At 46.1% G+C, this 125,972-nt stretch overlaps 12 protein-coding genes across 19 annotated transcripts in view; 8 read left to right on the top strand and 4 right to left on the bottom strand.

Moving 5' to 3' along the window:
• The first annotated feature begins 14,071 nt into the window (after window positions 1–14,071).
• Window positions 14,072–18,294, top strand: lig4 (ligase IV, DNA, ATP-dependent). Its single transcript, XM_084004079.1, has 3 exons — window positions 14,072–14,170; window positions 14,779–16,852; window positions 16,937–18,294. The coding sequence occupies exons 2-3, from the start codon at window positions 14,787–14,789 to the stop codon at window positions 17,595–17,597; spliced, it is 2,727 nt and encodes a 908-aa protein (XP_083860205.1). The 5' UTR covers window positions 14,072–14,170; window positions 14,779–14,786; the 3' UTR covers window positions 17,598–18,294.
• A 2,461-nt stretch (window positions 18,295–20,755) lies between these two features.
• nalf1a (NALCN channel auxiliary factor 1a) lies at window positions 20,756–41,681 on the top strand. The gene is made up of 3 exons (XM_084004777.1): window positions 20,756–21,920; window positions 37,814–37,985; window positions 39,199–41,681. The coding sequence occupies exons 1-3, from the start codon at window positions 21,234–21,236 to the stop codon at window positions 39,495–39,497; spliced, it is 1,158 nt and encodes a 385-aa protein (XP_083860903.1). The 5' UTR covers window positions 20,756–21,233; the 3' UTR covers window positions 39,498–41,681.
• A 1,570-nt stretch (window positions 41,682–43,251) lies between these two features.
• LOC311009979 (carboxypeptidase O-like) lies at window positions 43,252–86,397 on the top strand. 3 transcript variants are annotated; one of them, XM_084004462.1, is made up of 9 exons: window positions 83,617–83,782; window positions 84,649–84,688; window positions 84,755–84,856; window positions 84,935–85,039; window positions 85,118–85,234; window positions 85,316–85,409; window positions 85,502–85,704; window positions 85,845–85,929; window positions 86,003–86,397. In XM_084004462.1, exons 1-9 carry the CDS (start codon window positions 83,715–83,717, stop codon window positions 86,269–86,271), a joined length of 1,083 nt encoding a protein of 360 aa, XP_083860588.1. In that variant the 5' UTR covers window positions 83,617–83,714; the 3' UTR covers window positions 86,272–86,397. The 3 variants fall into 3 exon arrangements, with proteins under 3 accessions (XP_083860587.1, XP_083860588.1, XP_083860586.1); XM_084004460.1 differs by having other exon boundaries at window positions 84,935–85,234; XM_084004461.1 differs by lacking the exons at window positions 83,617–83,782; window positions 84,649–84,688 and adding an exon at window positions 43,252–43,318 and having other exon boundaries at window positions 84,935–85,234.
• cckbra (cholecystokinin B receptor a) lies at window positions 59,441–75,867 on the bottom strand. Its single transcript, XM_084004318.1, has 5 exons — window positions 75,664–75,867; window positions 68,839–69,087; window positions 63,648–63,909; window positions 60,614–60,741; window positions 59,441–60,051 (listed from the first exon to the last, which is right to left on the bottom strand). Exons 1-5 carry the CDS (start codon window positions 75,806–75,808, stop codon window positions 59,480–59,482), a joined length of 1,356 nt encoding a protein of 451 aa, XP_083860444.1. The 5' UTR covers window positions 75,809–75,867; the 3' UTR covers window positions 59,441–59,479.
• On the top strand, window positions 80,696–83,405 carry LOC311009980 (carboxypeptidase O-like; the record flags this gene model as incomplete). Its single annotated transcript, XM_084004463.1, has 9 exons — window positions 80,696–80,763; window positions 80,952–80,991; window positions 81,118–81,219; window positions 81,298–81,402; window positions 81,481–81,597; window positions 81,905–81,998; window positions 82,076–82,278; window positions 82,552–82,636; window positions 82,711–83,405. The coding sequence occupies 9 exons, from the start codon at window positions 80,696–80,698 to the stop codon at window positions 82,977–82,979; spliced, it is 1,083 nt and encodes a 360-aa protein (XP_083860589.1). The 3' UTR covers window positions 82,980–83,405.
• A 450-nt stretch (window positions 86,398–86,847) lies between the features above and the next one.
• Window positions 86,848–89,565, top strand: LOC311009981 (carboxypeptidase O-like). The gene is made up of 9 exons (XM_084004464.1): window positions 86,848–87,019; window positions 87,885–87,924; window positions 87,993–88,094; window positions 88,173–88,277; window positions 88,356–88,472; window positions 88,548–88,641; window positions 88,734–88,936; window positions 89,077–89,161; window positions 89,235–89,565. Exons 1-9 carry the CDS (start codon window positions 86,952–86,954, stop codon window positions 89,501–89,503), a joined length of 1,083 nt encoding a protein of 360 aa, XP_083860590.1. The 5' UTR covers window positions 86,848–86,951; the 3' UTR covers window positions 89,504–89,565.
• A 164-nt stretch (window positions 89,566–89,729) lies between these two features.
• Window positions 89,730–91,056, bottom strand: nudt15 (nudix (nucleoside diphosphate linked moiety X)-type motif 15). Of its 2 annotated transcripts, none has more exons than XM_084004466.1 (3): window positions 90,821–91,056; window positions 90,080–90,272; window positions 89,730–90,005 (listed from the first exon to the last, which is right to left on the bottom strand). In XM_084004466.1, the coding sequence occupies exons 1-3, from the start codon at window positions 90,971–90,973 to the stop codon at window positions 89,878–89,880; spliced, it is 474 nt and encodes a 157-aa protein (XP_083860592.1). In that variant the 5' UTR covers window positions 90,974–91,056; the 3' UTR covers window positions 89,730–89,877. The 2 variants fall into 2 exon arrangements, with proteins under 2 accessions (XP_083860592.1, XP_083860591.1); XM_084004465.1 differs by having other exon boundaries at window positions 90,080–90,276; window positions 90,825–91,054.
• Window positions 91,057–91,738: 682 nt separating this feature from the next.
• trim25l (tripartite motif containing 25, like) lies at window positions 91,739–97,006 on the top strand. The gene is made up of 14 exons (XM_084004702.1): window positions 91,739–92,914; window positions 93,204–93,299; window positions 93,383–93,616; window positions 93,701–93,860; window positions 93,934–93,966; window positions 94,047–94,082; window positions 94,163–94,249; window positions 94,329–94,445; window positions 94,536–94,706; window positions 94,797–94,904; window positions 94,988–95,023; window positions 95,110–95,178; window positions 95,279–95,344; window positions 95,489–97,006. Exons 1-14 carry the CDS (start codon window positions 92,279–92,281, stop codon window positions 96,061–96,063), a joined length of 2,424 nt encoding a protein of 807 aa, XP_083860828.1. The 5' UTR covers window positions 91,739–92,278; the 3' UTR covers window positions 96,064–97,006.
• On the bottom strand, window positions 96,143–106,123 carry trak2 (trafficking protein, kinesin binding 2). 3 transcript variants are annotated; one of them, XM_084004699.1, is made up of 17 exons: window positions 105,989–106,118; window positions 104,127–104,322; window positions 103,489–103,674; window positions 102,063–102,122; window positions 101,401–101,477; window positions 101,204–101,320; window positions 100,895–101,116; window positions 100,736–100,814; window positions 100,510–100,640; window positions 100,289–100,363; window positions 100,066–100,203; window positions 99,893–99,972; window positions 99,670–99,810; window positions 99,313–99,602; window positions 98,780–99,232; window positions 98,590–98,689; window positions 96,143–98,496 (listed from the first exon to the last, which is right to left on the bottom strand). In XM_084004699.1, exons 2-17 carry the CDS (start codon window positions 104,179–104,181, stop codon window positions 97,725–97,727), a joined length of 2,976 nt encoding a protein of 991 aa, XP_083860825.1. In that variant the 5' UTR covers window positions 104,182–104,322; window positions 105,989–106,118; the 3' UTR covers window positions 96,143–97,724. The 3 variants fall into 3 exon arrangements, with proteins under 3 accessions (XP_083860825.1, XP_083860826.1, XP_083860827.1); XM_084004701.1 differs by lacking the exon at window positions 102,063–102,122 and having other exon boundaries at window positions 96,144–98,496; window positions 105,989–106,123; XM_084004700.1 differs by lacking the exons at window positions 103,489–103,674; window positions 104,127–104,322; window positions 105,989–106,118 and adding an exon at window positions 103,219–103,364.
• Window positions 106,124–106,221: 98 nt separating this feature from the next.
• stradb (STE20 related adaptor beta) lies at window positions 106,222–111,399 on the top strand. 2 transcript variants are annotated; one of them, XM_084004703.1, is made up of 12 exons: window positions 106,222–106,386; window positions 106,754–107,030; window positions 107,527–107,607; window positions 108,210–108,312; window positions 108,417–108,538; window positions 108,628–108,736; window positions 108,844–108,967; window positions 109,045–109,216; window positions 109,321–109,425; window positions 109,496–109,752; window positions 109,847–109,889; window positions 110,128–111,399. In XM_084004703.1, the coding sequence occupies exons 2-12, from the start codon at window positions 107,019–107,021 to the stop codon at window positions 110,281–110,283; spliced, it is 1,284 nt and encodes a 427-aa protein (XP_083860829.1). In that variant the 5' UTR covers window positions 106,222–106,386; window positions 106,754–107,018; the 3' UTR covers window positions 110,284–111,399. The 2 variants fall into 2 exon arrangements, with proteins under 2 accessions (XP_083860829.1, XP_083860830.1); XM_084004704.1 differs by lacking the exons at window positions 106,222–106,386; window positions 106,754–107,030; window positions 107,527–107,607 and adding an exon at window positions 107,648–107,786.
• A 425-nt stretch (window positions 111,400–111,824) lies between these two features.
• Window positions 111,825–118,176, top strand: acp2 (acid phosphatase 2, lysosomal). 2 transcript variants are annotated; one of them, XM_084004232.1, is made up of 13 exons: window positions 111,825–112,016; window positions 113,849–113,944; window positions 114,047–114,133; window positions 114,356–114,416; window positions 114,500–114,591; window positions 114,978–115,076; window positions 115,161–115,250; window positions 116,093–116,176; window positions 116,263–116,311; window positions 116,404–116,492; window positions 116,572–116,678; window positions 116,833–117,008; window positions 117,089–118,176. In XM_084004232.1, exons 1-13 carry the CDS (start codon window positions 111,924–111,926, stop codon window positions 117,232–117,234), a joined length of 1,269 nt encoding a protein of 422 aa, XP_083860358.1. In that variant the 5' UTR covers window positions 111,825–111,923; the 3' UTR covers window positions 117,235–118,176. The 2 variants fall into 2 exon arrangements, with proteins under 2 accessions (XP_083860358.1, XP_083860359.1); XM_084004233.1 differs by having other exon boundaries at window positions 117,059–117,169.
• Window positions 118,177–120,562: 2,386 nt separating this feature from the next.
• The window catches only part of gpr137c (G protein-coupled receptor 137c), an 8,393-nt gene continuing 2,983 nt past the window's right edge, over window positions 120,563–125,972 (bottom strand). Inside the window, exons 2-8 of the mRNA XM_084004369.1 lie at window positions 124,571–124,620; window positions 124,224–124,331; window positions 124,006–124,144; window positions 123,250–123,399; window positions 122,796–122,921; window positions 122,594–122,718; window positions 120,563–122,511 (exon numbers count right to left, since the gene is read on the bottom strand). Of these exons, the coding sequence (XP_083860495.1) occupies window positions 122,220–122,511; window positions 122,594–122,718; window positions 122,796–122,921; window positions 123,250–123,399; window positions 124,006–124,144; window positions 124,224–124,331; window positions 124,571–124,620 (990 nt within the window). The 3' untranslated portion in view covers window positions 120,563–122,219. The remainder of the gene's footprint in view (window positions 122,512–122,593; window positions 122,719–122,795; window positions 122,922–123,249; window positions 123,400–124,005; window positions 124,145–124,223; window positions 124,332–124,570; window positions 124,621–125,972) is intronic.

Here is a 125,972-nt window from a genome sequence, read left to right as displayed (position 1 = left end):
GCATTGGCTACCTACTCCTTGACATGAATTAATATTAGCTGCCATTAGCTACTGGCTAACATTAGCTACCTACTGACCGACAGTGGTTAACATTCGCTACCAACTCCCTGGCCTTAATTCATATTAGCTGCCTGACCTTTATTACCATTAGCTGCTAGCCAACATTAGCTAATGCTCATACCAGACCATGTAAGGTAGCAGCAAAACTCTTGAGAATTGAACAGCAGTAATGTATTGCTTATGATGTTGAACACTTTATTATTTCTTTTAAAAGTGACAAACCTTTCTTCGTAGTTAGCATATATAACTTGCTGAACAATGGTCACCAAGGCCACAAGTAGCTAATTCAGGATAATGATAATTGCTAATATGGTTACGCAAAGGTGTTTCATTACGAACTGATGCTTTGACCCTCCAAAATGGCCCCCAGACGGTTAGCTAACATCATCTGAAAGCCCTCGAAAGTATGCTGACTGACTATCTGGCCTTTGTGTCGTCCACTGTGCCAACTCCAACAGGCTCCCAACCCCTATAGTGTACAGGAGATTGTAAAACTGAACCATGTCTGAATGTATCGCTGCGCTGGTATAAGGTACACCACACAAACACAATGTCGGTTTTGACAGAGTTGAATAATATTGGAGCTACAATGCTAAGTTGTGGTATCTATTTATCTCCAGAGTCTTGAATGTGTATATTGTGTACATAGAAAGAGTTTAACTAAAAATAATCTATTGAAAATACATAGTACTTAGATTTTACCTGTGTTGCAATGATATTCCTGTGTAAAGACTTTGGCTACCGATTTTTAAAAAGGGGACGGGGGGGTTTTGCTTTAGGGTTGTACAGTATATCGTATGCTTTTCTCCCTCACCGTCTGTGATATGAAAAAACAATACTCTGTCTATTTTATTATGGAGCTCTCTTTGCCTTGTTGACACACTTTACCTAATGGCATATGCAATAGTGACATGAATACAATCTAGTTTACAACCGTGGAACCAAATGTAACATTGCATCGACGATTAATTTTCTTCTTGTGGCGAGCAGAAGCTGTTTTTCGCTCCTTGTGCATTTTATCTTTCTGCCAAGTGTTTTGTTTTTGTCGCTGGGAACTTTGTTCTTGACGTGTCTCAAAGCGCTTTTTACCCCGATTTCTGTGTCCATGGACAGACTCATCTTTTCCAGATTGACTCGGTCTGAATGTGTCGTCTTCCATTGTATATAATTCAACATACTGTTTATTGTGACGCTCACAAGAGATGATTATAATGATTTCTAAATTCTGGTAGTTGAGTATTGCTTTTGTCTGTATTGATTATGGTTACCAACCTACAGAAATAAATGAATTTATTTAAAGAGGAACAGCTTTGTCGTCTTTTTCGTTTCCACACGTAATACAGCATGCAGCTAAATTATGATTATGCAATACAATAATATTAAGTTATTATAATGATATTTTCATTTATTATATTTAAGAAATTGGTAATATCCTTTTCTAGCAGTAAAGATAATTTCTAAAAGACCGTGTCATTTTGTCAAATGTTACATCTTGTGACAATAATTTGTTTTTCTCCTGAAGACTTAAAGTTATATTACCAAACCATGATGTTAACAATTAATTGAAATTTATCCTCCTTGATACCACAAATAATGGACCTCACAAGACTCCAAATCCCTTCCTGCCCCTCTTTCTTCTCCCTCCCTCACTGCCATATCATGCATTTGGCACAAAGTCTAATAGCTTCCTAACAGTGTTTCAAAAGAGACGGATATCCTACTGTGCCTCTCGTTTTGGAAGTGTTTTTATTTCAGACTGAAGCCGAGGCAGGAAGCTCATACCGAGCCAACGACTTCCTGCCAAGTCACGCGTCTCCAGAAGGGACTTTGCCAGAGTATGGAGGAGGTTCAGAGCATGAGGTAAACAACACCTTTCACGCACATGTTCATAGTTATATATAAGAATGGTATTTAAAAGAATAATATACACTTAAAGGGTCAGTTTACTTGAAGCAAAGGTGGAATTTTATGGTATCCAGCAATGCAAGTGCTAAATTAGCCTAGCTTAAAGAAGACAAAAACTTTGCAACCTAACGGTATTCTTACAGTTCTGAAAAATGAAGCCAATGCTGAAGTGCCTTAAACTTGCATTCTCTCTGCTGGCCATCAGGTGGCGACTCAAAATGTGATCCGTTTGCACGGAAGTCTATGTGACAATAACCCTGCTTCTCTCTTGATTTATTATCTCAGTAAACATTGTAAACATGATTTTATGGTCTCAATCTCTAGTTTAAAGTCTTCTTCAATCCAGCATGATGCTACCAATGGCCACGTCCACTTCCGACAGTCTTGTTTGCTCTTCTAAATCTGTCTAATCTGTCACTCTGGTTCTCATCCATGTACTCCCTCTGCATACAAAAAATATCCCACACTCACGATGTGATTATAATGCAGTCGCTTTAATATTCTTTATGGGTGTCAATTCCCCAACGCTCCAGTACAGATACAAAATTAACACACACACAATCAGCCACTTAGGGCCCACCTCTAGCTGGTGTGTATTAATTAGCAGTGTGATACTGTCAGTGGGGCTTTGCTCTGCTGCCAGGCAGAAACCAGCCTTACATAAGAATCTACCAGCACCAAGCCACCAGAAGGGACACAGTGTTCCTCACCCCTCGTTTTTTTTTTTCTTTCAGACTGTCCGTCTGAAAGCATGTTTTTTTTTTCTTCCCCTTTTTCTTTAACGAAATCTGCAAGGGCACATTCCTCCTCCAGAAGGCGGAACCACAGGAGGAGGACAAGAAACCAGAAGTCTTTGTTGCACGTTGCTTTGGGTTGTTGCCGGTTGTCTTTCTCAACAGAAAGGGCAGCTTGCTAAATGACGTGTCAGGGAGGTGAATTTCTCAAGCCCGTGCAACAACAATTACAAAGCTCCTACAGTTTACAGGATGCTCCTTTGAAGTATTTATGTGTGTGTGGTGTGTTTGGTCTATTCCTGGATGCCCAAATTTAGAATCTCATTCACAATCACATGCTCGGCAAAGGAAGAATTCGTAATGGCTACGCGGTCGGCGTCATCATACGATCTGAGGGCTCGCTCGTCTCCAACTTGTGACATCCCTTGTGCCTAGCGGGCTTTGAAGGTCCAGAAATATCCAGTCAAATCAAGTGGCATGCATTCCTTTCTAACTGGGTTACAAAATGAAATAAGCAGCAGAAAAGTGGATTTGCTGATTTGATTACATGCCAATACAATACCAGACATTCATCACTTTATGGCAGCTTTTTATTCCATAGACCACTTTAGTAATTTCCCAATAAAACAGTTCCGCTCTGTCCGTTATTTGAGCAACAATCAAATAAATATATTTATAGCTACGTTCAAATTCGCGGGAAATTGATAAACTGATCATCTGCAGTCATGAAACTGGCAGAGGAGTTCCTCTGGGAAGTGAACTGGTAACCCTGATCTGTTAGCGCCTTGATCGAGAACTGGAAACAATCACGCGTGAAATGGAACTTTACACGGCGAATCCCGCCTCACGTACAGCGTGGCCTCGATGCACCCGCCGCACCGTGCGATAGAACAGCATGTGTGGTATGCGCCGTAGATTAGGGTCTTAAATCGCGAATCGCTGCTCCTCTGGCAAGCCTTGCGCTCCGCTGCGCCTCCCCTGCCAGCTTGCTGTCGTGCTGCGCTGCCGCTCTCGAGGGGATTGAGAGTCGCTGGCCCCATTATTTCTCCCCGAATCAGCCTAAGGAAGGTCTCAGCCGGGGCTCATTGAACTTCACCGGTGCAGCAGCGCGGCGGAGCCTTGACCCACTTACGCTCACACAGCGCTGGTGATCCCGCATTAAACGCTCACATACTGACATAGATTTTTAGAAATACAATGCAAAAAAATACAAATTAAACTAAAGCATCCCCTGCTTTCTGGTCTGTTGGACTCTAAATGGACCATAATGTACTAAATGAACATCATGCTGGATTGAAGAAGACTTGAAACTACAGATTGAGACCATAAACTCATGTTTACAATGTTTACTGAGATCAAAAATCCGGTGAGAAGACTTCTTCTTGCAACTAGAGGACTCACCTCCTGGTGGCCGGTAGAGAGAATGCAAGTTTCTGGCACTTCGGCATCAGCTTTACTTTTCAGAACCAGGGATTAATAGCTGTAGAAACAATTATATGACAAACCATTCATGTAGCCTTAAAGGGATCATAAAATGTAAGTTTGCAGTGAATAGCAGGTTGCATCCCTTCTGCTCTTCTGGTTTGTTTTGTTTCTACAAAAAGCAGGAGGAGATCTGCAGGAATTGAGGGTTCGTGCACTCCGGAGTTATCTCAATCAGTTACCAGCCTGCACTCTCTTTGCCTTCGCCTTTCTCCTGGAGCGACAGCAGCACTCTGAGGTACGCGGAGGTCAACAGGCCAATCGTCCCTGATTGCATTCTCTCTGAACCTTTTCTGGCTTTTTAGCCGCCGTCATTTCTTACATACAGACAGAAAGCAGCCTCGAGGCTAAAAATCTGGATGCTTGGCTTCGCATCTGAAAGGCATTCCTTTTCATTTTGACCTGTCCTTTTTTTTTTTTTAATTCTTGCTTCAATCCAGTGAAAGGATTCTGGGTTGAGTTGAAAGCCAAGGTGGTTGGTACATTTAATAAGGAGTCAGAAGAGAACAAAAACATGGCACATTTTTGTCTGGGAGGAGGTACTTGCATGTGACTGTGTGTGTGTGTGTCAGTGGAAGGCCTCTGTATCTCTTGTTCCATTCAGACTCCACGTGTTTGGACAGCATGTGGCGGCCCAGGTCCCGCCCCGCCGCTCACAAACACTCTGCTGTTTACCACGCTGGCAGTGGAGTGGAAGACTCCAACCTGCCGGTCCACATGCCGTCTTATCAGCCGCCGCGCTCGTAAACATGTTTTTGCAGAGGAAATTCTCCGGGAGAACGCTGTCGTAAAAGGGCCACGTATGAGCCGACTCACGTTTGCTCCTCTGATGTCGGATTTCCAGGCATGACCTTTGGTTTCTCACCTCTTAAACCTCGAGGCAGAGGATTGAAGTAGTAAGAGGGAATGATGGAAGTGATAAAATAGGACAGGTTGTGTTAGTTTCTCTAGGTTTTTTTCTTTTTTATTACCCATTTTTAGAATTATAATAAGAAAAGGTGTATTTAAAGGTCTGTCATTGTAATCAAATACAGTTGTTGTCAAATTCAGAGAGTATCTCCTGTCCACTTCCTTCCGTCTGATATATTGAATATTGGAAATTTCTTTTGTTTTCTTCCAAAAATGAGATCATATTTCAGGGGGTTGCATATGGTAACTCAAACAGCAGGGGGTGGGGCTTAGCGACGGCTCCATCGAGTTACAGCAGCATCTCACGCAAAAACTCAAAGCTGCTTTTGAAATGTTACAGAAACGACTGGAGGACGGAGCCAAAAAAACTGGAATCATTTTAAATCTACAATCACAACCACGTCTTAGTCCACACAAAAGCACAAAATGCGACCCCCCTATCGAGCTGAAAGCCCAGTGTATTTTTTTTATGTATGTATATGAGGTGAGTCACTGCAGGGCCTCGGGCGAATACGTCTTTACTTTCCATACGGAGTTTGCACAACCTTTAAATGTGGAGAGGATGACGAGCTGTTGACTTCACAGCCTCTTGTTTGATAGCTTGCAGCTACGCGCTTCTGGAAGATAAATAGCCTGGAGATTCCTGACTACATTTCTATTCCAAAATGCCTTTAAACATAGCACATTTCTCATGTGATGATGATTTTCAGTATGCTGCTAAATGAAACGCCGGACTTGCTTCTCAATTCATCCTCTTGTGACCATCAATATCAAAATGTCAAAGCAGGCCATTAAATAGTTGCTCAAGGACATTCATCATTTAATCCATTATTAATCACGAAAGGGCTACTTCCTTTATTCCTGTAATCACACACAAAAAAAAATGCAAAACACGCACGTCACTGGAAGCGCTCCCTCGGCATGACATCGGCGTTTTAAGCACGCCATTCTCCGGCACAATCGAAAAAACCGAAGCACGCGAGGCGAGATTAGGAGCAAATACAGTCATGCACATACAGCTTATCCATGTTTCCATCTGTGTGTGTGTGTGTGACCTTTTACTGCCCGAGAGCAAACAACATTAAACACACACAGAGCAGGAAAGAGATCCTTTAGAGAGCCTTTTTTTCTCTAGTTATGAAACACTGCGTGATCACAGTTTGTTCTGTGTTTTCGGTTATTTCCCGTCATGGGTGTGCGTGATGTTCTCACACTGCGGTGTCATTTTAATCAATCATCAAATTAATCAGGAATTTGGACACCACATGGGACATGCTCGGTGCGATCTCATTGAGAAGGAAGCCCGACATTTAGATCTACAGCAAAATAGGTCTCATATAAAATGTCTTTTTTATGTAGATAATGTGTGATGTGGTGTGAGTCTCTGGTTTTGATGCTAACAGGTCTTCTGTCATAAAGGATGCTGTTCCAGAGTCAGTGAGACGCCGATGCTAACGAGGCATTAGCTTAAGCCTATAATGCGGAGCGTGGCAGTTTAACATTGAGCGCACAACCAATCTGACTCACTGGATTTGGGATGATACAGCTAGTGACCTAAAAGCTAAAAACAAACATGCATAAATCGAACTTCATCTGCATTCTGTTATATTTCATTGTTAGCTGTGTCGCTAACGCTACTTTTACTTTGGATTGTTTTGCAGCCGTCACCAAAAACATGGCCGCCACAGAACATCAATAAAGTGGCCCCCATCTGCTGAAAGGTAAGTCAAATTTACAATTTTGTTCAATGTTATTCAGTGCTCAGATATTTGGATTTGTTTTAAACACATGACATGTATATTATTGTTCTAACTGAACAGCAGCAGCTCGGTTTGAGTTCCTCCTCGGGGGCATAAAACTCTTAAATCTTATCTTTCCATTAGCGTGTTGACTATGAATGAAGAAGACTTTAAGGCTTGCCCCCGTTCGACTTCAGTATTTATGTGCATCTTTAAAATTCCTTTTAAAACCGGGAAAGGTACACAGATATACTCAATTTGTACCTTTAGGTAGAGCCAGAAGCAGTTTTTTTGCTTGCATTTTTTGTGCTAAGCTACGCTAACTGTCTCGTGGATTAGCTTCATATTTAATGCAACGATCCACTTCGACTTCGGCTCATCAGAAAACTACGGTCAATGTTAGTTAGTCTACGTCCGTCTTTTAAACAATCGTTGATAAGAAGCTAACTTTGTTCAGATCCAGCCGTCGCTCCTCTGCAGTCCAAATATGGTCACTTCCTCCCGGTTCCAAGATAGCAACAGCCAAAATGCCAAACTCTTCAAAACCGCAGCCTGCAAACCAATGAGTGGCGTCACAATAACTTCTCTACGGTCTATATTCCTCAATAACATAATTATGAATATTATATTCCCTTTCTGCTAATTCTCTGCACTTTATTTCATCCAAACCAAGGAGATTCGTAGCCTAAATAAAACCCAAAGGATTTGCTGACTACAAAGAGCTGTATTTGCAAGTCATGGATTGTGCAGTGAAAGTGTTTATGGGCGTGTAGATTTGGCATGTTTGCAGCATATTTCCATCCAAACATTCTTCTCGCGCGAGTGGCAATTAACTCACTACACTCGCAGTACGTGTTGTTTGCTCTCTGAGCCACCGGCTTCCAATGACACCTTGAGTTTGTAAACATAGATGTGGGTCACTGTGGCTCCGATCGGCTCCGGCCGCCAGCGCCTGGCGTGCATGGCCCGACGCTGTTTTTGACCTTAGTCCCGGTGCTTGTTTACCTGCTGAGTGGAATGTGGAGTTATGTAACGCTTAATCTATCAGAAAGTACACGTCCCTCTGTTACCTGGGTCACAGGGCAACAAACACACACACACACACACACGGATGTCCACACTGACTCGACAAACACTATGATGATACGGCCTTTCTGTGTCCTGGCGCTTTTATGACCAATAACCGGCCTGTTACGGTCACACAGCAAAGATAAAGGCTCACTCAGCTTACGCATGCTGAACACACACACACACACACACACACACACCTCAGCAATCCCGTCTATGGAAATTTCCCCTCACATTTGACGCGTTCCGATCGTGTTATTGACGCTCAGACGGGGTCGATATTTCTTTCCGAAGGTCTCTTTTCATGGAGTACGATAGTACTCACTTAGTACTCATCACCAGGTACCCGTGTGGTGCCCCCACACACACATATCAGTGAGTGTGCACACAGAAAGCACACGTGGGAGAGATAAACGTATAGAACCGCCGCAAAACGCGATAGAAGTCAACGGAACGTTCTGTACGGAGCGTTGCACAACTTTCCATTCGAGTGAGATGTTTACCTGAGATCCATTCCACCGTGGCGTCACGTGGCCCTCAATTGAATTATCTTATTTCAATATGTTGATGTGGCAGCAACACTGCAGGAGTGTTATTCCTGCTTCCTGTGGGCCCCGTGTGAACTTTTCACCAGCAGCTGTCCGCAGGAGTCGGAAAGCAGGCTCAATCCCATTAGTGGGGAATAGTAAGTGCCTATAGGAATCATCGTTCAGCGGCACAACAACACCCCTCCGAGGCGAGTTCACACGCGGGGCATGTTTGCGTGTGCGGCGGCGGCCGAGTAAATCACCCGTCAAACATGCCAGCCGCGGGGCTGAAGCTTACAGAGCAGGGCAGAGGTGGAGACACACACTCAGAGAGGGGCTTAGTGGCGGGCGGTGGCACGCAAAGATGCTGTACCCAACAAAATAAAAAACCCTCCAGAGGAGGATACTTAACAGATGAGCAGTTGTGGAAACAAGCGGCGCCACCTTTGGGTGCACCAAGGTGTCCCAGAAACATAAACGCTAGGTTATTGGTATTAATGGCGAGTGTGCTGTAAACAGAGCGTGACCTTTTCGGTGTGTGTCTCGTGCTAACATGACTAAATTGGACACGCCTGTGTGTGTTATGAGTAAAGTTTTTTTTTCCAACAAAACATTTACTAGTGTCCTACTTGGGGGAAAGCCAGCTGGGAGGTCAACGGGCTTTCTTATTGTGATGGAAACAGCAAACTGTTTTCTGATACGTAGCAATTCGCACTATAGCCTTTACAGGTGAACTTAATTTGACCTTCTATGAACTTTTGAATGTCCAACTGTTCAATGTTTCAGAAATTTAAACAGCTTGAGATGAGGAAATCACCATTGAATGCTTCTACTTTAATGCCCTACTTTCATTGTATAATATCACTGTAGCATTTCACCCGGAAGCCAAATATCCCTAATTTTATGAATAATGCTCTCTGCAAATACACCAGACTCCATTGAGAAAAACAGTTCTTTTACAGTGTCGTAAAAAACACTTCATTCAAAGTCAAGAGACACAAAATAATTCTCACCAAACCTGTCTTAGTTATTATTTCCTCTGTTCAAACCACCAACTCTGGTTTGGCCAAAATAAATTAGATGTTTAATTATCTATATCTAACATTTACTACATGTATTTAGCAAAAGTGATCCTGCCGATTTTATCAACTGTTCCAATCATCAAAAAGCAAAAATAGCACACAGTAACATTCAGTATACATTAGCGCCTCTGCTTATGTTAGCTTCTCAGCTAATGTTAGCTCCACGGGTCTTTAGGGAACCAGTATCACTATTACACAATGTTTGACCATAAAAACGCTGTTTGGGGTTTCCGATAACGGTGAGGGAAGGTGAGCTCTATCAGTCATCGAGTTCAATGCAAACACTTAGCGGGAAACAACAGATAACAGTCCCAATGTTCCAAACACACCGTGATCTATAAGTTGTCCTTACTGGCAGATGGGCGTGGTGATGTAAATGCCGAAGCTGCATGTTTCAGGTAGCCAAAGGTCTGTGTGACCTCTTCTACACTCTCATCCTGTAAAAGTAAAGATATACAGGGAGAATATCCTGAATTGAATGGGATTTAAACGTCATTTCATCCTATATTACATACTATTATGAAGCTAAGCATAAGCGGAACGGGTATATTTCTCATTCAAATACTCGATGGTTAGGAACTCATTTGGGTAGAAATATACACAGTAGCACGCTATATTTGTTTAGTCGACAGGTGAGTCCGGTTTACACATGACAACGAGCTAATTGACAAACCAATGACTCATTCATGTTTCAACTGTCAAATACAGGTAAGCCAAGACACACAAAACGCATATAAAATGACAACAAAGGAGGCCTGAGAATGGAGCCCTGAGGCACACCACACAAAGAAACGTAGTTCCCACTGGAGGCTACGCATTTTCCTTTTTGACCTGTAAGAGGATCAATCGCAGACCCGGATGTTTACGGGAATACATGGCGACGGCTCGATCGGTGGTGTCAGAAATAGCACTTAAATTTCAAATCGGGCAAAATGGACAAACGCCAATCTGGTCAGCGGAAAGAAGCTTGAGAGCGTGTGTGCCGTTAAGCCGACACCTCTTTCCACTGACAAAGTCCACGATGCTGATAATGGATCCAACAACATGGTTTTAAACCAGCCTAATTAGCCCCAATGCCACCTTGCAATTGACACTAATTTAACTTGCCGCAGTCTGAACGTCGCGTTCGCCTTAATGCGTTAAAATACGTTTTCTGATGGCTAAATTCAACGGACTTATGTCATGACAATTTGACTAGTCTCGATGTAGCGTTGGTTGGAAAACCTCCATCTGGACGATGCTAACATCAGCCTACCTGGTCCACTTTTGCTTCTTTTCTTAGATGCCCATAATCTAACCCTATGACCTTCTTTGTGAGTCCATCTGCTTCGCCTGACTGCTGTTATCTCATGCTTTAGCCCGCACCAAGGCCGAGTCCAGGTCACGGCAAGGCCGCTTTGGGCTGACCTCTCGACCCCTTCTGCTATTATGCCACACGACGTAACCTGGCAAGGCCGCCGCACAGGTCAGCTGGCCGTCCAGACGGACTGATGAAAACGGAGAAGGGATTTTATCGGAAATTCAATTTCATAACAGAGCTGTTATGACACAGCGGGAGAGAGAGACGGGTAGATTCAACAGGGGAAGGGGAAAAAACAGAGAGATCGCAGTATGGAATGGCAGCGATGTGTGAAGCCGATTGAGTTTAGTGGAAGGTCACAGGGTGCAGTCTGGCTCGACCTGCCAGCTGCAGTAAAAAAAAAAAAGAGCACAATATTTTGTGAACAAGATCTCCCTGTCCTCACCTCGCCTGACATTTGCGTAAGATTATGTGGTGAGGAGTTCAATCATGCCTGGAGGCGGCGGCGACGCATCAGAGGCGGCTTTGGCAAACGTACAGAGGTTGTTGTTTATAAAACAACTGCTGGGAAAAAATAATAATAAAACCCGCACGAGGCGTCCTATAAAAGGGTACATACTGTACCGGAGACACGATCAAATGCGTACACTGTATTTGTGTCTGATGGTTTTGTATGTCAGCTTTAGCCTCCGGGGCCCCCATCTGCAGCTGGCGTGCGGATCCCGTATATACATGCCATACTTAATTTTACAGCATGCTACGCTTGGTTGAGTGAAGTTACGTTTATGATGCCCGGAGGGGAAATTCAGGTGGAGTGCAGTTGGTGGAGAAAACATAAGAAACCATTAAAAAAAATGAGATTAGCAGAAAGAATAAGAGAATACTAACATATTTTAAAGATAAAATATTGCTACGTTAAACGTGTGCAATTTGAATTGTACGCTGTTATGGTGTAAAAGCCCCTAGTCAAAAAAACTCCTACATTTCCCATAATGCAATTCAATACATTACACATTCCCTGCCTGGTTAAACACCTTCTCTATTAGAGAAGTAGAACTCATGATACAGTTGTTTACAACTAAACTGATAATTAGTGGACTGTCCCTTTAAGAGTCTTTCTGGCTTCATCATCTCTTTTACCTGCCTGTGTCGTCATCCCCATCCCCATCGTTATTTAACGGTAATGCTTTTGGCACACGTGTAAGCGAGCAGCGGGGGGCCGGGGAAGTGTTTACGAGCGTCTCCGCGGCCGCGCATCAACCGACAAGTCACCCTGAACGGGGAGGCTGACGCACCGCTTAATCATCCGCCATGTCGAGAGGGGATTTGAGCTCTATTACTCTGCCCGCTTCTCCCTCTCTCTTCACCCGCTGCGCCTCCATGCCAAAGTCTCACTCAGTCCTACACCAGCACACTCCGAACACCCCCTCCTCCTCCTCCCTCTCAGTCCCAGCGCGAGCTGATGCATGCCACGGAAGCAGTGACGTCAGTTGTTTACTCTCTTGTAGGCTCGTTGCAGTGCAGCAGCGCGTCCAGCAGGGCTTATGTAACTCCCCTGCCTGCTGCATGACAGCAAGACAGGGGGTTTACTGCAGTGTGCGTGTGTGTGTGTGTGTGTGCGTGTGCGTGTGCGTGTGTGTGTAGGGGGGGTTATGCTGCAGCCTGCACGGCATCACCCACCCCCCACCCGAGCACAGGTGCTTGCTGTACACACTAAGCAGCCATCTTTTCCTGCACTGCTGGAGCACATCTTAGCTCCCCGCTGCGCTCCCCACACATATCCCAGGATCCTCCACGGCAGCAGCAGCAGCAGCAGCAGCAGCAGACAGGTAAACAACCCTGGCTGGTGTGCGACTCAGGGCTCAAGTGCCCCGCAGCCCCTCATGCACAGACTCAGGTCGCCCCCTGTTGGCAGCAGGAAACAATGACACTAAATGTAGGTGTTTTTGTTTTGGAGGCGTCACTTTGGTTGAATGAGCTATGTTTAGAATAGAAAAAGGAGAATATTAAATATGCTGTTTCTATGTATGCATGTATGTATTTTTCATATCTTTTATGTGTAGTGTCCCTTTCAGTACTGAAGATAAATGAGCAGTGCTTTAGTGATCCCTGTGGGGACATCCCCCCCTACACACACACACACAGGTCAAAGGTTAGAGTCATTGATCGGGGAGGAGATTCACTGTTTTGCTCAAAGCTATACAGAAGCTGCCATCCAAATAACTAATTAAACTGCATGAAAATGATTGACGTTGGTGCCAACTTGAGACAATTTCAAACGGGAACAAGACATCACTGGCATGATTTTTGTAATACTTTCGAGGCGATGGCTTGTACTTGGCCTTACACCAGCTGCCACCTAATGTTGTGACTGTCAAAACAGGTCTATAATGGAAACAAAGCACTGGGCTAAAAGCCATGAAGCTGTTATCCAAACATGAGGAAACAACAAATGGGTTTGAGCGGCCGTTAATGAGTGAATCCACAACATGTCAGCACAGTGGGGGGAAAAACCCTGTCATGGATGTATACGCTTATAACACGCTTGTTTTGTCCACAATTAACAGCTGCTTCGTGGCTCACAATGAGTTTTTGTTGGCCCAAGAACCTAAAAAACATAATCATTTTCTCCTTAAATAAGCTGAGGATGTTATTAGATTTATTATAAATCATCAGCTGATAATTGTCAAGGTTGTGTCACTGCATTAATGGCCAATCATCACAGTATCAACACCAATTAAACTGTGATCCAAATATGTCTTATAATCATTGTGGTGAAGGGAAACGCCTTCTTGTGGTGAACAATTATGCATTCCTATCTGTTTTTTTTTACTAACAGTTTACTACTGGCTGACACACATGGTGGTAAACAACCTCAGTGGCTGCACCTTCTCAGCACTGCAGCGTCTCAGTGTCGCCCTCTGCCGGTGAAAGGAAGATCACGTCTACAGGGAATTTACACGTGTAAATTCTGTTTTAATCATAAGAAAAACGTCACATTTTGCATTGATACAATATTTAAAAAATAAACATTCTAAATACAGCACAATAGGTATGAAACAGGCTCTAAGCTGAAATATTAATAATACGATAAATATTAAGACATTTCATATTAAATATACAAAAAGCAATGCATCCAAAGTGAGACATTTGAGCTTCACAGCACTAAAATTGAATAATTGGATGTTTAAGTTTAAAAAAACAGGTCAACATTGTAGGACAACACAAATGTTCCGCTCTTGTTTCCAGGGGAACGTTTTCCTCGCCGGTCCCTGTTTTTAACAACCCGGAAGTGTTCAACGTGTAGATCACGGCGAGACGCCTGGCGTTGACTACCTCGAATTTGGAGGATAAAAAGAGCAAGGTAACACTAAAATGTGACGTGTTTCATTATTGTGTCGGTAAGTGACGTTACTACGACTCAAACTAACGCGGAGAACTCCCGCTTTTAGCGGTTTTCAGAATGAAAGCGCGACGGAAGTTAAACGCTTGGTTCCTTCACGTTTTGTTGCGTGGGAACGGAATATCACAATAAGTTCCCATGAAAAAATGCAAAATTACTGTAAATGTTGCCTTATTTGTCGGCAAATGCCCGTAACATATCCGAATAGACACCCCTGTACAACACGGAAGTCAGACGACAACATAAGCTTTTATTTTGAAAATGAGCTAACCGGAGGTTTCACGTAAATACATTTAAACGTTTATTAGTAGCTAATAACCTCTAATACTGACTTTATACTTTTCACCATCCTTAGTTAAACTATTTTTTATATATATATTTTTTTTATTTCAACAAAGAGAGAGAAAAATGTATTCATAAAAAAGGTATAAATGCTATAATTTGGTCTATATTCTTAACTTAAAGAAAGAATAATGCCCTCAAAATTGAATGTGATTATTTTTCTGTCGGTTGACTAATTCATTCATATATTGGAATAAAAAGATAATAATCTTTGACATCAATTACAGATTTCAGCATGGCTGCAACTTCCGGAAACGATGCCACAGCTCAGCTGTTTGTTGCTGCTCGGGTTCCTTTCCATCATCTTTGTACCACTTTAGAGAAAATCCAGAAGTCCAAACTCCGGCGTCTGGAAAAATCCAAGATCCTCGGGGATTTCATTGAGTCGTGGAGGAAGTTCCACTCTGTCATCCACAAAAAAAACCCCGGCACAACGGACTCTTTCTTCTCGGCTATGCGCCTCATTGTCCCGTCTTTTGAGCGAGAGCGTATGGCGTACGGCATCAAGGAGAGCATGTTGGCTAAACTCTATATTGACGTATTGGGCCTCCCGAAGAACGGCACGGAAGCCAATAAACTGTTGAACTACCGCGCTCCGACTACATCCCAAGGGGAAGCTGGCGACTTCGCCGGCATGGCGTACTTTGTGCTGAAGAAACGCTGCACCAGCCAAGGAAACCTCAGCATCAAAGAAGTCAACGACTTCCTGGACTCCGTCGCCATCAACAACGCGAGCAAGAAGAAGGATCTGGTGAAGAAGAGTCTGCTGCACCTCATCACCCAGAGCTCGGCTCTGGAGCAAAAGTGGCTCATCAGGATGATCCTGAAGGACATGAAGCTCGGGGTCAGCAAGGAAACCGTCCTCCAAGTGTTCCACCCGGACGCCGCCGAGCTCTACAACGTCAACACGGACCTGAACAAGGTGTGCCAGCAGCTCCACAACCCCTCCGTGTCCTTGAGCGAAGTCTCCATCGGACTCTTCTCCGCTTTCAAGCCTATGTTGGCGGCCGTGGCGAACATCCGCAACGTGGAGAAGCAGATGGGGAACAGCCCTTTTTACATCCAGACCAAGCTGGACGGCGAGCGCATCCAGCTGCACAAAGACGGCGACGTGTACAAGTACTTCACCAGGAACGCCTTCGAATACACGCAGCAGTTCGGCGGCTCGCCGCTGCAGGGCTCGCTGACGCCGTACATCCACAACGTGTTCAAGAGCCACGTGGTCAACTGCATCCTCGACGGCGAGATGATGGCGTACAACCCCACCACGGGGGCGTTCATGCAGAAGGGGAGCAAATTCGACATCAAGAGGCTCGTGGACGACTCGGAGTTGCAGACGTGCTTCTGCGTGTTCGACGTGCTGCTGGTCAACGACCGGAAGCTGGGCAGGGAAACGCTGGAAAAGCGTTTGGAGACCCTCCAGACCGTCTTTACGCAGGTCAAGGGGCGGATGCACCTGGTGCCGAAGGTGGACGCCAGAACCATGCAGGACGTGGTGGACGCCCTGAACAACGCCATCGACAGCAGAGAAGAAGGCATCGTGGTGAAGGACCCGTCGTCCATCTACAAGCCCGACAAACGGGGGGAGGGCTGGCTGAAAATAAAGCCAGAATATGTGGACGGCTTGATGGACGAGCTGGACCTGCTGATCGTCGGAGGTTACTGGGGGACAGGCAGACGGGGCGGGATGATGTCACACTTCTTATGCGCTGTTGCCGAGGCGCCAAAGCCTGGCGAGAAACCCACCGTTTTCCACACGCTGTGCCGCATCGGCTCCGGCTACACCATGAAGGAGTTGTACGACCTCGGGTTGAAGCTGGCCAAGCACTGGAAGGTGTATCGGAAGAACGACCCGCCGGCGTCCATCCTCTGCGCGACGGAGAAACCGGAGGTCTACATCGAACCCCGCAACTCCGTCATCATCCAGGTCCGGGCGGCGGAGATCGTCGGGAGCGACATGTACAAAACCAACTGCACACTGCGCTTCCCGAGGATCGAGAAGATCCGCGAGGACAAGGAGTGGCACCAGTGCACCACCCTGGCGGAGCTGGATCAGTACCGCGGCAGGGCGTCGGGGAAGCTCGCCTCGCGCCACCTTCACATCGACGGCGACGAGCCGCTGAAGAAGAAGCGCAAGCTGCCGGCCAAACCCAAGAAGGTGGCCGGGGTGGTCGACCACTTCAAGCCCCAGGACCTCTCGGGGGTTGCCAAGGAGACGGATATGTTCGAGGACGTGGAGTTCTGCGTGCTGAACGGCACAGGGAATCACCCCAAGGCCGAGCTGGAAAAGGGCGTGGCCAGGTAATTATATGAGTGTTTTATAATCACTTTTATTGCTCATGAGCTCAACTTTTCATCCATAACGCGCTGTCATCTTCCCGTCAGGTGCGGCGGCGTCGTGGTCCAGAACCCGGGGCGGGACACGTACTGCGTGATCGCCGGCGTGGAGAACATGCGCGTGAAGAACATGGTGTCGTCCGACCAGCACGACGTGGTGTGGGCCGCCTGGCTGCTGGAGTGCCTGGGCCGGAAGGAGGTGGTGCCGTGGCAACCGCGCCACATGATCCACATGTCGCCCTCCACCAGGGAGCACTTCGCCAAGGAGTACGACGAATACGGCGACAGCTACTTCGCCGACACGGACGAGCAGCAGCTGAGGGAGGTGTTCGGGCGGATCGGCGAGGCGGCGGCGGCGAACGCCGGCCAGGTGGAGCAGCGCTACGGCTGGGAGGACCTTCCCACCAGCATGTTCAGACCCTGTAAGGTTTACCCAGACAGATACGCCCACATAGGAGACGCTCACAGCGCCATACCCGCGTCCTGTCTGGAAATCAGGGCTCTGGAGCTCCGCTACCACGGAGGGACGGTGACCCAGAAGTTGGAGGAGGGAGTCTCTCACGTCATTATCGCCGAGGAAACGAGACTCCCGGCACTGAGGAGTCTGAGACGCGGCTTTGGGAAGAAGTTTAAGATTGTGAGAGACTCGTGGGTGACTGATTCGATCAAAGCAGGGTATCTGATGGACGACGCTGGCTACTTAGTCTGAAGAGTCTGGCGATGGGATTTGAAACCACGCTGATCTGTGCAGGGATGTTGCTTCTCAGGGGTTTCATGCAAACTTGATGAGTTTTACTTCCTGTGTTCTTAATGAGCGATTAAAGCCGCCGTTATTAGTTTTTAAATGAATAGGCGTCAGAAGGCAATGATTGGTTTTCCAATCCTCAAAAGTTGGAATTGAATTGTGAAGGAGACGTACGGAGGCCGAGTTATTGCCCCCCCTCCCTCGCAAAGCGTCTACCTGAGCTGCTGCTAATATGTTTCGTGGGAAGGAAAAGGAGGGTCTGCCACTTGAACAAATTGAGGCGTTTCATTTTAAAAGCGCCGTTCAATTCCTGGGAGTATAAAGGTAACTGTGGACTGATATGAAGTCCACCATAAAAGTCTAAAATAGCCCTGCTCGGGTTTTTCAATTTGGTACTGCACTTTCATAAAATCTGTGGACTCCAATGGATGAAATCAAAGCAGCAGAGGCAGAAATATGCTGACTTTTAGTCCCTATAATGAACCCCAAAAACACTGAATCCCCCATGATGCAACTGGATAATGTCTTTCATTAGACCTCCCTGCCTCCTTGTGTGTAATTTGAGGCATAAAATGGGGATTATTGTAGCTCTCCTTGTGATACGTGCCTTTTTCATGCTTTTATTTCTGCGGGTGTCGCGCTAATAAATTTCCTGAATTGCTGCCTGTGACGGGAGTCTTGTTTTGGTCGCCGGCTTAAAAACACAACGTCTGCGTGAAGTGATGGCCTTTGCCTCGCCGGCAGAGAGAGAAACCCGGTTGAGCTCAAGGCCATCCGACAAAGACGCGGCCGTGTTGTTCCTGTCTTCAGAAATGTCACCGACACGCCGTTGGGACTCGCTGATATGTTATAACCTTCATTACCATCGCCTCCAGGGTGCAGGTGGCTGCCTGTGGTGTCCTGGGCATTGTTGTGCGTAAATGCCGCATGAATACATTTTCAAAATAAAAGGGACGAGGTACCTGTTCTCAATCACGCGGCGTGAATAATGTCTCTCATTGGCGTTGCTCCCTGTAGGGTTTGTGATGTTGCTGAACAAATTAATTAAAATGACCCTTTTGTCATAAGAAGAAATCTTTATTGCTGGTTTAAGGAAAGTGTGCACTCTGTCGCCCATCGCCCACTCTGGACTATTTCCAGGTGATGCGGAGTGAGTGTTTGCCTGACAGGCCTTAATTAGAGGGACTCAACTAGTGCTTATTCCAGCGTGGCTTTGTGTCACGCGTTGCATTGCTGCTGGTCTTGAAAAGCCTCGACTGCTGGTCCTCGCCGGAGCAGATTATCAGTCTAGAGGTGAAAACAGCCCCTGAAAGCGAGCGTTGCAAAAATACCTCACCCTAATGGGATAAATGCCCTAATTAGGACGGCGCCGGCGAGCAGGCTGGTTGGGAAGCGGACCCAGCAACTGAGGGGGGGAAAAAAATAAACGAGCTCCTGTTGAGACCACACGGAGGTTTGCAGGGGAGGTTTCTCTGCAGCAATTAGCCCGGCCCGCCCTCGATGAAGAAATGCAATCAAAACAGCAGAGGCTCAAGCTCCATCTTATATAATCTGTCACCACGTTCATAAAAATCAAATATTTTCGAGTGACTTCTCTTCTCGACTTTGCTAACTTTGCAACCAGATGAGTCGCCCCCTGATGGCCAGTAGAGAGAATGCAAGTTTAAGTGTTGCCCCTTGAGGGTTCTGACGAAACAATTGTGTTTTTCCCACCTTCCAGGCAGCCGCTGGCTGTTCTTCTGCAGAGGCTTGAGAGCGGCTCGAGTAAACACCGTGTCTGTTTTAATTGTTGCCACAGTTGTCTCGGAGCGCTGATGGAGTTTTAAGCGCTCATTGATTTAGCCGTCTGCATTTCATTACAGCGCAGCAATGACACAAGTTGAGGAAAAATAAGCACCGCTCGCTGTGATGGATTATGTACACCATGAGTCTTGGCAGGTGGATTTTTCATAATGTGTATATAGAAATAAATGAGAGCAAGTGGTCAGCTGGGAAAACACATTCTGATATCGACAACACAACAGTAGCCTGTGCTTTTGACACAAGCACACTTTAAAACGACTAAAACATGCAAACGCATTGGTATTTTTTGCACAATTAAACTGCACATACCCAAAAAACTAACTAACTTATCTTATCTGGAGCTAAAACCAGGTGAGTACCAACCTTTCTGACTGCTAAACTGTAAAGACAAACGGAACACAGGCTATGATAAAGTCTTTTAATGTACATTTTCAAAATAAAATAATCACAGCATTCACACTGCACGTTTCATTGCTCCTTATTTTGTGGGCAGCTGCATGCTTATAAGTTTCGTGTTTTTATTTTTATTTTTTTATTTATTTTGTGCTATATAGCTAAGTGGCTGAGATGGTATTTATTTTGGACGCTGACATCACACGCTTTAATTTTGAAAGTCGCTGTTTCGACGTTCCCGGTGATGTTTTAGCGGGCTCTCTCTGGCTTGACGCACCTTGGTACCGAGGGACGCGGCGACTGCGATGCGCGCGCATAACGTCAGAGCTGGAGGAGTTTGTCAAGGTGGCAAGATTAGGTAGCACAATGCCGGATGTTGGGCGACATGACTTTCAAAATAAAACACAATACGTCTTCAGAACCATAACATGCAGTTATTTGTATAAAAGCGTATGAAATATATGTATAGTTTTGTGGTTCAAAAAATGCAACCGTTGTTATTTTCAATTGGGTTATTGGGTTAAACAGTGTACATTTGTAAATATGGCTATTAGCAAGCCGACTTTTGTTTAAAACGCTTTACAATCACAATCAAACTATTCTCTGTTACATAAAATGTTTATGTTTTCCTTGAACTCCCTTTTTTTAAATACAGCTTGCTCTATTATATTTTATTTTTATGGAATTGTTTGTGTTTCTGCAAAGAAGAAACGTTTCTATCACCATGTGAAATACAATACCGTTATTTGAGTTTGAACCATCGGTAACAGGACACATGAAACAACCATGTTCACAGGCCTCGCTGTGGTAGTCCTAAATAACACAAGTCAGCCTGTGACCTTTATTTTGAATGCCGCGACCGGAAACACCGCCCGTTGTTTCCGCTGACTTCACGCAGCTGCCTGCAAACACACACCGTCTCTTGGCGAACATGGCGGCAACTTGACAACGGCAGCGGGATGAAGACGGCGAGGGCTTGAACAAGAAAAGAGGTCCGTTACAGGCTGAAGGCCTTCCGCCGACACAAAGGCAGACAGCTTCGCCATGTTGGAAGAGGATAGCGCCCTTGTCCCTGTACGACCGAGGCCGGGGAAAACGTAAACGCGTCGGTGAGTGTTTCTAAAAACGGAGTCGGGGCTACGCAGAGGAGCGGAGCGGCGCGGCGCGGAGCTCGGGGCGGGCGGGAGGACAGCGGCTTCACCGGTCAGCCATGGAGGATGCGGCCCGTGGTCGCCAGCGTCTAATTTCCCATCCGGCCCACGCTCATTTTAATGGGAATTACCGCTGATCGCCGGGACAACCCACCGCCTGACATTTGAGGGGAAGAAAACGCGAAGCGGACCCCACGTCAATGACTGTTGCGGCAGAGGAGCCCCCACGGTGGAGTCGTCCGGTTCCCAAAATATGACCAGGGGTGCTGGGACGTGTTGGCAGCAAGAAGATGACGACGGCTTCCAAATCTGGCTAGAGCCCCCCCGCGACAACCAAAAGCCATTCACCGACTCAGAGAGGGCGCAGAGATGGCGACTGTCCTTGGCATCCCTCTTGTTCTTAACCATCCTCCTCTCTGATCACCTGTGGTTCTGCGCCGAGGCCAAATTGGCCCGGACCCGGGTCAAGTTCGCGTCCTCCCACCTCCTCTCCCCCCAGACCCACTCAGCACACAGCAGCCTCAGAGGAACCCCAGATGCTATTTTTATAAGAAACTCTACCAAACATGTGTGGCGTCTTGAAACTTGCCACCAGGATAGTTTATCTAAAGACTGCTTTACTTTCGCAGACGCCGACGATTTGTGCGGGGGCCTTTCCGACAAAGAGGGGACGCGGGCTGTAAATATGAGCGATTTGTACCTCTCCTTTTGTAACTCCTACTCTCTGCTGGATTTGTTCTACGGGTCGACGAGTCCGGACAATTTGAACTGCAGCCTCGACGTGCTCGGCGATGGCGACACGACCAGATGCAGCCTGTGCGTCCAGGCGTACCAGCGCTACGACCAGCACGCCCAGGAGAAATACGAGGACTTTGAGCTCCTGACTCAGAAATATGAGCCGGGGGCATATTCAGTGAGGACGTGCATGGAGCAGTGCAAGGTAGGCTGCAGAAGGGAAGGGGGCGGCGGGGGGGTGTATGGAGGGGAGGGGGGGAGGGTGGGTTGATGTGGCGGCCATCTGTTGATTTGGGCCCGGATAGATGCCAGTTTTTGGTCCTCCTCCTCCTGTCGCCATGGAGACGGATGACAGATTCAAGGAGACTCCCGGCTCCGGGCCTCATGTTCATTCATCTCCTCATTGTGTATAGGCCCCATGCTAATGTGCAGATGGAGGCCCTTGCTAGTGTGTGTGTTTTTTTTCCTCCTCCACGCTCCCTTCTTTGACATTGAGGACCGCTTCCGCTCCCCAATCCGCCTGATCAGCCATCGATAACCCAGATAAAGGTTGTTAGGACTGCGCCGTGGCTCGAGCTTTTACAGCCCCGCGCGTATACCCGTCTAATGAGCAGGAAAGGAGGCTGTTGGCGTATGCAAACAACTCTGGGAGCCCGTGTGTGTCCTGTGTGTGCTGTCGCAGTCCGCCAGGTGTTCATCATGGCCGCCCACTCCACATCGAGAGCGTTTCATTAAAGTCAAGAGGTGGTTTCCCTGCTTAATGTGGCGGAAGGGCTGTCTTTGCTTCGACTTGTGTTTGCTCATTAACGGGGCTCGCGCGCAGGCCTCGTGCGGTGGCTAAGGCCCGGGCTTCGCTGTTTGATTGCCGCGCACTGTTTACCAGCTCATAACGGGGGGGAGGGGGGGCAGAGTGGCTCGTGGTGGGTGTCCGGGAAACACGGGATGCGTGCGGCCACGCTGCGAGCACGCCGAGCCGGGCAGAAGCTGCATCCAGCACCGCGGGGAGAGCGCGGAGCTGTCCGCGGTGCTGAATGGCGCTCCCCGGCTCCATTCACAGAAGCCCTGGCCAATCCCAGATGGCTTCCATTCAGCCAACCGGCGGCAGAGACACACGCATAGGCGTCAGGACGCGAATCTAACAAGGCCATCTGCCCGCTTATACAAACCCCGCGCATGCGCACACGGTCATGCATGTGAGCTGGGCCTCCACTGCAAGGCTAGCTTACATTTAGAGGAGGAAAACCCCCCTCTAATGACCAATCCCTCACTTCCTTTTATGTTCTCTTCGCTGTTGGGTGGTTTCATCCTGGCAAAGGCAACGCCGCTTTGGTTCCACTTTCCTTTAAGCATCCTCAAACATGAAATCAGCGTTTCCAGTTTTATATGGGACCAGTTTAAAGGCACGCTGACTCTGATCAGTCGATTTACAGAGAAATAACCGGCAACGATCCTAATAATCGATTAATCGTTTCAGTCGTTAGGATTCTGACTTTTGGGACGTTTTTTGACCTTTGGATCAGCGACTAAATGACTAAGGGAGAAAATAATCATGACATAGACTGTAAAAATAATGTTCAGTTCGTAGCCCGAGTTCTGATATTTCTCGTGGATCATCATTGCCAGAAGCTTCATCTACAGTAGCTCAAAACACCATCGACACTAGCTAGCCTTATAGGAGCCCTATGAAGCCTCCTTGTGTGACATTCTTTCTTTTTCCCTCCGCTGAACGATTTCATGTTTTATCCGCTGCCACTCTCCGGCCCGTTGTTTACCCGCTCTGGGAGCTCACCTCTTGGCACTTGGAGAGAAAACAGTCATTTAGCCGGGCTGCTAATTTCTTTAACAATGACCCCTCTCCATCACCTTCTTGATTATAGGTTTGCGCGGCGCGCACACACACGGAGCGGTAATGTCAAGTGGTGATGTCGTGCTCTCGTCGGGTTAATGGCTACCCGGCTTGGAGAAGCCTAGACCTGTGTGTCTGTGTGGAGAAGATCGAAGGTAGCATGTATTCAAGCGGGGTGGGAAGATCTGTGACATACCCCGGCGATGGTTTTTGACACGGAGAGGTTTGTTTGTTTGCGCAGGAGTGACTCCCGGGGTCCACAGGTGGTGCTTTGATGCCTCTGGCCTGAGGTGAAACATCACACAGTGGACACGGCCGGTGTGCTTTTCCTCACGGTGGGATTCTCCATCACCCGACAGTGGAAACCCACCGCTCATCATGACAGAACATTAAAAACCAGGCCCCCCTTGTCCTGATTGTGAACTGAAACTGATACATTCCTAATAATCAGGAACTCTGGAAGTTGTTTTCACACTTCACAGTGCCCTGTTTGTGGGAGTAAACACAGAAAATGTCTGGGGTTTCCCACCAGAAATGCTGAGTTTCAGGGCTCTTCATTTTTGGGAAAACATCCCAGTTTCCCAGCTTGCACGATCACAGCATGACAGACAAAAAATACCAAAAATAAATATCTCCAATTTGTCACACGCCAATCGTTTTGACAGCAGTGACTAACGGGCAGCTACGATAACTCCTCCCTCTTCGCTGACAAACCGTCTCCTCCCCCCGGCCCCTCCAGGTCCGAGTGGACGTCTAATCTGACTCGTGTGCGAGTGGAAAGGAGGACAGCGACCTCCGTCTTCAGATCCTTGTCGACCGCACACATCAGCATTGATCTGAGCCCTTTTTGAGCCGGAGGGACGGGTGGCAGAAATACCAAGAGGTTGATCCCTATTGATTTGCGCCGAGCCCTCCGTGTCCCTCGTCCTTCATTTGATAGTGGGCTGCTCCCTCCGACCGAAATAGAGCCGTGAAGACATCATGTTGCTCTCTGAACCGGTTTGATTGGCCCAAAGTGTGTGTTTGATATTTACAGTGTTAAAGTTGCCCTCTCATCGTCTGTTATCTCCCTATCTACAATATGGACGGTTATGCCGTTCAGCAGTAAATGATGTGTGACAACAAGGATATCAGCTCCCAGTTGGGGAGGAAACTAAACCCAACACACAGATGGAGCCTCGCGGAGCAATGTGTTGTCCTCGTCGGGTTTGGGAAATTGCTTAAACTCCATATTTGGGGAGAAACAAATCTGTCCTTTCAACAGGAATCTCGCCGCAATGTGTAAAAAGGCCTTGGACCGCATGTTTTAGGGTTTGAATGGTTTCCCCTCTCAGGAGGAGTTGTAAGGACTTGGGTGATCCCCCTGACCTTTAACCTCCTCTAGCGCCATCATATAGTCAACATCTGTCATAATATCGGTCATCTAATGTCTACACAGCAACCTATATCTCAATATAGGATTATATAGAGGACTACATAGAGGACTACACAGAGGATTTTAAAGAGGACTAAATAAAGGACTATATATAGGACTACGTAGGGGACTACACAGAGGACTATATAAAGGACTACAAGAGGACTATATATAGGACTACGTAGGGGACTACACAGAGGACTATATAGAGGACTACACAGAGGACTATATGAAGGACTACAAGAGGACTATATATAGGACTACGTAGGGGACTACACAGAGGACTATATAAAGGACTACAAGAGGACTATATATAGGACTATGTAGGGGACTACACAGAGGACTACAAGAGGACTATATAAAGGACTACAAGAGGACTATATAAAGGACTACAAGAGGACTATATATAGGACTACAAGAGGACTATATAAAGGACTACAAGAGGACTACATATAGGACTATGTAGGGGACTACACAGAGGACTACAAGAGGACTATATGAAGGACTACAAGAGGACTATATATAGGACTACGTAGGGGACTACACAGAGGACTATATAAAGGACTACAAGAGGACTATATATAGGACTACGTAGGGGACTACACAGAGGACTATATAGAGGACTACACAGAGGACTATATGAAGGACTACAAGAGGACTATATATAGGACTACGTAGGGGACTACACAGAGGACTATATAAAGGACTACAAGAGGACTATATATAGGACTATGTAGGGGACTACACAGAGGACTACAAGAGGACTATATAAAGGACTACAAGAGGACTATATAAAGGACTACAAGAGGACTATATATAGGACTACAAGAGGACTATATAAAGGACTACAAGAGGACTACATATAGGACTATGTAGGGGACTACACAGAGGACTACAAGAGGACTATATAAAGGACTACAAGAGGACTATATAAAGGACTACAAGAGGACTATATAAAGGACTACAAGAGGGCTATATATAGGACTACGTAGGGGACTACACAGAGGACTACAAGAGGACTATATATAGGACTACAAGAGGACTATATAAAGGACTACAAGAGGACTACATATAGGACTACGTCGGGGACTACACAGAGGACTATATAAAGGACTACGTAGGGGACTACACATAGGACTACAAGAGGACTATATGACTACAAGAGGACTATATAAAGGACTACAAGAGGACTATATAAAGGACTACAAGAGGGCTATATATAGGACTACGTAGGGGACTACACAGAGGACTACAAGAGGACTATATATAGGACTACAAGAGGACTATATAAAGGACTACAAGAGGACTACATATAGGACTACGTAGGGGACTACACAGAGGACTATATAAAGGACTACGTAGGGGACTACACAGAGGACTACAAGAGGACTATATGACTACAAGAGGACTATATAAAGGACTACAAGAGGACTATAGGACTACGTAGGGGACTACACAGAGGACTACAAGAGGACTATATATAGGACTACATAGGGGACTACACAGAGGACTATATAAAGGACTACAAGAGGACTATATATAGGACCATGTAGGGGACTACACAGAGGACTACATAAAGGTCTACAAGAGGACTATATATAGGACTACATAGAGGATTTGTGTCTATTTTGTTGAGCTGCCTCTTCTCTAAATACTGTGAAGTGAATTTAAGTTCCTCTTTTAAACAGTGATGCTGTGTTTATGTCTCAGGCTTTTATTGTGAAGGGAAAGACTGAAAGGAGCAGTAAACGGTGCCGTTGTCAAATTCAAGGTTAACAGTATTTTACCAAATTAATATATAAATAAAAGTACTTTGCGACCGTCTGTGTTATGATGCTCTACTCAAATTAAATATATAATGTTCATAGAACCGTCTCTCTCCGCTCGTCCGTCCGTCACTCCTTTTAGTGCAAAGCATGATGGTATATGATGCTCGGTGAGTGACCATCGCTTGTCCACATTGGGCCGCGGAGGCGCTCACGCCATTGTGTCTTCCCTGCGGCGGGATGTGAACGCTGACCTTGGGGAGGGTTTTGTCCCTTTGAGATGCTTGGCCCACTCCACGACGGGCCTTTTTCTTTATTATTTATTTTTATGAATGGGTGGATCCCTGAGCGGCATGCTGATGAGGCAGGCAGGGGGAGAGGGGCGGCTAGCTGCTGCAGTGCACGGCAGCGCTTCCATGTTGTGTACGGAGAGCAAGTCACATGACATAACAGCAGGGCAGGGGGGGGTGGGAGGGAAGCCGCACTGGGCGGGGGAAAGGGGTTAAACTGGGTTACCCAGTTAAAAGCCCTCATTTAACCTCTGCGGCGTTTCCATTATAGGTGACATACAGTAACGCTGTCAATCAAGGCCCAGATTGTAATTATAGCTACGTTGTCTCTGCGTATGGGAATGAATCCATTGATCAATCTAATGGTGTTCCCATCAGCCTCAGCTGTACTTTGTGTTCAGTGCTAATCAGGTGACGTGCCTTCAACGTCGTCACACCAGCATCCAGATGGATGACGGCACATTTTAAAAGGGGCTAACTTCACGTTAGCCCAAATCGACGCAGCAGAGGCCGAAACTACATGTCCCACAATGCAGCTCGGTTTGTTTGTTTGCTTGTTAAAACACCTAAGGGTCGGACTAATACCTTCATTCATTTATGGGCATGACATCAATTAGTCTAACAGTCATATTGTCTGCATATGGATTATATTTTACAGGGATAGAAGTCTGAATTCATATCCCAGGCGATGTGAGCTGTATTTTAGGTGCTGGGTGGAGGTTTGGAAAACTGATGACTAGGCAACTCAGATATCCCGTGATCACATCTAAATCCCCCCCTCCCGACCGCCACCGCCACCACTTGGCACTAATGGGATTATCCGACTTCCCCTTATTCCCCAGCGAGGCGCCTCTCTCTTTCACGTGCACCGTTTTTAAAAGAAAAGGCCTTTTCCAACCGGGTCTGCATGTTTACACTGGACTAGGTAGAAGGTTGCAGTCTGATAAGCTCCGTGTGGCCCATTAGGATGATTGAGGATGATGGTCGTCCTGTTAAATGAATTGTCGCTGCACGTGTGTTGAAAATTAGAACAGGAAGTAAGAGGAAAAAAAGTAGACAATATGTTGCAATTGCGCCGACAAACCATGCCGTCCTTCGTTTAGGCTCTAGAGAGGAGGATAAATAAATGTGAATGTGGCAACAAGTCTAATAAGCCACCATCGCTTCCTCCAGGTCGGACTTCCCTGAAAGGTCAGCGCTGTCGGGGCGGTTCTGTTATTGGTCAGCTCGGCGGCGAGGGCTCGCATGCAAAGTTTGATGCCGTTTTGTTTAAATGTCACCGCTACCGTCCGGTTATCTGGCCATTTGTCGCCAGCTAGTTGTTAGCTTGTTGGCAGAGACTTTGAATCGGTTTGTTTACGTGAGCAGCCCATTACTTCCAATTAACCGGCTCCCTGCTTCCTGTTTCCTGCACCTTATGATGCCGATTTGAATATTTCTACTATTCAATGTACGTGATATGTATAAATCTAGAGCAGCAGACCAATATTTGAGCTAAATTCTAGTGTGAGGCCATGTTGTCAACAAATGTGTGGTCGTGGATCTCTCAGTACTTAATGCCCTCCCTAATGTGTCTGCGGCGCTCGGCTCTCAGCCCTTTGTTTCCTACATGGACACATATTCCTCTCAGATATTTAGTTTCATTTAAAACATAAAAAAAGACTTGTCAATTTTAGCAAATGCAAATTGCTCAAGCAGGAGGAAATAGTAAATCTGTTGGGGACTATTTTCTGCAGGCGTAGATGTAAAAACAGCAGCACTGTTTGGACCACAGACAGTCTCTGGTTTCTCCGACAAGTGGATATGTGACGCCGGTGACTGCTTTAATCCACCGTTTAAGGTCAGAGGTCGGGGCGGTGGATGGCAGAGCGCTCCATCTGAGTGAGCCGCTCCGTTTAACGGATGTCAAACGATGATCCGGTACACCCACAGTCCTGATGCCGCTCCGGCGAGACCCCTCTCCTCCACATCCTCACACCTGATCGTGAGTGGAGTGGAGAGCTGCTTCAGCGGCGTTCATCTCGGCCATAACAGGTGACGCTTAATAGGGAGGGAGCCTCTTTAAAACCTAATGGACGCTCCGGAAAAAAAAGCCCTAAAAGTCACAAGGCTGTGATGGCGACGGCATCAGGATTGGGGGGGGCGTATCATCGCAGGAGCTTGTGGGCGGAATGGGAGGCCTCTTGGCACTTTAACTCATTTTGTGCTTGTGTATTAATGCTGCATCCCTGGAAAGCTTTTTATTAACATTTGTGATGCATAATAATACACCGGCGCTCTGCATAGCATGCATGTTTTATTCCAAAAAACAGCAGATCCTGATTGACGTCATGAGTATGTCTCCAGATATGTCTGTCATCTTAAGAACACTTAAAAAAAACTCAGGTTTTGTCTATAAATAATATGGAATATGGACATTTTATAGTAAGTACAGTTCTTATCGTCATGATCCACTATTATAGATTGAATTATGTAAACACACATACATATAAACACAATGAGGGTTGAGTTAAAGGCGAATGGCTGCCGGTAACAGTATATCTGATCTTAGTCCGGTCTGTTGTGGTACCTGTGTGTCAACCCCCCCCACACTGAGCGTTTATCTGGCTGTGATTATCCTGGAGCCACTTCAGTCAATATGTTCCGGGCTTAGGTCAAGCCTCCCGCAGTCAGACAGAGAAAGTAGAGCCACCCTGACCTATCCAGCAGCCAGCATCCAGCTGCAAATGAATTCTTTAAACCCTCGGAGACGAGAGCGCCGGTGCTGGAACCGCGCCAACAGGGATCCCGCCGCCACGGCGGCCCGCTTAATCTACCCGACGTGAAACCAAACCTGGGAAACAAACCTGCTAGCGGTCCAAATTAACGTTGTTTTCCGCGGCGGAGGGGGATTTTTACCTCGGCGGCTTTGTAATCCAACCGATCAGGCTGAAAACAAATCCTGCCATACACATTCATGACCATGTTTTCTCAGAACTGATCTGTGAAACACGGCTCTGGGAAATGTACGCCATCCTTGTCTTCTCGTTCCTGATTGGTGGAAACCGTCCCACAATGCCGTGCGCTCGACAGGGCATTTCCAGCTAAAGGGTTCAGGGTTTCTGGAAGCCTCCGGAGGCCTGTCGATACGATTGACGGATCGCTAGCCAACGTCACAAGCTAAGGACGTGTCGATCTGGAGCTCGCCTGATTTTTAAGGATCAGTTTAGAGTCACAGTATTTGAGAATTTCAAACACAAATACGGTGTGTTTGGGGGGGGGGGATGTCCCTGCCAATGTCTGCGGAAGAGCAACCACTGTGGCCACAAGCAGCAATTAAAGAAGCTGAAACATAGTGTTAGAGCTCCCCAGGCCTGTCATTAGCGCCGGGAACGGATCGCTAACCAAGACCCCCGTTTACTGTTTCCACCTTTTTAAACATTGTTCTGCTTTCTGAACGTTAGGAACATTTATTTACAGCCTTATGCACAAATTAAAGTGAGATTTAAGCTCCTGCTTTTTTTTTTTTTGCATATAATAATATAAAAATAGGGCCCAGGTAGTGTGAGAGCCACTTCCTGTTTGCGTGATCTGTGTCATTCAGCTTCTAACTCTCACTCTGCAGCTGACTCATGTGCTTTTTATAGCTGTTTTAATAGCCAGTCCGTGTGTGTGTGTGTGTGTGTGTGTGTGTGTGTGTGTGTGTGTCCTGCTGGGAAGAAAGCGAGTGTTGATACTTAACGGTGTTGAGTTAAAGTTCTTCCCCGGGGACGGCAGTTAACCTGCTGCTTGGTTCAGGAAGTCCGGCTCGGGAACGGCCCGCTACCGGCTGATTTTGTGGGTTTTACGACCTTCCTTTTTGGCTCTGCATCACTCTACATGCGTTAGACGCCATTATGGCTTAAAGCGAGTGTAGGTGATTTATTCTAGCAACCTTTTTTTTTTGTGTTCTATTTGTAGAAATTTGGAGGGGAGCCTGATGATTTGAGATGATTCCAGCTGTGTGTAACGCCTCATTTATGCCGGGGGTTTCCTCGCTCTCAGCTGCTCCAGAAGCCTCCTTGAGGTGCATTTAAGGGATTGGATGATCCTCCGTGACAGCGGAGGGTGAACGAGGAGAGGCATAAACTAGCATTATGGAAAAGCTAGATTTAGAGACTTTTTTGGAGCTAGTGCTGCAAGCTCCTTTCCCTAAAATCCAGCTGGCGACACTGGGATGCGTTTCAAATCCAGCGTGCTGTTGCTGGTTGCTCCAGTGTTTCCGCCCCCCCAGCTTTAATGGCATTAATAAACACATTTTAATCAAATAATTCCGTTTCTTACAGACCTTTAAAGGCCAGAGGAGCAAAAACCCAGACAAACAAGGCTATAAAATTGATGAATTGCACGCCCGATGGAAGCAGCACAACCAGGGAGGACCCACATGTCGAGTCAGACAGCGGCAGCTTCGACGGAGGCACTTTTAATCAAACAAAATGTCTTCCAGGTTCCCACAAGGCAGGCAGGTACAGCTGGAGGATGAGAAGCGAGAACTCGAAGAGGAGCGGACAAAAGAGGATAGGGCGGAGATAACGAGGGACAGGTGACGGCTGGACAGCAACAGGTGAAGCTCTCGCAGGCAGGAAGTAAAGCGAGACGAGGCGCGCGAGGAGAGGACTTTCAAAGTAAAACACAACAAAGAGAAACCAGAGGGCTGTAGCAAAAAAGATTGGGAGTTTGACATTGGAAATGCAGTTTTTCCCTTTGTTGACAAGCATTCACTAAACAGGAAGCGAGAAGAGGTTAGCGTAGCTTAGCACAAAAGCTGGTAACGGATGGAAACCACTAGCTTGAATCTGGGCTACAGACTGACACAAATGGGTAAAAATAGCAAAAAAAAATTCAGTTGAAGGTTTTAACTGTATTTTCAAATAATACTAATATGAAATCACTTTAATAAAACAAGAAAGTGATAGAAAAAATGCAGAAGCAGTCACATAATGTATTAAAGGAAATGTGTATGCATTATGGACGTTCAAATCCATACAAACACATATCTTAGTTATGATTTCCATTTGCTTTAGCCCATGTTGTTTCCAAATTGCCATTTATCTAGCCTTGGTTATTTTTCAAGCATTTGTTCTAAATATTCAGTCTGGTCACCTCAAGGAGAAATTACACCTTTAATTCAATTTTCAGGAAACCTTCCCCTTTTAACACCAACTAAACTTCCCTTATTAGTTCAAATGATTGCAAAATATATCTGAAAGTGGATATATTTGTGGTTTATTATGTGATGCTGCAGCCTCTGCCTTAGGAGACATTTTCGCTTGCCATTTTTCCTCACGGTGGTGGCAAATTCGCCGAGTATTGAGCAAACGCTGCCGTTCCTCGGCTGCTCAGTGGTTCCTCTCGTCTGCAGACGAGCTCCCCCGCAGTCCTCGCTGCTGTCAGATGACAGGCGTGTGAATGGGAATGGCGAGGGGAAGCCCCGCTCCACGGCGATGCCGAATGGAGGGAAGAGACGCTCTGCATGTCAGATTTACAGGAGCTGTCAGCCTGAGGCGGCCGCTGCCCGCGAGCCGCAGGGATGACCACGACTGACTTGCTTTTATCACACGTGTGGTTTTATTTCTTCAGCCCAGCAGAGAGAATGCTTTGTAGTATTAAACAAGCATCATCTCTCCATCATAAACGTGACATCTCCTGCTGTTGCATATTTATTTATATATAGCACCAATTTAGCGCTGTTATTCTCCACATCCTTTTCCATTCATTCAAGCAGGGATGACTAGCTTCCCTTTCCAAGTGTTCTAGCAGCTTCCACAACAGCTAACGCTAAGCAACGACATTATAGCTTCTATAATGTGTTGCCAATGACTCAGCAGGTGTTTAGATGACATGAAATAAAGTACTGTGTGGGATTCAGTAATATGTTACCAAGCTAAGCTAATTTGCTTCCTCTCACAATGTTACAAGCAGTTTCCAGTCGACCTAGGCTAACTAGCTTCCATGTTTATGTTGTGGTACTTGCAGCTTCCACCCGGGCTAGGCTAACTAGGTTCCATGTCCATGTTGTGGTACTTGCAGCTTCCACCCAGGCTAGGTTAACTAGCTTCCATGTCCATGTTGTGGTACTAGCAGCTTCCACTCAGGCTAGGCTAACTAGCTTCCATGTTTATGTTGTGGTACTAGCAGCTTCCACTCAGGCTAGGTTAACTAGCTTCCATGTCCATGTTGTGGTACTAGCAGCTACCACTCAGGCTAGGTTAACTAGCTTCCATGTCCATGTTGTGGTACTAGCAGCTTCCACTTGGGCTAGGTTAACTAGCTTCCAAGACCATGTTGTGGTACTAGCAGCTTCCACTCAGGCTAGGCTAACTAGCTTCCATGTCCATGTTGTGGTACTAGCAGCTTCCACTCAGGCTAGGTTAACTAGCTTCCATGTCCATGTTGTGGTACTAGCAGCTTCCACTCAGGCTAGGCTAACTAGCTTCCATGTCTATGTTGTAGTACTAGCAGCTTCCAGCGAGGCTAACTAGCTTCCATGTCCATGTTGTGGTACTAGCGGCTTCCAGTCAGGCTAGGTTAACTAGCTTCCATGTCCATGTTGTGGTACTAGCGGCTTCCAGTCAGGCTAGGCTAACTCGCTACCACTGAGTGCTCAAGCTAGGCCAACTTCCTTTCACTTTTTCTGCTTGAAACTTTGATGTTGCTTCCCCGAATACAAAAAAAAAGTTATCTATCCCTTATTTATCCAATAGCTGCAGTAGTATAATGCAATTCTTATTTCCTTACACAAAATGTGAGGAGAATTTTGGTATGTATTATATATGTATTATGCATTTTCACTAGTTTAGGAGGATTCTGGAGGTTTGAAGTTAATGAACAAAAGAGAAAAAAAAGCAGTTTATACTGCAAACCAACAGACATTTATCTGAGGTTATGAAACAGTATGTTCTGGCTGGTGAGAGGACTACAGAAAATAAGAAGCAATCCATGACTTGCTCTACAGTCTGCTTCTTATATAATAATAATCATCACTGTGGTGAAATTCTGTTGCCAGCGCTGCTGACACTTATCTGCCAAAGCATCAGCGTTTGAATCTTAATTTCTGAATGTTATTTTTAGGCTTCAAAAGATTTGCATGCGAGCACCGGCGTAAAAATGTCTCACTGCCGTATTTTACATCACTGCGTAAATGTAAATATCCAGATAGTCCGGATGGCCTTGATTTCATTTTCGATTCGAAGCTTTGGCTGATGTAACAACTAGAGGGGGGCTGTGTGAACAAATGGCCAGACTGGGGATGGAATCGGCAGCAGGCATAAAGGTGGAAATGGTCGCCAGCTTGGTGTCTTTCCTGTCAGTGTCTCTGGGCTTCAGTACATTGTTTGAAGCAGACTAAGCTGCATGGCGACAGAGGCTCTTTGAGTGCCAGGTTCCCATTCACACTGATCACACATTAGACTGATCAAATCAGACTCCAGGCCTGCTTCCTGACTAACTCAATTTGCTCTCATACGCTTCCCTTTTCACACTGAACACACGCACACATTTACACACACACACACACCTGGTTGTGCACTTCTACATGTGCGCACAAACGGAAAAACCAGCCGAGAGTGGGGCAGTACCCATTGAGCTCTAATGAAAAGCAGAAAAAGCTGTTACCTTGGCAACTGCCAGCATAAATCTTCAAGAGGACCCAGATTTCCTGTCAGACTGCGATCGTATTGTTTTGGTTCTCTTTTGACAACCGCAGCATCCCTGGACAGATTATCTCACGGCTGGCAAGAATTTATGCAAAATCATTGTGAATTAAACAACACCCATTTGTGCAGACAGGAAGACGCAGCGCCGAAAAATCCCCCAGTCATGGATTTAACACCGCCACCGAATACCAAACTCTGAACGCCCAAACACATCCAATGATGTGACTGATTTCATCTTGGACATGAGCCAGTGTCGCGTTCAGTCGTAGAGTCGGCGAGATCACTGGCAGAGGCGGAAGGTGATTTATCCAAATTACCCTCGAACATACAAGTAACCGTTTCAATGAACATCTTTACCAAGACGGAATATCCAGTTTTACCCTTCACTGTGAGCATAACCTGGCTTATAATGGAGACAGATCTCCCATCAAGGCACTGAAATCACAGTGTTTTCTATTTTTTTGGTGTTGAAGGATGAGTGCATTAACGCTGTAAAGGATTTATCCCCTGCAGTCCTGTTTATACCACTCTCCAACTGTACCAACACAAAGTCATACATATCTGGAACCTATTTGATTTTGCAAAGCCAATAAGGTCCACACTGTTCTCATTATTATCATCAGCATAATCAGATTATTATAATAATTATAATTGCCTCTGCAGCATTTTATATCTTTGTATTGTGCTCTGCAGGACACAAATCAACCCCCCCAATGTGATTTTTCGAAGACGTTGTATGCGGGACATATTTACCTTTTTTAAAGTCTTGTGGAGGTCCAGGATGTAATTTAACCAAACACCCAAAACCCACAGTGACAGTTAACAGACCCACCTCCCAGCCATAGATGTTCCTCTGAGGTTAAATAACACAAGGGCATAATTAACTGTGTGCCTTGTGTTCTCTGCTGTGACATCTCTCTCCTTGGGGTTTTGCACTTGTGATTGTGCTTCTGGAGGCGACCATGGCACGTGCTAAATGTTAGCAAAAGCAAGATTTCCATAAGGTTTTCTCATATCGACCACAAAAAAACGAGGTGTGATGTGCTGTAGTGACCAGCAGTCACCACCAGAGGTCATCTGTATAGTGTAAAAAAAATGCAGAAAGATGGCGACTCAGTGTTTCCATCTTTTGTTGCCTTAAAAAGCTTATAGTTTGTAGTAGGGATGCTTGCTTTGCCGCAGCCTTTTGAAGCACTATATCCATCCAGTGTTAATGTTTTATTGTCATTGTTTCATTGACGTGGTCGCGGTGCTTCCTCTCTGAGCAGCTCACCGTTGACATCCCTAATTTGTAGTCAAATGATTGATCTACCACCACCATCTGCTCCATCCAGCCCATAAAGTGGTGATGCCATCTTTTGGGAGGTCGGATCTGGAGGTCAAATGGAGGGTTTCGGAAAACAAAGTGTTTTTTGAGCATTAAAGCATGCAAACATGTTCTAGAAGCAACCTGAAATACAAGTATGAACCAGAAAATGGGCATTAAAAAGGTCCTCTTTAACAAAAAATGAAGACATTCTAAATGATTCGCTCACTTTGTTTATCTATATTGACCTGATTGCCGCAACCGGTCTGTTTTGTCTTGAATTCATGACTCCGAAACGGCCATTGTGGCCCTCTTGCTTGAATGTGTCAGGTTGTCAAGGTAGTTTGCCGTTGACAGAGACGAGCAACCTGTGTGTGGGTTGCTCATGATGCGGTTGTTTACCCAGAACGACATGTGTTCACTCGCTTAAGTGGGCGCAAACCCTGCAAACCTCCTCCTTTAGCCTGCTAGCGCCAGACAGAACATGTGACACAGCAAAACGTCAAAATAGATAATGATATAGTGTTAAATGAGGGATAAATGAATTGATTAGTTGGTGCCTTTGTAGCCATGCTAGCAGTGAAGGTTGTTGCTAATTAGCGAAAGCGCTTCGCATTAATTAGCCACATTTGTTATCTAACAGCCCCATCTGTACTTGCTAACAGGCTAAGCTAATGTAGCGAACATGTTAAACATCAGAATGCTAGCTTGGTTGTTCACAGAGCTGCTTGTTATTAGTAGCCTGTATTATTGTTCTTATTTGTGTTTATTGTTATGTACTGCAATTGAGTTAGGAACGTTGAACAGTACTATCAAAAGTATTATCAAAACTGAAGCAGATGCTTATTAAAGATGTATGTTTATGACATGTGTATATCATTTAAAACAACAACACACTGTAGATATATATATATATATATATATATATATATATATATATATATATATATATATATATATAACTGTGGTTATTTTACTATTTAAAAGTATTGTCCTCGAAGGTGAACTTAAATGGATGTAGCACATAAATTGGTGTTTTTTGTGTGTGGTTGCCATTTATTTAGACTCGGACTTCCCTATTACAAGTCACTGTAGACTCACATGGCGGCTGTTTGTCGGACAGCCTTTCATCCCACCAGGTTGGTGGAGATTTTGGCAGCAGGAGGGGCTTTGGAAACAAACAGAGGCTGGACCATGGACTGTCTGTGCTTCCTGCTTTTAATTTCCCTTCTCCTGTGTTAATCCTGGTGAAAAAGCATGGGACCAAATAGCTGAAAATGAGAAAGAAGCGTGGTTTGTCCTTGGTTCATTTTGTTTGACTAAGCCTGAGGGTTTGGCTATTACATGTCACCATCTGTCTCCTTATGCACATATACGTCTTTGTGTTTGGCCTCCCGGTAAACTACAGCGGAGACGACTCAGAGGATGGATGGATAGATAGATAGATAGATAGATAGATAGATTATTCCAAAAAGTTCAACACCTACCTGCTGCGTCTCATAATCCACATCCCATCAATAAACACACGATGACACTGTATTTGCCGTACTTTACTTTCTGCAGGAACATTGATTCAATATCCCAGAGGCTACGCCAGCTGACTTGCCTTGGCTACTATCTCCCCAGCTTTCGTTCATGCATGAAATGCTGGGTGTCCATTTTTGGGAAAGAAAAAGTTTTTATCTGTATATGTGGAATGACTTTTCAGCACCGTGTCCAAATCCTCTATTAAGCGGTGGGGGGGGGCTCCCTCCAGGGGATCAACCAGCATCTATTCACGTCTGTCTTCTTCTTCCTCCTCAGACGGCCTACAAGCCCTGGCTGTGCGCTCAGTATTTCCCTACCACCCAGCTGTCCTGTCAGAGGAAGGTCCCGTGCCACCAGTACTGCCTGGAGGTCCAGCAGAGCTGTCCGTTCATCCTGCCCGACAACGACGACCTGATCCACGGCGGCAGCCCCAGCTTCATCTGCACAGGTCGGTACCCGCTCGCCATCCTCCCCACGTTCATTTATGTCAGTATATTCTCCAAAAGGATGAGAATTCAGTGGTTGTTACTTCCAGCAAAACAGGTGAGAGGTGTTTCTCAAGGCTTTCTGATGACATCTAGTGGCGAGTTTGAGCACAGCAGAGCTCAGACAAGGACATTTTAACAGCAATTGTCTCTATATTTACAGTGTTTATACAGTAGTATCCACTGAGGCCCGTCTGTGTGACAACCACGTTATCAGGAATCTGAGCTGTTTGCAGTTTTTCAGGAGGAGGCCTCTGCACAGGTGGAGGCTCGAGCTGGAAATGATGCCAGGTCAACAATGTTTTATGAGCTGACAAATGATTAGCGGGCAGAAGAGAGGGGAGGGGTGATGTATTTGTTTCATTTTGCTGGATGGAGAAAGGAGAGCAGTAGATAACTTTTAGTCGCCCCGGGCGAGATGAATAATAGAGAAAAATAGATATTGGAGATTAAACGTTAATGCACTTTCTCAAATAAGTTTCGAAAGAGTTAAATAGGTCATAAAAAGTTGTACTTTAGCAAATCATTTATCTGCATGCCTTTTGTTCACCTTTAATTTGTCTGTTTATATCAAACACTCTAGCTGGAATATTTATTATTTAATCTTTCAAAAAGGCCAGAAAGATTAATTTAATTTAATTCTAAACATGTATATTGATTTCAGATAGAAAAAGCCTTTATTAATAATAATCTGCAATTAAAAGCTTGCGCTCTATTGATTCATGTATGTGTTTTCCTGCAAAGGTTTCACAGTAAAAGCAACTGATGGGTCAGGTTTTATTTTGAAAACAGAAACAGGAAGTCTCAAATCCAACCCACCTTTTATCATTTTCCTACAGTTCATATTAAGAACGATGAAAAGAGAGCCAAATATCTATTTCATTTCGCAGTTTGACAAACTTTAACCAAAAGATTTGACCTTTGACCTAAGCCACGCCCCCTAGCCACCAGCAGAGATCCCCACAGGATGCTGATTGGTCAGTTCATCACTTGAAATAGTGGTTTTGAGGTAAAAAAAAAATAAGTGTCGGCTTCAAACTCTTTGCGTTTCAGTTCATTCAGAAATGATTTCCCCTGGGGTCAGCCGTCCCGTCAACACGCCGAATCGCCGTGGTTATTTATCCCCAAGAAAGTGCAGGAAGTCAGCATTTTTCTCCTGTGTCGTCTCCTCCTCAGGGCTCCTGGCGGACCATCTATCAGACGGCGAGGCGGAGTGCTGCGACGTCCGATGGGACTCCAAAATGGACAACCCCTCAGGCGGGACACTAAAAAGGACTGCCTCTTCCTGCCAGCCCGAGGGGGCCTCGGTCACCTCCGCCGCCACCCCGCGACTCTGCAGCGGGCGGCTGAAGATCTGCCTGCTGGCCCTCGTCCTCCTACACACTGTCATCATCATATCCGCCTCCCACAATTCCACGTTGGTGGGCGTGGCGGCCATTTTCTCGCCAGAGGAGAGCGCTCCGAAGGAGGAGTGAGCCTTCGGAGGGGGGGGGAGCCGATAATGTGGCTTTAACCGTGGCGTTGGCTGCCAGGGACACATCTGGCGAGGCGACCACAGGGTGTGGGCGGGGTTTAAACTGGAGCCGAGGGCGCTGGGATTGGACATCGACCGGACCGAGATGTTTGAGGACCACCCCCCTAAAAGAACTGACCTCTTGCCACTTGAAACCTGCTCATTGTTTCTATTCCATCCAAATGTTTTCTAGCATATCGTCCCTCCCCTTCCTCCCCCTTCCTCCTCCCCTTCCTGTCCTGGCGTTTTCGGTGTGTGTGGCTGGAAGAATGTGGGGAAAACGGACATCGATGAAGTGCTCGATCATCACCTTTTAGATCTTTTGCTGCATTCCTTTCAGGGGCCAGAATGTTTTTGACACGTGTTCCACTACCTTGTATGTGATGTTGCCCATGGGAGGGGAGGGGGGGGGGCGTCTCATCCGTCACTCATGTGGGGGGGGGGGTCTCTGAAAACAAACAAAATGTACGTGATTCTTCTATATTCTGATGTTCAGCTTGTGTTTTGTCCCACTTAGACCTTTTTTCTCCGCACGCCGACACGTTCTAGGACCTTAAGTGCTCTGAGGCGCGTTCTCTTCTAACTTGCTGGGCCATTGAGCAAGTTGGGAGCGACGGGGTAAAAACCCAGGGACCCCTAGGGAACAGTCGCATGATGCCAAAACACCAGGGGCCTCGCTCGTCAAGCGGGCGTACGCCGGTTCCAACGTCTTTCCTTTCAGTCTGGTCGCCTAAACCGAGGGGCTTGAACCCAAAATGCTGCGGATTGTGATTGGATCACGAGAGAGGGGGGGGCGTGGCTTACTCGAATGCGTAAACTCCCAACTCCAGCCACGTTCTTTCCCGACTTGTGATGTCAGAGACGTCGAGGAGAAGAACCGTGTGTCTCCAGATTTAAAGCGCTTATTTTCTAGAACATCGGCAGGGAAAAACACTCGAGCGCCCGGTTTGATCGGCGGGGCCCGGATCTTCGAGTGCCTCTCCGCTGCGTACCCCGAGTGAGGCTGATATCGGCAACGGAGCAATATAGAAAACTTTTCTGTTTGGTGGTGAATCAGTCAATCAATCAATCAATCAATCAGTCGGTCCGTCGACTCTTAAATACCCTTAGACGAGCTGATCAACCGCTATCTCTCACAGGCTAGCAAAGGGCTGTGTTAGTGTCAGCATGCGAGGAGCGTGAGGAGTTTTCAAGGGCTGATCCATCCGATCTTTTTCATTTCGTATTTTTTATTTTATTTTGCACGACTTCTTAGCGACGACACACTGAGCAAAAAGATTAGCGACTAGTGATAAACCAAAAATAAAACGCCGAGGACAGACTGGAGTTTCGGCTGTGACATCGCAGAAATCGGAGTCTCGACCTCTGGGTTTTTCGTCCACTTTAGCCCCGCCCACCCACTTTCACTCCCTCTGGTTTCGCTCGGTTCTCTCCCGCGACGCGTCGTTCCGTCGGTTTTTGTTTCCCTTCGCCAAACTGTGACGACGAGAACTACGTTTCCCTTGAAGACAGCAGCGGATGTAACAGGCCCACACTTTGTGCTTCGTCCCCTCGATCTCTAGCTGTTCACGATCTGAGTCCTGTGGATCTATGCAGATGAACCCCACCCTAACACCACCACCATCCCCCCACCCCCTTGTCCTTTCTGTTGTAAATATGTCCTGAGGATGTGGGATCCCCAAATGGCCGCCCCTCCCCCACCCTCCTCCTCCCCCGCCCCTCCCACTGTTGCAATCTCACTGTGTTTTCTGTTCGCCTCCTTGGTTTTTGTCTGTTTTTTGAGAATTTTGCCGCATTTTTCTGTTGTCTAAAGCAGTGGTGTCAGTTGATGAGTAGGACTAAGTTGGATGTTAAAAAGAGACGAGATGAAGAGGTCTTGAGAAAAAATCCACAAAAAAAAAAAAAAAAAAGATGAAGCTTGAATTGAGAAGGGTTCAAATATAGAGAAAAAATTATGATAAAGTTGTCATATTGTCATACTAGAGATGCTTTAGTTTGCTAATTTACTTTCTTTTTTTTCTACAAAAGACTTGGATGAAATTATTTATAAAATGCGTCCCACGAGTCATGACCTTTTTTGGACGTAAAACAAATACATTTATTAACATTTTGTTCAAAAGAAAATAAATATAAATTATGTTAAACATGACTGGTGTATGTGCTTTTTTTCCTGTCTGAGTGTCTTTGACATAACAATAACAACAGAACAAAGTTATGAAAATGAATAAATAATCATATAAATACGTTGTGTAAAATGAAATATAAATCATATTGAGGTGAGTTTTAAAAACCTCTTCAATTAATCTCACATTGTCATTATTTGTCATTTTTATAATTATATTGGGTATGATTTTCATTTAATTTGAAAAACTCTGCTATTATTTCATAATGTCCACTGACATAATGACATATTTCATTCCATAATTTCACTTTCATGACAGCTGCGACCCGAATGAGCCAGTTAGCTCCTGTTAGCTCGAGCAACAACAATGTCAGAGTCGTTCTGAATCAACCAGCTAACCTTTCCTGTGAATAAACACAATCACACACGGTAACAGAAGTGATTGGCTCAAGTCATTAAAAGTGACATCATGATTTCATAATCATAAAATAATTTAAAACAGGAGAAACTAAGTTTTACTGTTACCATGACGAAATACAAACAAGCTTTTTAAATAGGACACTTTGAAGGCTTATAATAACTTTTATTATGAAGATAGGAATGATGAAAACACATTACACATACATCATAATTACAGTTTTAATTGTTTCATAAATATATTTAAATTAATTATTTTATTTTATGAATTATTATTTTTTATATTATTAGTAGTAATTGTATTGAACACAGTCTGTACAGTATAATCATGTTCCGCATATTCACCAGCAGAGGGCGGTATTTTACCATATCCCCGATTATATGTTCTCGCCCTGTTACATCAAGCGCAAACCGGAGATGAAAACATTGTTTACATACTATTCATTATAATTCTTTATTGTACAATATTATACAATATTTTACTTTTATTTTAATATGATCATTATTATTATTATTAGTAGAAATACAGAACACCGAGTCTGCAGGCATACTGGTACCATACAATCATGTTCCTCATGTTCACCAGCAGAGGGAGCTATTGTACCATATTCCAGATTGTTCTAAACCTGTTACGTCAAGTGCAAAGCATAGATGAATATTGTTTCATTAATATATTTGATTTAATTAATTCATACGATTGCTTTTTATTCATGTGTGTATGATATGATTATTTTATTATTGTATTATGCACTATTATTAGTAGTCGAACACTGACTCTGCAGGCATATACAGTACAATCATGTTCCTCATGTTCACCAGCAGAGGGCGGTATTGTATTTAGCCGCGGATATGAAGCGCCACCACTTCAAGCAAATTAAACGCGCCTGAGATGTTGACCTCGAGACAGGTGCACGTGCACCCTGGCTAACATGCTGAATGCTAACACGTTAATGGCGGTCGATGGTTGGACCTCCAGCCGCCGCTTTCGCGTCAACCGAGGAGCTTCCCCCTTCGAAGAGGTGTGTGAGGACTTTGGAGACTCTTTTATGGACCGCTTTCAAGGGTTTTAACAGTTTGAGGAGGGCCGGAAACGTGAAATGTGACGTGGGACGGAGAGGCGACGTGGACCGTTATACTTATGGACTTAGCATAGCAATGCTAATTATGGACTTAGCATAGCAAAGCTAAAGATGGACACAGCAGACTTTGGAGGACTTCGACACTCACGGCGTCACCTTCAGAGGGTGAGTAACACTGGTGCGTGTGTGTGACGTGTGTGTGTGTGTGTCTGCTTTGCTTTAATACGTGTATTCGTTGTGCTTGCCTTGTTGCAACCGCCGTGTTGTCCATTCCTGTACAAATATTGGCCGCCATGTTTGTTGTTTTTGTCGCGTGTAGTTTCTAATGAGGAAGGTGGTTGCATATATTGGTAATAAGTTGTGTGTTTCTGTAAAAGTGAAACTTATTGTTGCTTTGGGCATATTGATGTTGTTCCACTGTTGATGTTGACATTTAATGCAGTGCCTTTTTGTTGTTGTGTGATTAATTATTGGAATTAATCAAAAGTACCACATGTAAGCAGAGGAAGAAATGGTTGAGCTCAACCAGAGTGCAATTAGCTAACCAACATTTTTTTTATTAGTCATAAATAAGTTTATCACAAGGTCTAATAATGGATAAATCTGTTTTTAAAATAGTTTTTTTTGTATCCTGTATTTTTAAAACCAGGCTCTAATTTTACTTTCACACTCAACTTCTTGTGAGTGTTTTGTGATCCGTATTTAAATCCTATAATTTCTCAGAAAATATGATTATTATGCACGAAGGTTCTTCATTAAATGAGAAAATAGGTTCTCTTTAATTTGTCAATTATTTTATTCACACAATTATACCAAAACAAGCGTGCGGTTTCTTCATATAGATCATACTACCAGAAAAGCATGCATATCATGATCTATATTGTTTTTAAGGCATGAAATGACATTATTATAATTTTTTTGCTGTGTTACCTGTGGTTACTACATGTCTTTAAGGCATTTCTCCTGCTCACTCATAGTGCAATATACATAAACTATATTACTATTATCATTAGTGCTCTGCCAGATGGAGACAAGAACCAACCAATACCTTGATGCGGCCACAAGGTGGCAGCATGGGACCAGTTTAGATGAAAGCTTGGCAACTGAGGCAGGTTACGTGATTGTATGGATCAACAATACACAAGAAATATGTAACACAACCAGCTTGATGGTGATGGTTATTTTTTTAATTAACATGGTTTAAACGTATAGAAGGGCTTTTGTAGAAGCATTTATGTGCATTTGTTGTACCGAAGAATAAAATGATAGTGTATTCACATTAAAGTATCTCCAGAGGGTAGAATGTGTCGAAATGATGTATCTACTATCACGGCAAATACTCCATAGAGATGGTACAGGCCAAAATATTTACTAAAATATTATAGTAAGCAACCGTATTACTTACTCTCAGCGCGGGATTTGGCATTTTGACGAGCGTCTGAGGTAACGTGGGCATAAACCTGTTTGTTCTTCTTGACCGTTGATTACTTTCTTAATGGTTCCAGTGGAAAGTCTGGCTGTTTTTTAAAGTGGTTTAACTGCGATTTCCTCTCTGTGGCATATCATGCAGTTTCACACATCGGAGCTTACACATCTCCCACTCATTTTTCCTTCCTTTTTTTTTTCCCTTCTCTGAACCACATGGCAACTGGTTTGACATTTCCACATCTCGCTGGCCTCGTTTTTTTATTGTGCAGACATTTGAGTTCCTGAGCTTTGAGTTCCTTGTTATACCAAGAAATATTTGGACACATGTTAAAACCCATTCAGTGTGTTTTTCAGTCTTTGCAGCTGCAGCGTTTCCCCATCTGCTGTCCACGGGGCGAAATCCCACCCAGACATGCAGCGCTTGTGCTGAAATCAAACAGCCAACAAGCTCAGTGGGAGATGCCAGCATCCCTCCCACATCCCGTCCTCTTGCTGCCCACTTTCCTCTCTGCTCTGAGTTTATTTATTGAGTGAACAAAACTGGCACCCTGAAACATTTCATTTAGTTGACACCTCAGCTCCCCGTCACACCATGCATCCGCCGCCTGGCCTCGTCTGCATCAAAGAGCCCGCTGCAGAGGGGTGACAAAGAAAACTACCGAATGTATTTATCGTCTGGCTGCTGCTGAGCAGCCGGGGCTGCTACTGTAAACGCAGCTTTGAGGAGACAGCTTGACGTGCCGGTGAAGGATGTACATGATGCATGACAACAGGACGTTCAGTGACTCTGCAGTCTTGCATCTGGACACACGTGTCACTTCCCATCTGTGTTGTGGAACCAGCTCCGGCAGCCGTTGTGTTTTTGATGCAGCACCAGAGGACATATAATATGATATAATATGACTTTCTTCACGTGCGTCGTTGCATTTGCATGGAATTGCACCATCCTGCACAAGGGGAGTTGTTTTTACACAATGTATGTTGCCCTTTAAAGCTGGCTCAGCTCTTCAAAGGTGAAGCCAGCGCCTCTCTATCGCCCCCTGGCTGTCAGTTTAGAAACTTAATTTGATATGCAAGTTTTCCCTGAGTACAATAGGGCTGCACATTATTGGAGCAAAGCTGACAGGGCAACATTTTTTTAGACTGTAGGTCATTAATAGAAAATGCTCATGGGAGCTTTCCTTTATGTCAAGTAGAAAAATGGTTGTACGTTTATTTGATTAACCGCGCAGCCCTGCTTTGCTCCCATAATATTTCCATAATTTACAGTTGCGGCCGTGGTTGCAACCGAGATCATTGTGGAAAAAGAGGAAAAACATTATTATGAAATGCCTCTTAAATCACGATTCTAGTTGCTCGGGCAAAATAAAATCCACAGTGACCGCGCGTCGACACTCTGCAGTTTGAGGCGATGCAGTGATCGGTTGCGGGAGGCCGAGGTCACGTCGATGAGAGACACACGGAAGGTGACGGCTTGTTTTCAGTGTCTGGTCGCAGGTGGCTCAGTTGTGGAGCCGAGGACAAGGGTTTAATGGGAAATGGAGGCCGAGATTGACTCCCAGAGGGAACAGAAGGGTTGTCGGCGTGGACGGTGAACTGACAAATGAAACCTGGCAAGATGTAAATCCTCTGATTGTTGGCACGTGCCCTACCTGAGTCTCCATGCACAGGAGCGTGAAGTTTGTTTTGCGTCCAAGAATCTGTAAAAAGATGGCCAGATGGCTTGTGAGACGCTCCCGGCTGCACCCAACATTTTACAGATATTGAAAGATTCTCCCCCTCTGGCTTCTTTACACTCTCATTTTCTTAAAAGCGTTTCACGGCATGAATCATTCATAAGTGTACGCCACATAACTGATGGCACAGAAATGTCACAGAAAAGTTTTTCCGTCAGCGCGCCCTTAAAATTCCCAAGTGAACCTCCTTCTTTGCCATCAATCTCTTATTTGCTTCCTTTTTTGAAATTGTCTCTAAGGTCAACACGGGTTGCCTTGGCGACGACACGACACGCATTCCCTCATCTCACAGCTGTTAATCAGCCCCTCCGATAGTTCAGGGTCTCAATCCTGATTTCACAACAGCGCTGTGGACAAACAGTGGAGCTCTCTGCCATTCCGTCTCATTAAAGCTGATATTATCATCGTCTCGCTCCGACTTGAGGAATGCGGTGAGAAAAAGAGCGGCGTAATCACAATCAAGGTGCTCGAGAGCGGCGTCGGACCACCTGGCAGAAACGGCAGCTTCAGTTTGTGCAGTGATTGCTCAGAATATTAAAAAAAACATTCACCTTGCGTCTATTATCCATCATTAAAAGTGACATTTGCGTGTTGCCAGCTGCATATTTGCATGGGTTACAGGTAGGGACGATAAAAAAACACTCACAATAAGTTAATTGTGAATTTCCAGGAGTTCATATTAGACAGCTTTTTCTCCCTGTTATCAGTTTATGTGCTAATCTACGCTAACATGAGTGTCATATTCCACACTTTTCCAAAAATCCACATTGACGTGGAGCTGCAGTTCGGTCCGACGACGTGAGAACGAAACGGAAGCTGACACCTGAAGTCGCTCTCATTAACCCACGTTGACGTTTTAGACATGAAATCTATCTAAGTTGAACTTGAGGCTTAAAGACTTTGGTTGAGACGTTCACAGTCAGGCTTCAGGCGAGTCAACGCACGGCCAATTACAGCTGTCGTATTCGCGCAGGTACTCGGAGGGGAAATCTGCCACTCGGAGAAAAAGAAAACCTCCAAAATGTCATGTTTGTTTCTGTGAACACGAGACCCGCCAGCACAACCACATTGAACATTTGGAATCAATGCGTTCCTCCCACGCGAAGCGAGACGCCCAGGGGACGCCGGCGGTTGTCGGCTACCTGATGACCTGGAGGGGGCGGAGCAACGCGGGGGCGCGAACGCTTAACAATCACCCACGATCATTGATTAGAACAAGAGATTGAAGCGCAGCCAGCAGAGATGTTTCTGTAGAGGGATGAGACGAACAACTCGCTGCTATTTCTGTGGTCGGAAGCTTACAGCCAGTTTAATCCACGAGCATGATAACAGCCGCTGGTAAATTACCCATTAATCTCCCAATGATTTGAATTTCCTCCTGGTGCTGAAATTAATTTGGCTCCGAATCAATCACTGCCGTCTTTGGCCACCGGGCCGACGGAGGCGAGATTGGTCTTAGATTACAAAACAATTACCGCACTGTCAAACGGCAAATGTGTGAGGAATAAATTTAGAAGTATTTCATCGCTGAAGCAATTCAGTCAACATAGATCTGATAATAAGGAACTTTACATTCCAGAGGTTTCCACTTATCTGGAAGAAGCGAAATAAAATGTTGTCCCTGAAAGTTGAGAAACGTCTGAATTCCTTTTAAAAAAGAAAAGGAAATGGATGAAACGCAACTGATAGGGTCGTAAGCCTTAAACTTTGAGTTGAAAGTATTTTCTAATTATTTCACCCTCAACTCTCAGACCAGAACATTTCACGGCGAGCTGGAGTGACTGCCTCATTTCCGTAAATGGGCGATTCTTTAGAGCGGTAGAAAAGTCAGTTACTTTTTGAAGGATTCAACTTTTTATTGTGTCAGTGTTGTAGCACCAATTATCTCCCAAAAAACCCCTGCTGAGGGCCAAAGATATCTCCCGGCAACACATTTGGAAGTAAACAGCCGTTATGGCGGGAAGCCAAGAAGGCAGGCGAAGCTGACAGCGAGAACATCAGCCGGATCACTTTGGGAAAGTCTCAAGGACAGAACGTTCCACTAATTGAGATGGAATTGCAGGAGAAATGGTGCCTGACGTGGCTGCTATTACTCTGATGGTTCATGCAGTTTGGAGAGAATTAGCATCATGATTAAGTGTTTGTGTGGCAGCGTTGTTTTAGCTTCTCTCTGCTGCCCCCAAGTGGCCACTATGAAACTTATCGCACGTTTTACTATTATTAAACAAACTCATGTGTGACAAATCCATCCAGAGCCGTACTGTAGAACTAAAATATAAGATAATATTACAGGTTCATCAATGGGGCAGCAACAAATAATGCCAGTCGCCATAGTAACACGTGGAACAGATGGCGAAGCATTGACTGGAATCAAACTTCCTGTCGTCTTTGTCACGAAATTCCTCACAGCCAGATTGTTAGAGATTAGGTTTTAAAAGTGTGTGTGTGTGTGTGTGTGTGTGTGTGTGTGTGTGTGTGATACAAGGACGTCTGCAATCGGAAAAATATCAGATTGCAAGAAAAATGTTTTTGACTGAAACCTCGCAACAGTTTATTGATCTTCTCCATTGGCAAGTTGTTGTTTGTGTCGCCATGGTGACTGTGATAGTGGAGCTGAATATTATATATGAACACTGGCTGAAAAAGCCCACATCGCCTGTTTATCGGTCCGTCTCCTGTATTTCATTTGTCCAAAAAAGCATGTGAACAAGTCAGACAGAGCTATTACCGTCTCTTTGAAATATATTTTCTCAATCATTTATTGTGACACGCTGTAATTGTCCAATTTTAATACCATTGTTCTTCCATTTCTTCATCTAGTGGCTCTTTCTTTGCCGCATTCAACAACACTGATGCTTAATATCCCCTCTGGCAACATGGAGTGTTTTTGTACAGATCAGTTTTTTGAACATAATTCACCCGAATCAGTTAAAAGTAAGCGCCAGTGTTAAAAAAAAAAAAACATTATCCCAACAAAGTCTAGAGCAAATCCTCGAACAAACCGTGCGTGTTGACTTAAGAAAGGTACATACTGTAGGACTTGTTGAATAATACAGTCAGTCACATGTTTGTTGGTTCGCATCACCTTCAGCACGATACTCCTTGAAGGTAAAGGGCACTGGGACATTTGCACAGGGAAATAAGAGCTCCGGCTTGGACAGAATGCCAACAGCCGTTCAGAGATGAGCACTCGAGTGGAGTTTGACATTTGCTTTCGTGGTGGACGATGAGATCTCTCATGGATGGACACGAAATATGAGATTAGCTTAGCTAGCTTCATCCTTTTCTTAATCCAGACTCCCTTTTGCTCATGTGACTCCTCCCCTTTAGTCGCTTGGGCCCGTCGGGGGGATCGACCACGTCCCGCCAGGCAACTCAAGTCACAGTGGGACGTTTCGCTCGGGGCTACGTTAGGTTTCGTATGTCTTGTGCTACTTGAAGGAAAAGTGAAAAAAACCGGCAACGTGGTTGAAGGACGAACCCAAACTCTGTTGATTTGCCTGAAATGCATACTTGAAATCTGTCACACCATATTGATTTTAACAATGCAAAATCATCATGCATTTGATCTCTGAAGTCTGCGCCCGTGGAGCTTCTTTCCCCATTAGTCGGGTTTAATCAACACCTAATCCTGCCGCTTTGATGTCGCACTGAAGTGCACGTTCTCGTCTGGGAACCCAAGAGGCCGCGTTCCACTCGATCCCAGAAATCCCTCGGAAGCTGCGAGGCATGTGCGATATCTCCGGCCCCTGCGGCTAAGTGCTGTCTGTATGTATTTTAAGCCAAAACACACGTCACTTCGGTGTGATTTATAGCCCAAAAAGTATGTTCACCTTCACCGCCTCGTCGCACATTCTGTCACATCACCACAGTAGCCTCCGGACTCCGCCCTGCTGGCGTCCTCTCAGGAAATGCAGCCAGCAGCCGGCGGCCATGTGGCGTGGCCTCGGCCTCGTCAAACGCCGCTGACTGATGTCTCCCCTCTCCTCCTCGAGGTGCAGGGAGCAGAAGGAAGTCAGACAGCAGAGGAAATGTGGGCAGCGTGACTGAGTCGCACGTTTTTTTTTTCCCATCACTTCCATTAACGGAGACATCAGCGGTGACGCAAGCGCAGGGAAGTCCCAGAAAGTAGAGCCGGGAAGCGTCCAACCCTGAAATTCTATTCAGGTTGTGCTGTGGGTCGACTTACTTACTTACTCAAAATGAGTGTATATAAAACCAACTTTTAAGAGCCCTTTGAGCAACTTTCTAAAGCCATCGTGCTCTCATCGTGCTGTGGGCTGACTGTGTTCAGTGTCACCTTTAACCCCCCAATGATCCACCTGCTTAAGGCGTGGACGAGCTGTGAATGTGCTCATTATTTCACTTTAACTGGAGCGTTATTCCACAGTCTGCCAGAGCGAGTTCATTCCGGCGTCTGGGTCATCTCTATTCACGACACGTCAGCTCCACGGTCTGTTAAACAAACCCTGCAAAAGTAATGGAGAGATTTAGATGCACTGATGAGAAAAAGGGAAGATTTGATCAAATATTAATGATAGTGTGTCGTGACATCGAGCTGAAGTGCCTTAAACTTGCATTCTCTCTGCTGGCCATCAGGGGGCGACTCCTCTGAATGTAAAAAGAACTCTATGAGGAAATGACTCTACTTCTCACTTGATTTATTACCTCGGTAAACATTGTAAACGGGAATTTATGTTCCAAGTCTTCTTCAATACATCATGATGTTTATTTACTAAATGAACATCATGATGTTCATTTAGTAAACGAACATCATGATGTTCATTTAGTAAACGTTGGTCCATTTGGAGTCAAACAGACCAGAAAGCAGGGGATGATTTATGGCTATATTATATAAAATATATTTTTTAAAATCCAGATCAGTGTTTATATGCCTTTACAGCTGTATTTAGCCTTAAGAAATAATTGCTTTACAGCCATTATTAACGGGTAGTGACTAATCAGACACAACCTTGACATGAAGGTTAATATACCATCATTAGAACAAATATAATTGTCTTTACATGGCCACTAATTATGACCTTACTTTTGTTCCGATAATCAATAATAATAAATTCCCAACGTATCGGCATGATCCCAGTGTGAACTGGTGGCGTTTGATACGCACTCCGCCTCCCAGGCAGACCTGTAATAGAGTCGGTGTGCAGCTGTGCTCGGTAATTATTTTATCCAGTCGGGTATTCCTAATTAGAAAATCATCCTGATGGCTGCATGGAGGCGAGATTAAATCTCATGCATAACACGGGAAAGCTTTTCATTCGCCGGTTGTAACGTACACACGGAGTATTTGTAATGCTCATGTTAACGAAGGCCGTGATGATGGCTCATAATCAGCTATGGAGAAAGTAGTCCCTGAATGCGGTGCGGCTATATTTCCTTTTCCACCGGAGGGGCTTTACGTTGTCCCCAGTGAGTGACTGTGGTTTACTCTGAAATACATTTTCCCTGAGCCACCACACACATTTCTCATGACCCAATGTCAACGAGCCTCCGTGTGGTTTATACACGAAGATTTTCTGCCATTTTTTTAACTGTTGATCTCCATCTCGCGCTCCTTTTTAAAGGTCAGTGCTGTGTGTGTGTGCTGTTGGTCAACGGGGATCATTTGCATATTCATGAGGTGATAGAAATGAGGTTATAAAGTGCAGTTTTATTGAGGCAGCAGATGATTTTTCTCACAGCAAAGTTAGATATGAGACGCCCAAAGAGCTTCTCACATGAAGTTTTTCTTATCTTTCCCCCCACGGTGTCCCACAATGCTGCACTCGAAGCCACACTCCTTCTGAATAAAACTTCAAAGTCGATCGGAGGCTGCAGAACACGGCAAATCATGCTCTTTTTTTTTTTTTTAAATGACTATAAATTTCACTCTGGTTCATTTTGAATTTTCCCCACGCCCGTCGATGCTTTTCAAGCCCCGAGCTTGTAGCTTCAATCAACAGCTCTAATTCCCCGTCTGTTCGTCTCGTGGCGGAAGGGAGACTCTCGAAGAAACGCCCTCTTTTTCCCGGTCGGCTCAACTTGTCATCAGGAACCGCGCCAAAAAGTATAAACCCGTCACACTGACTCTTCTTCGCACTTCCCTCCAGTGCGGGAAATGAATGCACGACACTTGCCAAGCCCGGCAAGCTGTCGGTCCGAGCTCGACAACACAAACGCCCAATGAAGTCGCTGAAGTCCAAACCCATTACCTCGCATAGCGGAGGCTGACTGATTGCTTTCTGGGAAATGAAGAGTCATATGAATTGTCATATTAGTGTCTTGTCCTGAGGCGGTGACACGGGAAATGAGAGTGATATATGTATGCATATGCAGGGTTTCACTCCCAGGCACCCGGAAGCCATATGCTTCCAATTAGAATTGTAAATGGAGCTGCTCAGCACAGTTCTCAGGCCAGCCATCAGAAATACTCCGTAACGTGGAAACTGTTCTTTTCGGGTTCAGTTACTTAGCAACTAAATGACACGTCTGGAAGAAATGGTGAGGAAACCTCGGAAAAAAGCAGAAGGACGGTCACGTCACGGTGATTGCTGCGATTAATCTGTCTCCCCGTGGACGATGTGTTCAAGGTGCATTAATGGGCTTCATTCTTCTTTGGTAACGTGAGGCGTTTAAGGCATAATAGCTGAGTGACAACTGGGTTGCCGCAACTCAATTTTGGCAATGCCATTTATAAGCTGTGGGTCACAACCTTCCTGACTTGCTGACAGCGCCAATTAGGGATGTTTTTTCTGCTTTTTTTTATTTCAGATCTTCCCTTTAACCCTTAAATGCATCATCCTCCATTCCTCTGGTCTGTAATGACCATATATTTAATGCAGATTAAATATGAAATAAAATGCTTTGGAACGGCTTAAAACTTAACAGCTGAAAAAGCAATTTTTGAAGATAAAGCTGGCGACGTTAAGCAAAGTAATATTGCTTTTAAGATTACTAAATGATGCAATCGGGAAGCGGCCGAGTTCAGGCTTTTTCATCACCACTTGCATCCAGCATATTGTGACTAGAAAATAACTCTTAAATACCTCGGCTCTAGCCAACCATCACTTTCTCATTTTTGACATTTTGACAGATAACCTTTAAGGCTCAATTAAATGCACTGAAAAGGCCAGGTATGTATAGGGTTCATATTTAATTAAGAAGAATGGAAAGACGCTTCCAACGATTATGAAAACAAGATAATTGAAATAAAAGGATTATTTCGCTGCATTTTGGACACATTTTTATTCTAAAAGTACCGGTTACTGACTGGAATATGTTAGATTACCAAAATGTTGAATTTAGGAGTTTTCAGTATGTTGAAGTGCACTAAAACATAGTTCATTTATTGGTATTTTGCTCAATATTGACCAAAAAATAATCGTGATTGTGATTTTTCAGCCCTCAGACACAGTAAGCTCCAGGAGAAAAGGTCTTTGTCGTCGATATTCAGGTCTTTCACATCGAAGGTTGGAGGTTTGATTCAAACCTGGTGAACTTTCATGCCTCCTTCACCTTTTGGATCTCTCTAAACGCGTATTGAAAACCTCTTGTTGTGTCTGAATACGCCTTCCCCACACAAAGCCAGCGCAATAACACCTTTTCATCGGCAAGTTCTGCTCACAGTGGAGGAGAGAAAAAAAAATAACTACAATAATTCATGGCCTGAAGGCTTTTCTCGCTCACATACTTCCTGAACAAAAAGGGCTCTACGTGTTGAGAATACCTTCATTTGCTCGAGGTCTGGAAATGGCAGACATCGCTTTAGTGATTGGTTGAATCAGCAACGTCCACAGCAACACATGGATTTATTGTACAATGCAGGAGGAAATGAACGATTCCTTAAGGCTGTTTGGACGCAGTAGTACGCTGTATATTCATTCCCAGCCTCCTTTAGATAAACGCACATCGGCTTTAACCTCCTGCTCAGGACTATGTAATGGAAAAACCTGATTTTTTGAACACGGGAAGAGAACGATGGAGGGGTTGAAGAGAACTGGAGATGGGGAAAGGCCATTAACCGAATATCCGTTAGAGGGTCGGGGGGGAAGATAAACGAGCTGTCTGTGATGCTGTCTGTTGACGCTCCACTGTTGACTTCCATTACTGGACCCTGTGGTGGAAAGCAGCCGTGACGAATGGCGCTGGAATCAGCGGGGGGAATGGCATACATAACACAGTATGGGCACCTGCGGCGTGGCGGCCCGAGGGAACCCGCTGCATCGCAGATGACTTAGCGACGTGGCGCTCTGCAGCCTCGGGAAGTGTTGGAAAGCTGAACCATATCCACGTGTGTCACCTGCTTGCAGTGAATGAGATTAGGAAAGCTGTTTCTGAACTCACATAGGATATGCGAGTAAAGGCACTCCAGCTTTGGCTTCACTTTTCAGAGCCGCCACTCTGAAACACTAGTTATTACCGGGTGTAAATAATGAAATACATCTTGGCTGGATTCCATTTAGCTGCTTCAGTTTCAGGCTCGTGAGCTTTCCTCGAATAGAACTGAGCCATTGTTATTGTTGTAATAAAAATCAGCTGTTTCCTAACAAAAAGCCTGAAACGCCATTTATATCTCTTTTTTATTGTTGTTGTTGTAGAAACTCTGTTTTAATTATCTGTGGATTTCCTGGTGTTTTTTCTGTGGATTTCCTGGTGTTTTTTCTTTTACATTTATGAGAAACTTAAAGCTTAAAAGTCTTGTCACCGATCTCCACTACAACTGTAAACAGCATCTATCATTAATATTCAGGGCTGTTGCATTCTGGTATTTTTCACCGTGCGCTCTGACTGTGTAAAATATTTAAAAAAGCCCCGTGGGCTTCTGCACCGCCTGAGAAAAAAACAAATGTTTTTCAGGTTTTGCACAAGATATCACGTCTGACGGATAGCTTGAAAAGAAAAAAGTATTTTCTCCCGGGTCTTTTTGTTTCTCCGGCCCAGGAGGACGAGTAAAGCTGCGGCTGGGCGTGTTGCGCCTGTGTTGCTATGGCGACGACTCCTGAGCATTCATCCCGGTCGGTGAAATGCGAGTGTGAACGTCCTGAGGGTCCTCGCCCCCCCCCCTGAGGACTTTTGATTGAGTATTCGCTGGGGAAGCTGACCTGCATTGTTTATTTTATTATTCATCTGCCTTTTTCATGTTTCACTGCCTCAGTCCAGCCCTCCTCTGCTTCAGATAGATTTTTTTATACAGTATTCACACTCCACACACATGAAGACATCATCTTTTTCCCAATATTTATTTATTTTTTCCGTATTTGGCATGAAAAATACTGCAACACGTAGGCAGTAACCACAAACCGAACAAGAGCGCGTCGATATATAACGTTATCATACCGGAGATACAGTGAAAAGCAAAACATCACAAACATCGATAACCTCACATTTAAAAGGACGGCCCTGTCTCAACAGGCAATTACACATTTTAGAGTTTATTAATTTAACACGAGCAGGCACCAGATGTGGCAGAAATGTAAAAAGACTGCTTTGGTAAACATGTAGCACACGTAGACACAGACAGGAAGGGTTTCCAACGCTAATAAGAGCTAAATATATGATATCATCACCTCATATCCGCCTGCTCTTCACCTCAGCGTTTTCTCAACTTTGTTTCCTTTGCTTTTTCTTTTTTCCTCCGAGCTGTGACTTCCATGTTAACACTCGAGACGCTCCCTCAGAAGGTGTTAAGAAGCCAAACGCTCGAGAGGAGGAGAAAGCTACTGTACCAAAGACACATTTTCCCTTTTTTTTTTTGTTTTACAAGCAGGTACTCTGTAAGGCTGAAACATATGCATGGGCATGGAAGCTAACGGAGAACGGGTTCTTGGACGAATCACATTAACTATGTTTCTCAGGTGCAAACATATTGAATTCCGTGCCCGAGGCGAAACTCCCAAATATCGCTTTGCAATTCTGAATTATTCTGCAGAAAAGCGAAATTAAAAATCCAGCAGAGGCACATTTAACTCGTAGCCCCCCCTCGCCCAAGGGGCAAATAATTAAGAAACAACTTCTAATTTACTGATGAATCTCCCAGCAGAAAACGATTCAGGAAGTAAAGAAAGGCAGAGTTTGATGAAAATCCTCTAAAGCAAAATCAGAACGAGCAGCTTGGATGAGGATGTTACTGTGTCACTGCCAGAAATTACACACATGCAGTTTATATGCGCTGTGATTTATTTTGTCAGACATTTGCATCGGGCTTTGTTCTGGGGAAAGTGTGCGGATTTGATTTCTCACCTCTGCAGAGGCGCATTTAACGCGTTTTTCTTGTAGTTGTTGTTATTTTAGGCTGTAAACTGAGTGTGTAATTGTAAAAATCACTGAGCAGAGGCCAATTCTGAAGGTACGTTCACGTTCACAAATTTTTAAAGTCAATGCACCAAGAATGAGGAGCATCCGAAATGGAGACAAAACATATTGTTGATATGATGTCAAGGTTGCTGCCGTATTTATGCCGCGATTTGAATGTTGATGGAGCAGCTTTAATGTATAACCTTCCTTAATAAACACAATTTATTTTTACACATGATTTTTCCCCACAAATAAAGCAAATCTTAAGGTTGGTATTGAGCTTAGAGGTGCTGGAACAGTTTCCCTCAGTCTTTCTTTGAGAACTTTATTCAGAGATTTAAAGATTTAAACACCAAAATCTACAAAAACTGAAATGAAAAACAGAAACAGAAACTTTACATTTTCAAATCTCTTTTACCCCCAACTTTCGTCTACATGTTTCTGCTCCGTTCATTCATAATGCACATGACCGGAGCCGTACAGGCCGTGAAATACAAAATAATTCCAGCTCTGAATTAAGAGGCTTAGCTCCATTATACACTAATCTATGGTAATTTAACATGCCTTACTGTCTGCAATTTAATCAACTATAGGCTCCAATTTAATTATGTAGCAAAACATGCAAATCAATACGAGTTTAAGTGAAAGTGAAAGCGTGCAGAGGCGGTAAAATAAATCCTGAGCGGCGATGGGAGGACCATGAAGAAGAGGATAAAACTTTAAAGTGATGGACTAAGCTGCCGACATGTAAGGAACAAGTAGTTAATCCGCTTGGTTTTGTGCTGTGGAGGCCAGCTGATTTAAATTATTCACCGCAACACCAGCGTGTCCATATTTTTGGCAGAATTGACTGAATACATGAATGCCGACCTGAATAATTTCCATGTCATCAAAATCTCCCACTTGTGGAGTCGGATTCAACCTGGACACACTGCATGTTTATGAACGCTTCAGTCAACATTGGAAGGGGAATTTGGGTGTTTTTCAACTTGGTCACATAACTTGTTTCTTTTCACTGTTATAGGTTTTTGGGGAATTGTGCAAACCTCTTGTAATTTGTAATAATTGCGGCGGTCGCCTATGATCTTAATTCCATGCAGATCTGCCATAATTTGTCAAAAAATCCACCTGTACCTCCCATATTTCCGCAAAAAACGACGTTATGTATGAATTCTGCTTCACAATGATAGGAAGAGCCAACATCGAAGGATCAAAAAGCGACGTCGCTATGAACGCTTGGCCGCCACAAGCCAGTTATCCCTATGTATATATGTATATTAGTCCCCTGCAAGTGTTTTTTCAGGTTGAGAATTATGGAGGCAACCTTGACAACTATAAATGAAAGTTTCGACAGCATTTCAGGAGCCTTATCTCGCTACACAGCATGTAGACCCAAGAGCACCGGCACAAAGCCTCTTTGAATATTGTATAAACATAAAAAGGCCGTGCAAATATAATATAGAACCTAAATATGATGTAAAAAAGTGGCAACACTAGTCTTGCAGGAAACCTGAAAAGTTTTTCATTATCTTAATTTCTACCTGCAACAATTTACTCCTGATTGTGATGCACGTTCAGCTTAATTTGAATGCAAGACGGGCAGTAAATCATCAGCCGTTGCGGTTGTTATTAAAAGGCTCGGCTGTGGAGCGTTTGTCGGGCCATTTGTCGCCAGTTTTTTAAAGGCAAAGCCGCGAGATTGTGCACTGCAGCATCGGGGAGGGTTTCCCTGAGAAACACCTCATTAGTCTCAGCCTGGAAATGGGCTAATTGTACTTAGGTAACGGTCAGAGTAATTGGCAGCGCTGCAGTGGAAGGCAGAGAGAGTACATGAAAGACACCACAGAGATAATTTGCGCAGAAAAAGGTGAGTTTGACTGAAGCACTTTTCGGTGCCATTTTGTAGCAGGGGGCAGAGTGGAGCAACGAGCCAGAGCAATCAGCCTTTTAATGGATGGACGGACTAACTGCACTTTCTCTAATAACTCCCATCCCGATGCTAATGTCTGCATCAGGATTCAACATAGATTGGAGCAGCGGAAACAGCTCATACAGGCATGGTCATGGAACTTAAATCTCCTAACGCTGCAGGGTGGATCAACACGTAAAAATTGCCACCCAGCTTTCTCATCTTTGCAAGAAATGAGGCTTAATTGCTGTCCTCGGGATGACGATGCACCTGCCTTATTAGCCCGAACCAGAGCGATGCTGTAAAAGGGTCAAAAACATCCCACGGCAAAAGCACCTTGATGAATGGATTCAGGTGTTTTGCCAACAATGTTATACAAGTGAGAGCGAGTCGAACAAACTTCCTTCGATATCTCAAAATTCGCCCCGTGTAGCCTTCAGTAGAATAATTGTGATAACTGAGAGAGATGCCCTGAATGAGCAAAGAGGAAACACAAAAGGAGCATGAATCCATACTGATTCACCACTGAGGGAACGAGTCCTCGCTGTCCCAAAGCGTACGTCTCCGTCGAAAATCTCCCTTTGGCACAGTAAGAACATGAAGACGGTATTTACAACATTTCCCACGTCGCCTTTTGAATCGTCTCTCCGCCAATCGAACAAGCCACCGTGACGAACGAAAGCTACACAAAAGAGCACAGGCACTTGATGTTGTCTTCGGGATGCAACAAAGCGACTGCTGCCAATTAAAGAGAGAGGGGAGAAGACCGTCGGCCGACTGAAGCATCGTATTCGCTTCACGTTCTGCAACCATGCACGCAGAATTTGAAGGCGACCTTTCAAAACGTGCCTCGTAAACGAGGGCAGGGATGTGACTCGGCGCGTGACGCATCGCGTATTAAGGATGAAGGGTGATAAAAAAAACTGATGGTGCCCCGGACCACCCGGCTCCTCTGGAGGCTCAGCAGGTGCCGGCGGTGCTGACGGTGGTGTAGCTGAACTTGGACATGGACGTGGCCATGGACGTGGCCATGGAGGTGGCGGTGATGCCGTCTTCCCCGCCCTCCTTCCGCCTACACCACCAGCGGCAGAGCCGGTTGCGGCAGCAGCAGGCGAAGGTGGACAGCAGGGCCTTGCGGAAGCGCATGTTCATGAAGCAGTAGATGATGGGGTTGACGCAGGCCGAGGAGTAGGACAGCAGGTGGATGAAGGAGATGGGGGCGCCCGAGAGGGCTTTGGACGCCGACTTCAGGTCAAACGCCTTCCAGGTGTTGGCCGAGTACAGGGGCATCCAGCAGACGAAGAAGAGCGCCACGATCACCATCAGCATGCGGATGACCCGCTTCTTGGCCTGCAGCTTGGCCTCCGAGGTGTTGCTGCGGGCGCGCTCCGTCTTGGCCTGGGCGGCGCTGGACGAGGCAGAGAGGGTGGGGAGCTCCACGGCGGAGGAGGGTTTTTTAGACACCTGGATGTAGCAGCCGTCGTCGTCGTCGTTGGTTCCCGCCGCGGCCCTCCCGACGCCGTTCTTCTGGCCTGTGGAGGGTCAGAAAGTACTTTAATGGCCAGTGTGGACGGAACAATTACACCCAACACTTAATGCCAAGGATGGGAGTTGATGATTTTGCTGCATCCAGAAGGATAAAACACTATGTTTAACAGCGGATTAACTGTTGCTACTGAAGGCTATTTCAGATCGTATCAACACTGATGAATCACACACACGACGCCATGGAAACTGGAGCTTCTCATCCACACAGTAACTATAGCGATTTTACTTCTGGACCATATTTCAGCTCACAGCTTTCCTTTCTCTGTTTTAACAATCGTCTTGAGGCCACACATGAGAGTAGAGTAGGTATGAGGACAACAGAGATGACGTCTATTTCTGTATGTAACAGATGCAGAGCCCGTAGGTAGCAACAAAAAAAAAAATCTAAGTCTCTGCTTGAGGCAAAACAAACAAATCCCCATTCGCACTCATGCTGCATCATGTTTGCCTGAGAAAGGCGATATGTTACAGTTAGTCAATCCGGGATGAATTGATGTGAAGCAAACGGGCGTCGGAGCTCGGATTGATTTTTGTGATGGATCTCACCGGTGGTCTCGCTGTTCTGGCCCAGCTCAAAGTGAATGCCCCGGAAGAGCTCTCTGGAGATCAGACCGTAGGCTACAATCATCACCACTCCCGGGACGAAGAACAGAGTGAACAGCAGCAGCACATACCTGGAAAAACAGAAGAGGGGTTGAATCAGCGCTCAAAACACACAAAGGCAAGCCTCTAGTCTTTGAGCTGGAGTCAAAGTCAAATCTCAAGTTCTTTAGGGGCAAGTCCAAGTCTCTTATGGTTCTAATGAACGTTCTATCATCATTCTATCGGCCTGGATATATCCAAGGAGGTCAAGGAGTATGCTGTATTATCATCACTCGCTTACCTATATCTACCAATTTATATGCAAATGCATATACAAATATGTCCACTATGTTACTACATCGTTTGCAGAGTGAGTTGGGCCGATTGGACCGGTTAGCTAATCCACGTCTGACGCGACGAAGCAACGTTGTTTTAAGAAGGTCAGCCATCCTGTTTAACCAAGGGGATGCTTTTCAACACGACCTTATCAAACTGCCTTGACATATTGACAGTTTACACAGTCGGCACACATGGCTGTTTATGACACTGTCGCCGTGGCGACACCCTTGGTTTGACGACTACGTTTTGAAAGGCTTGTTTGGAATTTTCCTTTGAAACTAGAGATTGAGACCATAAACTCATGTCGACAATGTTTACTGAGATAATAAATCAAGAGAGAAGTCGGTCATTTTCTCAGACTTCTTATAGAACTTCTTTTTGCAACCAGAGTCGTCAGGATTAAGGCACTTCCGCATTGGCTTTACTTTGCAGCCAGATAACACAGGAAGGAACGTTTTTTCGAAAGGCTTTCCCGAAAATGACATTTTGCCAAGTAAACATTGTTAAATAGGCTGTAATATGACAATTACGGGATATTTGTCGCTGCTCCAGGCCGTGTAGTCGGCTGTTTTCTGATCGTAAATGCATTTTTTCTGGAGCTGGAGAATAATGAGCATGGCTCTCTCGAGTGCCTGGATTGATGGCACCTCAAAGGAAAAACTAGGGGAGTCAGTTAAGTGCAAAGAAACTGCAGAAAATGTTGACGGGGGAATTTATCAACAGTGTACAAAATTCAAAGGCTTCGGAGCCTCCAGATACCACTCAGCATTTATTCTATGTAAGAGCTACAGCACTGTGTGGCTTTGTTTAAATATGCGGCGGCGATAAAAGTATAGACTATAAATGAATGAAACCATTCACATGAATTGAAGTGAGCTTGAGGGAGACACAATTATGGTGAAAGAGAAAAGTAGAAAGAGCAACCTATGAATAAATGAGAGAAAGGAAGCTACAGGTGGCACTTTGATTGTCATTAATCTTCCCCATCTGCAGCCACGTCTCCCTTTTGATTGGCCGTAATGCTCTTGTGTCCGCGGTTCACATCAGTCAGCACATGAAAGCGCCGGCAGAGAGGAAGTTTCATTCATTCTCTGATATTCTAATATCTTCCTGGGCTCTCTTTCACCTCCGATTTAAAGAGAAGCCTTCAGTCGAAGCCTCCCAGCAGCTGTCCGTTTGATATCGTGGAAAATCTGTCGGACAAAAGCTGTCAGGAAGTGAACATGTAGAAGAGTGGGAACACCAAAAAAAAAAAAAATCTGGTGGCTATCTGTGCTTGTTTTGCCTCAAGGGGGGGAAACCCAGATGGACTGTGTGATGAATATTAATACGGAGCTGCCCCTTTGAACCGCTCCCACGTCGTATGAAATCTACATGATTATCAACCAAAATATACAAATAAAGTGCACACATTCTGGTCTGAAATGTGTCCACATCTCGCCGCCATTAGCTCGAATTTCTATTTCCCAGGCTGCAGTCGGCTGCATATTAACTATCAATGCCTTCACCGTTTCCAGACCTGTGAGAATTCTGGCTCCCCTGTGCTGTGGATGCAGAGGATGTGTTTATTTTTGTATATATGTGACCAACCTTTTCTGTAACGTAAACCTGATTTCTCTTGCAAAAAATGCAATCTGCTCTCCTGAAAATGTCTTAATTATCTAGTTGGTTTTTTTTATTGCGTCAATGAGTCGGGTTATTCATCCCTCCAGAGTACCTTTTCCTGCAAAGATATTTATGTAAATGCTAGTCTGCGTAAAATTGTCAGTGCACGCATCGCAATCACGGCAGAACTCGGAAATCATTAAATTTGTCTTTTGACTTGACAGGATCGGTTCATTAACCACTTTATGGCTCTTTTACGCGTCTCGAAATCATTTTGTCCTCATCCCAGAATCAAATTGGATGCTTCAATAACTCCGTGCACCGCTTCATTAGGTGGACAAAAAAAAGGTGGCGTTTCCAGACAGCAGGAGACAGACGGGGAAAAAGGTGACGTCTCCTTTCAGTGGAAGTTTGAGCCTCTGTAATTTAAGACAATCGCGGTGGGTGAAGATGAACCCGAGGATGAAAAACTTTGAAAGGTCGGCATACTTAGTGACACATCTTGGCTTTTGACATCTGAGCGTCGACTTTCTTCCTCCTCCTCACCGAGCAGACTAATTAACTGGTCTCCCACTGCCTTGTCTCTCCCAGAGAAGCTTTACAGTTTGATCGACAGACTGCGAAAAGAGGCTAGTATGGAGATGTACAGCGTTTTTTGCCTTTATCTTATCCTTTTTGTAGCGTATCCATGTACTTGGAGCGCTAGCAACAAAGCAAAGAAACAAGTATTGGTCCTCTGAGGGCATGCTGATGGATGGACGGCTTCCCTCACGCCGAGCAATCGAGCCTGTAGCAGCAATAATCGTTTCTCTCCTGACATTTTGCAAGCGCTTTATTCTTCCATCCTTTCTCGGAGCAGAGAAGCAATCAGTTTAATTTAAAAAGGCGGCAAGGAGCGTCCTCGCAGCACCAATCTACAGTAGTCTAATGATGGCTCTACTTTCTCTTACGACCCCTGCTATGTGAGAAAATCTGTTTTATATGGTCTCTAATCATGCTTAAACAGGAGCTGCCTGCCTTATTTATGGCGTCCCCACTCATCCCAAGTACTCACCAGGTCTGCTCAGCCTCCCTGCTGGGCCAGTCCAGGCGACACATGTGGCCCACGGTGCCGTTGGCCTTGGGGAAAGACCTGAGGACGCTGAACACCGGGTAGGGCACCATGACGAGCAGTGACACCGCCCAGGTGGCGGCGATCACGCGGTAGGCGTGGGAGCGGGTCTGCCACGCTCGGGACTTCAGCGGGTTGCAGATGGCGCTGTATCTCTCGATGGCGATGGCCACGAGGCTGAAGGTGGAGATGCTGACGGAGATCCCTGCATAAACAGAGAGAGGAGAAAGTCCACCAGTTCAGCACGGGTTAAATTCCTGCGGAGAATAATTCAAGGCGAGGTTGTATTTGCATGTGTGAATATGCATAATCGGCATATGGGCAGCAGGCTCAGGCAGTGTGACGTGAAGGTGAGACGGGGTGAGACAAAGGCCATTAATAAAGCCATATCTGCGTGACACCACCAGGAATTAATTCTCCACGCTGATCCTCTGTCGCTACGACAACATATAAATCCCCTTCCATTGTTCTTTGGCGTCGGAGGAACATATCCTGTCCAAACCGTCGCATTATGCATTATGATTCAAGGGAGGAAGTCGATGCCATATTAAGTGTTTTGACTTGGCTGAAAACAGTTTATCCTCTCCGGGATCAGCATTTGGCGGCGACCTCACCTGCAAACCAATAGATGGAGTTCCTGTCTATTGTGAGAAACTTTTGTCTGCAGAAGCTAAAAGGATTTTCGAGTGGATCGCCAATAAAAATGTGTAACTTGGAGGAGAAGGAGAAGTGCGATGGAGGCTTGATCATATTTCTGCCTGAACAGAACAAAGCCGAGCTGCCTGGTGTGGATCCTGAACAAAGAGAACATCATCATTACAAAAAGACGTCTGAATGCCTTTTATGCTCCGCGAGCAGTCGCAGAGACTCTGCATTATTAACAGCATCTCAGCACTTTGCGAGAAGGGTCATTTTTTTCGGAATCGCTGCTGCGCCGAAAACCTGACAGGATACTACATCAAACCGAACCCATAGGCTTTTATTGGGATGTAAGACGGAAGAGACAGGTGTATTTGTTATAAAAACAGGGAGTTAGATACTGAATCTAGTCACGTTGTAGTTTATAGCATGGAAAATACTCCTTCTGGAAGTCTTGACGTGATACACGTATATATTTAGGTTAGGTGTGACTTCGTTATCTGTGATGTCGCGAATCAGAGAGCGTGTGAATGAATTTCCATAAATCTACTTATAGAAAAAGCTCCTTTTTAATGCTGACGATCATGCAGTTTCCTTCCGTATTGATTGGGCATCGATTGATTTACTTATACTTGACTTTGCTATTATTGACAAATGAGAGATGAGGACAACAATCGAATTTCTTGGATTTTCCTTATTACTGAAATGAAAACGGCTACAAAATGTACAATAATCACATCAAATGGGAGGTAAAACTGAATTTTGTTCTCATGTGAAGGCATAAACAAATAAAAAGACAGTCATGTAAGTAAGATGGATTCTCCTTTGCAACCTGTGATCATAGAGCTAGGGTTACAATGTCAGAGAGCCGACTCCGTCTATAGGCTGGTCCTCCAGCGTTCACCAACTTAAACACAGTCACCTCCAGCTCCAGGCGGAGACAGAAGGACGTGGGTGGCAGAGTCAATACATGCAGATCCTAACAGTGCACCGACACCGTACGAGTCTCGCACAATAAGTCTCTCACACCCACACGTCTTTCTCAAGTGTGACGCATGGACACAGAGAGAGACCGAATCACACACGGGGGGTTTTTCCTTTTGTTGATGCTCGAAGGCGGTCATGCCCAGCCACGGATTTGTATTTTTTTTTTCTCTCTCTCTCCATCTCAAAAAGAACAATAAAAATAACGAGAGGATCAAAAAGAAGACCCATTATTCATGGAGCGATGTTGTAAAGTGCTTTGTAAAGCAAACGCACAACAGGATTAAACACAACTACAATTATGAAGAGAAAAGGAAAAACAACCGTCAGTAAAATGCAAATTTATTTTTATAAAAGAAACACTTTGTACATAAACAAAGAATGTTTATCATGTTTAGGAAATGGGCATTTTTGATATATTGCAAAGGGTTAGATGAGATCAATTGTACTTTCATGCCTGTGAATATAAAGCTCCAACTACAAGACTGTTAGCTTAGCATATAGCAAACTATATATAAAGGACTTTATAGAGGACTACATAGGGGACTATATAGAGGACTACATAGAGGACTATGTAGAGGACTATATGGAGGACTATGTAGAGGAATATATATTGAGGTCATCTGTATAATGACGACCATAATAAATACAGACATATTGTTTTTTTAATAATAAATGCATATTGTCTGCTCATTTGTTGTAATTTAAGTTCTCTTGGTGAGCAGCGATGCTGCGTAAATCTCTCTGGCTTTTATTGTGAAAGGTAAGAACTCAACTCGTTGTCGATGTGGAAATAAATAGATCCAAAGTGCTTTGCGACCGCCATGATGCTCTACTCACATGCCAAGTAGAGCCACAGGTCTTAAATGAGCGATGTTTCCAAACCCGACACTTATAAAGACCGATCGCCGCACAGTCACACTGACAGGAAGTGCACATCCAGGTGATGTATGGCACAGATCCGCCGCTAATTCAAATCGATGACACGGCAGAAGGTCCCCAGAAGACTCGAGTGCTTCTTGTCTGACGGATCAGATGTTAGTCCGGGAGAAATTCATCAAACCTCTCAACGTTTCATTGTCCGTCTGTTTTTATTACCGGCAGAAGAAAGCAAAACGCCGGTCTGAGATCCGCAGCGCTGATGGGGCAATTTGCTCGGCCTCTAAAAAAGAATTATGAACGCGCGATATCATCAACACACTTTAAAACAACCCGCAGCGACTGCATCGCCTCCCATATATTAATACTGTATGCGCATTAAGCAGCAGTGCATTAAGAATCTCCCTTTCATTCCACATATTCAAGCATATGGAGCTGCTGCTGCATTTCAACAGCTATTGCTTCACTCCTTGACGCTTGGTGGTGTAGAGGAGGTGCAGCCGAGTTAATTACCAGCCAACTAACCGACCTTCCCTTCTCGGGATGAAGGAGCTCTAATCCCTTTTCTTGTTCATTAAACACGAGGCGGGCGGCAGCTTGATAACGGGGCTTTTTGAGCGAAACGGTGCAGTTTAGTGGAGGGTCATTCAGCACACCTCGACCCCGGAGGGCGGGTGTTCATTCTTAGCTCGCGTCTTTTTCTTCTCCCCGCTTTAAGAAGCCTCAAGCTTTACGAATGGAATGAATGTGTGAGAACGATTTCTTTAAAAACCCAAATGTATTCAAGCTGCACATCACTGAGGGAGGGGGGTAATTGCATCATATGACCAGCGACAGAAACACAAACAGACATAAATGTGATTGAGGGCCGCACACGTACGCAAACCCAGAATATTACATCGATCTGCGAACTGCCGGTGAAAGACCGGGAGGCAATGATTCACGTGGTTATTGAGCGAGAAGCAGATGGAAGGATGGATGGCGTATCGTGTGTCTAATGGCCGTGTGCTAACAGATGAGTTCGCCGGGCAGGTTCTCCACACAATTGATGGGCGAGGACGGCCCCAATGATCCTCTGTATTGATTGGCTGACAGAAGGCTTTGCTCATCACACTGATATTTGTGGATCGGCATTTATATGATGTGTTGCAGTTTTTCCACATCGAGAAATGTAATGATTCTGTGTTCCCTCCAAAAAAAAAACAAAAAAAAACAAGATACATTGTTATCATTCATGATCATCTTATTTAAGATGTTTATTTAAACTAAAAAGGATGTTCAAAAAATATTTGTTTCTTAACAAAATGTAAAGAGATACATAATTAGTGTCATTTTTTGAACCGAACCATTAGTCAAATAATAATTGCAGAGCACAGCCTTCTTCTGAATATGTCATTCTTCTGGTTTGCCCTCTTAAATTATATTCGTACATTAGTGTGTGCCATTCAGCACTCACACACAGAAAGATGCAGAAGAAGAAATAAACTTGGCAAAATCTATACACTATAAATATTCTAGGCAGAACCACAGTGAGACGGGCAACACACACAGGAACCGCGCTGAAGGTCTCGCCTCCAGAAAGCTGCATCATTAGTTGGACCAGTCCGGCAACTCGGGCCCAGACTGGAGCTGCTTTACTGGTTGCGGGGTCTTGCGGGGTGATGCGTTTCCCGAGGCCTTCGACATCGCAACTCCCTTCATCTAATTGACAGTCAGCGGGCGCGCTCGCTCTGAGAACTTCTTTCCCCCCTTCAGTGAATCTCAATCGAATGAAATTGTGTCCTGAGAATGAAATGCCAGTTGGATGGGTGGGTGGGGGGGGGGGGGTAAACGGATCAGTACACAGGACATGCTGTTGAAGCTTGGACAGATACTGTGGACGACTAGCTCATCAACTCGACCCCGAGCCCCAAGTGTTGCTTTTGAAACATTACTCCCAAACTACACTAACAGTTTTTCAGGTAGATTCGACAGGAAGGACGTCCAAGTCATGACTCAGTTTGATAAAATGAGTGAGTCAGCATTTAACAATGGTTGTTCATCAATTAAACTACTCTGCATGTAAAATATGAGACAACGCAGCCAAATTCCAAAAGGTTTATATTTAAAGTCCAAGGCAGCTGGCCCTCCTCCTCCACCTCCACCTCCTCCACCTCCTCCTCATCATCACAGCTCAGAGAACCCAGTAATTGAAAAGGAGATTCAGCACAGATGGTGCATCGCATTCCTGAGAGAATAATAGGATTGTGAACCTCCCGATTGGATAGCCCCCTCCTCGGCGGAGCGGAGACTCCCTGAGTCAGGCCTCACGTGGGACCCGGACTCCGGCCTGATGGGAGCCAGCTCATCGCTCAGTCACACTCCTGAAGACGTGTGACTGTCGGAGCACTTTGAGAACGGCGGTTCCCCCCTCTGACAGGCCGAATGAAGCCCGGAGAAAAAAAGACTCCCTGTTAGATAATCGAGCAATTTCGGCTGCAGCACATTTTCTGATCGTCTGCCAGAATTCTGTACAATAAGAAGAAGATATCTCCGATGTTTCATGACTTCACTGTTTAATGTGACTCTATGAACTCGCTGCCCAAAGGAAACACAATCCATACCAGCATGGGATGATGGAGGATTCACTCACCCATGAAGTAGGAGACGGTCTTGCACATGGCGCCCCCGAAGATGAAGTCCTCCAGGATGTTGGGGATGAGCGTGAAGGGCATGCAGAAGACGGCCATCATGAGGTCGCTGACCGCCAGCGACAGCAGGAAGGAGTTGGTGACGGTGCGCATGCGCTTGTTCAGCACCAGCACCACGATGATCAGCAGGTTGCCGAAGACGCTGAGCAGGAAGATGAGGGAGTAGAGCAGGATGCGGAAGGAGTCCATCTCTGACGGGGAGACGGGGAGAGGATCAATTAAAGGAAGGAAGCACACGCACAAGTGGATTACAGACTTTGGATTAATGGGACACCCTGAATGGATGATTCCGTCGTCTCATTAAGAAAATATTGAATTGTTTAATCAAAGCCGTTTTTCTTTTAGTCATGAGAGAAAACAAAGAAGAAGAAATAAAGAGAGAACATGAAGATTGATCGTCTGTATGCAAATTAACTTATGATCGTTAACATTAAATGAGACGTGAAATGAAAAGAACAAGAGTTTGCGTTAAAAAAATGAGACGATAACATCGATACATGAGGAGAACAGGCTGCAGCGTGTCATTCACCTGGGGAAATACGACACCAAAGAATGGAATAACATCCACATCTTCATTCAATATTTCCCTGCTCGCCCAATTATAATCAAAATAACTCAGAGAAAAAGGGCTGGAATCACCACTATTTCTGCTTCGTCCATAGAGTCTCAGGTTTCCACACATTGTTTGGTTTGGCGTCTCTGCAGTGATGCTTATTTGTCCCCTTATTGCTTTGTGATGCTTGTTCCATATACTGAATATGAGAAACGATCATATAACACATTATTGCTCTGTTCCTATTTCTCTTCTTCACTGGTTGAAGGGCATTTTGAGGACTGCGGATGGAAATGAGCTTCTAGCTTCTTACACAAAGTGATGCATGCATGAGTGTTCATCAATATGCATTGTCCTCTCCAAATAAAATAATGATATAATAAATTAATATTGCCAAAGGAAGTGAGCCAGCTGGCTAACACAGAAAAGTTTATTCACGTCGTTAGGCATAAAACAATTGCAGTTTTAAACTGTTTTTCTTTTTTATTTGACGGCTGCTTCGTCAAACATTATGTAGCTGTAGCCAGTATAGACGCCAAAGATAAAAGCAGCTGAGGGATTTGAACCCACGACACTGCGGGATGCATGTTAATCACCTCCGCCATCCACTCACCCTCCACCACAAATATGAATTATTCCTTTGATGAGGAAAAGCCTCCCGACGGCTTTGAGAGTTTCATCAGCTGATTGACGTCGCGGTCAAGTCGACATAATAAGCCGGACAAACGGCATTCTGTGAGATCGGGGCGCTCACTTCCTCCACAAACACCCAGCAGGGAGTCCCCACGAGCTCAGCGGCTCCCTTTTGTGTTGCGATGCAGCCGAGTGAAAGTGGAATTATCTGTTCATTGAGCACCAGCGGTACGTCGGCTCCCCTTAACGACTGCAGGACCATTCACTTCGGTTCCTACGACTCCCTCAAGCGTGACTTCAAATCCAGAAGCGTCTATAAATACATCACAGATAACGAAGGAAGAGATGCAGCAGTAGGTAAAGTGAAAACATTTTAGCTGTGACCCAAGGAGTGTTGAACGTATTATCATTTTTCACTTTACTTTAAGGCGTTTTAAGAATACATTGTTTTCGGGCGTCAAGCAGTCAACTTTGTTTCCAAGGAAACACCACAACGTACCCTCTAACCCACAGATATGAATCCAAGTCGCTATGATGCTAATATGCAAACACATCATCGTTGAATTCTGTCGTAATATTACAGAAATCACTCTAATATGACTACATTTCCCAGTTTCCAATTCCTCCTTTAAGCGATAAAAACATCCTGAAAGTACATTTTGGTTCCTGTTCGAGTCACTTTTGCAAACGTCTTGCAACATATTTTTGGGGGGGGGGGGACTTTCTCATATCAAAGATGGTAAAATCCTCATGAAAGTTGGAATAAAGTTTACTTTCCAACCTTTTTCTACCATCAAAACACAACCATTAATGGTTATAAGGAAGCCGCTGTTTGTGATCCACTTCCTTCTTAACTAGTAAACACTCAAATTCAAACACAAACACCTCGGACTGGAATTTCCCTCCGAAGCCAGACCTGTGTCCACACTGCCAATAAATCCCAATCTTACATCACAGAGCGCTCTCTGGCTTTAATCCCCCCTTCTCTCCCTCGCCGCTTGTCACAGCCGATCAGAGGGCGCCTTCTTTCCCCGTTGCGTTATGAGGGTCGATGGCGCGTTCTTGTATCCTTACGGATCGGATCAAAAGACGGGGAGCTCCTGTTCAGGGAAAGCATGGCCACGGAATACAAATTGGACGGTTGTCACCTTGAGTGTGGTTTTCAAACTGAAAGGATGGAGCTCAATCCGTGGGCTTTATAACGGTGTGACTCATTGCCGATCCGACCTGCTCCGTGGTATCTCCCTGCTCCGCTCATGTCTTAAAAAATAGTGTCAAATGAGTCCTCCGACGGCAATTAAGCACAGCACTCCGCGTCTGTATCGCATGGTATGAGCGTAATGAGGCGAGTTACTGTTACAGTCAGCACAATTAAACTCGATTCGTCTTTCCACCGCGCCTCCCGGGAGAGGAGGGTATTGATCCTTCACTACCTCGACGTTTTTTTGGAGAAGTTTGTTTGGAGCGAACAAGCTCAGCACATATTGAATGACCCACGAGGCCTCGTTACGTCATTGAATCCCGGCCCGACTCTGCCGTCCCTGCAAACGCGGTGACAGGAAGCCAAGTGGCTGCCAACGTTGGACGGGCGAACTGTGAATTATGTTCCCCAGCGAGTGTGCATACTAATCACTACAGTGTGGTGCATGGAACAGCAAAGGCTCTGTGTATGAACAGTGACAGCCAACGCATCCCCAAACAAACCTCTTCCAGCCTTCGCAATGTAATTAAAGGAGCAGCATGTTTTTTTTAATCACTGCCATACTCGTTAAAGGAAGTGAAATTAACTCTTCTGAACCCAACGCGTTGAAATTGATTAAACAGGAGTGTTCTCCTCGCATTCGTACAATCGCCTCGGACTACAGGAGCTGCATGTTAAGGGATTTCCTCATCGAATTTAACATTCAGCCGAGGTGTTCCTCACTGGATTCCCATAAATCATTATGTAAACAACGCCAGCGATAAGACGCCGGGGTTTCCAAAGGGTACGCCATGCACTGCAAATCACTAATTGGACTTCCTCCAGACTGTAGAGACCGCAAACTTTGTGAGATTCACAGAAGGAAAATCAGTGAGAAACTACAGCTCATATATTTGGGGCTCATTATCACTCGGAGAGTCTTAGTCGCACTCGTTTTAAACTCAAATACACACTTTAAAAAGCGCTCACGGTTTTATGCTAAAATGTTTTAATATATTATTACTCTGTTGGTGAAATTGTTTTATATTTGGGGAACATTTTTACTTTAGGACTCGAAACTCAAAGTGTAGGACTTGGGACTTGACTGTCTTTACTAGGGACTTGACTTGGGACTCGACTAAGACCATGTCTGTCTTCACTAGGGACTTGACTTGGGACTCGACTTAGACCATGTCTGTCTTTACTAGGGACTTGACTTGGGACTCGACTTAGACCATGTCTGTCTTTACTAGGGACTTGACTTGGGACTCGACTTAGACCATGTCTGTCTTTACTAGGGACTTGACTTGGGACTCGACTTAGACCATGTCTGTCTTTACTAGGGACTTGACTTGGGACTCGACTTAGACCATGTCTGTCTTTACTAGGGACTTGACTTGGGACTCGACTTAGACCATGTCTGTCTTTACTAGGGACTTGACTTGGGACTCGACTTAGACCATGTCTGTCTTTACTAGGGACTTGACTTGGGACTCGACTTAGACCATGTCTGTCTTTACTAGGTACTTGACTTGGGACTCGACTTAGACCATGTCTGTCTTTACTAGGGACTTGACTTGGGACTTGCCAGTCTTGACTTGGAACTCGACTTAGACCATGTCTGTCTTTACTAGGGACTTGACTTGGGACTCGACTTAGACCATGTCTGTCTTTACTAGGGACTTGACTTGGGACTCGACTTAGACCATGTCTGTCTTTACTAGGTACTTGACTTGGGACTCGACTTAGACCATGTCTGTCTTTACTAGGGACTTGACTTGGGACTTGCCAGTCTTGACTTGGAACTCGACTTAGACCATGTCTGTCTTTACGAGCACTCATCTGTCTTGACTTGGGGCTCGACTCTGTCTTTACGAGCACTCATCTGTCTTGACTTGGGGCTCGACTCTGTCTTTACGAGCACTCATCTGTCTTGACTTGGGGCTCGCCGTTCCTGGCTGTGGACCGGACCTGCACAAGACTCGAGACTCACTTGTGACTTGTAAAACCTCTCGTCTCTCCCGGCACCTCGGCTATAAATTAGAGCTGTATTTGTTGAGTCACCGCACGTCACATGACTACGGATTAGCCGACAGTGAAATTGGTCGTCCATCACGAGTCTGACTGGAGCCAGGAAAGCCTGTAAAACTCCATCCCCGCCTCCCTCCAATCCTCCGGCGTCGTGACTTCATAAAGGGTCGAGGGGATCTTTATTATTTGTGCTGTCGGCTCACAACGCGTGATGACATGAGTTATTATGGGTCTTGCTCATTAAATATAAACTAACACAGCAGGATGTGGGTGATGCATAAGAGGCTGCAGCTCATAATCAGGAAGGAGGAACTACTTTGTGATTCCGCCTCCCCAGGTCGCTTTAAGTTTGCTTTTCCTGTATATTTTTAATCCCGAGCCGACTGCTCGGCTCCTCTCCAAAAAACTGAAGCGGTGTTGATTTAATGCTTATGAGATCCACCTCGTGATCTCGCATGCACTCCAAAAATGACGGGGCGAGCTCAGCAATCTGCCACTTTGAATCAGCGGGGGAGGGAGGGGGGGAGCGCCCGGGCCGGGCCGGGCCGAGGGTGCAGCTGCAGATGTTGCTCCACATCAGCGGCGCCCTGATGCCGAACAAAAATGTTAAAAACGTGATGATTTGCAGGGCAAGGTCTGGAGTTTATTAGGGATTTTTATGATTTCGCACCGGGCGTACGGGAGAGAATGTTATGTTCGGAGGGGACGACAAGTCATATTGAATCTAAAAACGTATCAATCATGGCTGTGTGTTCGTTTGACTCCGAGGAGTGTGATTGAGTTGTGTGTGTGTAGATGATGTATAAAGGTCTGAATTTAAGGCATCTATTAGTCAGGAAGTGACTACTTGAATGGAAAGAGTTAAACGTATTAACTGATTCTCTGATCGTGTATATAATAGGTTTTTGTCGGCCAAGAGCTTTGAAGCGGAGGATTTCATTTTTACGGTAAAATGCCACAAACGAAATGAACTGGTTCCAGCTTCTCCAGTTTTCTGGTTTCCTGATGAGATAAAGTGAATTCTGTTTGGGTTTTGGACCATTTGGCAAAACAAGCAATCAAGAGGACGTCTCTTCAGAAAATGGGAAACTCTTGACTCTCTTTCCTGACATTTTATCGCCCAATCATGACTAAAATCAAGTCCCGCACATAGAAAACAACTTGTAATGTGAAACTCTGCAGCTTTGTCTTTGTTTCTCAGTTTATTTACTTTAACATTTACTTGAGTTAGAAGCTGAAGAGACAAGAGACAAAATAAGCGGTTTATGCATCGATCTAATAGAGATGTACTAAATGACCTTGACTTTCTTAGATTCTTTCAGAAAGCTTGTTGTTGTTTTTCACATAATTTCCCCCCTCTGCGTCAGGAGCTCAGTCCTTAGCAAGTCAAGGACGAAATGTCCAATTCAATGAATTGGAAAGCAGTAATTCCACAAGTGGAAGGTGATGAGGGTCGGTCGGTGCTTTTATCTCCTCACTGGAGGATCACGTCGGAGAGCAGCAGATCCAGCTGCGTAATCGGCCTCTGTAGTGACAGCGGAGAAGGGATAGGTCCCCTAAGGATGGAGGTGACTGACAGAAGACTTTGCGAGTGTCATGAGGGAGTGAGGCGGAGGCAGCAATCAGTCATCAGTAGTCCGACGCTGAACACACCCCACAGCGCTTGATTGCTCTCCGGGCACTTGAGCCGATACGCCGCCGCTGATGTGCCTCCTCGATAAGGTCAATAAAAGTAATGCAGCACAGGAGGAGGAATGGCTGTGAATAATTTAGTGGAGGAAGATTTAAAAAATGTTCTCCATACTGCGGCTGAAAAAAAGAAAGAAAGAAGTCTCGCCCACGTTCAGCCCTCATTACCTCATCAGCCCTTATTTTCCACTGGTGTCCCGCCAGGAGACGAAGCACCGGGGGGGCCGTGTCTCCTCTGCTGTGTGGGGTTTAATCTCCTCAGCAGGGTGATGAGAATTATCTGGTGGCGCTCCTTCTGATTGTGGCATTATTGACGCGGTGAGAGAACAGCGGTATAATTGGTCTGCCGGGTGATTGATTAGACACAAACAGGCAGAGGAACTTGATTTAAACACGGCCCAACACAGTGGATTTGCTTTAATATCTGTTATCGAATTACATTAGGTGTACTAATTAAATGAGGTCATTTATAACAAGAAAATAAAAGCATCCAAGAGGTTGCCTTTTATTTTGTAGGAATAAGCAAACTAAAATATGATGAATTTAGTGGCAGCAGGCTGTTAACAAAGCGATATAAAACACACTCAGGTTTCCAGATGTTGGAACCACTTCCAGCAAAGCATCCATACCGTATTTACCGGGTGACTGAGGAGAGACGGCGTGAAGGAGAGAATGAATTACCTCGGACTCCTCTGCTCGGTCTGGGGAGGACGGAGCCGTTCCTGCAGCTGATGTTATAGTCGCCAACTTCCACGCTGAGGTTGCCCTGCTCCGCGCAGCCCGCCGGCCCCCGCAGCACGCTGCCGTTGGCCGCCTGGAGAGCCATCGTCTCGTGCGCGCGCGCTGGAATCAACTTGCCGCCGTCGCGTCTTTCTTCATAACACCCGGGGAGGAGGCGCTGCGAGACTTGGTGGGGAAGGGGAGGAGAAAAAAAAGAGTTTGCGTGGAATAACGGGAGTTAATTACCGGGAGGGAAAGCCCCGCGGAGCGGTCACAGCAGCGCGCTGAGCCCGACTGTGAAGGAATGAAGCTGCGCTGCTGAGGCAATGTGCAGCGCTCTGTCACTCCCCCCTCTCTCTCCCTCCCTCTCTCTCTCTATCTCTCTCCCTCCCTCTCTCTCTCTCTCTCCCTCCCTCTCTCCCTTCCTCTCTACCTCCCTCTCTCTCTCTCTCTCTCTCTCTCTCTCTCCTTCAGCTCACGACTGTCACTGTTCAGTTCAGTCAAACCTGCATGAAAAGGCGTCTTATCTGTAGCTGCAAGGTGGGGGGGGGCTTTAGGTAACCTCTCTAAAATGACTATTTTTTTAAAGTGACAGTGGAGGTCAATTATGTAATAGATTGGAAGGAATGTTGCCGTGACAAAACCCACATCTTTTTAGAAATATTTTGTGCTCATTGAGAAAATGGTCCTACTTCTCTCTTGATGTATTATGTCAGTAAACATGAGTTTATGGTCTCAATCTCTAGTTACAAGTCTTCTTCAATCCAGCATGATGTTCATTTAGTACATTATGGTCCATTTAGAGTCCAACAGACCAGAAAGCAGGGGATGCTTTAGGGGCGGGGCTACAGGTTGCTACCAATGAAATTAGCTACTGAGATGCGTAAAGTTGTGAAGCTAAATTTAAGAGCTTAACACCAGAATCCAGGTGGATCCGGATCCAGTAAGGTTGCTTCTCTCGGTGCCGCGCTGCTGCTTGTATTCTTCAGATCCACCCGTCGCTCCCCTACAGTCCAAATATGGTCACTTCCTCCACTGGTTGCAAAAAATCCCAAATGCCAAACTCCAGGCTTCACAACCGTAGTCCACAAAAGGAATGGGTGGCATCATGAAGACACCTCCACGTCGGCTTCACTCGGCGGGGTTTGTCACTTGGGCTCCATAAAATCCAAGACTCGCCTCTTGGCCGTTCTCCCAGAACTCCTCTTGTAATAAATAGTTTTTAATTTCATGTGCCGTTTTGCAACTACGCTAACGGAACAATGTCTTCCTCTGAAGGAATGGATGCTCTATCTCTGCTCGAGCAAACGACCTCCAGGTCCTGCAGGGTGTCAGGAAAGGATCATCAGCGGGACAGACGGCCCCAATCCTGCCCGGTTTAGAGGGAAGCAGCGGATGCCTTCTTCCCAAATTGTCAGGTGATTTAAAGCTGCGGGTGGTGCCACGGTTACAAATAGACTTAGAGCAATAGATATTGCACATCCTGTTATTTTGGTGAAAGGGTTTTTACTCTTCTGTGAATGTCTTGTTTCCACTTTGTTGTTAGATTTTCTATTCGGCTGTATAGACCCAGAGGTTCTGGGACTCGGGGTTTAGTTTGAGATGTGATGCTTTGAACAAAATGTGTGGAGGCTGCGGGGGGGGGTTTGGTTTGAATGTGGGGGAGGAGGGCGGCATCACTATTTGTTGTCAGTCCTGCTGATGGTTTAACAAGCGATGCCGCCGCTGTTCCTGCTTTGATGCTGCGTTTGTGTGGGATGCGTGTTCCAGCTCGGCCGACATGTGCTGGCGTTTCTTTTCTTTCTTTTTTTTTAACATAACAGCTTGTTAAAGGAATGCCAAAAGTCACTCCCTTCTGCTTCCTCTAATACCGCTGCTGTTGCAAAAGTTTGGCGAGCGGCTCAACATTGATTTTCACACAGGTCGTGATCAGCGTGTCTGATGAGACGGGGGAACTACTCACCCCGTTGCATCCCGCTCCAGCATTCTGTTGGCATTTTTATTTGAGCCGGACTGAAATTCTAAGAATTCACGAGAGCCCCGGGACAGCTCCGTCAATACTGACGAACAAACAGAAACCCTTCCTCAGGCGAGGAACAGGAACTTGGCGTGAGCATCAGGGGAACCTCTTTGGAAAACAATAACGGTAACACGTGGACTTTTAAAATGAGCCGAATTGTCCTTCATATATGATGTCAATGCAGCACCAGCAGAAAACCTCTCTGGAATGTCAAATCTGCCGGTGACCCCCGGCTTTCCAACACGTCCAGATGTTTACGCAGCTTTATGGACTCTCCAAGTTAACTGCACCTCATAAAACAGACGGCTCACTGCTGAGTGATCATAAAAAAGTTGTTCGGTGATGCAGTGTTTGGTGAAATGACTCGAAAAAGAGGGGAAAGGCTTTGTCCAAAAGGAATCAGACGCCAGGGGTGCAACTTGAAGTCACATGCCGGCCTCTCTCATCCAAAAGCATTAGTGTTTTCATCCATCACGATGAGGGGACGCGCCCGTGATGCGTGCTTCTGATTCTGGGACACGCCATCGCCCCGGAAACGGGAGACAGGTCTCGTCTCGGCGTCTCCTGAGCGCCTCGTGAACAGACAAGATGCACATGTCAGCAAAGCAGCGGGAGCTGCTGAGGCGTAGTTAACATGCGAGTTTGGTTGTCAGGAGCAGCCAGACTGAGACGGACACAGCTCCGAAGAAAGGCCGCACTCCTGCGCTAATTAACCTCTGAGGGCTAAGTGCGGCTGTTGGCGAGGACTTGACTTGAATAACGGGTCACCTATTAGTTGGACGCGTCGAGGTCGTCCACGTCTGCTCATTAAATACAGTCTTTTAACGAGTGGACAGGTGTGTTCCTCAGCTCATGTGTGTCTGGTGTGTCATCTAAATGCAGCGTCACACTGACACCTGCTGGTCACATGTGGCATGACACACCATCGCTCATTATGTCAGGTCTCTGCAGTCTGCACCGTTCTGTCTTTCTGCTGGCGCTGGCAGAATCATTTATTCGGAATGTGCATTTTTATTGATATCCAAATTGTGAATTAGATATTTAATAACACCAGAATATGATGATAGTGTCTTTTGAACACTGGGCATTCTGTAAAAACAATCAAACCTGACGCTCAGGAATTATCGACCTCATATGACTGAATAGAAATCACCATAAATCATGCAAATGCTGGCAGACAGACTCGACTCCCTCTGATTTAAATTGTATTCATGATCAATGCTAATGGGGGAAATAGCAGCTAGATAAATCTCTCTAAAAAATAATGTTATTTGTTTGTTATTGTTGGTGAATCAGAGAACCAATCACACATAAAACTTGTCAGGCTTCACATTCTGTTGTCTCTCATCACTCAGGGATGAAACTCCAGTGATGTTGCCATCTAGCAGATCAATAACTTCCAACGTGGGAAAACTTTAAATGCATCACAGTAAATGGCATGCTCAGAATCCAGCTTCAGAGCTCATTACGACGCATGCAGGTTCCACTGCAATGCAGCAATGGAGACGCGAGGCGAGAGGAGGGACATGCGATTTCTCAAAATGCAAACGCAAAACATATCGAGCGTAGCAGGCGTGCAAATTGAGGTTTAATGTTCTAGTATTTGCAGCGTTACAGTACTGTAGCAGAGGAACAGGGTTCAATTATCTGAACAGGGAAGTGCAATCATTAGTATCAGTAATTTCACATTTCACATGCAGCCTTAGAAAACTTAGAAAACTATGTTCCATAATTTGATATCACCGATACAAAAGCAATTTTATAGGAAAAGTATAGTTTCACACAAGCAACATGCAACAGCGGCCGTCGAACTGCGTCGTCTCCCTGAGCAATAATAGAAACCGCAGCTGGAAAACCCATTAAAAGGGCAAAACAAGATTCAAAGACTGCGTCACCGGCGATCTGTGCAGAGACATTCCAGCGATCCGGCATCAAAACAATCCAAAAGCCGGATCTGAAGGCCACAGTGAGGACTCTTCAGCTGGGCTCTGCAGGGATACCATTATAGCGCGCTATTCTAAGAATGAAAAACTCCATTAGATGTAATGTCATGCAGTCCACCTGAGCACAGTTCACATCGACCCGCTACATTTCAGCCTCACTGATGAATAAAACATTGTTTATGCCGCTGGCATATGATGAAGATGCCAAATATCGTACTGTTGTATTATCATACCATAGACTGTGAGATTGTACAAGACATTTCCAGATACTGTACTGCGTATGATAGGTTTAGGATTCATGGATTTAATAATGACCCAGATAAATGTATGTAATGTGAAACTATAAACAAATGCTAATGGGTATTTTCAGACCACGTGTAGACCTCCAAACCACCGGGATCTGGTTCACAGCCCTTTTGAATTTCTCCTTTTTTCAGGCCAACAAACGATCCCATAATCAACGACGCGGTTGTTCCTCTTGTTACAGACTCACTTCTGCAAAACCTGCGTTTATGACCCAGTGCTGGTGGACCTTTGCTCTTTTGGATTAATCACGCCTCGTTGTTTTAATGCGCCTCATCTAATCTCTAATTCATATCATAAAACAGATCGTTTTGTGCGGCCGATCACAAAGCTATTATCCACGCAATGCTCCACTAATACATGTGGGTAAGAAGAGCTGGAGAAGATGCAGTGAAAAGTAATCAGCTGAGGAAACGCTAAAGGTCACTAAAGGTCACGCTGGAAGGGGAAGGGACAGCTAACAGCCAAGAGGGAAGCTCACACGGCAATTTGGGTGTGTTTTTATAGCTGTTTTTATGACTTTCTAAACTCAATAAATACACAGTAATACGTGATACAATATCAACACCAACTCATTGTCAAGGGTATAAATTCAAGGCTCTCAGATTAACCATTAACCAGCACGACTATATATGGCTGAGGCAAAGGTGCGTCTTTATCTGCTGCACGTCTTCTATAAAAGCTTGGGTCGCGGTGAAGTGACAAACGAAGCGTTGAGGAGATGACGATGCTTGGCTCTGTGGGACTGATCCTTGTGGTGCTGCTGTCAGCGGGCGGAGCCGCCACAGTAGAGAGGTGAGCTGCATTCAGGGAACCACCGGTACAACAGAGTATAATGGAGGATAACAAACTCACAATAAGTTGGGGAATTTCCTTTGTTGTGGATAATATCGTGAATTATTTTGGCGGGATCATCCAGACAGGAAGTATTCATATGGTCTTCACAAGCTTCTCAACTGTGGTGTTTTTGGTGTTTGCAACAGAGCCGAGTATGACTACTACAAATACCATCCCATGTCGGAGGTGAGATCACCACACACACACACACACACACACACACACACACACACACACACACACACACACACACACACACACACACACATACACACACACACCGGTGTGTAACGTGTGTATTCCCCTCTCCAGATCATCAGCTGGATGGATCAGGTGGCGAAGGATAACCCGGATGTTGTCACCATAATGGAGTACGGACAGACCTACGAGAAGAGGATCATCAGCTTGCTCAAGGTGAGTCATCAGCAGTAATCGGACACCAGGAGGAGGGTTTTCATGTTTGATGCATGTTTGTATGAATTTGTCCTCCAGATTGGCCAAAATACTGGAGAGAAAAAGAAGGCTATCTGGATGGACTGTGGTATCCATGCCAGGGAATGGATCGCCCCGGCCTTCTGTCAGTACTTTGTCAGACAGGTGAGAGGACGCCAAACACTTTTATTACGCTTTTATTTTGGAAACAACGTGGTCAAGTTCTCCAACATCTCCACTCAGATCCTGCAGGCGTACAGAACGGAGCCAGAGATGCAGGAGATGATGAAGAACGTGGACTTCTACGTCACCCCCGTGCTCAACGTGGACGGCTACATCTACTCCTGGAAGGACAACACGGTCAGTGCACCTCCCCGTCAAATTACCTTTTGGAGGGGTTTCAGAGTGGCTCTCGAGGCCACGGATGAGCAGGTTATGAGGGAACGATAGCCGTTCAGCTCCACCGAGCTACGATTCAATCAGTGAATCAGATTTCTTTCCGGTACTCAACATGACCCGAGCGCTAAATCGTTTTCAAAATAAGACGGGTGGGAAACTGATATCAAATTCTAAGGCAGCATTGAAGTATGATAAGGGGCCATTTTTATTTCCTGCTAGGTTGATAGAAGGACCTGCTGATTTAACGGCCTGATTGTTTTGACTGCAGACTCGACTGTGGAGGAAGAACCGGTCACCGGGACCTGCAGGCTACGACTGTTACGGCACCGATCTCAACCGCAACTTCGACGCCACCTGGGGGAGTGAGTGTTGTTTCATCGCTTTAAGTCCTCAAACCACGTGTCGCTGCTACATTTGACTCAGATTATTCCATTTTCAGCAATCGGGGTGTCCTTTAACTGCTCTTCGAACATCTACCCCGGAACAAAACCTGCGTCGGAGCCCGAGGCCCAGGCCGTTACTTACTTTGTAGGAACCCGGAAGGAGGACTTCCTGTGTTTCCTCACCATCCACTCCTACGGCCAGCTGCTCCTGGTTCCCTACGGAAACCCCAACTACACCGCCTCCAACTACGACGAGCTGGTATTTACATCCACACACACATCATACCACACAATAGAGGATTAAAAAAAGGAAGGTGTACGTGCATCTTTATAGCCTGATTATCGCTGCATGCTTCGACATTAATAAAGACAAGATCTGCATATTGCCATAGAAACGGAGCTCATGCAGATGAGAGAGAAAAACTTGCAGAAAATGCAAAAATACAAGGGTTGTAAAGACTCACATCAACATTAGTCTATTTCAAGATTTGGGATTTAATACACCCCTCAAAGCTGATGTGTGGTTCCTCAGATGGAGGTGGGTTTGGGTGCAGCGGACGCCATTAGGAGGGTCCACGGGATGAACTACACTGTAGGAACCTCACCGGACGTGTTGTGTAAGTCCTCCCATCAATGCTGGTCAGCCTCGCTCTGGGGATGGACTAGTAAGACCTGTACCCTCTTCCCACAGACGCCAACTCGGGTTCATCCAGAGACTGGGCTCGGCTGCAGGAGATCCCCCTCGCCTTCACCTTCGAGCTGAGAGACAAGGGGACGTTCGGCTTTGAGCTTCCCGAGGATCAGATCCGGCCGGCCTGCGAGGAGGCCTACAACGGAGCCCTGCACATCATCACCTACGCCCACAAGAAGGCCTTTAATGGTGCTGCTGCATGCGCGGCTGCTGCCACCCTGTGGAGCGTGCTGTTAGCAGTGGGTGTCACCGGCAGCACCCTGATGTGAGGAGGACAAACTGAGCCAAGCTGTGTTGCTTTCTGTTCCAGTGTTTCTGTGTTGATAAATGATCAAATAATAGAATGGAAATGTATCTGTTGATGAATATTAATGCATCCTTGGTTATAAATCTGTTGTCTGGGTCCTTGAATGATCTGAAACGTCTGATCATGAACTTCAAAGTCTCTTTTTATATCATTTAATAAAATATGAATAACATTTGGAAGTAATAAAAAAAAAGTTAAAAATGATTCTTGTGTTGACGTGTGAATTTTGCATTTTATTTGTTGCATAATTAGCTTAAAAACCGTCATGAATGTGATCTGTATGTCATGAATTCCTTGTGCAACTTTTGTAATAAGAAATGTTGATATTGGCAGACTTGACAGTGTGTATTATAACAGAAAAAAGCTTCAAATAAGAGGTATGTTTCTGGTTTCAAAGCTGTGTTTCAGTTCGTGTTGCTGTGTTCCTGAACGGCTGGAAGCCTTGTTGTCTCAGACCGGCCAGCGGCAGGAAGAGCTGCTCCTCTGGGGGAAACTCTCCCCACCTCGTCCACATCCAACCTGGGAGGGAGAGAACCACACGCATCATCAGCAGCTCAGGTGGGTTCTTCCCCCATTTAGAAACCTCCTCTTACCCTCGTTCTTCTCAGGCTCCAGGTTCTCCGGCTCCCCTGACTGCTTCCTGTCCACTTCTCCTTGCATGATGATGGTGACGTAGTGGTACTGCTCCTCCAGGCGGATGGAGTTCACCACTGAGGTGAAGCAGACGTTCACCAAGCGCACCCCGGCTTCCTCCAACACCTCCCTGTGAGCGCACTCCTCCCACGTCTCTCTTTCAGTGACAGAAATGGGCGTCACCTCCACTTAAAGGCATCAGTACATACAGAAAAACTTGTGTTCCTCTTATTAAACACAATAACACGTGCAAAACCTGCGTTTATGACCCAGTGTTGGTGGACCTTTGCTGTTTTTCATAAATCTCTCCTCATTGTTTCCTTTCACATCATTGATTTAAAGCACCGTATCTTATCTTCTCCCTCTCATATTCACATGATGATAAACACATTCTTTGTGTGGCTGATCACAATGCTATTGTCAGACGAGGGCGTCTACCGACACACGGAGGTCACACTGAGCTGGACAAGATGCAAAGTTACCAGCCGAGGAAGCTCCAGTGTGTTTTTTTCCAGCTATGTTTATGAATTCCTAAACCATCCGCTTAATGAATACATAACAATGATCGATTAAAGATATCCTCACCAACTCGTTTTGAAGGATATATATCGAAGGCTCTCAGATTAACCATTAACCAACGCAACAATAGAGAGTGCTTCCTGTGCTCTATGGCTGAGGCAAAGGTGCATCTTTATCTGCTGCACGTCTTCTATAAAAGCTTGGATCGCGGTGAAGTGGCAAACAAAGCGTTGAGGAGATGACGATGCTTGGCTCTGTGGGACTGATCCTTGTGGTGCTGCTGTCAGCGGGCGGAGCCGCCACAGTAGAGAGGTGAGCTGCATTCAGGGAACCACCAGTACAACAGAGTATAATAAGTTGGGGAATTTCCATTGTCGGGGATAATATCGTGAATTATTTTGGCGGGATCATCCAGACAGGAAGTATTCACATCGTCTTCACAAGCTTCTCAACTGTGGTGTTTTTGGTGTTTGCAACAGAGCCGAGTACGACTACTACAAATACCATCCCATGTCAGAGGTGAGCTCACCACACACACACACACACACACACACAGGTGTGTAACGTGTGTGTTCCCCTCTCCAGATCATCAGCTGGATGGCTCAGGTGGCGAAGGATCACCCGGATGTTGTCACCATAATGGAGTACGGACAGACCTACGAGAAGAGGATCATCAGCTTGCTCAAGGTGAGTCATCAGCAGTAATCGGACACCAGGAGGAGGGTTTTTATGTTTGATGCATGTTTGTATGAATTTGTCCTCCAGATTGGCCAAAATACTGGAGAGAAAAAGAAGGCTATCTGGATGGACTGTGGTATTCATGCCAGGGAATGGATCGCCCCGGCCTTCTGTCAGTACTTTGTCAGACAGGTGAGAGGACGCCAAACGCTTTTATTACGCTTTTATTTTGGAAACAACGTGGTCATGTTCTCCGACATCTCCACTCAGATCCTGCAGGCGTACAGAACGGAGCCAGAGATGCAGGAGATGATGAAGAACGTGGACTTCTACGTCACCCCCGTGCTCAACGTGGACGGCTACATCTACTCCTGGAAGGACAACACGGTCAGCACGTTTTTATTTCCTGCTAGGTTGATAGAAGGACCAGAACCTGCAAATTTAACAGCCTGATTGTTTTGACTGCAGACTCGACTGTGGAGGAAGAACCGGTCACCGGGACCTGCAGGCTGCGACTGTTTCGGCACCGATCTCAACCGCAACTTCAACGCCACCTGGGGGAGTGAGTGTTGTTTCATCGCTTTAAGTCCTCAAACCACGTGTCGCTGCTTCATTTGACTCAGATTATTCCATATTCTTCGGCTGCTCTCACAGCAATCGGGTCGTCCACTAACTGCTGCTCGGACATCTACCGCGGGACAAAACCTGCGTCCGAGCCCGAGGCCCAGGCCGTTACTTATTTTGTAGGAACCAGGAAGGAGGACTTCCTGTGTTTCCTCACCATCCACTCCTACGGCCAGATGCTCCTGGTTCCCTATGGAAACCCCAACTACACCGCCTCCAACTACGACGAGCTGGTATTTACATCCACACACACAGCGGTGCAGCATATATCTCACGATAAAACCATATTTGACATCATACCACACAAAACAGGATTAAATAGGGTAGATTTGGGATTTAATACAGCCCTCAAAGCTGATGTGTGGTTCCTCAGATGGAGGTGGGTTTGGGTGCAGCGGACGCCATTAGGAGGGTCCACGGGATGAACTACACTGTAGGAACCTCACCGGACGTGTTGTGTAAGTCCTCCCATCAGTGCTGGTCAGCCTGGCTCTGGGGATGGACTAGTAAGACTTGACCCTCTTCCCACAGACGCCTTTTCTGGTTCATCCAAAGACTGGGCTCACATGCAGGAGATCCCCCTCGCCTTCACCTTCGAGCTGAGAGACAAGGGGACGTTCGGCTTTGAGCTTCCCGAGGATCAGATCCAGCCGGCCTGCGAGGAGGCCTACAGCGGAGCCCTGCACATCATCACCTACGCCCACAAGAAGGCCTTTAATGGTGCTGCTGCATCCGCGGCTGCTGCCACCCTGTGGAGCGTGCTGTTAGCAGTGGGTGTCACCGGCAGCACCCTGATGTGAGGAGGACAAACTGAGCCAAGCTGTGTTGCTTTCTGTTCCAGTGTTTGTTTGTTGATAAATGATCAAATAATAGAATGGAAATGTATCTGTTGATGAAACATAATGCATCCTTGGTTATAAATCTGTTGTCTGGGTCCTTGAATGATCTGATCATTTAATAAAATATATATAACATTCAGCACCAGAGTAATAATGTTGATGTGTGAATTTTGCATTTTATTTGTTGCATAATTAGCTTAAAAACCGTCATGAATGTGATCTGTATGTCAGGAATTCCTTGTACAACTTTTGTAATAAGAAATGTTGATATTGGCAAACGTAACAGTGTGTATTATAACAGAAAAAAGCATCAAACAAGAGGTATGTTTCTGGTTTCAAAGCTGTGTTTCAGTTCGTGCTGCTGTGTTCCTGAATGGCTGGAAGCCTTGTTGTCTCAGACCGGCCAGCGGCAGGAAGAGCTGCTCCTCTGGGGGAAACTCTCCCCACCTCGTCCACGTCCAACCTGGGAGGGAGAGAACCACACGCATCATCAGCAGCTCAGGTGGGTTCTTTCCCCATTTAGAAACCTCCTCTTACCCTCGTTCTTCTCGGGCTCCAGGTTCTCCGGCTCCCCTGACTGCTTCCTGTCCACTTCTCCTTGCATGATGATGGTGACGTAGTGGTACTGCTCCTCCAGGCGGATGGAGTTCACCACTGAGGCGAAGCAGACGTTCACCAAGCGCACCCCGGCTTCCTTCAACACCTCCCTGTGAGCGCACTCCTCCCACGTCTCTCTTTCAGTGACAGAAATGGGCGTCACCTCCACTTAAAGGCATCAGTACATACAGAAAAACTTGTGTTCCTCTTATTAAACACAATAACACGTGCAAAACCTGCGTTTATGACCCAGTGCTGGTGGACCTTTGCTCTTTTTCATAAATCTCGCCTCATTGTTTCCTTTCACATCATTGATTTAAAGCACCGTATCTTATCTTCTCCCTCTCATATTCACATGATAATAAACACATTCTTTGTGTGGCTGATCACAATGCTATTGTCAGACGAGGGCGTCTACCGACACACGGAGGTCAGACTGAGCTGGACAAGATGCAAAGTTACCAGCCGGGGAAGCTCCAGTGTGTTTTTCCAGCTATGTTTATGAATTCCTAAACCATCCGCTTGATGAATACATGACGATGATCGATTAAAGATATCCTCACCAACTCGTTTTGAAGGATATATATCGAAGGCTCTCAGATTAACCATTAACCAACGCAACAATAGAGAGTGCTTCCTGTGCTCTATGGCTGAGGCAAAGGTGCATCTTTATCTGCTGCACGTCTTCTATAAAAGCTTGGATCGCGGTGAAGTGACAAACGAAGCGTTGAGGAGATGACGATGCTCGGCTCTGTGGGACTGATCCTTGTGGTGCTGCTGTCAGCGGGCGGAGCCGCCACAGTAGAGAGGTGAGCTGCATTCAGGGAACCACCAGTTAAAACAGAGGTTAATAAGTTGGGGAATTTCCATCGTCAGGGATAATATCGTGAATTATTTTGGCGGGATCATCCAGACAGGAAGTATTCATATGGTCTTCACAAGCTTCTCAACTGTGGTGTTTTTGGTGTTTGCAACAGAGCCGAGTATGACTACTACAAATACCATCCCATGTCAGAGGTGAGATCACCACACACACACACACACACACACACACAGGTGTGTAACGTGTGTGTTCCCCTCTCCAGATCATCAGCTGGATGGCTCAGGTGGCGAAGGATCACCCGGATGTTGTCACCATAATGGAGTACGGACAGACCTACGAGAAGAGGATCATCAGCTTGCTCAAGGTGAGTCATCAGAAGTAATCGGACACCAGGAGGAGGGTTTTCATGTTTGATGCATGTTTGTATGAATTTGTCCTCCAGATTGGCCAAAATACTGGAGAGAAAAAGAAGGCTATCTGGATGGATTGTGGTATTCATGCCAGGGAATGGATCGCCCCGGCCTTCTGTCAGTACTTTGTCAGACAGGTGAGAGGACGCCAAACGCTTTTATTACGCTTTCATTTTGGAAACAACGTGGTCATGTTCTCCAACATCTCCACTCAGATCCTGCAGGCGTACAGAACGGAGCCAGAGATGCAGGAGATGATGAGGAACGTGGACTTCTACGTCACCCCCGTGCTCAACGTGGACGGCTACATCTACTCCTGGAAGGACAACACGGTCAGCACGTTTTTATTTCCTGCTAGGTTGATAGAAGGACCTGCTAATTTAACGGCCTGATTGTTTTGACTGCAGACTCGACTGTGGAGGAAGAACCGGTCACCGGGACCTGCAGGCTGCGACTGTTTCGGCACCGATCTCAACCGTAACTTCAACGCCACCTGGGGGAGTAAGTGTTGTTTCAGCGCCTTAAGTCCTCAAACCATGTGTTGCTGCTACATTTGACTCAGATTATTCCATATTCTTCGGCTGCTCTCACAGCAATCGGGTCGTCCACTAACTGCTGCTCGGACATCTACCGCGGGACAAAACCTGCGTCGGAGCCCGAGGCCCAGGCCGTTACTTACTTTGTAGGAACCCGGAAGGAGGACTTCCTGTGTTTCCTCACCATCCACTCCTACGGCCAGATGCTCCTGGTTCCCTACGGAAACCCCAACTACACCGCCTCCAACTACGACGAGCTGGTATTTACATCCACACACACAGCGGTGCAGCATATATCTCACGATAAAACCATATTTGACATCATACCACACAAAACAGGATTAAATAGGGTAGATTTGGGATTTAATACAGCCCTCAAAGCTGATGTGTGGTTCCTCAGATGGAGGTGGGTTTGGGTGCAGCGGACGCCATTCGGAGGGTCCACGGGATGAACTACACTGTAGGAACCTCACCGGACGTGTTGTGTAAGTCCTCCCATCAGTGCTGGTCAGCCTCGCTCTGGGGATGGACTAGTAAGACTTGACCCTCTTCCCACAGACGCCTTTTCTGGTTCATCCAAAGACTGGGCTCGGCTGCAGGAGATCCCCCTCGCCTTCACCTTCGAGCTGAGAGACAAGGGGACGTTCGGCTTTGAGCTTCCCGAGGATCAGATCCGGCCGGCCTGCGAGGAGGCCTACAACGGAGCCCTGCACATCATCACCTACGCCCACAAGAAGGCCTTTAATGGTGCTGCTGCATGCGCGGCTGCTGCCACCCTGTGGAGCGTGCTGTTAGCAGTGGGTGTCACCGGCAGCACCCTGATGTGAGGAGGACAAACTGAGCCAAGCTGTACTTCTTTCTGTTCCAGTGTTTCTGTGTTGATAAATGATCAAATAATAGAATGGAAATGTATCTGTTGATGAATATTAATGCATCCTTGGTTATAAATCTGTTGTCTGGGTCCTTGAATGATCTGATCATTTAATAAAATATATATAACATTCAGCACCAGAGTAATAATGTTGATGTGTGAATTTTGCATTTTATTTGTTGCATAATTAGCTTAAAAACCATCATGAATGTGATCTGTATGTCATGAATTCCTTGTACAACTTTTGTAATAAGAAATGTTGATATTGGCAAACGTAACAGTGTGTATTATAACAGAAAAAAGCAACAAACAAGAGGTATGTTTCTGGTTTCAAAGCTGTGTTTCAGTTCGTGCTGCTGTGTTCCTGAACGGCTGGAAGCCTTGTTGTCTCAGACCGGCCAGCGGCAGGAAGAGCTGCTCCTCTGGGGGAAACTCTCCCCACCTCGTCCACGTCCAACCTGGGAGGGAGAGAACCACACGCATCATCAGCAGCTCAGGTGGGTTCTTTCCCCATTTAGAAACCTCCTCTTACCCTCGTTCTTCTCGGGCTCCAGGTTCTCCGGCTCCCCTGACTGCTTCCTGTCCACTTCTCCTTGCATGATGATGGTGACGTAGTGGTACTGCTCCTCCAGGCGGATGGAGTTCACCACTGAGGCGAAGCAGACGTTCACCAAGCGCACCCCGGCTTCCTCCAACACCTCCCTGTGAGCGCACTCCTCCCACGTCTCTCTTTCAGTGACAGAAATGGGCGTCACCTCCACTTAAAGGCATCAGTACATTAAGGAACATATTTATTATTAGACTTCTGTCCTTCCTCCCCTCAACTAGCTGGTCCTTTACTTTGAGATGACAGTCTGTCATCTCTGACTTCCTTTTCAACCAAACTGCATTTAAAATATTGCAAATTAGTGTCTGCACACACTTTATATGACAAGCACTTGTTACAATGCAATTTCAAAACATGTCTTAACATTCCCTGAACACTTTGGGATAATAATTCGGCATAATGATAACTGAACAAGATATTTGTACTATATTGTAATGTAATGTCAAGTTATGAATGAGGCCAGTGTAGCACATTTATGAATGGCTTTGCATCACATACGCTGCTAAGCAGTGTCAGATTTATGAATGGGGTTTGGTATCTGTTAGCTAGCGGCTACCTGTTAGCTCGCCGCTCTCTGTTAGCTAGCCGCTCTCGGTTAGCTAGCCGCTACCTGTTTGCTAGCCGCTACCTGTTTGCTAGCCGCTACCTGTTTGCTACCTAGGTTACATACCCGAACTCCAAGTGGCCGCCGGGGAGCTGGTACGTCCCTTTGCCCATTGCGCTTCTCCGTTTTCCCAGGAGAACGCAGCCTGGGTGGGCTGAGTGTGTTACCAGCACCCCGACCCCAACTCCCGGACGTTGGACGGTTTTATGTGACATCTCTTGAAACTTAAAAACGACTCATGAATGAAAGAAAGTTAGCTAAACAGACTCGGTAGTGCTACACCGAGGTGTACGAGAGGTTTCGCTGTTAAGTACTTCCGTCTTCGCTTTCACATAGTTTTTGTAGACCTGACCCAATCTTGTTGTCTTACCTTTGGTACATTCATAGTTCATACATCAAACTTGGCTCTGTCGACAATATAACGGCATATAAGTACAATATGTAGCACACATTATCATCTCAATTGTTCTAAATATGCGGTTATTTTTAATTTGTTGATATATAGGTGCACTCTTAACAGTTCAACACTCTTGGATACAGATTGTGCAGCAGCATTCATTCAATGAATGAGTTTATTTTTGTTAGTTTATTTAATTAGTTTTTATGTCATTATATCAGCAACAAGGCAATTCAAAGCACTGCACATAAAACATAAAACAAAAGGATAAAAGGACAATTAAATCCAATTTAAAAACGGCCGTGTAAGGTTTCATAACGTACCAGAGATGACAAACCAACAAAAGTATTTTTGAAATATTATTTTATTTACAGGAAGTCTGTGTTAAGACTTCAGAACTGGGGTGATGTCATAATAACCACTACACATCATTTCTTTATGTAATGGACAATAGTTATACTATAAGCACTAGGTGTATCTGCTAAAAGAACAGTGCCTAGTGACAAGTTGTGCTTAGGGTATATTCTTGTTTGGGATGAGTCAGTTTTGATCACTGCTTTTAGTTCACTTAGCTTTGATAGAAGCTGGAAAGGCTTTTATTAGAAATGATAGGAGGAAGAGGAAACAATCCTCATAATTGATTTTCCAAATAGGACTCTATTTACGACTATGTTTTAAGCTAAACCAAAACTTGAACATCATATAACTAAAAAGACAAGAATGCAGAGATCGAAACCACACACACACACACACACACACACACACACACTCATCAGCAGTAAAGACCCACAGAGATCTGATTAGCCAGTATTTCACAAATCAAAGTCACATCAGGATATTTGGAGTACATCTATGTATCTGTACTTTTACTCCAGTAGTGTTTTAAAGGCTGGTATTGGTATATTTTCTCGTCTTAATACTGACTCCACCACCGTAGGGAAATGATTGAAGGATCAGTCCATTCACACCTTTACTCCTGGCATTCAGCAGTTTGCCACCGACACCCGTTTCCCCAGCTAGACCTGCCTGGCAGCTCTGGCCCCGCCCCCCTCACCTCTCCCTGCTCTCACCCGAGAGACGCCGTTTCCTCCCGTCAGTCCGGGCGAACCTCTACACTGCCAGGATGAGTGCTAAACTGTGGACCGAGGAGCAGTTTAACTGCCCCGTGTGTCTGGATCTCCCAAACGATCCGGTCACCATCCCCTGTGGGCACAGCTACTGCATGGCCTGCATCAAGGACTACTGGAGCAAGGATGACCCCAAAGGGATCTACAGCTGCCCCCAATGCCGCCAGACCTTCTGCCCCAAGCCCTCCCTGTCCAGGAACACCATGCTGGCTGAGGCCGTGGAGCAGCTCCGCAAAGGGGCCCGCACAGCCGATGTGCGTGAGTCCATGCGCAGCGCCCGCGGCGTCGCCGCCTCCTCCTCCACGTCCAGGTCCAAAGCCAAGCTCTCCTCCATGGCGGCGGCGTGCGACCTGTGCAAAGGCGAGCAGCGGGCGGCGGTCAAGAGCTGCCTGGTGTGCATGAGCTCGTTCTGCGAGGACCACCTGAAGCCCCACCGCACCAAGAAGAGCCTGAAGCAGCACGAGCTGATCGCGCCCACGGCCAACATGGCCGAGAAGATCTGCACCCAGCACAAGTACCTGCAGGAGTTCTTCTGCCGCCAGTGCAAGATGTTCGTCTGCTGGCTGTGCACCAGCAACCAGCACAAAGGCCACGAGTGTGTGTCCACCAAGGCCGAGCGCTCCGAGAAGCAGGTACAGGGATGTCTCCATCGGCCAGACATAGGAATAATGTCAAATCAATGAAATATGAAGTGTATTTTCCTTTAAGGAACCATGGGTTCTTAACCAACTTAAGTAGCACATAAGCAGCTGTATCTAGGGTGTTTCATTCATCCAGTCACCATTGTTGTGTGTGATGGTTTTCTGTGTGCGTGAGGGTGTCGTCGTCTCGCCGGGCCGATGACATTCCTAACGGCATTCCTGTCCGCCGGCTCCCCGCGTGACGGCTGCCTCCTCCCCTCCCGTGCGTTGTCTCCCGCAGAAAGCCGTGTCGGAGATGCAGACGCAGAATCGGCAGCGGCTGAAGGAGCGAGAGCAGGAGCTGAAGGACATGAAGAAGATGATGGAGGGGATGAAGGTGGGTTTGGGCGGAGCCACGTTTGTTTCACACATGGGTATTCTAGCGTACTGAGACGGCGTCCTCTTCATCCCCTCCACCAGCGTTCTGCAGACCGGGTCCACGGCGACACGGAGCAGGTGCTGACGGAGCTGCAGCGCTCGGTGGAGCGTCTGCAGGAGCTGCTGGAGGAGGTGCTGGATCAGACCGGCATGGAGAAGATGGGCCAGGCTCAGGAGGTGGTCGACAGCCTGGAGGCGGAGATCAAGGAGCTGAAGACGAGGGAGGCGGAGATGAAGGACCTGGTCAGCTGTGAGGACAACATCCACTACCTGGAGGTATCGGCTTGAACACTTGAAAGATCCTTCTTCAGCTTCATCCTCGACTTGTTTGGTGATGTGACTCCTCATGTGTTCCCTCAGACCTACGAGTCCCTGTGCAGCCCCCTGGAGTCCGGGGACCTCCCCACCGTGGTGGTCAACCCAGAAGCTTCCTTCGAGCCCATACGGGACGCCATCCTGGACCTCCGGGACCGAGTGGAGGACCTGTGCAACCAGGAGCTGGGCAAGATCACTAAACAAGGTCTGTGACGAGTCTCGTCCCGTTTTTGAGCGTCTTTTTCTCCGTCTTCATCTTCTCGTCTCTTCTCTTCCAGTCGGGGACACGACCCTGTTCACCTTGGGAGACGGTAAGTGTCAAAACATATTTTTATTTTCACCTTGAACGCAACAAAAGCGATGGCGCTGAACCTCCTCTTGTCTTCTCCAGCCAACCGGGGCGGACCGAAAGGAGGGATTCTTAAATGTGAGTTTGGATGTTTGAACTTGAATACGTTCGAGGTCTCCTGAAAGTTCTTCTAAAACACGTTTCCCATGTTTCCACAGTGTTTGGTCTGGGTTCTCGCAGCCGTTCTCCAGCCCCTCCAGCCAGCACCTCAGTGGGATCACGCAGCGCAGACAGACGAGGAGTCGGTAAAATAAACTCTCACGCGACAACGCCGAAAAGCACGTTTTCACGCTTGTTTAACACAACTCACGCGTCGTCCCTCAGGTGTCGGCATCAGAAGCCAAGACGTGAGGAGCAGAGACGCACCCCGTGTGGACCCAGGACCCGCAAGCTCCCCCAGAGTCCGGGACAGACCGCCGAGGATAGAGGAGCGAGAGTCAGGTGGGATGACATCTTCTTTATTTAATAAAAAAACAGCACATTTGCACATTATGTATATTGACCTGGATCTACCATGTCACCTCCAAACAGTGAGGGAGAGCAGACCCAGTCCCAGACCCAGTCCCAGTCCCAGACCAAGTCCTGCTCCAAGTCCCACTCCCAGCCGCAGAGAGAGCAGGTTCAGTCAGAGCCAGGCTGTCCCTGCTGCGACCCCGATCCCAGCCACCCTGGCCCCGCCCCCGGCTCCGGCATCAAGTGGAGGTACAACACCAACCTTTTGACAAAAAACAAAAGTTTTCATAAAAGCTCACACATGAGTTCCACACAATTTCTTTCCTCTTCCTGGTTCAGGATCAGCTTTCAGTCGGATGTCTTCCATCAGCAGCCTCTTCCGCTCCCATCGCCGCGGCACCACCGCGGCAACCCCGGTTAGCAACGACACACTGGGAGGAAACCCCTGTAAGATCAGACTCCATCTCCCATTCTGTAGCATCTTAACAGTTTTATAGCATGCTTTAAAGTGTGACTTGTGTGCTCAACAGGGGCGATGGCTGCCGTGTCTGAAACACCAACAGAAAGTAAGACGGCAGCCTTTTTATGTGTCAAATCATCACGTCATCTGTAAAAGTGTACGTAGATACTCACTGTGTTTCCTGTTGGACAGTTAACCCCGGTCTCTTCTTGGACTTGCCCACACCTGACGCCATGAATCACATGCCTGCTTTCCCTGCACGTGAGTCACGTTATCGTATTCGCACTTTGAGACAAGAATGAAAACGATGCATGCAAAGTGTGTGAAAAATCACCGTTTAACACATTGTCTGCTTTTCCAGTGAGAGAAATCAACCTGGACAGCATCCGGGCCCCGGAGCCGAGGACCAGAGAGGAGTTCATCCAGTGTGAGTTTCCAAAGTAACATCAAACAAATCACTTATAGGACTTATGATGGGAACAGATTTGCCTTAAAAATTTAAATTAAAGTCGGCATGAAGCTTTGGATCATTCCAGACTACGTGAATAATTGTTTATTAAACCCCCCGTAGACTCCGTGACCTTGACCCTTGACCCCAACACGGCCCACCGGCGGCTGACCCTCTCCGAAGGCAACACTAAAGCCACCCTGCAGGTGGCGGCGCAGCCCTACCCCGACGCTCCCCAGCGCTTCGACGGCTGGACCCAGGTGATGTGCGGGAGCCCGCTGTACGCCCAGCAGTGCTACTGGGAGGTGGAGTGGCGAGGGCGGGGCTCCTCCGTGGGCGTGGCCTACGGGGCGTTGAGCAGGAAGGGCGCCGACGCCCGCACGGGCCTCGGCTACAACGCCCAGTCCTGGACCCTGGAGCTGTCGGACAGCTGCTGCTCGGCCATGCACGACAACGAGAAGAAGGAGATCCCGGTGACCTACTCCCCCCGCCTGGGCGTCTACTTGGACCTGTCGGCGGGGACGCTGTCCTTCTACAGCGTGGCGGACGTCATGACGCACCTGCACACCTTCCGCGCCAACTTCACCCAGCCGCTGTACGCCGCCTTCGGGGTGGGCTGCGGCGTCGGGGTGGGGCTGGACTTCGCCCTCGGACAGTTCAGCTCCAGCTCGGACAGCATCAAGATCTGTCCCATGTGAGGGTGCAGGCGGGGGGGAATACAGCAAAACACGCCATTGACTGCATGAGTATGAGTAGTAAAGGAGCGGGTGAGGCTTTGTTTCCATAGGTTTATTTAAAAAAAGAGGCAATCTGAATAATAGCCATGATTGGATCTTGATCTTACAAGGGAGAGAAGAAGAGACCTCCTGGTTTCCTGGGAAACGGTGGATATGACAACAAATCTAAAGACATGAACCATCCGGATGTGCCCTCCTTTCCTCTTCTCTCCAACATACAAAACATGAAACAGAAGCTTCCTTTGTTCAACATATTAACAGCTAATCAGCACAAAATGCATCACATATACATGTGTATTCCATTACATGAAAAATAAAAGTTTGGCTTCATTTGGATTCCCTTCTGTGGGCCTCGAAAACAAACAAACACTGCTACATATATTAAAATCAAAATGTTAGCCGACATTACAACAGGCACACGTTATGCTAAGTCTTCTCTTTAATATGTTAGAATCTGTATGCGTCATATAGTGGTGTCACTAAAGCAAAGGTTAAATAACAAAAAAAGTGCAGTAGTTGAGCGGGATGTCTGGTCGGGTTGTCAGGGACAACAGCACTGAAGGGTCACTGGGGTCAAGCACGATGCTCAACGCTTCCTTGCTGTGATATTATCTAATATAAAGTAGTCATAATTAGGAGGATTTCATGTGCTTTTCTACAGGAATACTCCCACCTGCTGGCCAGTGTCTGAACCACATACGTGAGAGTTTAAACCGAAATCTGTGATGTGTTTCCTCCTTTTTAACACCTGAATGTTTCACAGGTCCGACACGAGGAAGCAGTGATCCTCAGCTTCACCCCCCACCGAGTGCAACTCATATATATACAAACAGAACTGTGCTGGCTTTCTACTTAAGGCCTCAGACCCATTAAAAACACCGAATGCAAAAAAAAAAAAAAAAAAGGCAAGACCCGTTTCTCCTCGCCTTCAGCCTGGCCCCACCCGTCTGTCGACAGGTGCATGCTGGGAGCTGCTCGCCTCTGGCGTGTCATGCAGACGCTTAGGCGGGAAATGGGGGCGCGGCCCATGGACGGTCACATGACATCGGACTACTGTAAAATCGTTAGCACTGGCGTGTGACTACAAGATTAGCCCTAGCACTTAAAAATCAAGTATTAGAAGCACGTTTGAATCCCTTCTCTTTATATTTGGAGATGACTTTAAAGCGTAAGCTGTATAATGGGTTTATAATACACACTAAAGCTTTTCTGACCCACTACAGAACAAGCCCTTAGAACAGCAAGGCCGGATGCTCAGTCGTTCTCTCTTCACCCTTCACTCACTTTCCCTTCTGACATAAATAAACACTTTCTTTCTTCCTTTTTACACCGTCATCTTCCCTCATCTACATCCACAAACCTTCGTCCACTTCCGTGCTAGCTTTCCATCCCTCCTCTACCTCGACCTGAGCATCCGAACCCTTGCGTCGAACGACAGCTGAGAAGGAATCTGGCACACATAGACACTGCGGTGTAGCTAAAAACAGTCAGTTTAGTTCAATTTGTGCTTTAAAATGAAGTCAAAAGGAGGGTAGTTCTGCCCACCAGATGCCCTGACTCCTCTCTCTAAAGGCGGAGAGGAAGAAGAGGATGGAGGTGTAGAGGAGGGGTTCTTCTTCCCCTCAGCGTTTGGTTGAACTCGACGGGACGTGGGAGACGGAGGCGAGATGCTGGCGCCGCTCTTTGGGGTTCCCCCATGGTGGTGGGGGGAGGGCCAGGGAGGTGGGGTGAGGAGGGGGTGTCGGGTTAGCGGCAGACCTCCCCGCTCGGGCGCCGATCATGGCCGGGAGGCTCTGGTTGCGCCTCAGGCCGTCCAATAGGCTTCCTCCGCTCGCCGACACAAAAGTAGAATCCTGTCGCGGCGCCTCAGACTCGCCGTGGAGCACCTTAGTGAAGCCGAGCCGCCGGAGCCTCTCCACCAGGCCGAGGTCGGGCCTGGCTCGGCCTGACTTTGGGGACGGGACGCGGGTGGGGGTTCCCTGGGAAGGGCTGGGTAGGCTGGGGTGTGGGGCGCGCCCCAGGTTCAAGCCGTAAACGTCCTGGAGGAAGAGCTCCGCCGGCCGCGAAGCCAGGAAATTGTCAGCCGGGTGCTGGTGAGACTCCGGGGGCACCGGGGAGGGGGCGGGGGAGTGGGAGGGGGAGTTAGGGGGTGTGCTCGGGAGGAGGCAGAAGAGGGGTTGCCGGGGGGTGGGTTTTGGGGATGGAGGGGGGGTGTCAGTGGAGACTTGTGCTGAAATGCCCCTCTCCAGGACCAGCTTGGCCAAGCCCCTGGTGGGCACAGGGGGGCGTCGAGGGGGGAAGGCGTCTCCTAGACTCAGTCGGCAAGGAGTCAAGGGGGTGCTGGGCCCCGTCCTCATGGAGCTGGGTGTGTGGGCCATGAGGGACGACTGGGAACTGGAAAACAAAACCACCAAAACCTCTCATTCTCAGGTCCTCCCGTCATTCATCGCTGCATAATATCTGCATTTATCTTTGGAGAGGACTTACCTTGAGGTGACCTGTGTGATGTCACTGGGGTGCAGGATGCTGCAGGTGGTGAAGGTGTAGGTGGAGAAGGTGGAGCTCTGACACTTCCCTGGATTTTGGACTAGAACACAGCAAATCAGGTATTATCTTCCAACTCCCCATAGAAATACAGTCTATTGTACATTTTTTAATTTAATACTTCAGTGTTTACCAGAAGATGATGATGTTGTTGTTGTGGAGATGCACATCTGACTTGATTGGACCACTGTTGTACAGCTTCCTGGAATGGACTGAGATGGCGGGCTGGATTTCACTGAGATGGAAGCGGCGGGCGTCCCGGGAGATGGCGGCAGGCCGGCGCATAAAGGCGAGACGGGGAGAGGCGACACCGGATGCTTCCGCTCCCTCCTCTCCTCCGGCGTGGATGAAAAGCGCACCTTGAAGGTGATCCCGCCTTCCTCCTCATCCTCCTCCTCCTCGGCCGCCCCCTTCTCCAGGACGCCTCCGTTCTCCTCCTCCTCGTCCTCCTCCATGTCGGACAGGTGGTAGACGGCGTCCTGAGCCAGCGGGCAGAAACCTTTGGTCACGACTCCGGGGTGGGGGTCCAGGATGGTGGCCAGGTGCGGTTGGGCCAGCTGCTGCCAGTGATGGAGCGTCAGCGAGCCTGACGGGGGGGAGGAGTTACAGTTAGATGAGTAAAAAAAAAGGAAGCAGCTTGTTGCGTGTGACGATCATCCACGTTACCTTCCATGGGCTTGACGATCTGCAGCTTCTCGGGCAGGAAGGTCTTGAAGATGCAGGAGCCGAAGGAGAGCTCCGACAGGTTGGAGAAGGAGGACTGGACGCTGCCCGTGGGCGTGCTGCAGCCGCTGCCCTCCGCATCCCCCTCCGCCGCCTGCAGCTTCCTGTCGCGCTCTGCCTTGAAGAACTGGCGCTCGCACAGGAAGTTCTGTCGTCGCAGCGACAGCCGGTGGAGGGCTCTGGTCAGGTCGTTTCCTCCCGGGCAGCCAGGCTGGCCGATCGGGACCTCCTCCCTGAAAGAACACGCACTTTAAACATGACAGGAGTTAGATTTAGTGAGCAGGAATGCTGGCGACGTACCCCCTGGTGGACTGGAAGGGCTGCGCAGTCATCACTAGAGAGCTCTGCCCGGAGCCGGGGATAGGGGGCGTGGCCGAAGAGGGCCGCGACGCCGAGGCGTTGATGGAGCGGACCGTTTGGAAGACTCGCTTCTGGGTGACTCTGCAGGGGAGGAGAGGTCAGAGGTCAGAGACGAGGATGAGATGCTGAACAAGAGGCGAGTGGGGTTTTTTGGGTGTCTGACCTTTGGTCCTGACTGGCCGTCTCCTCCTCGACACTCAGCTCCCTCCTCATGGTGCCCTCGATCTCCGCCGCCAGAGAGTCCTGGACTCACACACCAAAGGTTTCCTTTCATTGTTTAGCTCATGCATTGGGAAATAAACCAGTGGATGCACATCTGCTGGACTGATCTCTCACCATGGGGTAGAGGCTGTAGGAAAGGTGCCGTCGCGTCCCAGCAGAGAGGGAGGTTTTACTGCGGAGCTCCTTGATCTCCTCCTGGGATTCATGGAGCATGTCCACACACTCGGCGTTCCTGTCCGCCAACTCGTCCAGCTGTAGCACACACACACACACACACATAATTACTAATGAAAAGATGCATTAAAAACGGTTTTAACCACCATCTAAATGAGTGTACCTCTGCTGTGAGTTGCCTCTGGGCTTCCTTAGACGCCTGCAGGTGGATCCTCAGCTCCTCTTTCTCCAGAGCCAGCTGAGCACAAACACAGAAACAGCAGCTTATTGCTTTGCAAGTCACCAGTAGGTCCGGAGTCAAGTCCCGCGTCTAGACCATTAAGGTTAATACAGACATAGAGAATCATAATATACAATAATGATATACATAAGTCCTCTCCTCACCTCCTTCACCCTGTGTTGCAGCTCTACGATCTGGGTGAGCAGCTGAGCGATTTCCTCCTGGTGTCGGACGAGCTCCTCGTTCTTCTGAGACAGCTCGTCCGTCAGAGACAACATCTGGCTGTTGGACTCGCCTGCAACCAACACACACACACACACACAGGCCCGGGGGTTAAAGGTCAGCGCTCTGGACACGAGGAGGCGTCTTCTCGGTGTGCGTCCCACTCACGGAGCTCCTTCACGCAGTCGCTCACGAGCTGCTGCTCCTTCTCCTCGTAGGTGATGGTGTCGCTCTTCAGTTGACACGCCTGGAGTGGAGGCAAGAACTCCCATCAGCAAGTAATCCTCCTCAAAATGTTCAAAGCTTCCTCCGTGTCGCAGCTCGTACCTGAGACCGCAGCGTCAGGTTCTCCTCCTCCAGGTCCTGCAGCTTGCCCTGCAGAGACTCCAGCTGGCTGAGTGTGGCGGCGGCGGTTGTGGCTCCCCCCGGTGGCCGAGGCTGCCGCAGCGGCGTGGACGCGCTGGAGTCCGTCTCGCTCTCCTCCGAGGCGCTGGCCACCATCCGCAGCAGCTCGTCCTTCTTGCTGAGCTCATGCTGCACCTGGTGGACCTGTGCAACGGAGGTGTGTGGAGAATTTTTAAAGATGCTCTTTTTTTATCAAATCAACAAACCTGAAAGTTTGAAATCTGGGTTTACCTGATCCAGGGCCTGAGCCAGCTGCTCCTCCACGGCCTCGTTGCGTTCCTGCAGCAGGTGGTTCCTCTGCAGGAGGGACTGGCCGATCCGAGCCGCCAGCTCCAAGTCCCTGTCCCGCTGTCCAATGAGAGCACAGAGCAGCCGTCAGCCAATGAGATGCAAACCAATGAATCGCTAAGACGTGAGGCGACACCCACCTCGGCCAAAAGGTGGGAGACCACTTCGATGTCATTGTACGTCTTGGTCATCTGCTCCACGCGGTCACCGCTGAGGACTGGCAGAAACAACACTTTAAAAACATTGAAAGTTGATCGTGTTGAATTATCAAGATAATCGCAAATACTCTTAAAATAAAAAAATAGAGCCTGATTTAATCAAATATATATTTATTTGTCCTTTATTTATGCAGGGAAACATTATGATCATCTTATTATTTAAAAAAAACATAAGTAAACGTTGATTCTTAACTCAGTTTAAAGTGATTCCAGTAATTTAAGTGTCTATGATTATCCAGATAATAATAACTATTCTGGCCGGGATAATCATGGAATGAAAATGTCCATATCGTCCCATGCAGAGCTCGGACCACAAGCAACTTCCTCAAACTCTTTAGCAGCCAATCAGGAGCTGGCGTGGCTAAAATCAGTGCAACACTGCTGATGCCGTTTTGGTGAAATGGCTCCACAGCATGGTGACGTGGTTGCGAGTGGTCTGAACGACAGCACTACACACACACATAGAGACACACACTCTCTACAGAGCTACCGACAGCAGACCAATGCTACGCCCATCTCTCGTCTGCTGTCGTCTAAATGAGTCGCGGAGCAGAACAGGCGGAAAGAAAGAAAGAGAGAGATACCTTTGGAGAGGCTCTGAGAGCCGGGGTGGGAATAAGAAGAGGGCTCCAAAGCAAGATACGCTATAGTGGGAGACAGGAGACAGAAAAGAAGAGGAGGGGGAAGTTCAGCATCTTGTTTTGGAAGAGGAAGGGACAGGAGGAAAGGAAGCTGAGGCTGAAACTTCATTAAGAAACATTAGTTTGTTGAGGATCTACATCAATTAGTTGCACTTTTAGCACCTGAGTGGGTGTCACCACCGGCGCCGCGCCGCTCCCCCTTCCACCTGTTTAAAGAAAAGTCAACTCTAATCATTGGAACATCGTCTTCTACAGACTCCCCCACTGTCGCTCCTCTGGTGAAACAAGCAGGAAGTCAAGCCAACGAGCAGCGCTCGAAGGCAGGCGTCGTCCAGTAATCTGAGACCTGTGACCTCCGGGATCGGGACGACAAGCGACGGGTAAAAATAACCTCTGCTGCCCGACAGCATCATCACAATGCATATAATCTATCAGTGGACATTTGATGCCACACACACACACACACACACACACACTTTTACCTGCCGTATAAATAATGTCCCAGTCCGATTTGATCATGATCTACATCGTATCTCTGAATGCAGTCACACAGTGTGTGAACTCTGGAACACAATAAACCGATATGATTTCCTGGTCCTGCCGGTGCATTAGTTACTACGTGACTGGATTAAAAACTCTGATTGGTGCTCGGTCCACCCCTAATAAACCAACTCAACCAGCTGCAGGTCCAACAAGACAAACGATGGCTTTAAAGTAGCTCTTCCACAGATCTCACACCCCGGGAGGCACTTCAACATTAGCACGCCTCTTCTATTAATAGGCTGCATTTGATTTGAACCACAGAAGTGGAGCGAGGAGGAATTTGAGCTCTCCGCACGTGCACTTGAACGCACCATGTATACAAAAACATCCCAACATATCAGATCAAATTCATGCTTTTAATTTCAGACAGGAAGTCCATCCAACTGTTAACTCCCACATATTTGTTTGAATGGAAACCGCATTCATACTGCCCACTTCCTGTCCGTCACACACACACACACACACACTTTCCTGACCTTGCAGACGTAACCGGAGACACTTCTGCTTCTGTCGGTCACACACTTAAGGATCACCGCACTATAACGCCCGCGCTCACCTTCCACCGCGATGCCATCGTAAACCTCCTCATTGTGGATGTTTAAAACCGGCATGGTCCGACTCGTCTGTCTCCCGTCTTCATCCTCTATCACACCCCCCCCTCCCCCGCTCCTCATCACTCTGTCCCGTGACTCCGGCCCTGGCTTTGAACCACACTTAACTCTGTGTGAGCCAGAGCCGCTCCACATAATAACGCAGAATAACATCCACGTGACTGAGACGCCATCTGCTCACGGGCTGAACCAATCAAAAGAAAGCACACACGTACTCATGTAGCGGAAGGTCTCCTCGGCCAGCACGGGGGAGATGGCACTGTGCTGGCCGTGGACCTCGTCCGGGGAGCAGCTCGGGGAGACCGCCCAGTCCTGGCTGTCCGACAGGTAGACGGAGCCGGAGTCGGCCGAACCGGAGCCCAGCGAGCCATAACCCTTGCGGCTGCTGCCCAGACCCTCATCTGTGGGCGAGAGGACAGATAGAATAACAGATCTCCCCCTCTGTAAAATATCAAACACGACCCTTTAGCATTAAGCTGCCCAGATAAAAAACAGGGTATATGGCAGTATTGAAAATGAATGGACTGTTTTATTTTTTATGTAGGGAGACCTAATGATTTATGATCACCTAATTTAAGATTATGAGATATGAGATGTTAACTTCACTAAAGTTGCGTCATCTATGACACCATAAAAAGTAGAATTCCAGTGTGTTTTAGTGCCATTTTTAAAATCAAGGTGTGTGTGTGTGTGTTTTCTTGACACTATACAAGCCAATGACCTCCCGCTTGAGCAAATATGTGGTTTACAGGGACAGATGGGGCTAACTATAGCATGGAGCCCATGACATTTGCAGGGCCTACAGTTGCCACGCTCCCTGATTTTGCCGTGTCGACACTAATTGACGCCGTACCTGTCTCGGTGCTCGACTCTTTCTTCTCCACCGCCCGGGGTTTCACCTCAAACATGTCCCGTCCTTGGAGCGGGGCGGGGGAGAGGGGAGTCCCCGGCTCGCAAACACAAAACTGGGCAGAAATGGTGAGCCGCTCTCACTGTGACATCACATCCTGCCCCGGCACAGATGGGTGGGTGCCCACGCGCACCTTTACCTGAGGAGAGAAGATAGACTTCAGACTGGCAAAGATGCATATTTCCCACTTCCTTCTATGCGCCACGTGGTTTAAAAGGAATGAGGGAGGAGCCTCCCACATCCTGTTGCATATCTCTGGAGGGAAAGGGGATGCGCTATCTTAAAGGGATGAGCTCCCACTGGAGAAGGAAACATATTTAGTGACACAATTTCTAATATTTGGAAAGACGAGTGCTTTGGAAGCATCCATCCTCTGCTTACATAACACTGAAGCTGATCCATAAAGGAGATTAATGCTACAGTCCTGGCAGATATCCTGTGCTGCCCCATTCATGACACTGGTATTGCAATTATAAGAGTCTCATAAAGGCTAGGCTATCTTCTATACACTATGTCCATGATTATGAGAGCAACATCTGTCAAGCTGCTTCTTCCCCCCCGATTTAAAATGCCATGGCCGATCTGGACCGAGCGCCTGTGAGTCATCTGATGAGTAACACCGTCACGGCCAGACAGCTTTGTGTTTGGGATACAGCCGGGGAATTAAATAGCGAGAGACGCTCTTCTAACCCCGGGGCCCTCTTTATCCTCATGTGCCGAATGTTAAACAAAAATACTACTACACACACAATTCCCTCTGCTTCGAAAGCGCTGGAGAAAATCCAGACCGCAACCTGGAAACCACCACTTAATGGCGGTGGCAGGCGAATCCACTTTATAAAAAGGTGGAAGATGGAAGCACGGCCGCAAGATAGCAGCCCTGTAAGTAACTTAGCGGTCTACACACAACAGCAGTCGGTCACAGCTGTCCCAGAGGGGGACTGCCTGCTTACTTCAGCATTTTACAGGCTTCATGTCTAATCCCTTTCAGCTGAGGCTCTCATCCAGAGTGACGGCAGCAGTAGAAATGTCAGCATCTGCCCTCAGCCCATCTTCGACCTGACAAACCAGACAGAACCTCAAGGGTTCGCTTTGAAAGAAATAGGACACTGAAGGCAGCATGCGACCGGAAACATCTGACTGGATCTTCAACGGAGACTCCTCATCCAACTCATACTGTACTGTTTAATGCAATTAACCAAAACTCTATTTGAAAAATGTATAACTCTAAAACCCCTATCCATATGAGCTGCTCTTCTTTTCGGCATGACTTAAATAAACGAATAAAACAATTATAATATTTTAAAATGACAGAAATTGTTTTGTGCTTTGTCGGTGCCTCAAACACGAAAAATATAATTTATTTTAAGTTTATTATTGTTGTATTAACATACACTCTTGTGTAACGACACTTTGCAAACAATTAGTTCACGTTTATTAGTCATATATATGTATAAAATGTCTTTGTATTTTAAAAACACGAGCCACTCATGTTATTTAATATAGTTAGCATGTTAGCTAACCAATAAACGTATGTTTAGCTAACATGTAACGTCACCGTTACGTCAGTTACGCCTACACATTAGTGGATACATACTAATTAAAACCATTCTTGAATGTAATCTACGGTTCCGTTTATTAAGTGAATAACGTAACGTTTCACACGTTACGGATGCTGGCCGATGATGACAGCTTAAGGTTACCATCACGAGCGCAAACTGGCAGCATCCCTCGCGCGAGGCAACGTTAAACGTCACAGACTGCTGCGGGAATTAAAATATGTTTGAGTATCATAAAAAACCTACCTTATATATGTGTTATTACACAGCATCGGCCATCCCCCTGTTACAACGCGGTGTATTTCAGTCCCCTCACCACAACCCGAAACCCGAAACAATGGAGCGGAAGGGAGGAGGACAGCGAAACAACCACCGCGTGAGTCATCAGCGCGCGACAGTAGCCTCGATGACGTTTTTTATCACGCGACAATTATCTGTGTCAAATTAAAAGTCCTGTCAAAAGGTTACGTTTTGGGTGTTACGCGGGTCGGTGTCGACAGTAAAATATACTCTTTTTTTGTTTGTTTTTGGCCACAAAAGGAAATACTTTTTTTTAAACGGAGCGTCGTGACGGATATCGGGCTCTCCTTTGTATTTTTAACTTGTTTACGTCGAAGCGCTAGAGTTGCAGTCGAGGGGAGAAGGTGAGCAGCTGCTTTTAATTTCGTTGGACCGTCCCTTCAGATAAATAGCGTTATGATAAATATAATAACTGCTCTTCATCTGAGCTAACGTTAGCTTAAAGCTCGAACCATTCCCATATATCCAGAGCTGCGTTAGTACGCCTAGCTATGTTTGCTAACAGCCGTGAAGCGACGACATGAACCGGTTTGAATAATAGTCTGGTTGAACTAAAATGGCTGCAGTTAATATTAACCTTGGCGTGGGCTCGAGTGGAATAATTGTATCGCGAACGCCACCTCGTTTTAGGACGACATAAACACAGCTCATGTGGTAGAGAACACAGTTTCCCAGGATTCATCAGTCACTGACTCGACTGGTTTATTTCAGATCACGTTCTCGGGTCTGTGGAGCACCAGATGCAGCCAGGTAAGCTGCAGGCGGACGGATGGGTGGCTGAGGCTGGATGGATGCTGACTGCTCGAGGCTAGTGGGGGGATTCAACGTGTCTCTCCTGTTACACTGCTGCGCTCCATCCTCCACCACCTCCTCCTCCACCTCCTGCCTGTCTCCCTCCACCACCACGGTCGGTCTCCGTCGGCCTGTGAGCGGATGAATACCAAAGCCTGTGAATTGACCGTCGCCAAAAGGACCCATGTCTTTCTTGGTAAGAAACAGCACGCTGCATGGATGTTGTGTTGTGACTGAATCAGTTGCTGGTTGCCCCTTCCACATAGCGATGCACCGATTCGTGAGAGTTGTATGAGATGCATCTGAAAACCCCAGTGCATCTCCATCTATGTATTAATAATCTAGATGGGGAAATATTGATATTGGCTATCCGTGCGTTCCTCACATCTAATGGACACATCTGATTATGTATGCAGCTCTTACGTTGCTCTGTTGGGACACATCAGTCACTGGAATGCCTCTTTGTTGCCTGTTATGGTTACTCTAGTTCTCTCTCCTCCCATCACTTCCAATTAAAATGCCCTGTAAGATCCCAGATGCTTGCCGCTCTGCCTCATCTCCGAGCCTCCCAACCTTCCTGGAGGCGGTGTGTCACCCTTCCTCCCCCCCATGTTTTCCCCTCCACTCCTCCCTTGTCCTGTAGCGGCATGTCTCACCTGTTCTCCTCCCCTCCCTTCCTCCCCCTTCACCAGGACTGTTCCTGCATCTCCCACACTCAAGTCCAGCCCTTGGACATAGAGGAGCACTATGAGGACATCAGCCACCAGTTCCTGGTCAGTAGCCGCGACACTGTCAGCACGGAGACAGGCGTCACACTGATGCCCGTCGTCATATCACTCCGACGCTCTCATCTATCCTGAGCTGCAGCTCCAACGTCTGTCTCAGACTTGACAAAGCTGCTCCAGAGCCACAGGGCTGTGTTCCAAATCAATGCATGCTACATACTATATCAGTACGTACATACTGCCTACTAAATTATATACATCCTTTGTCGATTGAGTTTAGTCAATATTAAGTAATTCTGGCTAATTACTTAACATGTACTGCTGGTGTGTTCATTTCCTCCTGACACATTCTGGGGCATTATGGGTAAAACTCTGCATCCAGCTGCTGTTTTTACCAGAGCTGCAACTGTCTGATGCTGACTGAGAAACCAGACACGACTCAGTGCCAGAAACCTGTCTGCATCGCTAAACTGCAAGCATCCCCCCTCCCCTTCCCCACACCTCCAAACCCAGTGTCACACTGCCACCCCCTGGTGGCCATCGTCCCCTCACACATTACATCACCACCAAATGTGTCAGAATTAGTGAAGAGGCACTCAGTGAAAATTGATTGTCTGAGATGATGTGTGTGTGTGTGCACGTCCCTGCAGAGCTGTGACGGTTCTGAATACACTCTGCAAGGGCCAGCAGGTGGCGATGATGTCACAGGGCTGTCCCCTGAGCCAGCCCACTACCAGCTCCTGTCTGAGCTAGGTGAGACCACCACCACGAGCCCTCGAGCCAGAGCATTATTTGCGCCTCATAATCTTTCTGTAAATGCGGGAAGATTTCACTGCGTTTTTTTCTGTGCGCGACAGGGCGGGGCTTCAATAACCTGAGCCTGGTGAACATGGCACGCCACACCCCGACTGGCCAGCTGGTGGCCGCCAAGCAAACCAACCTGGACGAGTGCACGGAGGAGGAGCTGCTGCAGCTCATGGTGATTTATTTCCACCTGGTTCTTCTCTTCAAAGCTCAGAGCTGCTCTCCACTCTGTGTCTTTACATCTCATTGTGTCTCAAACCCCAGAACGAGGTTCTGCTGTCCAGGCTGTTCCGCCACCCCAACCTGCTGACCTCCCGCCTGGTTTTCAGCTCCTGCTGCCAACTGTGGGTCCTCACACCGCTCATGGCCTACGGTCAGCGACTGCCACACTTTTAAACCATTTATTTATGTGAAACCTCCTTGGATTTTCCATGAGAATTACTAACTCGAGTGTGCTTTTCCCTCTCCTCTCGCCTGCAGGCTCTGCAGACACCTTACTGAGAACATATTTCCCAGACGGAATGAGTGAATCCCTGATCGCGTACCTGCTGTACGGCGTGCTGAAGGCGTTGGAGTACCTGCACCGGAGGGGCTACGTTCACCGGTCAGTGGGAGGAGTCACAACGAGCATCAGTATTACAGTAATCAAGATATCTTATTACACGTACTCTTCTTCTTCAGGGGGTTGAAGGCCAGTCATATCCTGCTGTCAGGGGAGGGGCATGTCTACCTCTCGGGGCTCCACAGTGTTTACAGTATGATGCGTGAGGGGAAGAGGATGAGGGCCGTGTACGACATGCCCCACCACAGCCCCGCCCTGCTGCCCTGGCTCAGCCCCGAACTGCTGCGACAGGTCAGGATTCATATGAAGCCACAATAACGCAGCGGGCCGTTGTGTTTCCATCCTTGTTCTAATGTCTTGTGTGTCTCCTTTCGCCACGCTGTTGCCCTCAGTAGGACCTGCACGGTTACGGAGTGAAGTCGGACATCTACAGTTTAGGTATCGTGGCCTGTGAGCTGGTCAGCGGCAGGGTGCCTTTCCAGGACATGGCCCCCACTCAGGTAAAGAAAACGCTTCCCGACGTATGTTATGTGACCTTTTAAGACGACTGTTTGAATCTTCCCCGTCCAGATGCTGCTCCAGAAGCTGCGCGGCTCCCACTGCTGCCTGCTGGACGTGGCTCCCTTCCCGCTGGGCGAGCTGGGGGGGCTGAAGGTGTCGCGGTCCGGCGTGGACTCCGGCATCGGGGAGAGCGTGGCCACCGGGAGCATGACGCACAGCGCCACCGCGCCGCCCACCGACCGACCTCAGAGCCCCGGACCCAAAAACCACTCGGCCACGCTGCACAACCTGGTCCAGCTGTGTCTGCAGCAGCAGCCGGAGCGCAGGTCTTTAAAGGGGTGGCGGCCTCGATTTGACATGTGATGTAACTGCATTCATACACAGCACCTTAATGCAAATCCGTGTTTTTGTCTTCCGTAGACCGTCAGCATCAACACTGTTGACCCACGCCTTCTTCAAGCAGGTGGGTTGTTGTCATGTGACTCAGTTTTTGTTGAAAAATAAATGACTTATCATGTATGTACGTATCTCAAATTTATCAGAAGTGTATTATATCATTTTGACATTGTTTTTTAGATATTCTATCATTTAGAAAAAGAAGTCTTTTCAGATACTAAGCCATTATTTTGAAGTATCTCATCATAATGTCTTAGCAGATAAGGGCTTCCATACATTTGTGTAACGGTGTCGTCGTTTGACAGGTGAAGAGGCGCACGAGAGGCACCTTCCTCAGCCTCATGTACCCAGCCGTGCCCCTCAGCAGCCCCGAGGACCCTCCGGTCTCTTGCCCCCCCGCCCCCTTCTGCCAGGTTCCGGCCTCGACCGAAACCTCCGACGCCGTGTGGGACTTCTCCTAACCCCCGACCCCCCGCCCCTCCAACTCCACATCCTGACTAGCAAGCCAAACACGAGACAATCAAAGCAAAGCAATGAGGCCAAATCCTACTGTGCTTTTATTTTGTATTATTAACCCCGACTCTCTGAGCCTTTTTTTAGCGGTTTCGTAGATATTTTTACATGTTTGTGTGACGCGTATTTGAAGTCTGGATCATGGATCGGTGACGAGACTGTGAAGGTGCTGGATCAAAGATGCTGCTCTGGATATCAATATATTAACAATGATGATAATAACAATAATAATAATAATGGAGTGTCAACAAGTGACAGGATGTAACACTAATCAGATTAACAATTACATACAGCTGTTGCTTACGGTGTTCTTTTCATATTTCAATGGATAATGTTCATTTTTAGGTGACAATTGTTCTCTAAAGGTATTCTCAAAACTTGTTGACTGAAAAAATGTCAAAAAAATGTACGTAGGTATTGACAAAAACAACAAAGTGACTATGCAAGGGTGGATTTCTTTTTCTTAATTGTGTTATAACGTATTCAGACTGTGAACAGTCAATCCTGAGGGACACCGAAAAGAGTGTCAAAGTAATGCAGTGATAGTTGTGTGTACAACCATGGGTACGATGCAAACAGGAAGTGCTGATGGCTCATTTGGCATACGTTTAATGGTGTCAACCAAGTAAGATGCTTTCTATATATTGGGACGTACTAAATCTATATTCTGGCGTGCTAAATAGTAAACCTGAACACACCGTAGATGTTTTACTGTCCAAAATGTTTAGAAAATCAAATATGTAACGTAGTATTTACTATATGTGTCGTCTTTTTGTTCTCATGCCTGTGAGCAAAGAAGACTGATTTAAAAAGGATAGAGAGAATAAAGCTAGTGTCCCACGTAGGAGTTAGAAAACCAGTCGCCAAAACCCCGTTTCTCCAACAATGCCTTTATGTGTTCAATGAAACCTGCTTTCTGAATATGGTGATCCATCTGTAACTGTGATAAAGTGTACTGTGTATGAAAACTGTGATCTGCAGTACATATCAAACATGGTAGCTGTATGAGCCTTACATATAATTAGAAATGATATATACATGAATATACAAGATTTGATTTGTAATCTCGCTGTTGGCCTTGAGTTATTTCTTTGTGATTTAATTGTGTCGTGTGTCCAGTATGTGTGTTGTTTTTTTGGCAAATGATGGATCCTGGATCATGGACTGTAAAAGGAGGGAGGTAAACTTATATATTAAAATCAATGCCAGTCAGTGCTTACAAAGTTAGCAAAATATAATACAATAATATAAACAAGAAAAGAGAGGAAAAAAAGTATAAAAAAGCAATAATTAAATGAAGAAAAACAAATCTACACCTACAGGACCAGAAGAATGGACCCTCTTTAGTGATACTTGTTTGACGCATGCGCACTTCCACTCAATATGGCGGCTCCCGTGAGTTAGGGGCGCCATATTGAGTGCTCAAGAACGTATCCCAGCTCGCGCGATACGTACTTGGGCACTCGATCCCTGCACGCGAATGCGCATGCGCGGGGAGAGCTAGGACGGAGAGGGCGAAGGGGGTAGTTCAAATGTGGACAACGAACGGCTATCTGCGCTCGCTCAGCCCGTTATCACAGACGGAAACATGGAGTCCGCTGCGCCGGTGCTCTTCCTTTTCACGCTCGCTTGTGTGTGTGGAGAAGCTGCAGCAGGAAGACAACTAGTCTACGTGACTGTGGTGAGTATTGTCATGATTTAACGGCACGAACGGTTGTAAAATCAGGAGTCCATTACCGATGTGGGTAGACCCTCGGCGAGCTACGTTCAAAATATCGGGGGTTTTGTGTTATTCTTCGCTTCTCAGTGAACAGCTACATTAGTTTAAACACGAATTCAACTCGTCGTGAATAATACGGATCTGTTGCTCAATTCGGCGTGTTAATAATCCACCTAGCGACCCTTGTTTATTCGTAAGAAGCTGTTTTCTCTTACTCTCCTCCCCTGTTTACCAGCTTTAACAGGCTCAAACATAGAGTTTAACCAAGTTGACATTTAACGGACATGCAAGCTAAAGCAAACATGACATGGCAACATTTAACAAGGGGGAAAAAGGGTGTGTTTTGAATTGACGCCACGAAACTAGCAAAGACTGCCCCAGGAGGAAGTATGCTAGCTGGCACTTACATAAAGTTGGATAAACGTGCGCTGTCATTTTCATGTTATTGTGTCTGCATTCCGAGCCGTAGCTATCTGACCTGCCGGTTTGGTACGTTATTAAGAAATATAAGGAATTAATTGCAGTCATTGCCAGAAGCTAAAGGGAAGGCTGGACGTGTAGTCGGTGTTGACAAGTTCCGCAGGGGACACGTGGTTGTTGGCGGACCGCGGTTGGATCTGACCGAACCTGTTCACCGGGAAGGCCGACGAACGCCCTCGGGAGAAATGCGTTGGCAAGTGTCGAGGTCACCGCGGTGAGATGCAGAATGAAACCCAACAGCACCGCTCGCTCCTTCCTTGATGCATTGTTGCACTTGGACATCATTATTGAACTATCATCGTGGTGTCACTTCTTACCCATGGTTCTCCTTTTCTTCCTGACGAGGACTATTTAGTGAGAGGATTTTCTGGTGGATCAGCATAAAAAAAAATGATTATAATACATTTTTTATTTATATAGCACCTCCATAAGCAAGTTGCAAAGTGCTTTACAAACATGGGCTTTATCTCTGCTGATTTGCAATGCATAGTGCAGAGATGGCATGCAGGATCTTGATAATGTAAGACATTCCTTGGCTCGGTGTAGAGAGCACACTGGCAACATTGTGACTGCTTATGGGTTAAAACAACAAATATATATATATATATATATATATATATATATATATATATATATATATATATATATATATATATATATATATACACAGCAACATTGCTTCGGGTGAATATTTTTTTGAGGACACCCCACCCTCGAGGCCTTTATTTTACTTGTCAGCGTTACAGACGTGGAATCTGCCACGGATGTGAGAATTGAAATGTGGTCGGCCACCGTCGTGTTTTCCCGTGTTCGAGATGTCACGGTGTGTAAAATATGGCACTGAGACAGGAGGGGCCAACCCAGATTATCCTCACATGAAAGTTGTTATTGCTCGTTCTGAGAAACGTTGCCTCGTCGTCTGCAAGGCGTCCCCTGAATGCACCACGGAGGGGATGAGAGGGAGCACTTCTCAAGGTTTCCACACCTGTTCAGATAGTTTGGATGGATCCTACACACACACACACACACTCACACTTCCTCTCCAAACAAGAGGAACCTGAAACTTCTAAAGGTGCAACCAGAAACTGGCGTGCCTGATGTGGTGGCATCCAGTTACGAGGCCAATATTTCTTACAGCCAACGCTGCTTTTTCATGCTGTTTTTGTTTTTTCCGATATCAAATTGCATGGACAGTTATTCTGTGGACGACATAGAATAAGTTGATGGTGAATTTCCATAAAGACTGTCATATTTCCTTCTACCACAGTGGACGTTTGTGTTGCTGTTTTGTCTGACTGCCTTCTCCCCTCCAGCTGTTTCGTCATGGCGACCGCTCGCCAGTCAAAGCCTATCCTACCGACCCGTACCAAGAGAGCGCCTGGCCACAAGGCTTTGGACAGCTTTCACAGGTATAATGAACAACTCTTATTTGGGTTACGTACTTCTTATTCCTCCCTGTGTTTTTATTATAATATAACAGAGTCCTACTTTAAAAAAAAAAAAAATTCCAGGAGGGGATGAGGCAGCACTTGAATCTGGGCCAGTTTCTGAGGAAGCGCTACAATGGATTCCTTAACGAATCCTACGACAGACACGAGGTAACCTCATCACATGACACTTGAGCAGAGCGCTCCCAGACGGAGGGTGATTCATACGATATTTAGGAAGAGGGGGGGGGTTTGCCATGTTGGTGTTATACAGGGTTCCCACTGGTGCTGAAATTCCTGGATTATGATGGAGTTGGAGGAGTGGAGGAGGCCCCTGTGTGTCTGTTCATTATCAGCTCGTCTCTTCATGTGAATCACTCCTTTTGTCCTCAGATCTCCGTTCGCAGCACGGACTACGATCGCACCCTGATGAGCGCCGAGGCCAACCTCGCAGGTCCGACCACCAGCCGCCTCCTCTTCCTCAGGCAATACTCGCACTCCTCTTCCTCGCATTAACAGTCTCTCGCTGTCGTCCAGGTCTCTACCCCCCCGCTGGTCAGCAGGTCTTCACGCCAGACTTGCCGTGGCAGCCGATACCGGTCCACACGGTGCCAAAGAGTCAAGAGCGGGTAAAAAGTTTGCTGTGTATAATTGTTATTATACAGTTTTAATCCTCTGAATTAGTCATGGAATGTAATATTTTCAAATATGTGCTCTGACAGGAGCCAACCGCTTTACAAAATGTGCCCATATTTCTTTCTCCTGCTATATAAAAGTGTCAAATCCTGTTAAAATGCATCAGAATACCAACATAGAATTCAAATATGTTCAATAAATATATGAATCTGCCAACGATTCTTATTATAAAAGCTTAGCGTTGTTTACATACATCATTACAAATGAATGTTACTGTTAGGCTGCACTACACATGATGACCCTGTCTGGTCTAGACAATAAATCTGACTTGAGTTTTTGTTTGTTCATCTTGAACGCACCCCCGTCTCTTTTCCTTCAGCTCCTCTCTTACCCTCTGGGAGACTGTCCTCGCTACAAACAGCTGATGAACGGAACTGAACACACAGAGGAATTCATGAACGTCACATTAGCATACCAGGTATGGTGATTTTTATTTATTTCTTTTTTGATGCAGGTTTTGCATAATGTGAGAATGTGGCGTTCACTGCGTTCGTCTCTTCAGGACGTTTTAGAGCTGGTGAGGAATAAAACGGGACTGAATAACACCGACGTGGAATCGGTCTTCAGCGTGTACGACACACTCTTCTGTGAGGTGAGCACACACACACACACACACACACACACACACACACACAGGGAAATTCATAGATTTTAAAACTGTTATGATTGTACCCTATTTTTAATTATTATCACGTTCCAATATTCTTCATCCTTCTCTTATCGTGTGTTAATATTTCTGTCGACTTTCATAATGCATTCTATGTGTTACCTTTGAATTGGAATTAGTACTTAAACTAAAGTTATATCATTTTAATCATTCAGAATTCTGGCCATAAATATGTTTTCTGAGATATTTTGTGATTCTGTTTTTGGTTTATGTATAACTTTGTTTTGAAAAGCACTTTTAAATGTTTTATTTTATATAAATTCTGATTTAATATTATATATATATATAAAATATATATATAAAAAAAAATATATATATATATAAAATATAATAAAAAAAAAAAATATATATATATATAATAAATATATTATTATTATTATTTTAAATGTTTTATTTTATATAAATTCTAATTTAATACATATATAAATATATTATTTTATTATTATTTTGGCAGGTTATAGTAAGAACATGTTTCAGGTTAAAAGCAGTGTGTTGCATGTTGCTTGCATTTCAAAATAAGAGCGTTGTGTCATTGAGGACACGATGAACTTACAAGTTACGTGTAAAGTTCAGCGAGGGCAAGACCGGAACTGACCTAATCTCAGTGTGTCGGATTTAGTCTTGTGATTCAACCAACCTCACAAGCCGTGAGAGGAAGAACTAGTACCAGTTTCATTTCTGTGTTGTTTAGTCTATCTTATCTAGTTCACAAAGCTTGCATTTCACGTTTTAATCCGTCCTTCTGTGTCTTCTGTGTGTGATCTCAGTCCCGTCACAACATGACGCCTCCTGACTGGGTGACTCCCAAGGTCATGGAGAGGCTCAAAGAGCTCAAAGATTTTGGATTTCGGGTAAGACATAGGATTTAGGACTTCTGGGGATGCTCTAATTGTGTGATTAAAGGTGTAACTGTTTGAATTCCACTTTTCCCCCACAGGTCATGTTTGCCGTCTACAAACAACAAGAAAAGAGCCGGCTGCAGGGAGGTGTGTGTGTGTCTGGAATCGGCGACATTAAATATCACATGACTCTACTTTAGAGACAGGAAATTGTGGGAACTGCTGTCTTTGTCTTGCAGGTTTGCTGTTGGGGGAAATAGTGAAGAATCTCACAAAGATGGCCGTCCCAGACCCAACATCGAGGCTGAAATTGATGATGCTGTCAGCGGTAGGATAATATTCCTGTTGTTTCCTGTCTTGGTGCTTCATATTTAGTGTCCAGATTTATGAAACGTCTGTCCCCGCAGCATGACACCACTGTAGCCGCTCTTCAGTCCAGCATGGACGTGTTCAACGGCAGACAGCCGCCGTACGCCTCCTGTCAAATATTTGAGCTCCACAGGGACGACAACAGGTAAAAAAAGCTATCACTCAGACCTCATATTTACACACAGACACCATAGAATTGCTTTTGTGACGCTGTTTGGCTTCATTTAATCCAGTAAACAGCTGATAGCGGACGTTTACTGTGAATATAAGACACTGTAAATGTCTCTGTGTCCATGCAGGTCTTTTTCGGTGTCCTTGTTTTACCGGAACGACAGCAAGGTGGAGCCCTTCCCTCAGCAGTTACCTGGCTGCTCCCTTGACTGCCCCCTAGAGGACTTTGTGAGGATTACAAAGCTCTCTATTTCAGATGACCGGGACAAGGAGTGCCAAGTGCCCTCGCAGGGGAGAGATAAAGGTGAGCGCACACTAAAAACTTGGACGGATGAGATTTTTTTTTCTTTGTAGCTCGCTGACTCCTCCGTTCTCCTCCTTCAGAAGTCATCGTCAGTCTGGCGGTATCCGGCTGCCTGCTCCTCTTCGTCATCATCGTCCTCTTCAGTGTCGTTTGCTGTCAGAGGCAGCCACTCGGCAGCCGGGGATACCACCATGTGATCAACCAGGAAGTGGGAGATTCATCCTGACAGAAACACCGGCTCCTCTCTCACAGCGCGTCGTCTCACGGCTACAGCGACGAGGATGAAGTTTGAGCCGTGAAACTCCGTGGACGTTTTCATGAACATGTTTTTGGGGGGTTTTTAATGCAGAGTTTTCGTCCAACATGACCCTGTTTCTGGCGGGTCAGAGAGAGTATTTTTAGAAACTTTCAGAGTTGCGATTTTTAGAGAAGCACCGCTTTTAAGAACAGTTTCCTCAACTAACGGAGTGAGACGTTGGAGGGATCGGGATTGGGATCAGGGAAAACTTTTTGTGTTTTAACTGCTGTGTGCCCACTGATCTCCAGTCAGCCAGATATGTTTGTGAATAGAACAAATATATTTCTGTTTGAAAAGACTCTGTTCCTCATTCAGGAGGGTTTTTGTGCGTTTTTAGGACTTGAAAAGTGATGAAATTGGTGATACAATTGTGATTTTAAATAACAATAATGGTCTGGAATGACGATGGAAAATGGTGAGTTCATCGTTATGTCGTTGCAAATTCTCAGACCTTTTTTTTAACATTTTGAATCATGCATTACACTTAAGATTGTTGAAACTAACTTCAAATTTAATTGGGTTAAAACATTTTGGAACTGAATCCCAGTCCAGTCTGTTCTTTAAAACAACTTTCCTTTTAATGGGCAAAATACATTTCCAGAGTTTGTGTTTATAATGTGTTTTTGCCCATTCGTGTGTGTGCGTACTTCTGTGTGTGTATTGACTTTTGAGTCCTAATGACCAAGATGCGTGGAATATTTTTAACGTTTTTTGTTTGTTCTGATGCATCCGTTTTTTGATTTGCTCTTCTTCAAATAAGAGCGTTTGGTTGATCAAAGGAGCAGCAGGGTGATGGTGGTGCTGAAACACCAGCAAAAAAAGTCAGCTTTGAATTTGAAAAATAAATGTTTTTGAACCAATTGTTCTAAATATTGGATGCTTTTCCTTAAAGAGTAACTGAACCCACCAAACTGCTTTTACAAACTAACGTATATGGTATTTAGTGGTGTTAAATCTCTACATTTTTAGTGCAAAGTATTTTAATTCTACAGTTATAAAATGCTGCGTGACTGCCCTCTCCTGGTTGAAACCCTGCTAGTGCAATTTAATTGAGCTATTGGCTGATCTGGAGAACCCGGGGACCTGGGAAGGTCAACGCTGAACGTTTGATCCCGCCCACCGCGATTTGATTGGTTCATGTATTACGGTAAACACTGACGGGACAATTTTCCTGCGAAATAATTGTTTGTATTTTGCTGCTTGAATACTACATTTTTCATTAAGTAAGGTTTTAAATGCTACTTTTACTGAAGTAAAAGGACACTTCTTCCACCACGGACCATCGATGTGTGACACCGCTGGATACAGTAGAGACTAAGCCCCGCCTCTTCTGGTGCTAAAAAAAAAATACGTGCGTCACCACCGCGGCCGTTAGCTTGTCTTGCTAGCTAGCTACCTAATTTAGCTAAATTCCATTATCTTTGCTGTATTTTATCCGGCGACTATTTTTATCAGCAGGAAGAGAAACTAAGGAGATGACCTGTTAATGTGAGTAACGTTACATCCTGTAAGTACTAAACTTTTCGACTTAAAGTATTGACAAATACGTATTTTCAGCGTACCCACCAAACGCGATGAACGCGATTGAAACGCGCGACAAATGAAATCGCGTCGCGCTAGACGCTCCAGTTTTGACGCCGGTCCAATATGCCAAAAAACGCCTCATCGCGGCATCGCGTCATCGCGTCGAGCTCGCCCAAACAACAACATTTCTTCCGCCATTTAATTCTCTCGTCGATCATGGCTGAGATAACCACCATCGCTGCACTGTATCTACTCTGGAGAAGTTCCCAGCTCCGTCTGCGGGCTAGGCGCCGACGTCGGTTCTGGGTGCATGCTACCCTACGGAGGCGGCGTGAGCTCGGCGAGTTCCACCGTCTCCTGCAGGAGCTGCGCCTGGACGACGGCCGGTTCCAGCGGTACTTCAGGCTGACTGTTGCCCAGTTTGAAGACCTGCTAACCAGGGTACAGGACCGGGAGGTTTAGCTGCTGCTCTGCCCAGAACTGGTGCTTCATAGCCGGCCATAAGCCCCAGTGATAAACAATCGCAAAAAAAAAGATCTCTGTGTGTGAAAGAGCTGGGATTGATATGTATGTATGTGTGTGTGTGTGTGCGCGTGCGTGCGCCCCCCAACTTTGATTATGGGCAATATATAATATAATATAATATATAAATATTGTGGCAAAAAGCGAGGGAACACCAGGACGTCCGTACGTCAGCACGTCGGTGACGATCTCAACGCTGATAGGCTGTCGCGGCGCGTCTTCACGCGAATTCGCCGCAAAAGTTCAATTATTTCAACTCGAGCGATGGCGCGATGGCGCGATGAAGCGATGGCGCGATGAAGCGATGAAGCGATTTTTCGCGTCCATCGCGTCCATCGCGCCGCGCTATCGCGTCCATCGCGTCGCCCGGCGCGATGAAGCGTCTAATCGCGTCTTTGCATTGACTTTACATGTAATCTTGTCGCGCGATGAAGTTTCATCGCGTTTGGTGGGTACGCCCCGTAAGGTTACATTCGACTTTCTTGACGTGTAAAAACACCTTTTTAATTGACAAACGTGTGTGTTTAACGTCACAATTCATACGTCTCGTCATTGACTATCGTACATATTTCTCTTTCCAAAACAAGGACCCATGGCGGTCCAGCGGTAGAACCGGCGGGACTTAGCCTCTCGGTTAGCCCGTTGCTAATGTAGGTGAACTAGCATCCAATCACAACCAACGTAGCCAACTTAGCGTATGCTAAGACTCTTAGCATACTCTTAGCCTAAGAGTATCTTCAATTCCCAGGACAGAGACAGGCTGATGTTTCCATATGACAGATGGATATTTATGTTGGTGTTGGTGATGACAAATTGTTGTTCTCGCTTCGTCTTAAAAACAGTGCAGTAGGCCTTTATTTAAACAAGGTAGTGCTCTTCTTGCATACATCGTTAGTGATGGGTTGCACAATAGGTTACATTCAGTATGGCCAATTCATATTATTAAACAATCACCGCTGCCATCTCATGGCAGACGGAGCCACATTTTTACATAAATGATATCACCTTGGAAAGAAATGAAACTGAGTTCTTGCTCTCAAATGCAGAAGCATGCACTGCAGGTGTTATTTATTCTGAAACAGCTGGACTCAACATCTTTATTTCCATCCTTTAGTTTCAGTTTCCAGTGTGAAACTTGTCACAAGTAATGCTTCTTTTGTTGTTGTTATTGTATGAAGTCAAAGTTGACATGGTCATTTACAGATTGAGGTTCACGGCAGCTGAAGTTTGTTTAAGTACCGTGGTTGGAGATATGGAACATTTATGAGATGGTGAATGACATTAGGAGAAAAAAAAAATATATAAAATCTGTTAAACGATAGAAATCATTGTCAAATAAAAGTGTATAAAAGCAAACAAGGTAAGATCACACACTCCAAAACACACATGGATTAGAAATCGATTAGCCTGACACACCGACAATTAAAAACACCCATCATCCCACCGTTTCTTGTGCAAAAATATTTTTCCTCAAGGAATGAAACCGTAAGATACGACAATGCGATGGCACGTTGACATTTCCTTTCTCAAAGGATTAACAGGAAAATAAAGCATACAGACGATGAACTTCTTTCTTCGCAGTGCAAATCGTTGCCTGGCAGCTTACAAAGGGTCGATAAGGTGAAAGATTTTTTGGTCGAGCGTATGTTCACCCTGCTAATGAACAATCCTCCAGCTATTTAGATTATATATTGTCCAAATGATACTGATAATGCTGCAGCTCAGTCAAACCAATGATGTGTTTAAATTCAGCGACTTGACAGTATACGGCACTCCCCGTCTTAGGTTTTCACGTTGTTTCCGAGCGGATCGTTTGTTGAAGCCTGAGTTCATCTGTTGAAACTATTCCCCCGCCACGAATTGTCTTCATGAAAGCATCTGTGAGACGTTCCATTTTTCACAAACTTACACACTGTGAATTTGTGCTATTGAGATTGAAAAAGTACATATGGCAGCTACGTCTGAATTTTCACATAGAATGCGCGGCTGTACGCGGTTTACATGGATGATACGCCAAAATAAACTGCGCAGTATTTTGATGAGTCAGCTATTTAAACTGTTACAAGCTTATTTTACATATCAGCCTAAACACTAATCCAGTAATAAATGAGCTAATGTTTTAGACGTTTGTCGCACTTTTTTTTCCTCAGCTTTGCTAAGTCTCTCTTGGTTAACCGATTAGGAGTTTAAGCTAACTCTTAGCGCTCGCGATAAACTAGCTCTCACTGCTACCACAGCCGACGCAAAGTGAGAAAAGCCCTTTGCAGAGGCATTTAGACCCGAGCCTTAAGCCATCAGCTAGCAGGCTAGCATCCGTCACCGTTTTCTCGCCAAAATGACCACGGTGACATTGTGTCCATTAAAACAGTAGTTTGACAAATGCCGAGTGAATATGTCTTCGCGCCATCAGACAAGTTGGCTAGCCCGCTACATGGCTCCTGTCTTAGCAGAATGCTACGTCGCATAGAAGCACAATTGGATGAAATATACAAGGAAAGGATCATGAGAGCGATGATTATCTGGTCCCTGATGATTGCAGTCTTAGAAATGAGAACTAACCCGAAACGTTTTCACGTAAAAAGTTTGGTCGTTGCGGTTTATTAGCCGTATTAGTGCTAAATCTGCTCCATGGCCTGCACTTGCATTCATTCTGGTCCATTCATAAAGACAGTGACGCCGTAAGTTACTGATGCGACCACAGTTCTCCGGAATAATCTAGTGAGCCAACTTTTGGGCCCGACCTGGTCCGTAGCAACGCCTCAGAATATCACTCAAAAGTACCAACTTTGACGTATCTGGGGAAGCAAAATGGCGATGACAACGCAGGAAATAGTTAGTTATTAGTCCGTCTCTCCCCATCTTTAATCTTAATTCTGTGGCGTGCAGAAGTACGTCTGCGACCCGCAGTAATAATTCTGTGGCGTGGAGAAGTAGTTACTATGGTGATGATGGTGGTGGTGGTAGTTGTTGCTCTGCGGGGTGGAGTAGTAGTTGTGATGGTGGTGATGGTGACTCGGGATGTTCCCGTAGGCAAAGAGGACGGGGGCCGTGGAAGATGACGGTTGCTGGGCCGACGCCACTCCGGCGGTCAGGGTCCCGTTGCGTTGGATGGAGCCGTACCAACTGGACGTGCCCAGCTGGGGTGTGGTGGCGAGGAGGCTGAGAAATCAATTGCAAGGCATTTAATCAGTCAGGGTATTGATTTGTATTTGTTTTATTTGTGTTTTGGGTGCGTGCCCACCTGGCCCGATCAGTCCTGCTATTAATGCTTCTGGTCAGGTCGTCATCACTATCGTACCGACGAGGGTTGTCAAAGAAATACGCTCTGGAGCTGAAGCTGTGGCTGTTGATCATCCCTCCTGGAGCCTGAGAGTTAAAGAGATGTTAAAGCTTCATTCGAAGGTCATACATCTGACTGCTAACTGCTGGCGTTGGTACTTTACCAGGTTTTGGTTGGGCTTCTGGACTCTGAAGAAGACCACCACTAAACTTGTAGGCAGCAGCTCCCAGAAAAACAGAATGATCCCAAACACGACGTAGGCTTCGCCGCTGACCTCCTGCACATCGGCCTGTAACGCACACAAACAGTGTCTCACATTGGCGCCATCTAGCGGTGAGGTAGCAGATTGCAACATGCATCATTCAAGTGAACTTTACAGCGAGGTGTTAAAGTCATCTCAGTAGCTAATTGCATTGTTGGCGTGGCTGTCCGTCAAGGCCTGAGCCATGATGTAGGTCAACACACACACACACACACACACACGGTTATTTATAGCCAAACAAAGCCCTTTACCCCACTAAGCATTGCTTTCACAAATCCCCTAAAATGGATCGTCCTCACACACACAGGGCACTGGGTTTCTGGCACACAAAAAAGGGCTCTTCTTGGCGCACTACCTGATCCGAAACGCTGTACCAGCCGTAGTTGAAGGGGCTGGGTCTGTCCTGGGGTGACAGGGCCACCACCACCAGGTTGTAACAGGCTCTGGAGGTGTACAGCAGGATCACCACGGCTCCTACGGCCGTAGCTTGGCACACTGACGTACCCTGGTGGAAGAGGAACTGGGCTTTTTATCGCAGAAAAATTCACATACATACAATAGAATATGCAGAAATGTTAGGGTGTAAATACTTATTTAATTGTTAGTTTCAATAGGTTTGAAATTAAACTGCCTGTTTACCAGCCAGGCATTAACAGTACAAACAGGGAGGCAGTTTGCAGTGAGTTTTACGTATGCTAATATTACGTTTTCATGCTATTTGGTCCGCTACCAGTCAGGCAGGGGCCCGCTCACATGACATTTTCTCCAATATTACATTCTGTAAGCGCTAGAACAAATACCTCTTCATACTAGATGTGTAAATGTCGACAATGTCCACATATGTTACGTGTTTTTCTGTTCCCTGGTGTGCGTTGCAGCGACAGCATTTACCATGTGTGCATAAGAGTAACCTTTTCCCCCAAAGGCCAAACAGCTTCACCTCAACAAACAGCTTCTCCTCAACAAATAGCTTGAAGCTAAACTGTTACTAAAATAGTTGGATAAATAACTTACACAAGGTAAAATAAATACTTTTGATATCCTGACATGTTTTTGTTATGTAACAAAGTAATATTGGTGTTTTCTCAAGAAAACGTTATTTTATTCCCACCTTGGACTCCAGGTAAACGTTGGCGGAGGACATCTTGGCGATTTTGAAGATGCAGACGGCCAGAGAGACGGCACACAGGACGAACAGGCTGTCGTTGATCAAGACCCGGGCCAGGACCGCATGTCTGATCCCGCCATCACTGGAGACATGAAGGTAATTAACGTCAAACTGTTCCACGGCCGTTACGATGTGGGAATCGACGGCGTTCGTTTGGTTACCTCGGTGATTCGGAGCGCTCCAGAGCGCCTTGCACCAACAGAGCGCAGGTTAAATTCACCACCAGGAAAAATAGGCTGAGACACAGGAAGAACAAACGCAGAGGAACCCTGAAGAGAGAGGAAGATACAGTCACAATGTGACTTATTCATAAACAACAACTCATTAAAATGCCTGGCGTCGTGTGTGTGTGAGAGAGAAGAAAGGACAAGAAAGAGTCTGGTTGTGGAAAATCACACAAACCATATTCTGAATTTCTGTCTTTCACCAGAAAGGATGAAAAGATGTTATGAGATTTAGATATAGATAGTTCAAGTTACTTAAAACCCAATGAAAAGGGCAGACTTACTTGTATTTTGTGAGCTCTGGGGAATACTTGGCCTTAGCTTTAAACATCACCTAAACAAAGAAAAGTATAAAAGTATTACAAAGTGATATTAAATGTATTTATGGAAAAAAACCTCACATTTAAGATACAATAGAAGGAAAGGAGGAGGGTTTGAATTATACAGACCCTGAGGAGATTCCTGCGTGTTATTTACATTTAAGTACACACAGTTATGCAGCAGAAACTCAAACAATAAAAAACACACATTTGTTTGTTTGAGGATAGACAGCCCCATTAAGGGGAGACATCCCAGGTAAACAAGTCATAACGGATATACAGTGATATGCATAAGTTTAGGCACCCCATGCTAAAGTTGACTAAAAAGAGGAATACAAAATCATCTTTTGTGAATTGATCTTAATGCCTTAATTAAACAAATTATGAAAAATCCTACCTTTTGGGACACCAATTTTCTTTGTGAATGAATAATGTATGGTAAAGAAATAAATGTTCTTCATTAAAATACAGGGTGCATAAGTATGGGCACCCCTATGTTAAACTCCCATAGAGGCAGGCATATTTTTTATTTTTAAAGGCCAGTTATTATACTATGCATTCTGATAAAGTCACCTGGGCTTTTGGAGTTCAAATACAATCCAAATCCTCACATACCCTTCACATACCTAGAGAAAATCATGGTGCTTTTCAGTTGGCCTATTAGCTGGTTTGATTTGCATTGAGAAATCATTCGGCTAACTAGCATGCTATAGGCTATCTGAAAAGCACCATGCCAGTCTGAACAGAAGAACAGAATAAACTAACATATTCCTAATTATTTCCTAAATGTTTCCTTATAAATAAGTGCTAATTTGTATGCATTACCAGAAGAGAAATTTGAAGCCAGAATTTACTAATGTGGGGGTCAGCGCGTCATGACTCTGGAGGTCATGAGTTTGGCTGCTTTTGGTCATTTTGTTCTATAATTGCTTGCAGTCGTTGGGCTCCTTTTCCATGTACTGTAAATGTACACAAATGAATCAAAACGTGGGAATGAATTCATTAAATTGAGGCTTTGGATTATAACTCATGTGCACAAATGAGGAAATGGTTTTCTCTCCTGGGCTCCATAGAAATGCTGTATTTGAATATGCAAATTAGTTGACGGCCTGTTAGCCTCCGAGCCAAACGGACGGTTAAACCGTCAACAAGTGATTGAGAAAGTGACTTCCCACTTGTTTATTTCAGTTTGCTGAACAAACAACCGACTGCTGTTCTTCGAAGCGATGTGACGGCAGCAGTAGACAAGGAGCAGACCAGCGATCGGTCCACACCTGGAGTGATCGTCCTTGACGCGGTGTGCAGGTAGGCCTTTCACTTTCCCCAAGGGTTTCAGATAACGCTTGAAAATGATGCCTTCACTTTT

The sequence above is a fragment of the Eutrigla gurnardus genome, assembly GCF_963514095.1.
Source record: "Eutrigla gurnardus genome assembly, chromosome: 24".
Lineage (NCBI taxonomy): Eukaryota > Metazoa > Chordata > Actinopteri > Perciformes > Triglidae > Eutrigla > Eutrigla gurnardus.
The sequence above is the reverse complement of the archived record's forward strand: the minus strand, read 5'-3'. Positions and strand labels throughout refer to the sequence as shown.

What these genes read in the sequence shown, in the direction of transcription:
- lig4 (XM_084004079.1), top strand. Translation starts at nt 14,787, where the DNA reads ATGGCTGCAACTTCCGGAAACGATGCCACAGCTCAGCTGTTTGTTGCT. An exon ending in CTGGAAAAGGGCGTGGCCAG is followed by an intron (nt 16,853 to 16,936) that starts GTAATTATATGA and finishes TCTTCCCGTCAG; the next exon opens with GTGCGGCGGCGTCGTGGTCC.
- nalf1a (XM_084004777.1), top strand. Translation starts at nt 21,234, where the DNA reads ATGACCAGGGGTGCTGGGACGTGTTGGCAGCAAGAAGATGACGACGGC. An exon ending in CGTGCATGGAGCAGTGCAAG is followed by an intron (nt 21,921 to 37,813) that starts GTAGGCTGCAGA and finishes CTTCCTCCTCAG; the next exon opens with ACGGCCTACAAGCCCTGGCT. An exon ending in CCCCAGCTTCATCTGCACAG is followed by an intron (nt 37,986 to 39,198) that starts GTCGGTACCCGC and finishes TCTCCTCCTCAG; the next exon opens with GGCTCCTGGCGGACCATCTA.
- cckbra (XM_084004318.1), bottom strand. Translation starts at nt 75,808, where the DNA reads ATGGCTCTCCAGGCGGCCAACGGCAGCGTGCTGCGGGGGCCGGCGGGC. An exon ending in GACCGTCTCCTACTTCATGG is followed by an intron (nt 63,910 to 68,838) that starts GTGAGTGAATCC and finishes CTGTTTATGCAG; the next exon opens with GGATCTCCGTCAGCATCTCC. An exon ending in CCAGAACAGCGAGACCACCG is followed by an intron (nt 60,052 to 60,613) that starts GTGAGATCCATC and finishes GACCCTCCACAG; the next exon opens with GCCAGAAGAACGGCGTCGGG.
- LOC311009979 (XM_084004460.1), top strand. Translation starts at nt 83,715, where the DNA reads ATGGAGTTCACCACTGAGGTGAAGCAGACGTTCACCAAGCGCACCCCG. An exon ending in ACTCCTGGAAGGACAACACG is followed by an intron (nt 85,235 to 85,315) that starts GTCAGCACGTTT and finishes TTTTGACTGCAG; the next exon opens with ACTCGACTGTGGAGGAAGAA. An exon ending in CCTCCAACTACGACGAGCTG is followed by an intron (nt 85,705 to 85,844) that starts GTATTTACATCC and finishes GTGGTTCCTCAG; the next exon opens with ATGGAGGTGGGTTTGGGTGC.
- LOC311009981 (XM_084004464.1), top strand. Translation starts at nt 86,952, where the DNA reads ATGGAGTTCACCACTGAGGCGAAGCAGACGTTCACCAAGCGCACCCCG. An exon ending in GGATCATCAGCTTGCTCAAG is followed by an intron (nt 88,095 to 88,172) that starts GTGAGTCATCAG and finishes TTTGTCCTCCAG; the next exon opens with ATTGGCCAAAATACTGGAGA. An exon ending in AACCTCACCGGACGTGTTGT is followed by an intron (nt 89,162 to 89,234) that starts GTAAGTCCTCCC and finishes CTCTTCCCACAG; the next exon opens with ACGCCTTTTCTGGTTCATCC.
- nudt15 (XM_084004466.1), bottom strand. Translation starts at nt 90,973, where the DNA reads ATGTCACATAAAACCGTCCAACGTCCGGGAGTTGGGGTCGGGGTGCTG. An exon ending in GCCACTTGGAGTTCGGGTAT is followed by an intron (nt 90,273 to 90,820) that starts GTAACCTAGGTA and finishes ACTGAAAGAGAG; the next exon opens with ACGTGGGAGGAGTGCGCTCA. An exon ending in GGAGCCCGAGAAGAACGAGG is followed by an intron (nt 90,006 to 90,079) that starts GTAAGAGGAGGT and finishes TCTCCCTCCCAG; the next exon opens with GTTGGACGTGGACGAGGTGG.
- trim25l (XM_084004702.1), top strand. Translation starts at nt 92,279, where the DNA reads ATGAGTGCTAAACTGTGGACCGAGGAGCAGTTTAACTGCCCCGTGTGT. An exon ending in ACAACATCCACTACCTGGAG is followed by an intron (nt 93,617 to 93,700) that starts GTATCGGCTTGA and finishes GTGTTCCCTCAG; the next exon opens with ACCTACGAGTCCCTGTGCAG. An exon ending in CGCAGACAGACGAGGAGTCG is followed by an intron (nt 94,250 to 94,328) that starts GTAAAATAAACT and finishes GTCGTCCCTCAG; the next exon opens with GTGTCGGCATCAGAAGCCAA.
- trak2 (XM_084004699.1), bottom strand. Translation starts at nt 104,181, where the DNA reads ATGTTTGAGGTGAAACCCCGGGCGGTGGAGAAGAAAGAGTCGAGCACC. An exon ending in GGAGACCTTCCGCTACATGA is followed by an intron (nt 102,123 to 103,488) that starts GTACGTGTGTGC and finishes CTCCCACTATAG; the next exon opens with CGTATCTTGCTTTGGAGCCC. An exon ending in ACCTGACGCTGCGGTCTCAG is followed by an intron (nt 100,815 to 100,894) that starts GTACGAGCTGCG and finishes CCTCCACTCCAG; the next exon opens with GCGTGTCAACTGAAGAGCGA.
- stradb (XM_084004703.1), top strand. An exon ending in CACACCGCTCATGGCCTACG is followed by an intron (nt 108,737 to 108,843) that starts GTCAGCGACTGC and finishes TCTCGCCTGCAG; the next exon opens with GCTCTGCAGACACCTTACTG. An exon ending in AGGACATGGCCCCCACTCAG is followed by an intron (nt 109,426 to 109,495) that starts GTAAAGAAAACG and finishes TTCCCCGTCCAG; the next exon opens with ATGCTGCTCCAGAAGCTGCG.
- acp2 (XM_084004232.1), top strand. Translation starts at nt 111,924, where the DNA reads ATGGAGTCCGCTGCGCCGGTGCTCTTCCTTTTCACGCTCGCTTGTGTG. An exon ending in TGCCAAAGAGTCAAGAGCGG is followed by an intron (nt 114,592 to 114,977) that starts GTAAAAAGTTTG and finishes CTTTTCCTTCAG; the next exon opens with CTCCTCTCTTACCCTCTGGG. An exon ending in ACGTCACATTAGCATACCAG is followed by an intron (nt 115,077 to 115,160) that starts GTATGGTGATTT and finishes TCGTCTCTTCAG; the next exon opens with GACGTTTTAGAGCTGGTGAG.